The following is a 144,179-nucleotide window of genomic DNA, read 5'->3' as shown; positions in this document are numbered from 1 at the left end:
ACAGATCTGAGCTCAGCAAAGATAAAACCACTGTGATGTAAGGTCTTTAGGCCTGGCTAATACAAAATGCCAATACTATTCCAGAATAGCAGCACAGAGCTAAATCTGTCCCAGATTACTGTTTGAGATATAAGTAAAAGTGTATGCTAATTGTTTCTTTCAGTCTGCTGCTGATCTCTTGCTAATAGGCTATGGTGCAAATATAAAAGCTTTAGCTTACATGTGTTAATGCAGTAATGGATCTGAGCACCCTGTGTCTCTAATAAAGCTCTACAAATCCTGGTACTATGCCAGTACAGAATGGACCTTTAATAAGATGTCAAATGTCTGTTGCACTGATTGATCTAAATAATTGGAACACAGGAACAAAAATAAATAATAGTAATGCCAACTTTTACCACTGAGTGGCACCAATGCACAACTTCTCACATCCACCTCCACCTTCCTCTGGAATTTTATTTGCCATTTTATACCAAGATTTGAAATGCTTTCAATCTTCTTAATTATTCTGTATTAGCTGTAAGAACCTATTCATCACATCCTTCTCCACCTCTACACAAATATATCAAAACTCAGAGAGTGGTTGGTGTGTGGAATGCACTGCCTGAGTCAGTGGTGGAGGCAGATACACTAGTGAAGTTTAAGAGACTACTGGACAGGTATATGGAGGAATCTAAGGTGGGGGCTTATATGGAAGGCAGGGTTTGAGGGTCAGCACAACATTGTGGGCCGATGGGCCTGTACTATGCTGTACTATTCTATATTCTATGTTAAAACTGAACTTTGTTTGAAAAGATATTATTATTATAATTCTTTTCTAACATGTCCTATCCTGTAATATATGACTCAATCAGCTTTTTTTTAAAAAAAATCCCTGGGACGTAGCAAGATTGTCACGTAGCAGCATCCTTAATTCCCTTTCAGAACTGCTGGTGTGTCTTCATCCTGAGCTGCTTTAATAGATTCACAGTTCTGTTAGGCAGCATGCAAAAACACCTCATAGTGTGTCTTTTAACTATATTTCTCCCTCCACAGGTTCTGTTTGTCTACTGAGTACTTCAAACATTTTTTGCCTGTATTTTAGTTTTCCAATATCAGTAGTATTTTCCTTTCATTCTCCTTTAATTGTTGGTTTAATAGTAAAGGATGCCTCACAATGTGTAACTCTACCTTCTCTTTATAAACCTAATGATAAACAATCACTTCTCCACTTTCATACTTCTGATCTATAAATACCTGACCCAATAGCAGTGACATGGACGCAGCTCTACCTGGTTCAGTCCTCCTTACTCAGAATCCCCACCTGTAATCCCTCCACATCCCTACTTCTCTTGGGCAAATGCAGAACACCTGTCTCAGTTGCTCTCTATTTCCCAGAGTCCAGCAGCAAACACTCAGGAGGAGCTAGGCTTTGGGCATTTCAGTGAGGGCATCCCAGAAAACATTTCAAAGCAGTCAAGTTTGTATGAGAGGTTTTTAATATTTTTATTTGTCTCTTATATGCAGAGATATGTAATATCTATTACAATTAAAGAGAATCATTAAACAAATTAAGAAATCTTTTTTAAAAAAAACACATCTCCTATTACCTTGAAGTCGAAGGTGGCTTATTTCAGTTCTTCCTGGTTTAGAAAAGCAGCCAATAAAATCAAAGATCACACTCTTACCGGCATTTTCTCTCCTTCCTCCTCCCACTATGCAGAAGATAGGCATCCGTTAGTCTCGTGAGACCATAGATTTGCGCCTTGGAAGGTTTCCAGGGGGCAGGCCTGGGCAAGGTTGTATGGAAGACTGGCAGTTGCCCATGCTGCAAGTCTCCCCTCTCCACAACACCAATGTTGTCCAAGGGAAGGGCACTAGGGCCGATACAGCTTGGCACCAATGTCGTCACAAAGCAATAGGCAGAAGATACCAAAGCCTGAAACTACATACCACCAGGCTCAAGGGAAGCTTCTATCCCACTATCAGAAGACTATTAAATTGACCTCTTGTACAATAAGATGGACTCAACCAAACAATCTACCTTGTTATGTCTTTGCACTTTATTGTTTACCTGCACTGTATTTTCTCTGTAATTTTAACATGATATTCTGCATTCTGTTACTATTTATCCATTGTACTACCTCAATGTACTGATGTGATGAAATGATCTTGTATGGATGGCATATAAAACAAAGTTTTCCGCTGTGTCTTCGTACATGTGACAATAATAAACCAACTTACTAATTACCAATGCCTGTGTTTGAATTTGTGAGGTTAAATAAAAATATTTAAAGAATTAAAAATGTTAAAGTGAAACAAAGTTATTTTTAATATTTTTAAAGTAAGCCTTTTTCTGTTTTTCGCCTAAATATTTATCCAAAAATCCAAAAAAAACAATTACTGTATTATTAACTGTGTGTACACTTCTGTGTGTATCTATGTCATTGTTTGTATGTTTGTGTATGTGTGCATACATAAAGGTTTTAGTAAAAGATAATAAAAGACACAGCATTAGGAATAAACCAAACACTGTGCCTACAAATCATTGTCACATGGCTGGAGGCTTCATCTCAATCATAGACAAGAATATCAGCAAAAGAGAGATTTGGCATTTACATAGTAACATTGGCAACCTCAAAGTGTCTCCAAGTACAGAACTTCGTAGAATGTTCATTTCGAATCTTTGTCATTGTTGTCAATCAAAGAATGATCTCTCAAATATCAGTGTGATAATATCAAGATAATGTCTTATTCATTTCATAATTGCAGAAGAAAAACTATTGTTCAGAAAATCAAGGGGATCTCCACTGTTCTCCAAATGGCACCATGGGATCTTTTACATCCATCTAGCAGAGCAAAGAGTGTCTCTGTGTAATTGTCCTCTCAATGGTTATAACCTCTGTCAGTAAAGAAGACTTACTACAGCACTCAAGCATCAGTTTGGATTATATGCTCATGTATAGTACCTGGAGTGAGGACTTGAACACATAGCTATGGTCTCACTTAAGTTGCTGCAACCTTTAGATGCTAAGAAAAGCAGCTGCTTCACGCATTTATATAATGAAACAAAAGTTTAGAACCTTGGGCAACACATACAAGATGTTGGAGGATCTCAGCAAGTCAGGCGGCATCTATGGAGAGGAATAAGTAGTTGACATCTTGGGCTAAGACACATCATCAGGACTGGGAAGGAAGCGGGAGGAAGCCAGAATAAGAAAGCAGGAGGAGGGGAAGGAGTACAAGCTGGCAGATGATAGGTGAAGCCAGGTGAGGGGGAAGTAGGTGGATGGAGGAGGGGCTGTTTTGAGAAGCTGGGAGGTGATACATAGGTAGAAGAAGAAAGCATCTGGTACAAGAGAAGAGTGAACCATGGTAGAACTTACGTGTTAGTTTCATAAAAGATACAGTATTTGTCTAGAAATTGAATTTTATCCCTCTGTTGTTGCATATAGTGCTAATATCCTTTTACTTTCCCCACAAAAATTGAAAAAAGCATCTTTAAGGACACTAGGGTGTGATCATTTTAACCCAGAAACATGCACAGTTCCTGAGACCTCACCCAAATGAGTGTATCTTCAAAGTATTCTGAGATCAGAGAAGGGCATCAGGCCTTAACAGGAAAATAATCATTGCACCTAGACAACAGCAACATCCAATCGGTCCACATTGTTTGTAAATATATGGGACACTGAGACTATAAAGGAGAGGGAATGAACCTTTAGATTTCATGGAAAAGACGTGGAATCTGTGAGGTAGGTAGCAGGAGTGAAGTGTTGGGACAGTTGTGGGAGGACACTCACTATGGGCACCATCGAAAGAGATAGCTCTACCACGATGAGAAACCCCAATTTTCATTAGTAAGGGTGATATTTTTTGCTTGTTTTATGCTAAAAAGAATATATCAGGCAAGCTAACATGAATGGCATACAGAAGTACCTGGTACAGTTTTGTATTGGGCCCATGCCACCAAAAATTATCACCAAGGTGAGCTCTTATGAGATTTGCACGAAGTAATCCAACTTAGTTTACAGAGAGAACTAAATATACTGCTTCATCTCACTACTCTCTCCACCTCATACTTTTGCCTTTTCCCATTCTTTCCACTGATAGAGTAATAGAATCATAGCAATGTACAGTATTGCAAGTCCAACATGTCTATGCCAACTATGAGGCCGACTTTACTAATCCCACTTACCTGTATAATTCCCTATCTTTCCATGCCTTGCTCAGTCCTATTAATATGCTTCTTAACTGTTGTTACTGTTCCTACATCTGCCACCTCATCTGGAAATTCATTCTAGATACCAAATGTGTTTTGTGTGAAAAATTTACCCCTCATATCCTCTTTAAACCTACTCACTCTCACCTTACACCTATGCCCTCTAATTTTAGACACCCCTGCCATGGGAAACCTACATTATTTACTCCCTCTATCCATGATCTCATAGTTTCATATACTTCTCTCACCCTGAGTTTTATATACTTCTATCAGCCTGAGTTGGTTTTTTTTGCCTCTACAACAAGATGAAAGCAACACAACTTTCTGCCTTCAATCCTTTTTCGATGTAGGGGAGGATTGTGTTAAATTTGGGCAGTTTAAGATAGCTTTGAATAGGATACCTTCTGGATGAAGTGTTTTCTCTTTGAACACTAATCCGATTCTTGAGGTCCATACCATTGAATTTTATATCTATTAATATTCTGCAGATGCAGTGCACTCGAGGCTAGTGGCTTTTCTGAGACTGGTTTTGTTTCATCAGTCTATTATGAGAGTAAATCACCACTCCTGACTGTAATGTGTAAGAACTGTATGTTACTGGTCAGATAAGGTGTCAGATGTATTTATTAGGGGGAGATTCTTGATAGGGAAACTCTTGCCTGAAACTCAAACTCCACTAGTAAGAACATTTGGAAAATGATATTGGATATGAGACATTAGAAGCAGTGGATAATTAAGAGGATTGTCCTGAATGGTAGGACCAAATTTTCTGACTGCTTTTTCAATAGTGGAAAAGTAGAAATTCCCTCCAACTAAATGTTTGTCTAATCTATCTGGCAATTATCTGAAATTGAACCAAAATGCTCACACCTTTGACATCATATGAGGATTTGAGATGAGATTTAAAATAGAAACTGGTGGTGTAATTAAGATTACTTATTTCCATCTCTGTGCTATCCCCAGATCCTGCCATAATTTCCATGTTCAAACTGGAGCAGTTAGATTCAGCAATAATCAGGAGGTTTTTAGTGAAAGAAATTACAGAAGTATTCTGTGCCTATTTTACCAGCAGTTCTGACTGCAGAAAGCAGAAAGGGGGTACAGGTGAGGGATGTGTTTGGTGGTGGGATCCCACTGGAGATGGCGGAGGTTATGGAGGATTATGTACTGGATGCGGAGGCTGGTGGGGTGGTAGGTGAGGACATGAGGACCTGGCATTTATCCTTGCAAGCAGAACAAGTGCTACGCCTGCTCCTACACCTCCTCCCTCACTACAATTCAGGGCCCCAACCAGTCCTTCCAGGTGAGACTATACTTCTCCTGTGAGTCTGTTGGGGTCCTATATTGTGCCCGGTGCTCCCTGTGTGGCCTCCTGTATATTGGTGAGACCTGACATAGATTGGGAGACTACTTTGCCAAGCATCTACACTCCATCCGCCAGAAAAAGTGGGAGTTCCTACTGGCCATCTATTTTAATTCCACTTTTCATTCCCATTCCGACAAGTCAGTCCAGGGCCTCCTCTGCTGTCGTGATGAGGTCACACTCAGGTTGGAGGAGCAATAACTTATATTCCATCTGGGTAACCTTCAACCTGATGGAGTGAACATTGATTTCTCAAACTTCCGGTAATGCCCCCCCCCCCCCACCATTCCCATATTCCTGTTTCCCGCTCTCATGTTTTCTCCTTACCTGCTCAACACCTCCCTCTGGTGCTCCTCCCACTTTTCTTTCTTCCAAGGCCTTCTGTCCTCTCCTATTAGATTCCCTTTTCTCCAATCCTGTATCTCTTTCACCAATCAACTTCTCAGCTCTTTACCTCACCCCTCCCCTCCCAGTCTCACCTATCACCTTGTGTTTCTTCCTCCCCTCCCCACACCTTCTAACTCTGACTCCTCATCTTTTTTATTCCAGTCCTGATGAAGGGTCTCGACCTGAAACGTCAACTGTACTCTTTTCCTTAGATGCTGCCTGGCATGCTGAGTTCCTCCAGCATTTTATGTGTGTTGCTTAGATTTCTAGCATCTGCAGATTCTCTCTTGTTTGTGATGAGAAGATACTACATTATTAACACTTTACCAGGCTGGGGTCTCTGTACAAATTCATTCCATTACAGCTGCAAACAATACGATATCAGATCTGAGTCTCATCTTCCACTTTTCTCGAATGTTTATGATGTTCTGCAAAAGAAGGGCAGAGCAAATTCTTACCTTGATATGTGTAACACTGTATTACCAAGACTCTATGAGGACCCCCCTCCCCCCCAAGAACGACAGTATGTTTGGTTGTTCAGTTCCTGGTCTAAATTTGTTCCATTGAAATTTAAGTCTTTTTAACAGAAGTAGCATAACACTAGTGTCTACTGCCAAGACAGGGCATATACTTGGTCCAGAAAGTATTTCACTTTCTATGCATTTAAAATGCAAAATCCATCACAATTGTACCCTTGAGACATATAGCATGATCAGGGAAATTGAATTGTCTGTTTCCCTGCTTGAAACCCAGAGTTAACTGAAAACACAGCATTGACTAACTTGCAATTAAGTCTCGGCTTGAAAACTGAAACATGCAAATGTGACTGGGAAACAACCTAATCTTCAAACAGGGAATTGGACAATTATAAAGAATGAGAGCTGCATCCACCAGTGCTTATCGGGACAGTTTATATTTGAGCCAATTTATGAGATTCGAAAGTGCCTCAAGTACATACAAACTGAAGGCAATTACATAAACTGAAGAAGGCAACAATGTGTCCTTCTCTAACAACATACTAATGGACTAAATGTTTAGGAACATTTTGTTCCTAAACCCTCCTTTCTTTTGTGTGGGCTGTGATTCTTGTCCTGAGAAGCCAGTTCCATTGATACAATGGGTTTTGGAGAAGCAAGGTCACACGTCCTCATGTCTGTACCACCACTCCACCAATAGGTTGGGTTTGCCCTGCTTTGTGCAACGTTATTTCCCATTAAGAATCACTATGGCACAATCTCTATCCATGATGATACAACATTATGATTCTTTTACAACTCCTGAAGTGTAGTCCCATTACGGTATGTAACCACATGTGTAAATTCAAACTGAACTGACTATTTGAATGTTGATGGCAGAGTTCAACAATTTAGATGCCATTGGATGTGGAAGATTTGGACTCCTTCATTTTCTGAGGAATTTTAAATGAAGAGTACACTCACTGAATTTGCCCATTTTCGATCTTATGATGAAAGAAATAATATTGATGAAGCAGCTCAAAGATGAGAAAATCTGCAAATGCTAGAAATCCAAACAACACACACAAAATGAAGGGTCTCGGCCTGTTTATTCTTTTCCATAGGCGCTGCCTGGCCTGCTGAGTTCCTCCAGAATTTTGTTTGTGTTGATGAAGAAGCTAATGATTGTTGTCTTAAGTCAGACACTGCCCCAAGGGGCCCCTATGGCCATAATTAACCTCATCTTTTTGTTAGATATAATACAAGATTTTTCTCTTTGATTCCTATTGGCTTCAGTTTTACTCTTGAATCTTATACCACATTTGATCAAATGCAACCTAAATACCTGAGAGGGATTTTAATCTCACTCTTGGAATTTGGTTCTTTGTGCATGTTTAGACCAAGACTATGGTAAGATCCTGAACTGAGTGATTCTGGAGAAACCAAGACCCGACCTTCACCATCTAATAAATGGCAATAGCCAATTGACCAGTATTTTTTTTTCTTCTTTCCATGTACACTCACTGATCTACTGATCACCTCTACCATTTTACATTTCTGTTTTATTTCCAGAACTTGAGCGTTTGAGGAAGAGAAGCTAAAATCAGATGTATTAGTATCACACATCAAAGTTGCTGGTGAACGCAAGATTACACCTCTACGAGAACAACAACTTTGTTGTAGGGTTTGGAGGCTTGCATGCCTCAATGACCCAGAGAGCTATATTGGCTGGAGTCAGAACCTTGTGCTTTAGCCCCTAGTAGGGTCAGCCATGCCAAACAGGTCAAAGGGTAGAAGCCAGACTAAAAGTGGTCCACTGGCCCTCTGGTTCGGGGTTTAGCTCAGGGCAAAGAACACTGACTGGTCAAAGACAGCAATGAAGTATCCCTCTTTGTTGCTGCCCTAAATGCCAACAATGTAACGGGCAGTAAGTAAGTAAGTAAAGGAAATTACAGAGGTATGAGAGAGGAGCTGGCCAAGCTTGATTGGAAGCAGACACTAGCAGGAATGATGGCAGATCAGCAATGGATGGAGTTTCTAGGGGAGATTTATAAGGCACAGATACATCCCAAAGCTGAAGTAGTATTCTAAAGGGAGGATGACTGACAAGAGAAGTCAAAGACAGTATAAAAGCAAAAAAGAGGGCATATAATAGAGTAAAAACTAGTGGGAAGTTAGGGGATTGGGAAGCTTTTAGAAACCAACTAAAAGGACATAAAGAGAGAAAAAAATGAAATTTGAAGGTAAGCTAGCCAAAAGTATATAAGAGGATATAATTTTTTTTTCAGATATATAAAGAGTAAAAGAGAGACAGGAGTAGATATTGGGCTATTTGAAAATGATGTTGATGCTGGAGAGGTAGAAATTTGGGACAATGAAACGTCAGATGAATTTAAAAAGTATTTTGCATCGGTCTTAGAAGAATGTGGGGGGGGGCGGGATCTCATTGAAACCTGTCGAATATTGAAAGACCATGATAGAGTGGATGTGAAGAGGATGCTTCCTATGGTGGGGGAGTCTAGGATCAGAATTGAGGGGCGTCCATTTAGAACAGAGATGAGGAAAAATTTCTTTAGCCAAAGGATGGTGAATCCGTGTAATTCATTGCCACAGACAGCTGTTCAGGCCAAGTCATTGGGTGTACTTATTCTTCTAAACTCTAGCAAGTACTGGTCCAGAGCCATCAAACAGTCCTCATGTGTTAACCCTTTCATTCCTGGGTTCATTCTCATAAACTTCCTTTGGACCCTCTCCAAAGCCAGTACGTCTTTTCTTAGATTAGGGGCCAAAACTATTCACAATACTCCAAGTTGATAGGTCCTTGATTAATCAGGGTGTCAAAGGTTATGAAGGAAAATAAATCAGCCATGATCAAATGGCAGAGCAGACTTGGTGGTCTAAATGATCTAACTCTGCTCCTATGTCCGATGCTCTTATTATGGTATTATTTAGCCACTGTCAAAAATAGATTGTTACTGAGTAAATACTAATTAATAAAAATTTTCTAAAAGTCAGATGACCAGAAATTATATTGCACATGCATATAGCCATCATTCAAAAGCTTTAGTTGCCAAAGGAATGCCTATCACATCTTAACAAGGATGAAAAAATGTCACCTAAAATTGAGGTAGGGCCCAGACTGTCAGGACAGGGGAGCAGGCTGGCTGTTGTACATCTAATCTGGATTGAAAGTCACTGGGAGCTTCAAAGTTTTATTGGTGGGCATCATTGGAGGCTTGCATGGAGGTCATGAGTGAGGGATGCCAGATCCTGGATTGATTGCAGTGATAGCAAAAGAAAGATGAGTGGGTGGTGGGAAATCTATACTGCTGGGTGGGTGGCCCTAAGGATAAATATACTTTACTCTGGATCTCTTTCACACTGTTCTACAAAGATTTGGTTAGCAGAGGGAACTAGGGCTGAAGGGAGTGCACTGTGCTGTACTGTTCTAAATGGTTGTGTTGTAGAGGGAAGACTGAGCTTGAAGCAGCTACACTGTGTGGTGCCATATAGAGTTATAATGATGCCAATTCCAAACTATCCAGCTTGGTTTGTTCAAGAGGTTATGAAGCAAGATGATTGCTCATTGACACAAGTTGTTCCAGTTGCACTAATTGCTGGTTAGATTGCACTTGGAGTATTGACTGCAGGTCTGATCACCACACTATAGAAAGAAAGATAGCTATAGAGAATGCAAAAAAGATTCACAAAGACGTTACTTGGACTGGGGGTCTTGAATTATAAGGAGCAAGTGGATAGGCTGAAGATATTTCCCTGGAGCAAAGGAAGCTGAGGGGTGACCTTACAAAGGTTTATAACATTATGAGGAGCATAGATTTCCCATAGTAGGGCAGTCTAAAGCTAGGGGGCATCTGTTTAAGGTGAGAGGGAAAGATTTGAAGGGGACGTGAGGGGCAAGTTTTCACACTGAAGGTAGTGGGCATATGGAGCAAACATCTAGGAAAAGCATTTGAGGTTGATACAATTATAACATTTTAAAAATGATAGGTACATTGATAGGAAAGATTATATGGGCCAAATACAGGCAAATGGTATTAGCTAAGATAAGCATCTTGTTCAACATGGCCGAGTTGGGATGAAGGTCCTGTTTCTACGCTGCGTGAATCAGTGAAGGTCACTCCAGGAATAATGAAGCCTAATTTTCCCTGCATTGCTCTTCAAATATCATCACACATACTGGGAAATCTTGTCAATTTCCCAGAGCAGCAAATATGTTGTGGGAATACTCATTAAATATCTTGTGTTCATTTGTAAGCCTATCTTAAGTCATGTGCTGTGTAAAGAAACAACATTCTGACATTTAGTGTCAGGGCCAGTTTGTATCATTGGGCTGGAAACTGAACATAAATAAAGTGTTAGCTATCTTGAAGAACACATGAATAAGAATTTTGTTTGCATCTTGCATCCTGTGTGGACTCCATGGGGAGTGAAACTGACATTTGATTGTGCTGCTTCGGCAAGTAGCACCTCCACCATAGTTATTCTAAACACTGGTGCCCTCCAAGGCTGCATCCTCAACCCCGACTCTACTCCCCGTACACTCAGGACTGTGTGACCAGATTCAGCTCTACCTCAATCTACAAGTTTGCAGATGATGCCACCGTAGTGAGCCGCATCTCAAATAATGTTGAGTCAGAGTACAGGAAGGACATGGAGCTCAGTGACATGGTGTCATGATAATAACTGTTCTCTCAATGTCAACTAAACAAAAGAGCTTGTCATTGAATTCAGAAAGGAGGGACATGCACATGCTCCTCTCTATATCAATGGGTTGAGAGGTTCAAGTTCTTAAATTTGAACATGACCAATAGTCTCCCTCGTGCAACCACGCACAATAGAAAATGTATTGTCTAGAAGCATAATCGATTAATAAAAGAACTGCTTTTCACATGACTGCAAGAAACTGCAGAGTTGTGAATACAACTCAGCACATCACAGGAACCAGCCTCCCTTCTATGGACTCTGTTTACACTTCTCACTACCTCAGTAAAGCAGCCAGCATAATGAAAGACCCCACCCACCCCATACATTCTTTCTTCTCCCTTCCCCCATCAGACAGAAAATAAAAAAGTACCGAAGTGCATACCACCAGGCTCAAGAACAGATTCTATCTCACTGTTCTCAAATTCTTGAATAAACCCATTGAACAAGATTGACTCTTGACCTCACAATCTATCTCCACTTTTTTGGTAGCTTTGACATTTTATTCTGCATTGTTATTGCATTGCCTTATCCTAGCTCAGTGCACTGTGTAATGAATTGATCTGTATGTACAGTAAGACAAGCTTTTCACTGTATCTTGGTACATGTGACAATAATAAACCAATACCAATACAAAGTAATTTAATGTGTATACACCCTGCAATTTGCCTATCACCACAATAGGTCTAGAGAAGATGCAATTTCACTGGTTCTCCACTCAGCTTTGGATCACCTGGACAATAGTAATACCTACATCAGTCTGCTGTTTATTGTTACTGCTCAGCGTTCAACACAATCATACTTTCAGTTCTTAACAAAAAGCTCCAAAACCTGGGCCTCTGTACTCACCTCTGCAACTGGATCCTTGACCAGGAGACCACAGTCTGTGCAGATCGGAAATAACATCTCCTTCTTGCTGACAATCAACACTGGTGCACCTCAAGGATGTGTAGTTAGCCCATTGCTCTACACTCTCTATACCCATGACTGTGTACCCAGGCATAACTCAAAAGCCATCAATAAATTTACCAATGACATAACATTGTTGGCAGAGTTTCAGATGATGACTCGAAAGCATACAGGAGTGCGATAGATCAACTGATTGAGTGGCGTCATAACAACCTTGCACTCAATGTCAGTAAGACCAAGGAATTGATTGTGGACATCAGGAAAGGTAAGCCTAGGGGACACACACCAGTCATTATTGGGGGATCAGAAGTGGAAAGGGTGAGCAATTTCAAGTTCCTAGATGTCAAAATTTCTGAGGATCTATCCTGGACCCAACATATTGATGCAATTACAAAGAGGGCACGATAGAGGCTATACTCATTAGCAGTTAAAGAGAATTGGAATGTTGCCAAAGACACTTACAAATTTCTACAGATGTATCAAGGAGAGCATTCTTACTGGTTGCCTCACCATCTGGTATGGAGGGGCCACTGCACAGGATTGGAAAAGGCTGCAGAAAGTTGTAAACTCAGTCAGCTATATCATGGACACTAGCCTCACCAGCACCAAGGATACCTTCAAAAGCCGATACTTCAAAAAAGCAGCACCTCAAAAAGGTGGTATCCATCATTAAGGACACCCATCACCCAGGACATGCCCTCTTTTCATTGTTATCTTCAAGGAGAGGGTTCAGGAGCCTGAAGACACACACTCAATGTTTCAGGAACAGCTTCTTCCCTCCATAATCAGATTTCTGAATGGACAGTGAGCCCATGAACACTTGTTTAGTACTTATCCCTCTTTTTGCACTACTTATTTAATTTATTAGATATATATATACACACACTTTCTATTGTAATTTAGTTTTTATTATTATGTATTGTAATGTACTGCTGCTTCATAACAACACATTTCACAACACATACCAGGGATACTAAATGTGATTCTAATCACATTTACATGGAGCTTAGAAAAATTGAGGACAATGCAGTAGGGAAATTCTAGGCCATTTCTAGAATAGATTACATGGTCAGCACAACATTGTGGGCCAAAGGGTCTGTAATATACTGTAGATTTCTATGTTTCTATGCAACAGCATCCCAGTGGCAAGCATTGGGCAATTAACTTGTTCCCAAAGTTCTTGAAAAACAGTCATCAAAACAAAGAAACATACAACTCAGGAACTCAGCAGGCAAGACAGCATCGATGGAAAAGAGTAAACTGTCGATGTTTCGGGCTGAAACCCTTCATCAGGACTTCTCTATGTTGCTTGGATTTCCAGAAATGGCAGATTTTCTTATGTTTGACTATTTTCTAAATGGAAAAAAAATACAAAAAAATGAGGTGCAAAGGAACTTGGGAGTCCTTGTGCAGGATTTCCTGAAGGTTAATTTGCAGATTGAGTCTGCAGTGAGGAGGGCAAATATGATATTAGCATTCATTTCAAGAGGACAAGATATAAAAGCAAGGATGTAATGTTGAGACTTTATAAAGCACTGGTGAGGCCTCACTTGGAGTATTGTGAGCAATTTTGGGCCCTTTCCCGTATAAAGGACATTCTGAAACTGGAGAGGGTTCAAGTGAGGTTCACAAGAATTATTCCAAGATTAAATGGCTTGTCATATGAAGAGCATTTAATGGCTCTGGCCCTCTATTCACTAGAATTCAGAAGAATGAGGGATGACCTAATTGAAACTTATCAAATAGTGTAAGGCTTTGATGGTTTGGATGTGGAGAGGATGTTTACTATAGTGGGAGAACTTAAGACCAGAGACAACTGCCTCAGTATAGACGGGGGTCCTTTTAGAATGGAGATGGGGAGGAATTTCTTTAGCCAGAGAGTGGTGAAACTGTAAAGGCCAAGTCTTTATGTATATTTAAAGCAGAGATTGATAAATTCTTGATTGGTCAGGGTATGAACGGATACAAGGAGAAGGTAGGAGATTGAGGCTGAGAGGGAAATGGATCAGCTATGATGAAATGGGCCAATGGGGCCTAATTCTGCTCCTATATCTTATAGTCCTATGGTAACCCATTTCAATTTATCAATGTTGTTACAGCCACAGAAAATAAATAAAACTTAATGATTAATACTTAGTTCTCAAGAATCAGAATCAGGTTTATTATTATCAGTGGCATAGAAACATAGAAACATAGAAAATAGGTGCAGGAGTAGGCCATTCGGCCCTTCGAGCCTGCACCGCCATTTATTATGATCATGGCTGATCATCCAACTCAGAACCCAGCCTTCCCTCCATACCCCCTGACCCCTGTAGCCACAAGGGCCATATCTAACTTCCTTTTAAACATAGCTAATGAACTGGCCTCAACAGTTTGCTGTGGCAGAGAATTCCACAGATTCACCACTCTCTGTGTGAAGAAGTTTTTCCTAACCTCGGTCCTAAAAGGCTTCCCCTCTATCCTCAAACTGTGACCCCTCGTTCTAGACCTCCCCAACATCGGGAACAATCTTCCTGCATCTAGCCTGTCCAATCCCTTTAGGATCTTATACGTTTCAATCAGATCCCCCCTCAATCTTCTAAATTCCAACGAGTACAAGCCCAGTTCATCCAGTCTTTCTTCATATGAAAGACCTGCCATCCCAGGAATCAATCTGGTGAACCTTCTTTGTACTCCCTCTATGGCAAAGATGTCTTTCCTCAGATTAGGGGACCAAAACTGCACACAATACTCCAGGTGTGGTCTCACCAAGGCCTTGTACAACTGCAGTAGTACCTCCCTGCTCCTGTACTCGAATCCTCTCGCTATAAATGCCAGCATAACGTTCGCCTTTTTCATGTGACATGAAATTTGTTAACTTAGCAGCAGCAGTTCAAAGCAATACATAATCTAGCAGAGAGAGAAAAAAAAAGACATAATAATAAATAAACAAGTAAATCAATTACATATATTGAATAGATTTTTTTAAATGTGCGAAAACAGAAATACTGTATATTTAAAAAAGTGAGGTAGTGTCCAAAGCTTCAATGTCCATTTAGGAATCGGATAGCAGAGGGGAAGAAGCTGTTCCTGAATCACTGAGTGTGTGCCTTCAGGCTTCTGTACCTCCTGCCTGATGGTAACAGTGAGAAAAGGGCATGCTCTGGGTGCTGCAGGTCGTTAATAATGGATGCTGCCTTTCTGAGACACCGCTCCCTGAAGATGTCCTGGGTACTTTGTAGGCTGATACCCAAGATCGAGGTGACTAGATTTACAACCTTCTGCAGCTTCTTGCGGTCCTGTGTAGTAGCCCCTCCATACCAGACAGTGATGCAGCCTGTCAGAATGCTCTCCACGGTACAACTATAGAAGTTTCCAAGTGTATTTGTTGACATGCCAAATCTCTTCAAACTCCTAATAAAGTATAATCACTGTCTTGCCTTCTTTATGACTACATCAATATGTTGGGACCAGGTTAGGTCCTCAGAGATCTTGACACTCAGGAACTTGAAGCTGCTCCCTCTCTCCACTTCTGATCCCTCTATGAGGATTGGTATGTGTTCCTTTGTCTTACCCTTCCTGAAGTCCACAATCAGCTCTTTCGTCTTACTGACGTTGAGTGCCAGGTTGTTGCTGTGGCACCATTCCACTAGTTGGCATATCTCACTCCTGTACACCCTCTCGTCACCACCTGAGATTCTACCAACAATGGTTGTATCGTCAGCAAATTTGTACATGGTATTTGAGCTATGCCTAGCCACACAGTCATGTGTATACAGAAGGTAGAGCAGTGGGCTAAGCACACACCCCTGAGGTGCACCAGTGTTGATCGTCAGCGAGGAGGAGATATTATCACCAATCCACACAGACTGTGGTCTTCTGGTTAGGAAGTCAAGGATCCAATTGCAGAGGATTAAACTTGGCAGTGGTTCTTCCATAGTTCAACCACTAATTAACTAATTGACTAACCAGCAATAAAAAATATTTTGTATCACAAGTATTTTTTATGTTCTGCATTGATAGAAAAAGTTAAAAGAACCTGTAATTACAACACATAAATTATTAGTTGGGCTTTAGTCTGGGCTGGTAAACATAATGCAATCAAAAGATACACTTTTTCATATGAGGAATGAAACAGTTTACAGTAACCATCACACCATATTTCAGGCTATTTACACTGATGATGAGTGAAGTAATGAATCGGTCAATTGTTCAATATTCCTCATCCTTTGTAAATAATAGGCACAGAAATCAACAGTGAAGCAATTAATACATTTAAAATTGTGAATGTATTAATAAAACAGCATTCTTGCCATGCCTTTCATGGTCTCAGATTATTCTGAAAGACTTTACAATTAATGAAGTGCATTTTAAGTAATGTTTTGATTGGTTTGCTCCATATTTGATTCAATTGTTTCAATTAATTCTTCTCTTCAATTTACTCTACAAAGCAGCATGAGCCTGCTGTAGTATGTAATGGCTTTTGTTTTGTGTTGAGTGAAGCCATAGACATAATCAGACCATGATGAAATAATGCTTGAGATAATTCCTAATCTTTTACTGTCTTAGGTCCTTCCACAACAATAACCACACTATATTGATGGGTTAAAGTCACTGATCAGGTCAGCTTCCCCCTGCAACTCTTGGCAATGTGACTCACAGAAAAATGTAATTGAATTCCATGACAGTTAATGGAAGTGCCTGGCGTGGTGTGCAGATTCATTGTGACATACTAAATGTTTCCACTTTTATTCCATGACAGGTAATAATACGCTACATACTGCAAACAAAGTGGTACAAGAGATGAATTAGATTAAGAAGATTTAAGTTTCAAAAAATGTAATAGAAATCTGTGTGAGTTCTGAAGTGAGCAATTAATTCTATCAGAGTCCACACTTTGATAGAATCACAAGCCTATTGGCATCAATTCTTCAGCAACAGCACGACAGCCAAATGTGGTACAGTTCAAATCAACATTAAGCTGTCAAAACCACTGACATGGTTCAATAATTCCTATATCATATTAACATCCCTCCTACTCCCAATCAAAGGCAATAGCAATTAGATTCAAATAATATCAACTCAATAAGCAGTCATATATTTGAAGAATTTTACAACTAAGCCTTTATTTAACTCCCTTGAATTCTTTTTTTATATATAATTTGCTGTGAATATTGTCTGCTGGCATGAATTTAGTCCAGAGACGATCACTCATTACTAGGCAGGGATGAGTTATTCAAATGGTTAACGTATACTCTCAATATGTCTTCCAATTTGTCTTGCAATGTACAGTGGTTTGTGACCTAATGGCATATCTGGAAAATAGTACTCGAAGCCTTAAAGCTCAAATGGAATGGTATATGCATTCTCAAGGACCAAGGATCAAGCTTATTTGCCATATACATTTACATGTATTAGGAATTTGCTGTAATGTGTTGGTGTGACATGCATCAAAAACAACAATTATACAGAAAAAAGAATTGCATAAAATAAAGTTAGAAGTAGAGATATGGAATAAAATGTGTATAATACAGAAATACCATCATGTGTTTGCAATGTAAATAGCATTATTAAAAAGTGGTTTAGAGTGTTTACAGTGCAGTGCAGTGATTGAACTAATAGATAGAGGGCGTATAGGGGCCTAGCTAGAATTTTATACAATTGTTCAGTGAATTCCATTTTCATGATCGCAAACAAATCTGTATGCATTACCAGGCTACTTTTTGAATAAGAAGGAGTCAATGAAAAAAATCAGTTATTTTCATTGCTAAAACAAATAAAAAGAAATGCTCTTTTTCAAGTATTGATCATATTATTTATAAGATTTTTTAGCAAATTATAGTATTATTTGTTGTTTGGTATTATTATATACTTTTCACTCTCAACACTGACTGCAGTATTGTAAACAAAGCAGCTGTAAAACAAACCATAAAATGAATCTTATATTGGGCCCTCCTCCAATGTCAGAGCTACAGAGACAAGATGGAGTTACATCCCATTTCTAATGATTTGCCTCCCTTTTCTCCTGAGGCCACTGAATCCTACAGCACTGATTAGAATAATTTTATGAATCCAGACTATTATTAGGAATAACACTGCCACAAATCCTGGTCAGACATTTGAGAATGTAGTGCAGGGAATAAATATAGATGTAAATATATTCCTTCATATTTCATTGCCTTTCATTTCATTCTTTTATTAAATTCTGTTACCTATTCACTAATTTATATAAATGTTTCAAATTGTAGCCATCACAGGAGACTTCTACTTTGATTTTCCCTACTAACTGAGCTGATGGAGAGAAACAGACAGGTAGGGTGGGGGAGAGTTTAGCTCTAGTTGATTCCCAATAGGCATTGGTGTGTTCAAATGCATAATATCACATGCTGCCATTCAGTAAAGCTCAAATTTTATACTTTGATTGTTTGTGTGATATTTTCCTACTTTATCTCAAATAACTTTTCAAGATAATCTGATATTAAAGTTCGTGTACAATTTATTTCAATATGCAGCTTCTACATAAAATTACCCCAGAAATGTCAATCAGACGTGTCACTTGCGCAAGTATTATGGATTAAAACTACCACATGGACTACATCAATTATTTGGATTCTACCAGCCATATGCATAATGTGAACCATATATTTTTATCAGTGTTTTTAGATTGTACCAACAAAATCTATTTTGCCAGCCCTATTGTACAATATGATTATACTTGTAACTGATTTCTACCATGCATGCTGATTAAACCTACAGCAGTAACTACAGAGCTTAAGCCAGATAAATTCAGTTAGAACCTGTCAAGGGATTTGCAGCTGCTGTGACATATCAGAAAGAGGTGCAAATGCAATAATCTTTCTGCAACTAAAATCCTGAGTAATGAAATAGCAACTATATTTCTGATTCTAATTTTGGGATTGAGTTACTTTTAGGAATAAAGTTGGGTTCAGGTATGATGTTACCACAGCTAATGACCTATTATAATTACTACCCAAGGATATTTTCCGGATTAGGAATTTATTACATCATGTTTTATCTTCCAGTTGCTTGTGCCATGTCCTACTACAGTTGGTAACTCTCGGAAATCAATATTGAAAACCTCTTAGTACACAGAACAGAATATTACTGCACAGGAACAGGCCCTTCAGCCCATGATGTCTGAACCAACAGTTACACCAATCTAAACTATTCCTTTCACAGCCTTATATTCCCTGTCTGTTCATGTGTCCACCTAAATGTTTTTAAATATTGCTCCTATATTTGCTTCTACCCCTGCCACTATGTAAAAAAAATTACCTCATAAATCTCCTTCAAAGTTCCCCTTCTCACATTAAACTTATGCCCTTTAGTTTTTCACATTTCCATTCATCTCTCAGATCATTCACTCAGACTCCAAAGCAAAAGACAACAAGCTGTGCAAATGCAAAATGAAAAGGGATAATAAATAAATAAGCAATAAATACCAAGAACATGAGATGAAGTGTCCTTAAAAGTGAGTCCATAGGTTGTAGGAAGAGATCAGTGAAAGTTGCAAGTGAAGTTGAGTGAAGTTATCCCCACTGGTTCAAGAACCTGATGGTTAAGGGATTCTCAATTTTTATACTCAATGACCTGACTGATGAAGGCACCCTGACTTATCCCTTCTTTACACCCCATCTGCTTTGTTGTCACTTCCTACAGATCTACACCAATCCTCATAGAGGGATCAGAAGTGGAAAAAGAGAGCAATTTCAAGTCCCTGGGTGTCAATATTTCTGAGGATCTAACCTGGTCCTAACATATTGATGCAGCTATAATGAAGGGAAAACAGGGGCTATATTTCATCAGGAATTTGAGGAGAATTGGTTTGTCTTCTAAAACACTCAAAAACTTCATAAGGTATACTGTGAAGAGCATTCTGACAGACTACATCACCACCTGGTATGTGGGGCGGCGGGGGGTGGGGGGTGTAGTGTGGAGGGCTACTACTCAGGATCAAAAGAACCTACAGAAAGTTGTAAAATTAGTCAGCTCCATTTTGGGTACTAGCCTCCGTAGCATCTAAGACATCTTCAAAAAGTAGTGCCTCAGAATGGAGGTGCCCATTATTAAGGACTCCCATCACCTGGGACATGCCCTCTTCTCATTGATACTGTCAGGAAGGAGGTACAGAAGCCTGAAAGCACACACTCAGACATTCAGGAACAGCTTCCTCCCCTCTGCCATATGATTCCTAAATGGACGTTGAACCCATGAACACTACCTCACGTTTTTATTATTTCTGTTTTTATTACTATTCTTAATTTAACTATTTAATACACATATCTTTACTGACTATAATTCACTTATTTAGTTTTCTATATTTATCATGTATTGGATTGTACTGCTGCTGCTTAGTTAACAAATTTTATGACATACTTTATGGCAGTGTTATTAAACCTGATTCTGATTCTCTTGAGCATAAGACCCACCTGTATAATGGCCCATCCAATCACTGTCCAACCAATACTGTGGGCACCACAGTCATGTTACAGTTAGAGCTGTGTTATTACATCTTGGGGCATTGGAGTTCAGAGTTCAAAATTTTTTGCTGAAAATAAAGTATGTAAAGAAATCTTAATTTCCATGAAGATGCTCAATTTCACCATTCTCAGATCGTACTGATAACCCTGAAGAATTAAACTGCTATAAATATTTATTTGCTAATTTAGTTACAAGTTCTGCAAATTAAAAAAATATGGAGACAATGAAAAGAGATTCAGGAATAATTAAGAATTAAACCCCATTACATTCAAATATAACTTTGATATGAAGCAGTGTTGCTGCTGAGATCACAAATGTGAATCAACTGATAATAGTGTTGAAACTCCCGTTGAAGTCTAACTCCTAATCATTATTTATGAGATGATTTCTGCCATCCTTTCCTGTAGAGCTGTTATTGGCAATTATTCGGCAGCAATTAGTGATGATTCCATAGCCTGGGAAGGTGATAATTAGCCGCAGTAACAATACTGAAGTCAATTATCACAACAGGCAGTACCATGCAGCAGTCTTCAGGATGTATTGGGAGGTGAACCCATGTAATGAATGGAGAATGATAACACCACTGATGGTGTGTTAAAAGAACATCGTCACTAATGCAAAAGAATGTCATAACTAATGGTACAATTATGTTGCAGAACAGCTTTTGTGGAATTATGCATGAATGGAGCCATTTACATTGCTTGCTAGGTTACACACACCACCTGCGGTGCTGGGAGAACTCTCCAAATTTCTTAATATTGCAGTTGGAGACTTCAATAAAGGTCATTGATGTGAAGTGTCAACACTTTTCTCTCTCCATGGATGCTACCTGACTTGCTGGTTTAGATTCAAATTTCCAGCATCTGCAAGTTTTTTTGTTTCTCAATTGCTATTTGTCACAACCACGGATTCGGCAGCACAGCAGATTCGGCAATTGCGCTCCATTCATTCTGTCGCAGTATTTGTCAAGACTTGGACACAACAACACCTCACTACTTGCTTGCATTCCACCTTGCCTGAGAAATTGGACTGTCGAGTCAACTGACTCTGAAGACTAGCGGTATTCGTTTTATTCTTAGTTATTCTTTTCAGCAACAGCGTAGGCTTCATTTTCCATTTGACAGTTTTTAGTTAATGGCCCTGTTTGGCCTAGCGTTTATTGTTTTCTTTCCCCTTTAACACTGTTCACATTAAAGTTTGTGATCTATCGACTGGCTTCAGCATCTCTCACTCTGCACTTGGGCCATATCCACACCGGGTGACATTATTATAGGCAATGACCAGGTAATTTTTATTCAACTCATTGTACATACAAAAGTTCATATGCATTTTTATACAACCAAGATTACTCTTCACTTTCCTTAAGCACCCCATTCATGAAATAGTTGGCAGGTCCAACGGATCACAGATTAAATAATTGAGGACATATTCACTACCTACAAATGGAATTCTGAGTATTTCAAAAGCTGGCAAGTATCACAACAGCAGACTGTATCTCCTGAATAACAGTTATCTACAGCACTGGAAATCCAACCAATTATCAGTGTGAAAGGATGTCTATCATTGACTGAAATTTACAATAATTTAAAATCTATTTTAATATGAAGAAATATGCTGCACGGATGTAAATCAGCTGATATTGGTATTGAAAGTTTTATCAAAATCCAGCCTTTAATCATACTTTGGAAATTGCTTCACACTATCTTTTCTTGTCAATTTAGTAACCACTAATTTAGGTTGCCCAACCTTGAAATCAGTCTCCTGAATTTAAACTGAATCACCTCAAACCATCTACATCCTTCCAAATGCAGTCTCACCAAAATCCTTGTAGATCAAAACCTCACACCTGGCATAAAGCTCATAGTCTACCAGGTAGCAGTGATCCCACTTCTCCTCATCTTCATGAGACATCAAGCCATTGGAATGCTCCTAACATTGCCCTGCAATACCATCCAGATTTCATTGTTGGGATGAACAAAGATGTACGTATAATTCTGTGCTGCATTTGCAGAATCTGAGAGATAGAACCATAGAGTTATAGAGCACAGGAGCACAGAACCGGCCCCTTCTAGTCTGTGATGGTCTAATTTTCTGCCTAGTCCCATCTAAGCAAATGCCTCATCAAGCATTTTTATTATTGGCAAGCATGATTTCCCTGTGGAGTTATTACATTCTCCTGTGACTGTGTGAGATTCTACCCCCCACCCCCCCCCCCCACACCAGCCTGTGCTCTGATTTCCTTCCATATCCCAAAGTCATGCAGGGTTGTAGCACATTAGCAGCACAGTGGGACAATGTTGGAGTTATGTAGTAAGGAAGTACAAGCAATAAAACCATGTTAACTCTACCTAACTAAATTGTGAGTTTCTCTTACCACATCATTAATAATAGGTTCCAGCAAATTCCCGCCAATTAATGCTGGATCAAAATTGCCTAAAATTATTAATACACTGAGAAATATTCAGAACATTGACTTTAAAATACAGCCCAAACACCGAGGTGTGAAATTAGGAAAAATTCCTTCAGACAAAGTGCTGGATAAATCTAATGTTCTCTCCCTGAAAATACATTGACAAATTAACTGTCAAAGGTGAAAAGAATATTTTGCATTCAGAAGTGGTTTTCAAGAAGCTTCAGGAAACTGTTTCATTATTCGATTCATTGTGTTTGATCAATATCTAAAGTACTTCCACTTTATCCAATCTTTTTAAATGCTACTTAGCTAAGCTTTTGATCAACTATCCCAATGTTCAGTTCGGTGGATTGGTATTAGAATTGCTTTATAATGCACCCGTAAAATGTTTTGGGGAATTATGCAGCTTTAAGGAAACTGCATATGTGCAAGGTTACATTGGATGCTCTAAGTTGAAGAATAGCACATCACAAGCAGCATCAGTCTTCACTGGTGTTACTCTCCCTCAGAAAGTCCTATTGACCACAATGAAAGCTCAGATTTTGGCCAACATCCTAACTTGAGCAAATGTTTGCCAGAACAGCAAGGAAAATATTGACCCGAGACAGTGATTAACATCAAGAAAATTATCCCTGCCACCCTCCTCTCAATCTCTTCTATTTCTGGCAGAATCTTTTATAAAGAGGTGGATCAGTAGTGCATGATTTGACAGTAAAGATAAACAATAAAACCTCAATGAACCTCAACCTCAATGGTGGAATTCTTCATTAAGATGGAGAGTGACACAGTTAATTCAGAAACAAAGGTTCTGAACTTAAAGAGGGGTAACTTTGAAGGTATGAGACGTGAATTAGCTAAGATAGACTGGCAAATGACACTTAAAGGATTGACGGTGGATATGCAATGGCAAGCATTTAAAGGTTGCATGGATGAACTACAACAATTGTTCATCCCAGTTTGGCAAAAGAATAAATCAAGGAAGGTAGTGCACCCGTGGCTGACAAGAGAAATTAGGGATAGTATCAATTCCAAAGAAGAAGCATAGAAATTAGCCAGAAAAAGTGGCTCACCTGAGGACTGGGAGAAATTCAGAGTTCAGCAGAGGAGGGCAAAGGGCTTAATTAGGAAGGGGAAAAAAGATTATGAGAGAAAACTGGCAGGGAACATAAAAACGGACCGTAAAAGCTTTTATAGATATGTAAAAAGGAAAAGACTAGTAAAGACAAATGTAGGTCCCCTGCAGACAGAAACAGGTGAATTGATTATGGGGAGCAAGGACATGGCAGACCAATTGAATAATTACTTTGGTTCTGTCTTCACTAAGGAGGACATAAATAATCTTCCAGAAATAGTAGGGGACAGAGAGTCCAGTGAGATGGAGGAACTGAGCGAAATACATGTTAGTAGGGAAGTGGTGTTAGGTAAATTGAAGGGGTTAAAGGCAGATAAATCCCCAGGGCCAGATGGTCTGCATCCTAGAGTGCTTAAGGAAGTAGCCCAAGAAATAGTGGATGCATTAGTGATAATTTTTCAAAACTCTTTAGATTCTGGACTAGTTCCTGAGGATTGGAGGGTGGCTAATGTAACCCCACTTTTTAAAAAAGGAGGGAGAGAGAAACCGGGGAATTATAGACCGGTTAGCCTAACGTCGGTGGTGGGGAAACTGCTGGAGTCAGTTATCAAGGATGTGATAACAGCACATTTGGAAAGCGGTGAAATGATCGGACAAAGTCAGCATGGATTTGTGAAAGGAAAATCATGTCTGACGAATCTCATAGAATTTTTTGAGGATGTAATTAGTAGAGTGGATAGGGGAGAACCAGTGGATGTGGTATATTTGGATTTTCAAAAGGCTTTTGACAAGGTCCCACACAGGAGATTAATATGCAAACTTAAAGCACACGGTATTGGGGGTAAGGTATTGGTGTGGGTGGAGAATTGGTTAGCAGACAGGAAGCAAAGAGTGGGAATAAACGGGACCTTTTCAGAATGGCAGGCGGTGACTAGTGGGGTACCGCAAGGCTCAGTGCTGGGACCCCAGTTGTTTACAATATATATTAACGACTTGGATGAGGGAATTAAATGCAGCATCTCCAAGTTTGCGGATGACACGAAGCTGGGTGGCAGTGTTAGCAGTGAGGAGGATGCTAAGAGGATGCAGGGTGACTTGGATAGGTTGGGTGAGTGGGCAAATTCATGGCAGATGCAATTTAATGTGGATAAATGTGAAGTTATCCACTTTGGTGGCAAAAATAGGAAAACAGATTATTATCTGAATGGTGGCCGATTAGGAAAAGGGGAGGTGCAACGAGACCTGGGTGTCATTATACACCAGTCATTGAAAGTGGGCATGCAGGTACAGCAGGCGGTGAAAAAGGCGAATGGTATGCTGGCATTTATAGCGAGAGGATTCGAGTACAGGAGCAGGGAGGTACTACTGCAGTTGTACAAGGCCTTGGTGAGACCACACCTGGAGTGTTGTGTGCAGTTTTGGTCCCCTAATCTGAGGAAAGACATCTTTGCCATAGAGGGAGTACAAAGAAGGTTCACCAGATTGATTCCTGGGATGGCAGGACTTTCATATGAAGAAAGACTGGATGAACTGGGCTTGTACTCATTGGAATTTAGAAGATTGAGGGGGGATCTGATTGAAACGTATAAGATCCTAAAGGGATTGGACAGGCTAGATGCAGGAAGATTGTTCCCGATGTTGGGGAAGTCCAGAACGAGGGGCCACCGTTTGAGGATAAAGGGGAAGCCTTTTAGGACCGAGATTAGGAAAAACTTCTTCACACAGAGAGTGGTGAATCTGTGGAATTCTCTGCCACAGGAAACGATTGAGGCCAGTTCATTGGCTATATTTAAGAGGGAGTTAGATATGGCCCTTGTGGCTACGGGGGTCAGGGGGTATGGAGGGAAGGCTGGGGCGGGGTTCTGAGTTGGATGATCAGCCATGATCATAACAAATGGCGGTGCAGGCTCGAAGGGCCAAATGGCCTACTCCTGCACCTATTTTCTATGTCTATGTCTATGTTTAAAGTAAGTTGATATAAAATGCTGGGAATTTCTGGAGAATGTGTTGGGGTTTAAGTGGTGAAGAATTTGTGAAAAGGTTTTTTTTAGAGGGCAGGCTCTGATTTGAAAATACAAGAGCCTCACAATACAACACAGCTGGTGTGTTTATGTATAATCAAAGAGTTATAATTCACATAAGAGAATCTTCCAGAATTTGTAACCTGGGTAAAGCTGTCCTGTCTGAAGTTAGGATCCAGCATATTGTTTTACATCAGTGATCTTCATCACTTTTTGGTGTTACTAAGTCCCTAAAGCCTAGCTAAGTTCTGTATTGAGTTCAAGGCGTTGTGCCTTTCCTTTCAACGTTGTTTTTGTTTAGAATTCTACTGCACTCATATTTGAGTGTCCTGTCTTTGAAACTTTCCAGTTCAAAATGACTAAAATAATCGCAAGGAAACAAAGCAAAAGGAGTACAGAAGGAGGTCTTTTGTTTTTGTTTCTGTTTCTCCGTGGTTGATTTGTTCCATTCTTTAGTCCACTGTGCTCCATATTCCGGACACATCCGCCTTAACATTTACAGAATGACCCTGGTTTTGAATGTTTCAGTTGTCCTGATATCCGCAGATCTTTGCGGAGAGTTCTAGTTTGTATTGATTTTAACTGAAGGTTATCTCCCAACAGCTACTCCCGGACCAACCGAATGCTGCCAACGCTCTCTGTTTTGTTTTCCTCTGCAAATTTATTAGGTCCTTTAGTATGGAAAAAAATAAATTTTGGAAAATGTGCACTTGACAAAACTTGTTTTAAGATCTTCTGACCACACGGTGACTGAATAGACGAAAACAAGGCGAAGAGGATAGTTTGCAACACGGGTGCTTGAAGTGAATTGTTGAGAATTGCTGACTGCACTTGGCTGTAAAGTGAGTAGAAACTCTGGTAAAAAATGTGGCACTGAGTGCTCCAGGGAGGTGCGTCGATCCTACCATACACATCAGATGTTGTACCTGGGGGAGTGATATATCTGAAAAGTCGACGGTGGTTTGGGTTTTCCTCTGGGTGGGGGTGAACTTGCAACTTCAGTGAAGGGCGTCTATTGGGGTACCTGGGGCTAAGAGTTGATGGAATGGGTCATTTCGTGTCCATTTACCTACCTGAATACTAGAAGCTAGATACCAAAGAATTCACGCCATAAATAAAGCTAGTGTGAAGGAATGACCCGTTGCCACGGGTGTTAGGCGCTCTCCCACCGGCAGCTTGTAGTTAGCGAGAGAACTGTTGATATTCAGTGACCGAGAAAGATAACAGCAAACGCTCATTTCACCTCCACACTGTGGCATGTTTACTGCTAAACTTTCGGATACAGTTCATTTTTCAACACACCGCTCTGATAATCACTTGAAACCTCTGTTCATATTAAAGTGCCGCAAACTCTCCCGAATGCTTAAACTGAATTCATCAATTTAAATTGCGATTATAAAAACTATCTGCTCCAATCTGATTGACAGTCTGTGCTGTGGTAATATCATGGAGGTCAACGCGGACTGATTCAGTTAGATACGTAGAGTGGATTAGTTGGATTAGATTTGCTGTCATAAAGTGAGATCCTGCGATGGTTTCAATGATCAGTAAAAGGCAGCCATTGAAGGATACTCGAATCCCGAATTTAGAAAGAATTATGAGCTGGTTAGAAGAACAGTATATGATGACTAAACGCTCAGACTGAACTCTGAAGTCTGACACGCGTGCCCGCTGCTCAGGGATGTGCACGCCCTTTTCCGAAAGTGAACAGGAGATTTCAAACGAACCGCGCTGCTCACTCTCAGTCTTTAACACCTAACGTCAAATCCCTCAAGAAACTTTTGATGAATTGCGCTTTGAAATCTCCCACATCTTTTCTCTCAAATTTTCTACAGGAATAAATTATTTTAATAGATTCTATATTTAGACAGACCACTGACTTTCATGCAATCTTTCTCTGTGAATTGTCTTGACACCATTATGTGATCACGTGGAAAGTATATAAATTTGGCAACGTCTTGTAATTACGGAACAACTTTGAGTGGAATCGCCTCCTCCAGGTCTTGTACACTTGCTCCAGAGTGTTGAGAAGTAAAAACAAGAGTAAAACTATTGGTTTCGCAGGTCTCCAGCTGCCAGTTAAAGCGCCAATCAGGTGCTGAGATCATTGAGCGAGACACCTCGGGGATCCAGTGATGATCCAGCACGCTGTGTATGAGTTTGGCTGTAAAGGGAGAGATGGGACTTAGGCTGAATGTTAAAGGTGGGAGTACTGATTCGCAATTGGCTCTGTACATCTTCGCCTCGCAGGCGAGGTTCGGAGAAATTACTAGAGAGGAACAAACTCTGCCTCAGACCCACCTACTTTAAAGGGTCAAGTGCTTTGCCTGTGTGTTCTTGAAGCTGCGTGATGATGGAATGGATAATTCCCCGTCCGCCTGCGCCCACCTTGTCGTTTGAGTGCAATCTGGATACCAGGTACCACCTGTGAAAGAAGCCACAGCGGAAGAGGCAGCGAGTTGGAATGAAGATGCGAGCCCAGCACTGGTGCGTTGTCCTGCTCCTTCATCGCAGCCTGCACCTGGTAAGAGAGCCCAGAGTTACCGGTAGGTGGTGAAAACGCCGTCCGTTCCATCTGATCACCGGCGGCGAGCCGCCAACTTCTGCGGACGGTATCAGTGCAACCGCGCCGCGGTTTGTTCGACCCACCTATTTGCAACTGAACCAGATCGTGTCTGCTGCGATTTCCACACACACCAGACAAAAAGTTTAAAACAAATAGCTTTGAATGGTTGAAATCAGTGAATTCTTAGAATCAAACTCGAGTAGATCGTGCCTGGAGTCGGGTTTGCTCTGACTTTCCACAGCACTAAATCGATTCATTTCGATCTCTTGTGAGGGAGCGGGTTGAGAGGGATCCAGACAGAGGTGTGAACCCTCCTAGTCGTTGAAACCCCTGCAGTGCGGTCACTGGCAGTTTTTCTGGGTTTTGAGAGTTAAAGTTTCATTTGGGAGTTTCTGTATTGCAATTCGGATCGCAGTTCCGGGCTGCTGTACTAGACATGCGCCCATTGCCGAGACAGCGATGTTTGTAGCCATGCATTAGGAGGGGGATGGGGTTTAAGCGCGGCAGGTGGCTCTGGCTATGGGAAGTCGTGGTGCATCCTGTGGACCATTCCACGCTCACCCTCTCCTCCGACATACTAAGCCGGTGCGCTTTATTGACGCCCCGACGTGACTCACAAGCTGCTTGTGGTCTCGGGCAATGGGGTCCGATCCTTTGGAAGGGAAGGGATGTCTCATTTGTCCTATTTAACCTGGCATCACTGGAATCACCAACTTCAGTCTGTACTAATGTTCTCCGTCAGTTTGGACCTCCGTGGTTGAAAGTTCACCTCTTTGTCCATCAGCCTGTGCCCTGTTGTGCTCCTTGACTGTTTGACAGCTTGGTTGTCTATCCGAAGGAGCAGCATAGTAAAAACTCTTAAGGGTTAAATCTTCAGGTTTCGGAGTTGACCGGGGACGAGGAACCCATGGACGGAGCGAGGTGGCGGTGTAGTGTTTTCATAAGCCTTTTTCCTCTGTATCTCCTTACCACATTACATTACCCCCACCCGAAAGCATCGGTTCCTAGGGGCGAACTCATTGGCCGATCATCAGTAGCCGGTTCTTCACGTAGGGAGGTCCATCCTGAGCCAAAAGATGGTTGTAGCGTCACCGCACGTCTGGACATTTCAGATAGGATTTGGGTTACTACTGAGAATTCCTGGGGTGCCGTTTACAGATAGCTGGATGTGAGTGATATAAAGAGCGTCCCTACATCGTAAAATATAGGCCATTAAGAGGAAAAGCACGAGCTATTTAATTCCAGCGCCTATTATTGCTTTAGTAAGCACTATAAATAATTTGGGATTAATTATAACCTACTTAATTCTATCTTAATTCAGGACTGGTTCTTTTTTTAAAACAGCATTTGTGACATAATCGGATAAAGTGTCTGAATTGAGATATTGAGGTTGTAGTTACATTGTACTGGCTAAAATTTCAAACCAGAGCAAGAGGATTCCCCAGAGGATTCCTTAATTTTCTTGGTTTTGGCGAACCTCGTAATGTCATCGTACTGATGATGATACTGGGCCACAATTGTTTTGTTTTACTATGGTGATAAAGTGGTGGTATATACATATTATGAGACTCTTGGTGTATATACATACTTTCTGTAAGTATGTATCATAATATAGTTTCAGCATACTGTCAGTTTCAGTCTTTTCTTCCAACCATTTACCATCATATTATTATTATTAGCACGCATTATTTGGACAGTGAATCACCAGAGATGACAATAAAAATAGGTTGAATATTTTCATCCATATAGAACAATTCGATTGTCTTTTCAGATTAAATTTTCCTGTCCATTTTAACTGGCAATGGGAGGTTATCTATGCACCTGGAATTCCCAAACCATTTTGTATTTGCCAACTGAAATGGTAATGAGCAAAATCATTTCCAAGTGTCAGTTCTGAATGCCACACAAGTCAAGTGACATTTAAATCTTTGAATAATGTATTCCCCTTTACACCTTGCTGATGACAAATGTATTTCCATCAGCCACCTCAGTGATGATGGATCTCTTGAAATGAATTATTTGGCAGTATTTCAATCAGGGGTTCAATTAACATAAACCATAAAAGTGAAATAAATAAACCTTAAAAGTGAAGTCTGAACTGGATTAATGTTATCCAAATCTGAAGATTAAATTGTTGCATTATATTTACACAGTTATCTTCTTTATTTGATGCTTTACATAGAAAAGAGTTTCACTGACTTTCTTAAGGTTTAGTCACAGTGACAATGAAGTCTGATTGATGTGAAATTCTTCTCAATTGTATATGAAGCCAAAAGCTGTTACAATGCAGGGTAAAATAGATCATTAGTTTTATGAAATAAGCCTATGAATGGATCAGCATTATTAAAGGGTTATTTAGGCAGTTCAATTCAGAAAAGAACATTGGAACAGCAGTGGGCCGTTTAGTCCCTTGAAGGTTAATTGTATTGCATATTATTCAAACTATTTTGCTTCTTGTTCCCTTTATTTATTCTGTTCCAATTTTTTTTTTGGAGTGACAGGGAAATCTTTATCTATTTCCAAAGTGACACAGTCTTGTGGCTAATAGAATAGCTACCTCACAGTTACAGTCTTGGACCTGAATTATAGTACTGTCTTTGTGGGGTTTGCCAATCTAGCTCAGGAGAATCAACACCTCTGTAGGAATTAATACTTTTGAAACTCATGACTACATTGTGCAACATATTCCACTTCCTTGAAATAACAGTCGGAAGCAGACACAAGGATGACTTTATATTCATTGATAAACATGGATAAGTGGGCAATATTTGAAATGATCTACCGTTAGAATATTTCACAATTGAATGCCACAAAGCAATCTGTGCGAATTTACCACGCTGGGAATAAATTGCAGTATATCAAAGTTTTTTGACAAGTTCCTGCCATTCTGCTGTAGCCAGCTCTACAGCTAAAATTAGTTAACCAATATGGATCTTTCCATTGCTTGTCATTGTAGCAGGTAACTGGGGAAGCCTAAGAATCCTTCCTAAAAATGTATAATTCAGAACATTCCACTCAACTGAATTTATACTGCATATTTCTGAAACAAATATCAATCAGAACTGTAACCTAGATCCCACATTTATTTCAAATGTGGTTTTAATTCATAATTTTATGAACTGTTAAAATAAAAATAATTATTTTAATTTTCCCCAGCCTTTGTGTATTTAGCTGGCTTTCAGAAAATAGTTTAATGTCTTCATTTCTCTTTAAATATGAATATACTTTCTGGGTTTTTTCTGTTATTGGCAAGGCTTGATGGCTGGAGCTTTTCTTTGTGAAAAAAGTGCATCTGGGTTTACATCAAAATTCTTTGGAAGTGTGTTTGAACATTTAGTGGAATCAATTTTGGGTGAGTAAAAGCTGAAATGTTTAAATAATCCGTTTTACATAAAGTTGATGTCAAAGCACAAATTTGGAGTTATTGTGATTCTGTGATCTTGTCCCCATTTTTATTAATTACTGTAGATAGTTTTAATAATTTTGCTGTTCCCCTTGCATTATTGTATTGGATATATGTGTTCTATGCAGAATCTCAATCAAAAGAGAAACTTGATTGGCTAAACAAAGTAAATAAAGCCACCACACACAAAAAAACAAATAAAGGTGTATCTATTTAAAATTCATTTCTGTCAAACGTATGTATAATTTCAAGATCGTTTTATAGTCCAAGATTTTTTGACACTTTTCCACAGAAGTTGTTTACAGAAAAAAGATCATTGGATTTTTCAAATGTATTTTCCCCACTTTGTTTCAAACTGCATTTTTTTGGCCAATGATACTTACAATCAAATTGAGATTTGATAATTAATCAGAGTTTGATATTCCCAATTAACTGTAAATAATAAGACATCCATTACAGTAAGTATCTCCCACTACATCTGGATTAAGATGTTCTGAAGTCCTTTCCAGACATGATTGCAGAAAACTAATATATATGGTTCAGCAGTCTTTCAAATGAGTTCAATTGTTATAGCCTCTAGGTTGTAGGACAGCTGTTGGTTATTATGGGTATGATAACCCTTTCATATACAAAGAATTATAAATGTATTATTTGTACCACTATATAAAGGCAAACTGTACAGATTGAATTAGATGAGACTAATCATAACTGACATGTTCCATGTACCCCCTTGCTGTGAAATAAAGACAGATTAATGGTTTGTATTGCAAAGAAATACAATGATTATATCCTGGATTATCCTATTTCATAGTTGGATGTTAGGCAATATGGGCATTAAATCTCTCACAGGATTGATCAAGACAGCAGAGTTTGAGCAAATGTCTAACATCTTAACAATGTAATGGCAATTGAAAAGATAGAAAGAAAAGTACCATCTGTGTGGATTTGAAGTGGTAAGTTCAACTTCTCTGCAAAAGGGTGGATATTTTTGAAACAATGAAACAAGAAAATTTGGATTTAAGTATTATTCAAGATGTGACAGTATGTGTTATGCGTTTTAAAAATGATTTTTCATAGAACAATGGCATGCATGTGAATTTAACTCTCTCCACACCTAGAAAGATTCCGGATGATGTTTTGCCAAAGCCCATTGCAACTCCAGCAAGCAACACACACAATTTCCAGCATCTGCAGAATCTCTTTTGTTTATGATTTGTAACTCTACCAACACTTATTTACTCTTGCACTCCAACCTTCTTGCAAATTAAGGCCTACATTCCCTTGGACCTATGTTGTACCTGTAAGTTTATTTCACGGCTTTCATGAAACAAGTTACTTACATTCCAAGTAATTCAATCTCTCACCATTTTCACAGAGCCCACAGGTGACCTTCAAGCACCCTTTTACAGTAAACTAATCTCCTTCACTCCCCAACCCTCCTATCCCCCACCAAATTCTAACATTCACTGATACTCCCAATTAACCTATCAACCTGCATGCCTTTGGTATATGGGAGGAAACCAGAGCACCCAGAGAAATCACATGTGGTCACAGGGAGAAATCACAACATTAGCAGTCAAGAATGAATCTGGGTTACTGGAACTGTGAGGCAACAACTCTGGAAGGAAAGGAAGGAAAGGAAGGAAAGGAAGAGCTTTATTTGACACATGTACATTGAAATATCGAAGCATACAGTGAAATACGTTGTTCTGCATCAAAGGCCTACACAGTCCAAGGATTGCTCTAGAGCAACCCACAGTGTCACCCTGCTTCCAGCACTAAAATAGTATTCCCACAATTTACTAACCCTAAGCTATTTGTTTTTCGAATGTGGGAGGAAACCGGAGCACCCAGAGGAAACCCACACAATCATGGCGAGAGCGTACAAACTCCTTACAGACAGTGGTGAGAATTGATGATTGGTGGCACTGTAAAGTGATTGTGCTAACTGCTACACACACTAGCTTGCCACTATGCCAATAGTTGTGACTTCAGATTGATTTGGGCAGACTTTTACGACAACATGGGGATTTAAATCTTGAGGATATTAGTTCAGCAGGGCTTTTCACCCTGGAAAAAACCCGAGTTCCTGGTATGGACCTTAAGCACGTGAAACTCTGGAATTGGACCCATGAGTCTCGTGCTCTGTGGAGAAACTGAGAAATTACAGCTAAACATATAAACCTCTAGCTGGTCAGTCCTGCACTTGTGCATGAAAACTGTAAATAATCAACATCAGAGATGAAAAAAATGGTAATGTAAAATCTAACGATATTTTGAGCTCTTCAATATTTTGAGAGTTAACAAAAAAATTATCACGATACAATTTCTTCTCCCATCTACCTGGTTTTTGTACAGATTGTTATTACCTTCTTTAAACTAATTTATACATTGTCCCTCGATGGACCATAAATGCTGGACTTGCCAGTAATGCCCATGTCCCTTATTTGAATATGAAGAAAAATAATTTGCCAACAGAGGAGGATGTAGGCAGGCTTTTCCAAGCCTGGGCTCCAACGAGCCACCAGGGACAAAGGAGAATCAGATGAACAACATTCCCTCTGATTTTTTTTCCAACCATTGCTCTGAGCAGAACATTTTTTACACGGCCTGAAAATAGTGTGGTACTTTAAATATTTTTTTGTAATATGCATACTATGAATATTCAGAATGAAAATTGAAAAATCACATATTTTTGATTTTATATGTTAATTGAAAGGTATAATGAATACAGTACAACAAAGAAAATCTTTCATCTTTCATAAACCTTTTCTCATCTGCCTTTATTACAAATCCATTGTCTATAAACATTGTCCAGATTAAACTTTGCATCCAGATGAAAGAAATCCTCATTAATCATTACTCGATCATCCAAATGTTCCACTTCTCATCTGTTTCTGGATTTACATTTGATTGAATTCATCAGACTGAATCCATGTTGACAGTCAGCATTAGGGGCTTGAAATGTTCCAACAATGTCAACAAGAATTGACAGTTCTTCAAATTCTTCATTCCAAAGTATATAGTTCAACATATCAGTGAATGTTTTAATTGAGCTAGCCTTAACTTTCTGAGAAATGACAAATTTGAAATCACAATATTGCTACAATAGTTTTGAGGCAACACTTTTGTTGTAGTTTGTAATAGTAGCTGATTTTTTTTGTCACAGTCGTACGACATTTTCTTTTCCATATTCAAAACTGGTTGCATCGTCTTTCATCCGGTTGTTTATTATTGATGAGCTACTGACTTCCATTCTGTGTTTATTGTTACAGTTTGTAACAGTGTGTAACTTGAAATAATGACAATATAAATATGTTGAATCTCTAAACTGTTTCAAAGTAAAGGTTGTGGCACATTTATTATTTAGAACATTTATAGCTAATATTCATTAACACATTATTCATTACAAGATATTTCACAGTTATATTAACATGGACTTCAAAATTATATTGGCATAAATTCAAAATTATACTAACATTATATAAAAGAAAATACTAGCTGTGAGGCAACAAAGGGCATGTGCGTGGGAGCATTTCAGTTACTGCGCGGTCGTGCACTTGTGCAGCTTAGAGGGAACAGTGGAGATGAAGATGAGATTAGTACCATGTCACATCAGGTACTGCACTGATTTTCTTCAAGCCATTGGCTAGAGTACTAATTTTCCTTACCAGGGATGAGAGTTTGGGGAACTCAGGGGCCTGGCTATGCTTAGTAATCGATCTATTAAACATATCTTGAACAAGAATGCTCAATACTTAAACAGGCCATTAGGTGGAGCTGCCCAACAGTAACAGAGAGCCTCTCCCGAATAAGAATAGCAGAATCCAGCATGGTCAATAGTGGTAGAACTGGAGTGGATAATAATAATATTCAGGTGAATAAACGGGTGCTGTTTATTTACCTGAGTTGTGTGGGAAAAATGTCTTTCACAAAGTGAATACGTGTGGCACTCTTTAAAAGGAATGCTGCAGATTTCATAAAATGTGTATAATATGTAATTCTTAAATTAGGATAAGTTACATTGGAGGAGAAAGTTAATGTTCTGGCTGACTATTTTATTTGTCATATTGCTTTTACTTGCCATGGAAATAACATTAAAATATACATGTACACTCTCACTGCTGTGATAACAGGGATTACTGCTAATTAAATTAGTTACAGTTGATGAAGTGTGCTAATCATTAGTCAATAATAATTCATTTATTAATAATTCTGTGATGAAATGACATTGATAGTTATATTTCATTGTGGATTTTCCCACAGCTCTACTGAGTTGTACGAGGGAAATGTATTTGCTTGAGTTGTATCCAGATGACCCGGTCTCAGATTAAAGTTAACACTAACACAGAAATGGTGCAGTTACTTAAAAAGACATAATTTTGTGATTCCAACTTTCAAATGCATCCATTAGTCATGCTGGACTATGAAGAAGTTGATTCTGTAGATTAGAAGACAACACATTTAGCTTGAGGTGTTTGACCATCATGTTTGTATATCAATATAATGCATTGCACACTGAACTGAATAAAACAATGGATGCAAACATACTTCGCACTATTTTTTTCAAAAGGTAGCTCAATATTGGTGTCCATTTATAATTGTGTTCGATATCTGGCTCTTACAAACCAAGTAGTCCTATACCTGAATTATCTCTTAAGTGAACTATATATGGTTTTCATTCAATGCTCCTAAACGTACTCCTAAATGCTTTCGTACCTATAATTCTATATTTGAATCATTCTATGTATCTATTTGTATGTAAGAGCTGCATTGCATTTTTCTCTATGTGCTTTCCCATGGATTAGTGTATTGTTCAAGTGTGTGAGTGTGGTGGTGTGGAGAAAGCTGTTTCTAAATGATTTATCACAGAAACAAATATCAGGTGAGATTTGAAAATAAATGTGCACTTGACAAATGAGGCTCAGCTTCATCATGGAGAGTCAGTTCACACAGGCTGGGTGGTTAATGACCTGCAAACTCTCCATCTCCTTTCTAACATTGTTAGAGTTACATCGAGTGTTCCAAGTGATAATGGAAATCATGGTCAATTTCTGAAAAAAATTACTCAGAAGGAATTTAGTAGGAATTCATACAATTTATAATAAGAATAAGTAAAGAGCTACATCAATTATCATTGGTGTTATTAGAGAGAGGGAGAGAGGGAGAGAGGGAGAGAGGGAGAGAGGGAGAGAGGCTCTGCAGTGTCTGTTCCTACCAAAATCAGCCTTCAGCCTTTTCTGTTCATTAAACTAACAGATAAAGGCTCACTCTCAGGGACATTTATCTTTTCAATCGCACAATTGTCATTGGAGGCCTAAAATGCATTAGATTTCACGTTGGGGAATTAAACCTCTATGAGTTCAGGGAGTGAAATCTCCTAGAAAGCAAGAAGCAACCCCATCACATCGGACTCAGTTTGTAACCAGATGTCTCCAAATTTGAATGCCAGAACTGCCTGACACGTGAGTATGTCAGCCACATCTTTGAAAATGCTGTTTAAATGTACAACTCATTAGGATTCCAGCCCTCAGTAGGTGCACAAGACTGCATAAGCACAGCTTTTTAAAGTTATTTTTACATTTTATTTGCATCCATTCACTTTTAATAATTTGCTGTTCCCCTGCCACTAAATGCTGTTCCTTCAAGTCCAGTTTACTTCCAGCCGTCTGTGACCAGCCAGCAGAAAAAAATGACTCATTCCTGTTGCTGTACTGCGCTGCCCAGTACTACATTGCTGTGACTACAAATTGAGTTGATTTGAACTGCTGATCACTTGGTCTAGATCAAATCTCTGTGAGGTGTAAGATGCTAACCTATGAAAAAGTGATGCTCACTGGAACATCAAATCATGTTACGTCTTGATAAGAACCTTTTTTCTCCTATGACATAGCTTCACATGCATCTGCATTCTATTAGCATGTCGATGGGCCATTCTTCTTGCAAGATCCTGAATAATCTAACCATGCTTTGCAAAGCAACCAGATGAATTCTCTTCACACAAACACACACATCAGAAAGATGTACTCTCTCACATACAAATGTGCATATGGAGAAACACATACAGCTGTGCTCGGGACTCTATTTCTCCCTCACTCTTCCTTCAGTTAGTCCTGACGAAGGGTCTCAGCCTGAAACGTCGACTGCACCTCTTCCTAGAGATGCTGCTTGGCCTGCTGCGTTCACCAGCAACTTTGATGTGTGTTGCCGGGACTCTATTTCTGTCTGTCTCTCTTGTACACAGTCACACTTAGATACAAACGCATCCACACTCAGACACATGCTTGCGCGTGTGCACCCACACATATGTGCTCACTCACACCCACTTTCCATCATGGATCATGAGAGAGAAATGTATGGAAATGGATGATATTGGGTTGGAAATGAGATTCATTGATGACACTGGAGTTTATTACATTATTATAGCTGTTACTGAGGATAAAAACTCGCATCTGGGATTCCCCCTGTAATCTGTCTTGAGTGCTTTCAGCTTATATCAAAAGTGCTGATGGAAGCTGGGATTGAACCTTCTTTCTTAACTGTTTAGGTCTAAACTTCAGCAGTTTAACTAAGGAGGCTATTTTAACAGCATCTGATTCCAAGGTTTATACATGAAATGAAGCATTAATCAGAATTAGACACAGGAGCCATTTTTAACCCCTGCTGTTTGGGATGCACAAATTGTTGCTCCCAACAAATCAGCTCAGATTAGTGATCCAACATGGAACAGTCCAGACATGAATCATTCAATACTACAGATGGCTGAATATTCATGTACACAACCCATCCAAGAATTTATTATTATTTCTTTTAGCAGATTGTAAATAGCTGGTCAGATTAGGAGGAACAAAGTTTGAATAAAAGCATTAAATAATCACTTTCATTACATTGAAGCAAATAAACTACAAATATGCTTTAAAGTGACAGTAAGAGAAAAGGAACATATAGAAATAGGGACAAGTGTGGGCCATAAGGTCTTATCTACTATTCAGTAATAGAACTAATCATCAAACTCAAATCCACCTTACTGCTCAGTCCCTATATCCCTTGATTTTCTTTCTGTCCAAACATCTATAAATCTTTGTCTCTAATGCTCCCCAACTAAGAATCCACAGGGCAGAGAGTTTCAAGGAATCACAATCCGTTTCACAGTAGAAGCTTCTATCTTAGTCTGAAATGATTTGCACCTTTACTTGAAGCAAAAATCCATTGGTTTAGAGTTTCCATCTATGAGAAGTAACCTCTTAATAACAAAGCTCTCGCTTTCTTTGCAGTCATGATATTTTTCAGTAGCAACAGTTGCTTGTTAATAACACATATTAGTTTTGAAGAGTAGGTAAATTAAGAGCCTTCCTTGTACTACCAGTGTAATCCTTATACATTACATAGTGAGAATTATCACTTGATTATTAACAGGTCACTTAAGTGAAGAGAATTAGCGTTTATGGTTATTTAGCTTTCAAAACTCATTTTTAAAGCCTTGGCTAATGCCTTCAGTATTTATTTATTCCATGTGGTCTTAAAATGGGATAGCTGGGCTAATTGAATAATTCACAGGTGACTTGATTGAGAAATGCTATTTGCCCACAATTTCAATAAGCTTTTGAGATGTGGCAGCTAGAATAAAGAGCCCTAGAATGGATGAACAATGAATGAGACAGATCAATTGGTGAGGAGTGAGGTGCTGATGTGATAAATCAGAAGGGGAATGGAAGTTAGGAAGAAAAGACGTTTCTCGGATTTGAGATTCTGTGGAAGAATGTTTGAAAAGATACAATGTAATAGCTTTTGGAATTCAGAATTTCTGGGAATTTTTCCCCTTTATCCTGAGTAATGTTAAATAGATTGACAAATTGTGCCTGAGACGATCAGATGAAAGTACACATTACACAGAAATCTGGGAATTGTCAAAGCATCTAAACCCACTGAAAAGAATGATGGGAAGTAAAACAACTGAATTTAAAGAGCTGTTCTGCAGACCTATGGTTTGAAATCCTACATGACCCCTTGTGACTTTACTTCCAAAGAGCTGAGCCTTGTTACAGAACCCATGAAGCTAGACCGCACTTTATAGCATCAACAATTTGCACAGACCCACAGATTCATCAGCTGCTTTCATTTAATTGTTGGGTGACATCTGGTCATTTCTGAATCCAGTGTTTGCTGATTGGCTGCTGTAACCCCAAGGTATTTGAGTTGATCTGAATACGAGGCCAGATGGCAATTATTAAAGGCAGACCATGTAGTTCTTCAGAAGCAGCTGGTTTGTGTGTTAAAGAAGACGAGGCAGCTGTTAACACCGGAAGGTGTTTACCTTGTGAATGGTTGTAAATCTACAAACAATTCAAGGAATCTAATGCCTGCTTAATCAACACCAGCAGACGTATATCAAAATTGTTAAGGAATAGTTTCATTTGGCATTGATATCCATAACATTTATTAGAATGTAGCAGCTATTTACTCAGTTGCCAGAATCAGCTAGTCACCACTTCAGAGACTGCACTGCGGTGTTCAAAGATTCACATATAATGGATACAGTTATGTACTGATCTAGTAAACTTGGTAGCTTGGGCACTGCTTTTCATCATCTGCAGCCCTACTTTACCTCCACCTATTACCTCTCAGCCTGTCACTATTTCCACTCTTCCTTCCTCTATCTGCCTATCACCCTTCCTCAACTGAATCTACCTCCCAGTTCTTGTTCCACCCCTTCCCCTCACCTCTTTATACTGGCTACCTCCCCTCTATCTTTCAGTGCAGACGCATCATCTTGACCTGAAATACTGACTGTCCAATTTCCTCTGCAGCTGCTGCCTGACCTACTGAGTTTCTCCAGTAGTTTGCTTTTGTCTTGCGAATTCCAGCATCTACAGGCTCCCGTGACTCCATTCTTTATCTCGTTCCACAGGTATTGCCTGAGCTGCTGAATGCTTTCAGAATTTTATGTTTTTATTGCAGTTGCTCTGGAATATAATTTCTGTTAAATTAATAAATTTGGAATGAAAGGTTAGTAGAATTAATTGTGACCATGAAACTGACAAGGGATGTGAAATCCTGTCCAGTTCAATCAGAAATACAAGCAACTCTGCAGATGTTGGAAATCCAGAGTAATACATACACACTGATGGAGGAACTCATAGATGCTCATAGATTCCATAGATGTGGCCTGGCCTGCTGAGAACTTCCAGCATTGTGTGTGTGTTACTCCCATATAGTCATACTCTTTTGGGAAGGAAATTGCTGCCCTTGCTTTGGTGATAATCCCCATCTTATTTCTGGGTTCTACCTGTGGCCTCGATAGATGATTCCGCAAGAATACCTTCTCTAAGGATGTTGTTATGTCCTCCCTTATCAGAAAGACAACACTCTATTCACTCTTACCTTTACCTCTGACACATCCAAAGCATCAGTTTCCTGGAACAATCCTGCTCTTCTCTTAACCACATTTCTGTTATGACCACAATATCTCAGTCCCTAAAGTCAATCCACACCCTTAGATTGTCCACCCTACCTGCTCAGCCACACGCATTGAAATAGATGCATCTTAAAGCAGTGCTCTATCTATATTTTTATTGTAAACATGGCTATCCCCTGACTGCTAGGCTTACACTCTTTGGTTGCTGCACATACCCCTATCTTCTCACTGATTTTGCTGTCTTGAGTTCCACCCCACAGCAAACTAATTTAAGCCCTTCCTGGTGGTAAAAAGCAAATTTCCATGCTAGGGTATAGGTACCCCTCTAGTTCAGCTGCCACTCATCTCTCTTGTGCAGGCTGCTGCAGCCCCAGAAGAGATCCCAGTGATCCAAGGATCTGAATCCCTGCAAGACCCTACCCCTTGCTCTACCAGTCTCATTTGTACCATTCAGTACAACAATATCTGGCTGTTTGCCCACCCCTTTGAAAATTTTCTGCAGCAGCCTGGAGATATCCTTGACCCTGATGCCTAGGAAGCAACACACCATCCTGGTCCCTGCTGTAGCCACAGAATCTCTTGTCTGTCCCCTCATAATCAAGTGTCCTATCACTCTGTTTGTCTGTACACTTTCCATCTAAGCCTTAAAGCCAGTCACAGTGCCAGATATTTGACTACTGCTGCTAGCCCCTGAAAGAACATTCCCTCAACAGTATACCAAAAAGAAACACCAGTTAGAGATTCCTTAAGGTTATTACAGCCAGGGATGGTGTAAAGGATAAGCTCCCACTGCATATTAAATACTCCCAATAGCGTCCATCTCAAATAGCCTCTGATAACCAAGTCCAGCTCCTGGCCTTCATGTGTGGCTTAGCTACTAAGCCCTGCAGACCTGTTTCCACTGAAAGCAGAAGGGGCAAAGGTGGGTTACTGATGCCTTAAAATCAGTCGCTTCAGGCAGATGGGGCTCGTCAGCCGTGGTTGGAAACTTATCTAGGAAAAGGAAAACTCTGATCTCAAACCTCTGCTACTTGTGGCTACACCCACTCATGGGGAAGAGTTTGGGAGTAAACCCTGAGGGAAAAATCCAGAAGTGGAGTCCCTAAGGCAGTCCTATGTTGAATTCAATGTTGACTGGCAACTCCTGCAACCTGTTAGTGCAACTGAATCAGTCTCTGCCATTCCTTTGGATTCATCATCTGCATGGAAAGGTGTGCCTGCTACACAGGCAACAGCTTGCTCTCCATATCATACTGCCCAGACTTGTATATCAGTGATCATAGACAGCTAAGAAATAATATCCATGGTCGACGCCAACCGACAGAGGGCCTCAGTTCCAGTTAGTGAAAGGAATGGCCACAGGGGAACCATGCACTGACTATCTACTCAATTTAATTCTCCTGGTGGTCACCATCTATCTGAAACCTGCACCTCAATAAAAGTCCCATCTATAAAGCCCTCAGCTTTCTGGATGATACTGAGTACTTCCAGATCCAGCTGCAGTTCCTTGACCTGGTCTGTCAGGAACTGCACCTGGCTAGACTTCCCATAGATGTCATGGTCGGGGAGACAGTGAGGTCCCCTGACTTCCCACATATTGCAGGTGCCCTAACTGCCATTTTGCCTACAGAGAATTAAGGACTAAAGATGAAGAACAAAAAAACCTTACCTGTTCTTACCTGTGTTTTCTCACTGAAGCCTTTTTAAAGAGTTGCTGTCACTCCCAGCATCTGAGCCACTTACTCCACCTCTTCACACCGAAACCTCTTAAGCCAAAGCCTCCCCGCTCATACACCAGTCCACTGTCACAATGGCCGCATTGTCTCTTAATCCCTCTCCCATCATGCAGAAGGTACAAAAGCCTGGAAGCACCTACCACCAGGCTCAATGACAGCTTCTACCCTGCTGTTATAAGGCTATTAAATGGTTCTCAAGATGATCTCTTGCCCACACAATCTGCCTTGTTATAACCTTGAGCCATATTTTCTACTTGCACTGCACTTTCTCTGTAGCTGTTACACTTTATTCTGCATTTTATTATCACTTTACCTTGTACTATCTCAATGCACTATGCAGTGATGTGATCTGTATGAAAAGTATGCAAGACAAGCTTGTCACTGTACCTCGGTACATTTGAAAACAATAAAAAATTCCAATTCCAATATATTACAATGGTTAGGGGCCCTGATCATCATGAAGCTGGCCTTAAGTCTTTTCTTTCAGAACATTTAACTGAATTTAAATGATGAAATTAATTCATCCAATCCAGTAAATTCTACTCTCCCTCATGTCTCATAACTGATGAACTGTGTTTCTGTCTCAGTTAACATCCTGTCTCACGAGTGTGCAATGATCCTCCCAACTTCCTTTGAAACTGCAGACAGTATCTTTTGTCATGCATTCCAAGTTACATCCAAGTTACAAGTTAAGTTTGATGCAATTCAGCTTCAGGATGTATGGTTTAAGACTACGGAAGTAACGAGGACACACTTAAACGACACTCACTTAGATATCAAGCATTCTAGAAGGATCCTGATAATACTTTAGAGAAAGTAAGAACAAGCAAGATTATTTCTAAATTAGAGAGTTGAAAATGGTATGGCAAATGGAAAATGAAGTGACAAAAGTAGGAAATGTCCATGTTACAAAGGGGATTATTGTCCTTTGAGTTTGCTAATTGATGATTTGTTGAGTTTGATAAGACCTTTAAAGGAATAAAGTCAGGTGTATCAGTATTACAGTGGAGTAAAGGGAATTACAGAGGCATGAGAGAGGAATTGGTCAGAATTGATTGGAAAAGACACTGGTAGGGATGACGGCAGAATAGCAATGGCTGGAATTTCTGGAAGAAATTCCGAAGGCACAGAATATATACATCCCACAGAGGAAGAAGTATTCTAAAGGCAAGATGACACAACCATGGCTAACAAGGGAAGTCAAAGCCAATATGAAAAACAAAGAGAGAGCATATAATAGAGCAGAAATTAATCTGAAGTTGGAGAATTGGGAATCTTTTAAAAACCGTCAGAAGGCAACTAAAAAGTCATTAAAAAGGTAAAGATGGAATACAAAAGTAAGCTAGCCAATAATATTAAAGAGGATACCAAAAATTTCTTCAGATATATAAAATGTAAAAGACAGGCGAGAGTAGATATTGGACCACTGGAAAATGATGCTGGAGAGGTAGGAATTGGGGACAAGGAAAGGCAGATTAACTGAATTATTTTGCATTAGTCTTCACTGAGGAAGACACTAGCAGTATGGTGGAAGTTCCAGGTGTCAGAGGTCATGAAGTGTGAAAAGTTACTATTACTAGGGAGAAGGTTCATGGGAAATTGAAAGGCCTGAAGGTAGATAAGTCATCTGGACCAGATGGTGTACACCCCAAGGTTCTGAAAGAGGTAGCTGCAGAGATTGTGGAGGCATCAGTAATTATCTTTCCAGAATCACTAGATTCAGGAATAGTTCAGGAACACTGGAAAATTGTAGATGTCACTCCACTCTTCAAGAAGAGAGGGAAGCAAAAGAAAGGAAATTACAGGCCAGTTAGTCTGCTGTCAGTGGTTGGGAGGATGTTTGGAGTCAGATAGAGGGGCAGCCTTTTAGAATGGAGATGAGGAGGAATCTCCCTAGCCAGAGAGTTGTGAATCGGTCGAATTCGTTGCCAAGGCAGCTGTGGAGGCCAAGTCTCCTTTATATTTAAGGCAGAGGTTAATAGGTTCTTGATTAGTCAGGGCATGAAGGAATACAGGGTGAAGGCAGGAGATTGGGGCTGAGAGCGAAATGGATCAGCCATGAGGAAATGTTGGGGCAGACTCAATGGGCCAAATTTCCTATTCTGCTCCTATGTCTTATGGTCTATGGTCTGAAAGAAAATGCAGTAAAACTCTATTAATTTGGCATGTCTGGGACCTCGGGGCTACAGAGTTCTCAGACAAAGTTTTCAAGTTATTGAATGCTATTCCTATTCATGCCTAATACAATTTAATTTTTTGAAATGTTTCACGGCACAACAAAATACATTTTCCAGTGAATTGATAAGCAGACAACAGGGTCCTGGTGAGTTGTGAGGGAATGTTGGAGCAGGAGCAGTTGTGTGCACAAGTTGTGGGCCCTGTGTGTTTAAAGGGAGCTTGGGAAACATTACCCAGCAAGGAAAGTAGCTTTTTAGACTTTGACTGTAATATTAAGAACTTTCTTTTGTAGATGAGTTTTGAACCAATTTGGGAGACTTCAGGTAGGAGACCTTAGGGCAGGAAGAAAAAAATCATAAGTTCCGATGACCTCATTGGGGGTCCTGATGAAGGGTCTGTGCAGAAATGTCGACAGTTTATTCCCCTCCACAGGTGCTGCCTGACTTGGTGAGTTCCTCCAGCATTTTGTGTGTGTGACTGTTAGGCAAAAATTAAGAAACAGTTTCACACAAAGAGTGTTAGCAATGTGGAACGCACTTTTACAGGCTGTTAGTTAAATCTGAGGTTTCAAGACTTTTGTAAATTTGACTCTTCTAAATTTTTGTCAGGAATTTTAAGGGATTGCATGCCTAAAAAGCTGGTTAGAATTCACACACTGACTAGGAATGATTTTATTGAAAGCAGAGCAAATTCAAGGAGCTAAATGGCCTTCTCATGTTGCCATGCTTCTGTGATTCCATACAAAACCCAAACCGTTGGTTATGCATAGAGGAAGTTCCAGGAGTAGTCCCTGGTTGTTCGTGCTAAACACTAATGACAGTCATGACTACATAGACTGTATATTCCACACACAAACTTTAGTCCTGTTGCCTTCAACAGTCACCATCAAAAAACATTTTGGGCACAAGTGACTGAAGCAGAATTTCTGAAATCTCATTCACCTGATACTGAAGTCAAATCTTTGAGGATAATTGAACTTAATAAGAATGTACTGAGAGATTAAAAAATTATACTAATAAATGATCACAGAAAGTGAAAGGCTGGTGAATTCAATGGATTTCAGACGATGTATTGTTATGAAAATGAAAAGGGAATGATTCCCAGAAATGAAACATGGCGAACAAAATGCTTGGATGGTGAAGACTTAAGACTTGTATTTTTTGGAGTTCTCCAGCTATTCTTCCTCTTGTTTAAAGTCTCAGAACTTAACATAATTGCACAGTAACTACAAAATTTGTGCACAAATTAATATGGAACATTAGTACTATACTTCAGAAATGCTTTATTGGTTAAAAACTGGTTTGTCCTTTCAACATTCAAAGTTCAAATTAAATTTTACCTTCAAAGTACATATATGTCAGCAGATCCATTTTCCTGTCGGCATACTCAGAGTGAAGAAAACAACAAACTTCGCAAATGCAAATATAAATAAATAGGAATAAATAAGGAGAACATGAGATAATGAGATAAAGAGCCCTTAAGCAACACACATCAAAGTTGCTGGTGAACGCAGCAGGCCAGGCAGCATCTCTAGGAAGAGGTACAGTCGACGTTTCAGGCCGAGACCCTTCGTCAAGACTAACTGAAGGAAGAGTTAGTAAGAGATTTGAAAGTGGGAGGGGGAGGGGGAGATCCAAAATGATAGGAGAAGACAGGAGGGGGAGGGATGGAGCCAAGAGCTGGACAGGTGATTGGTAAAGGGGATATGAAAGGATCATGGGACAGGAGGTCCGGGAAGAAAGACAAGGGTGGAGGGAACCCAGAGGATGGGCAAGGGGTATAGTCAGATGGACAGAGGGAGAAAAAGGAGAGTGAGAGAAAGAATGTGTGTATAAAAATAAATAACGGATGGGGTACGAGGGGGAGGTGGGGCATTAGCGGAAGTTAGAGAAGTTAATATTCATGCCATCAAGTTGGAGGCTACCCAGACGGAATATAAGATGTTGTTCCTCCAACCTGAGTGTGGCTTCATCTTTACAGTAGAGGAGGCCGTGGATAGACATGTCAGAATGGGAATGGGATGTGGAATTAAAATGTGTGGCCACTGGGAGATCCTGCTTTCTCTGGCGGACAGAGCGTAGGTGTTCAGCGAAACGAACTCCCAGTCTACGTCGGGTCTCACCAATATATAAAAGGCCACATCGGGAGCACCGGATGCAGTATATCACCCCAGCCGACTCACAGGTGAAGTGTCACCTCACCTGGAAGGACTGTCTGGGGCCCTGAATGGTGGTAAGGGAGGAAGTGTAAGGGCATGTGTAGCACTTGTTCTGCTTACACGGATAAGTGCCAGGAGGAAGATCAGTGGGGAGGGATGGGGGGGACGAATGGACAACTTTGATGTGTGTTGCTTGAATTTCCAGCATCTGCAGAATTCCTGTTGTTAAATAGCCCTTAAAGTGAGATCATTGGTTGTAGGCAAGTGAGTGTAGCTATCCTCTTTCAATTAAGAGCCTGGTTGAGATGTAGTAACAGCTCTTGAACCTGGTTGTGTGAGTCCTGAGGCACTTGTACCTTCTACCTGATGGCAGCAGTGAGAGGAGAGCATGACTTGGGTGGTGAGGGTCTCTGATGATCGATGCTGCTTTCCTATGACAGTATTTCATGCAGATGTGCTCAATGGTGGGGAGGGTTTACCCGTAATGTACTGGGCTGAATCCACTACCTTTTGGAGGATTTTCTGTTTAAGGGCAATGGTGTTTCCATATCGGGCTGTGCTGCAGCCAGTCAATATACTCTCCACTATACATCTATGTAAGTTTGTCAGATTTTTAGATGTCATGCCAAATCTCTGCATGCTCCTAAGGAAATAGAGATGCTGCCATGCTATCTTTGCAATTTCACTTCTGTGCTGGGTCCAGGGCAGGTCCTAATCTGAGGAAAGACATTTTTGCCATAGAGGGAGTACAAAGAAGGTTCACCAGATTGATTCCTGGGATGGCAGGACTTTCATATGATGAAAGACTAGATGAACTAGGCTTATACTCGTTGGAATTTAGAAGATTGAGGGAGGATCTTATTGAAACGTATAAAATCCTAAAGGGATTGGACAGGCTAGATGCAGGAAGATTGTTCCCGATGTTGGGGAAGTTCAGAACGAGGGGTCACAGTTTGAGGATAAAGGGGAAGCCTTTTAGGACCGAGATTAGGAAAAACTTCTTCACACAGAGGGTGGTGAATCTGTGGAATTCTCTGCCACAGGAAACAGTTGAGGCCAGTTCATTGGCTATATTTAAGAGGGAGTTAGATATGGCCCTTGTGGCTACGGGGATCAGGGGGTATGGAGGGAAGGCTGGGGCCGGGTTCTGAGTTGGATGATCAGCCATGATCATAATAAATGGCGGTGCAGGCTCGAAGGGCCGAATGGCCTACTCCTGCACCTATTTTCTATGTTTCTATGTTTCTATGTTTCTAACGGTAACACCCAGGAACTTAAAGTTGCTAACCTTCTCCACCTCTGATTCTCTAATGAGGACTGGTTCATGGACCTCTGCTTTCCCTCTCCTGAAATCTATAATCTGTTCCTTGGTCTTGATGACATTCAGTGAGATGTTGTTTTTAGGACACCACTCAGCCAGATTTTGAAACTCCCCTTTATATGCTGATTCGGCTTATAACAGTGATATCATCAGCAAATTTTGACTATGGCACTGGAGCTGTGCTTAGCCACACTGTTATAAGTGTAAAGCGAGTAGAGCAGGAGACTAAACACACGGCCTTGTGGCGGACCTGTGCTGATGGAGATTGTGGAAGAGATGCTGTTGCCCATCCGAATTGACTGGGGTCTGCAAGTGAGGAAATCCAGGATCGTATTGCACAAGGAAGTATTGAGACCAAGGTCTTGGAGTTTATTGATTATTTTTGAGGGGATTATGGTATTGATTGCTAAGCTATAGTCGATAAAGAGCATCCTGATGTATGTATTTTTGCTACCCAGATGTTCCAGGGTTGAGTGAAGAGCCAATAAGATGGCATCTGCTGTGGACCTGTTGTTCCAGTAGGCAAATTGGAGCAGATGCATGTCACCTCACAGGCAGAAAACCTCTCAAAATATTTCATCACTGTGGATATAAGTGCAACTGGGCGATAGTCATTGAAGCAGGTCGCCCTGCTTTTCTTGAGCACGGGTATGATTGATGCCTGTTTGAAGCAAGTAGGTACCACTCACTGCTGAAGTGAGAGGTTAAAGATCTCAGTGAACACACCAGCCAGTTGGTCAGCATCGGTCTTTAATACATGGCCAGGTACCCCATCTGCTCCAGATACTTTCCATGGATTCACCATCCTGAAGGCAGCCCACATGTCAACTTCAGAGTCTGAGATCATTGGGGGATGTGGGGGTTTGCGGTGGTTCCTCCATGTTCTGCTGGACAAAGTGAGCATAGAAGACATTGAGCTCATCTCGAAGTGAAGTTCTGCCCTCTCTCATGTTGCTTGATTTAACTTTGTAGGAGATGATAGCATTCAAGCCCTGTTGAGTACCCCTCGTTGATTCAAGTTTGGTCCGGAATTTCCACTTCGCCCATGAGATGGTTTTCCAGAGCTCACTGCCCTCCACGCCATCCCCTGTGAGCATTACCAGTAATTCAGTCTACTGACTTTCCTATGTCACTCACAGAATGGTCTTTGATTTCTGAAGGTGGTAAAGTCAATTCTGTTAAAGTGAATTAGCCATAAACTACCAACCAGATTTATTGTATTGTAAGTGGCCATGAGCAAAAGTGACTTGGTTCCCTGTAGTTATGGTGGAGTGATGTTTCACCATGTTTCCTTAGAAGATATTTCTTCGGCAGTTGAACGGGACACAACTGCGCAAGTGAGTGAAAGTCGGACCATGAGGCAGTGGGAGAGTTTAAAAGCGAGCAGATTTACAGAACGGGTGACGTTGTAGCGGGCAATGGAGTAGAGGGAGACAGAGTAGGAAGGCTTTGGCTCAAGAGGCTTCGGTGAGCAGAGGCTGAAGGATGAAGTTAGTGTAGAAATAACAGGGGCTTTGACAGAAATATTTCAAATGTCATTAGAACGGGGATAGTGTCTGAGGATTGGCGTATTGCTCATGTTGCTCCATTGTTTGAAAAGGGTTCTAAGAGAAAACCTAGCAATTATCAGCCTGTGAGTTTGACGTCAGTGGTGGATAAATTGATGGAAAGTATTCTTAGAGATGGTATATATAATTATCTGGATAGACAGGGTCTAATTAGGAACAGTCAACATGGATTTGTGCATGGAAGGTCATGTTTGACAAATCTAACTGAATTTTTTGAAGAGGTTACTCAGAAAGTTGACGAGAGTAAAGCGGTGGATGTTGTCTATATGGACTTCAGTAAGGCCTTTGATAAGGTTCCACATGGAAGGTTAGTTAGGAAGGCTCAATCGTTATGTATTAATATTGAAGTAGTAAAATGGATTCAACAGTGGCTGGATGGGAGCCGCCAGAGAGTATTGGTGGATAACTGTTTGTCAGATTGGAGGATGGTGTGTAACGGTGTGCCTCAGGGATCTGTACTGGGTCTAATGTTGTTTGTCATTTTTTTAATGATCTGGATGAAGGGGTGATAAATTGGATTAGTGAGTATGCAAATGATACTAAGATAGGTGGCATTGTGGATAATGAAGTAGGTTTTCAAAGCTTGCAGATAGATTTAGGCCAGTTAGAAGAGTGGGCTGAAAGATGGCAGATGGAGTTTAATTCTGATAAATGTGAGGTGCTACATTTTGGTAGGACTAATCAAAATAGGGCGTACATGGTAAATGGTAGGGCATTGAAGAATGCATTAGAACAGAGGGATCTAGGAATAATGGTGCGTAGTTCCCTGAAGGTGGAATCTCATGTGGATAGGGTGGTGAAGAAAGCTTTCGGTATGCTGGCTTTTATAAATCAGAGCATTGAGTATAGGACCTGCCAATCACCTGTCCAGCTCTTGGTTCCATCCCTCCCCCTCCTGTCTTCTCCTATCATTTTGGATCTCCCCCTCCCCCTCCCACTTTCAAATCTCTTACTAGCTCTTCCTTCAGTTAGTCCTGACGAAGGGTCTCGGCCTGTAACATCGACTGTACCTCTTCCTAGAGATGCTGCCTGGCCTGTTGCATTCACCAGCAACTTTGATGTGTGTTGCATTGAGTATAGGAGTTGGGATGTAATGTTAAAATTGTACAAGGCATTGGTGAGGCCAAATTTAGAGTATTGTGTACAGTTCTGGTCACCGAATTATAGGAAAGATGTCAACAAAATAGAGAGAGTACAGAGAAGATTTACTAGAATGTTACCTGGTTTCATCACCTAAGTTACAGAGAAAGGTTGAACAAGTTGGGTCTTTATTCTTTGGAGCGTAGAAGGTTGAGGGGGGACTTAATAGAGGTACTTAAAATTATGAGGGGGATAGATAAAGTTGACGTGGATGGGCTTTTTCCATTGAGAGTAGGGGAGATTCAAACAAGAGGACATGAGTTGAGATTTAGGGGGCAAAAGTTTAGGGGTAACATGAGGGGGAACTTCTTTATTCAGAGAGCGGTAGCTGTGTGGAATGAGCTTCCAGTAGAAGTGGTAGAGGCAGGTTCAATATTGTCATTTACAGTAAAATTGGATAGGTATATGGACAGGAAAGGAATGGAGGGTTATGGGCTGAGTGCAGGTCAGTGGGACTAGGTGAGAGTGAGCGTCCAGCATGGCCTAGAAGGGCCAAGATGGCCTGTTTCCGTGCAGTAATTGTTATATGGTTATATATGAAATAAGTTGCATTGCACTGTTGAATTGCAACTTAAACCAGACCAGATACTTAGCAGTTCTAAAACCAAATATTGGGGATGAAATGTCTTTCACATTGACTGATTGATAATCAGTGATAGGTAATTGAAAGGAATGGTGAAGGAAGTTAAGTGTACAAGCTACTTCTCATGTAGTATCACTTATTTTGTAACTTTCCCCAGTGTAAACTTCATCAGTTTGTTGTTAATCTGAATGAGCTGAAATTTATCTGATAAAGCTTGGGGACTTCGTAGGGCAGCAGGATAAGGCACCTGCAACCTCTGAAAGGACAATGGTTGCACAGCCTGAAGATACAAGACCCAGCATAGAAACCCTGGTGTTGAAACTAGGTGGCAAACTGCATGCACACAGATGCAGATTTAGGAAGACTGAAAATTTTAGTCTGTAGATCAGAATTTAAATTAAGGCTATGGAACCACCCTGAATACAAAGACTCTTGCTATGCAATATAAGGAAGTTTAATAGTCTTTGTTTGGTAACACTGCAAAACACAGAGGAAGTGAAGTTTCATCCCCACCAGCTTCAATAATGTTTTATCTGTATGGTCTTAAAAGATTTTGGTGGGTTTGAGTGTGAGGGGGCACCTGGGTGTGGTGTGACTATAAATCAGATATTTGGAAAGACATGACATGGTGCAAAATAAAGTAACATATCAAACAGTGTCTGCAAGGACCACTGCAATCTCATTTAACTATTAAGTGAATGGCTTAAGGGAATTCTGAGCTCCACACTTTCCAATTGCATATCAATTTTCTGACTTACTGCAATTTTCCATCAAACTAGAGCCCACATAACCAAATATGATATGCTTTGGTGTGATCAGAAGTATGAATGTTAAAACTGGTGCATTCATGTATGCATGTACCTGATCTGTTTTCAGCATAACATTCACATACCTGAAGTATTTCTCATGAGAGTTGTTTGGTGGTTTTTGAGTTGGCTATCATTACACTAAGTTACTAAGTCAATGGTGCTGGATTAGTTAAAAGATAAAATCTTCTTGCCAGTTTATATTTTTCAACAAAAGCTAATTATCTGTTCAGTGGTACAGCACTGCAATGCCGCTTGGCAGCCTGCAGTGGAAATCCATCTGTTGCACTGGACCCAATATACTCCAAAGGCATGCAGACCAGTTGACATAATGAGATTGGGTTCAGCCATGCCAGGTTCAAGAAATGCAAACGAGCTGTCTGTCTTCTGTAGCATTATAATGGGAACAAAGCCAACATAGTCAGGCTGGCTTACATCAAAACTAATACTTGTACAATAATATAACAGTACAACATGTCTTAGATTGTTTTGAAAGATGAAGAGCCTGCTTCCTTGCCAGATATATTAATCTGAAAGTCTCTCAATCTGACAGCCAACTGCTGAATCCTATCAGCTTGGATAATTCTAAAAACTCTGAAGGGTTGTGGATAATAATTCGCTTTCAAGATTGGATTCAGGACAGTAAGAGTCTAACACATTGCTGGACATGATGACTTTTATGGGAAATGTTAAGGCAAGGTTATTTCAGATGGATAGTGAAAGACCATACTGCCACATATTAAGGAAATGTCATTGAATTTATTCTTAAAGTACCAGCCATCCACTCCCATCTGTTTATACAGCCTATATTCTTCTCAGCTGTGGTACTTCAGATACTCATCTAAAGGTAAAGCTATCCAAAGAGAAAGGATCTTTCCTGATTCTACCAAAAATAAATCTTAGCATCAGTTATTTAATTTATGGCATATGGGACATATTGTATTTACAGTATTGTTGCATTTTACAGTACAGAAGTAGGGCATTCAATCCAAAAGATGCATGGCTGTGTTTATTCCCCACATGAGTCTTTGCCAACAGTTTTTCATTTATCCCATTCAACATATCCTATTCTTTTCTTCCTTGTTAATTTTAATACCTTTTTTTAGCCACATCAACATGAATACCCTCAACTGTTCTTTGTAGTAGACACATAATGTCTAAAGGAGTTTCACTTGAATTTGTAAAGCATTTATTACTGAAAGCTTGTTATTTATATCACTTGCTTAATAAGAACGGTAGTAAATTCATTGGATTATTGTGGTAAGCCTGTTATTTGCAGTTGGTATTGCCAATATTGCAGCTTTGACTTATTGGTAATTCCTGACTACTTGAGGTAAAAACAACAAAAAAATTATCTAAGCATGTCTTGCCGCATTAATAGTCAGTGTTTCAGACTATTGATCTTTCATCAGAACTTGTTTGAGGAACAATTTCAAGTGCTAACTTTCAGATGAGATGCTAAATCAATGCTCCTTCTGCTCTCATAGGTGGACACAAAGGATTCCATGATTCTAGTCAAAAAAGAACAGGTGAGGAGACACAAGTGACTACAGATTCTGGAAAGCTGGAATAACACACATAAAGCCGAAGGAACTCAGAGAATCTGGAGGGAAATGGACAGTCAACATTTCAGGATGTCCAGGTGAAGGGTCTCGACTGGAAAAGTCACCTGTCCTTTCCCTTCCTCGGATACTGTCTGGCCCACTGAGTTCCTCCAGCTTTTTATAAGAACAGGTGAGGTCTTGTAGTTGCTCACCAACATGTGTCACAGAAATGGTGTCAATAAAACAGATTATCTGCTTATTATAGTACCACTTTATTGCATGCTTCAGGAAAAAATAGTTCATCATAAACATTCTGTGAACGTGAAGGTCCAAAGTAAATAAAGATTAATTTGTTCTTTTGCATTCAGTACCAACAATAATCATATACAAAATTGTCTGCGGTTTGCATCTATTTTTAACTGCAGCCCACTGCCATGCTGTTTAAAATACAAAGCATATTTATGTTGCAACATTAATAGCTATAGCAGGAGCAGGAAATTACATATTTTAGATCTAACTGCTTTGAGAGTTAGGATGCAGTGAAGTACAATTGGGAAAATAAATTGATCTTAATAGCCATGATATTTATATCCTGGTCACTTCTCGGAAAGAGGCCCAGAAGTGGGTGGGAAAGTAAATATACTCTCCAAAGTCATGTGTAGTGACAAGATCAGAATCAGGTTTATTATCATTGAAATATGATGTGAAGTTAGTTGTTTTGTGGTAGCAGTACAGTGCAAAGACATAAAAATCTATAAATTACAAATATATATAAACAGTACAAAAAAGAGGAATAGTGAGGTAGTGTTCATAGACCATTCAGAAATCTGATGGTGGAGGGGAAGAAGCTATTCCTAATTTATTGAATGTGGGTCTTCAGGCTCCTGTATCTCATCCCCGATGGTAATAATGAGAAGAGGTCATGCCCTGGATGGTGAGGGTCCTTAATGGTGCATGGACCACCTTTTTGTGGCATTACCTCTTTAGGATCAAAGTTCAAAAAGTTCAAAGTTGAAGGTAAATTTTATTATCAGAGTACATACATGTCACCATATACAACCCTGAGGATTCTTTTTCTGCAGGGATACTTAGCAAATCTACAGGACAGTAAATGTAAACAGGATCTGTAAACGGTAAACAAACTATGCAAATGCAGATGATAAATAAATACCAATGAGCATGTCCTCAGTGGTGGGTAAGGTTGTGTCCGTGATGGAGCTGGCTGAGTCTACAACAGTCTGCAGCCTCAGTAGGAAACTGACACACCGAACCTCCTGAAACTCCTCATGATGGCATTGATGTGTTAGGCTCAGGATAGATCCTATGACATGTTGATATTCAAGAACTTAAAGCTGCTCACCCTTTCCATCACTGACCCCTCAGTAAGGACTGGTGTGTGTTCTCCTGACCTCCCCTTCCTGAACCCACAATCAGTTCCTTGGTTTTGTTGATATTGAGTATGAGGTTGTTGTTGTGACAGCATTCAACCACTCAATCTATCTCGCTCCAGTAAGCTTCCACATCACTGGAATTCTATCAAGAACAGTGTTGTCATTGGCAAGTATGTGTAGTTTCATCCAATATATTCAAGACACCTACCTTCTTCCTTGGGCAACAAAAGCTAACAAACATGTGAATAGCCAAGAGTAAACTTTTGTCTCCTCTCCAAATCAGATTAACGAAACATAAGGACACAAATTGACCAAGAAAAGAACCCTGAAAAGAAAAGCTTGATAAAATTGATGCACAATTCTTTTCAGTGCAAATCACAATTATTTATCTGTGGTGATAATTTAGCATCATGCAATAGACAGGGGTAGCTTCACAGCTTCGAGCATTGTTAAGCAGTAATAGTTCTGTTTCTTTCTTGTTAATCTTTGCATTTTAAATCATGGATATATTGTTTCCAAGGACAGTCTTACTTGGTATTTTAGAATTCAGTTAAGTGACAATTCACCTTGATTCTCCTTGTATAGCATGGACATTTCACTTTTGAGTTTGATAATTCAAAATTTCAAAGCAGCATAATAGAAACAATGAAAAACCACACCCAACAGGGCCTACAAAAATACAATGTGCAAAAGACAACAAACTATGCAAATATAAAAGAATAATAATAATAATAATAAATAAAAAAACAATAAATATCGAGGACATGAGATGAAGAGTCCTTGAAATTGAGTCCACTGGCTGTGGGAACAGTTCAGTCACGGATCAAATGAAGTTGAATGAAGTTATTCCCTCTGGTTCAAGAGCCTGATGGTTGATTGGTAGTAACTATTCCTGAACCTGGTGGTGTAAGTCCTGAGGCTCCTGTACCTTCTTCCTGTTGGCAACAGTGAGAAGAGAGTATAACCTTGTTTGGTGGGGGTCCCTGATGATGGATGCTGCTTTCCTGTGAGAGCACTCCAAGTAGATATGCTCAGTTGAGGGGAGGGCTCTGCCCCTGATGGACTGGGCCACATCCACTACTTCTTGTAGGATTTTCCATTCAAGGGTATTAGTGTTTCCATACCAGTGTGATGTAGCCAGTCAATATACTCTCCACCACACATCTATAGAAGTTTGTCAAAGTTTTAGATGTCATGCTGAACCTTCGTAAAATTCTAAGGAAATAGAGGCACTGCTATGCTTTCTTCATATTTGCACTTATGTGCTGGACCCAGGTGAGGTCTTCTGAAATGGTAATATCAAGGAATTTCAAGTTGCTGACCCTCTCCACCTCTAATCCTCCGATGTGCACTGGCTCATGGACCTCCAGTTTCCCCTCTCCTGAAATCTATAATCTGTTCCTTGGTCTTGCTGACATTGAGTGAGAGGTTGGTGTTGTGGCACCAATCAGCCAGATTTTCAATCTCCCTCTTTCATCACTACCTTTGATTCGGCCCACAACAGTGGTGTCATCAGCAAACTTAAATATGGCATTGGAGCTGCACTTGGCCACACAGTCATAAGTGTAAAGCGAATAGAGCAAGGGGCAAAGCATACAGACTTGTGGAGGAGATGTTGTTGCCAATCCAAACTGACTGGGATCTGCAAGTGAGAAAATCGAGGATCCAATTACACAGAGGTATTGAGGCCAAGGCGTTGAAGCTTATTTATTAGCTTGGATGATGGTATTGAACGCTGAGTTGCAGTCGATAAAGAGCATCCTGATGTATGTATTTTTGCCGTCCAGAAGTTCCAGGGTTGAGCGAGGAACCAATGAAATGCATCTGCTGAGTATCTGTTGTCCTGGTGAGCACATTGGAGCGGATCCAAGTTGCTCCTCAGGCAGGAGTTGATGTGGTTCATCACCAACCTCTCAAAACATTTCATTACAGTGGATGTAAATGCTACTGGATGATAGTCACATTCTGCTTAGGCACTGGAATGATTGAGGCCTGGATACCTCAGACTGTCGAATTATGTTGTTTTCTGGAATGAGGAATTTGTAAATTGATTGGGGAGTATGTTTATATAGTTCAGCATAACATCTTGGGCTGATGTTCTATGTTCTATAAATTTGCTGCATATTTAGTTCAAGAGTGAATATGCGTTGGCTTCCCATATTTACGTACCTAAAACTAACACTATTTAACCAATGGTAGAAAATACAAGCATATGAATTAGAAGTGTGAGTAGTTCACTCCATCTCTAAAGCCTCCTCTACCATTTACTAAAATCTGATGTTAAGTTTAACTCTTCATTCCAATCTACCTGTGGTCACCTTTCACCATATTGCTTGTCAATATTTTAAAACAAAAACATTCCAAGGCCCTTTAAGGAAAATAAATTCAGCAACTCACAGCTCTCTGAGAAAAATAATCACTTCAGCTGTGTCCAAAATAGGCAAACCATCACTTTTAAAACTTGCATTCATATAGCCCTTCACAGTACAGAAAACAAGTCAAGGAATTTGGGGAATTAAGCATACATTCAAGGTGGGAATGTTCACATTTGAAGCAGAAGCATTTGGAGGCTTTTGAAGGATTAACAACAGTTAGTCAAAGTCAATCATGTAGCATCAACATAGCTGTAAATTCTGTCAGTGAACTTGAACCTGGATGCACAGAAGGTGAGAGCTGAGAGAACATGCTGTCTCACAATAACCATTCTTCACATGCTGTCTTTGCTCCCCATGTGCAATGGTCAATTTGTCATGGTGCTTCTCTGTGTGAGTTTCCTTTTTGCTATTGGTGCAGGGGGAGATCAAGGGCCTTATTGGTTGATAATACAAAAACTGCCCTAAAGATATGCTGAATGTAAAAGTAACGACACTGCAAAGCAACTGATTGAAGGATTCTTGTGTGCCTTGGTTAGCTGCAGTCCCATGGTGTAAAAAGCACCTCGGGCAATATTCCTCACACTTTGCTGAACGAAAGCATGAATAACAGATTGCACTGTTACTAACAGCTTTAGCTGAATTCATTCTGTCTATCAAACTCTTCTGAATAGTTGTGAATTGTAACAATTTAAAATGGATCATTGTGGCCAATTTGCCCACTTTTCTGTATCCTATATGTAGTTATATAATGATGTTCATGTTTACTTCAAGATCACTGAACAATTTGAAATTTAAATATAATTGAACCCATGAACCAAATTATTTGCAACAAATTACTACAGACAGCAATGAGATAAATAGACAATATATATCTTGGTGATGTTCATTGAAAGATAAATGTTGACCCTGGGTGTTTATATATTGTCATATTTGCTTCCACATCGATTTTGAGCAAACAAGTAGTGTGGGTTTTAACAATCAACATACATCAAAGTTGCTGGTGAACGCAGCAGGCCAAGCAGCATCTATAGGAAGAGGTACAGTCGACGTTTCAGGCCGAGACCCTTCGTCAGGACTAACTGAAGGAAGAGTGAGTAAGGGATTTGAAAGCTGGAGGAGGAGGGGGAGATCCAAAATGATAGGAGAAGACAGGAGGGGGAGGGATAGAGCCAAGAGCTGGACAGGTGATAGGCAAAAGGGGATACGAGAGGATCATGGGACAGGAGGTCCGGGAAGAAAGACAAGGGGGGGGGGGTGACCCAGAGGATGGGCAACAGGTATATTAAGAGGGACAGAGGGAGAAAAAGGAGAGTGAGAGAAAGAATGTGTGCATAAAAATGAGTAACAGCTGGGGTACGAGGGGGAGGTGGGGCCTAGCGGAAGTTAGAGAAGTCAATGTTCATGCCATCAGGTTGGAGGCTACCCAGACGGAATATAAGGTGTTGTTCCTCCAACCTGAGTGTGGCTTCATCTTTACAGTAGAGGCCGTGGATAGACATGTCAGAATGGGAATGGGATATGGAATTAAAATGTGTGGCCACTGGGAGATCCTGCTTTCTCTGGCGGACAGAGCGTAGATGTTCAGCAAAGCGGTCTCCCAGTCTGCGTCGGGTCTCACCAATATATAAAAGGCCACATCGGGAGCACCGGACGCAGTATATCACCCCAGTCGACTCACAGGTGAAGTGATGCCTCACCTGGAAGGACTGTTTGGGGCCCTGAATGGTGGTAAGGGAGGAAGTGTAAGGGCATGTGTAGCACTTGTTCCGCTTACACGGATAAGTGCCAGGAGGGAGATCAGTGGGGAGGGATGGGGGGGACGAATGGACAAGGGAGTTGTGTAGGGAGCGATCCCTGCGGAATGCAGAGAGAGGAGGAACAACACCTTATATTCCGTATGGGTAGCCTCCAACCTGATGGCATGAACATTGACTTCTCTAACTTCCGCTACGCCCCACCTCCCCCTCGTACCCCAGTTGTTACTCATTTTTATGCACACATTCTTTCTCTCACTCTCCTTTTTCTCCCTCTGTCCCTCTGAATATACCTCTTGCCCATCCTCTGGGTCACCCCCCCCCCGTCTTTCTCCCTAGGCCTCCTGTCCCATGATCCTCTCGTATCCCCTTTTGCCTATCAACTGTCCAGCTCTCGGCTCTATCCCTCCCCCTCCTGTCTTCTCCTATCATTTTGCATCTCCCCCTCCCCCTCCAGCTTTCAAATCCCTTACTCACTCTTCCTTCAGTTAGTCCTGACGAAGGGTCTCGGCCTGAAACGTCGACTGCACCTCTTCCTATAGATGCTGCTTGGCCTGCTGCGTTCACCAGCAACTTTGATGTATGTAGCTTGAATTTCCAGCATCTGCAGAATTCCTGTTGTTTGGGTTTTAACAATGCTTGAAACACAGAGGTCTGATAGAAATGTTCTGGAGTGAGGCTTAAATCACAAACTTTCTGAATCAGAGGTGAGAATGCTAACAGCAAGCCACAGTAAAGTTTTGGCTGTTCTGCTTTCCTCTACACTCTGCCAAGGTTGCTACTTCAGTTGCTACAGAATGGCCCACTCTCAGCCACTCTGGAGTCTGAAAGAACATAGGAACCACCCATTACAAACTGCTGTGAGTTGTATACAAAGCTCAGCAGAATAAGAAATCCAGCCTTCTCTCCATGGATTCTGTCTACACTTCTTACTCATACCTTTCCTACCATGAGCAACACGTGCAATATGCTTGAGGAACTCAGCAGATCAATTGTTTCTATGGAAATGAAGAAACAGTTGACATTTCAGGCTGAGACTCTTCATCAGGGCCTTATGCTGGATATTCTCTATTCTTTGCTTTCCCGTCAGGCAGAAGATACAAAACTTTGAAAACAAATACCACACATACCACCAGGCTCAAGGGCAGCTTCTATCTACAGCAGTTATAAGACTACTGAGTGGACAATCGAATGGACTCTTGATCTGAAAATCTACCTTGTCATAATCTTGCACCTTATTGTCTGCTTGTACGACTTCAACATACTGATGTGATGAGTGAACTGTATGGATTGCATGCAAAATGAAGTTTTTCACTGTACTTCGCTATATGTGACAATAATAAACCAATTACTAATTAAAAGCTTGCCTGCAAATTGTGCACTCCCTGTATAGTGTCAAGTGACTGTCTGTCTCTTTGATTATCTGTATCAACATCTATTTCTTCGCACAGCAATTTTCTGGACATAGAAAGGAAAGCAAATGCTAATTTATCCATATTTGGCAATGGTGGTGAAAGAGTAATAAGGCCAGGAACCTCAACTCCTTGGGGTTCAGTAGGATATTCAATATCTACCTAATATACACTAGACAGCCACTTAATTAGGTACACATGTACACCTGCTCATTAATGCAAATATCTAACCAGCCAATCACGTGGCAGCAACTCAATGCATAAAAGCATGCAGACATGGTCAAGAGGTTCAGTTGTTCTTCAGACTGAGCATCAGAATGGGGAATAAATTTGATCTAAGTGACTTTGACCGTGGAATTATTGTTGGTGTCAGACAGGGTGGCTTGAGTGCCTCAGAAACTGCTGATCTCCTGCGACTTTCACACACTACGGTCTCTAGAGTTCACACAGAACGGTGTGATGAACAAAAAACATTCAGTGAGTGGTAGTTCTGTGGGTGAAAATGCCTTGTTAATGAGAGAGGTCAGAGGAGAATGGCCAGACTGCTTCAAGCTGACACAAAGGCAACAGTAATGTAAATAAACATGCCTCACAACAGTGGTGTGGTGAAGAACATCTATGAATGCAAAACATGCCAAACCTTGATGTGGATGGGCCTAATAAAGTGGCTAATGACTGTCTGAGCTCAGTCAAGATCAAGACACCAAGCCTGGCAAAAGTGGGATGGGAAAAACTCGGATGAATTTTGTTTACTGACATGTAGAGCTCATATTATGTCCATATCTACTGGGTTACAGTCTCTGCTGTAGTTTCAGTGGAAACCATCTCCACTTTCCGGTTAAGAACCAGGCTAATATTTTCTGTTGTTCAACAAATCTCTTCCTTTGTTTTAAGTTCCTTTTGGAGTCAGTGCTGTAATTAGTCTGTTTCTATTTCTTGTACAGTTGTTTTTCTATTTGCTTGGATTTTGGTCCATTTTTTCTTTGTCCCACCTGCTCCACCAATTAAGATTTTTACTTGCAGAAATCCAAAAGACATACAATATCTCAAAGTATTCTAGATGTCTACATTAAATAATTGTACTAGTGAACTCGGCATATAAAACATTAAAATTACAGTGCTATTGGTTTGGCAAAAGGAGCTTCCAACTTTGTGTCCCTATTGAGTTTAGAATCAATAGCAAAGGATCCTCTTCTATGTTAAAATGATGCTGCTCTTATACTGTTTAAATCTTTCATGAAGTTATCTTTAATATTTATTGATATAATTGGCATGTTCATTACTTTCTCACTCAGAACTAATGTATAGTGGGATGTCTCAGTTATGTTTGGCTGTACTGTAAATATAGATACTGACTCAGATATTTCCATCACACCTGAAAACGTCACTGCTGGTAGTGACTGGGCTCCAATTAATACATACAGTATAAATTGTACTGCCGATCAGGAGTGCTTGCTGTCATTATTGCTTACAAGTACAGTTTGCTGTAATTTGAAATATTAAGTTTAAATAGACACTGTAGACTTTTTCCTGCAGTAACTGGAATTTGCCCTTACAAAATTAATAAACCACCACCCAAAAATTTGTGACATAGAATAAAATTCACTCTGACAGAATTCCAGTGAAAAGAAAGCAAATAAATAAACATCTTTTTTTTAAACTTGTATTTTTGACATATGCACAAAAGTTGCAGGAGACAGGTAAATGGCTGACTGTCTGGAGAGCAAAGGGAAATGGACAGCCAGTACAGAGTATCCCTCTGGTCATTCCCCTCAATAATAAATATACCGTTTTGGATACTGTTGAGCAGGGCAAAGTCACAATGAACAGGTCTCTAGCATTGAGTCTGGCGCTGTGGCTCAGAAGGGAAGGAGGAAGATGAGCACTGCATCCCACAGTTAGAGGAGTAGACACAATATTCTATGGACGTGATAGAGACACCTGGATGGTATGTTGCCTCCCAGGTTCCAGGGTCATAGATGTCTCGGATCGAGTCCATGACATGCTAAAGGGGGAAGGTGAACAGCTAGAAGTCGGGTACATATTAGCACCAATGACATAGGTAGGAAAAGCGAGGAGGTCCTGAAGTGAGAATTTAGGGAGCTCAGTAGAAAATTTAAAAGCAGGACCTCCAGGGTAATAATCTCTGGATTGCTGCCTGTGGCATGCACCAGTGAGGGCAAGAATAGGATGATTTGGCAGATGAATGTGTGGCTGAGAAACTGTTCCATGGAATTAGGGTTTCAGATTTCTGGATCATTGGGATCACTTCTGGGATAACTTATAGAAAAGGGATGGGTTATACCTGAACCCAATGGAACCAATATCTTTGTGGGTAGAATTTAAAAATGCAAACAGGAATTCTACAGATGGTGGAAATTCAAGCAACACACATCAAAGTTGCTGCCTGGCCTGCTGCATTCACCAGCAACTTTGATGTGTGTTCTTTATGGGTAGGTTTTCTAGGGCTGTTGAAGAGGATTTAAAATAACTTGGCAGGAGGATGGAAACTGGAGGGATAGGGCTGAAGACAGGGCTGTTGATTTACAAGCAGAGACAATGTGTAGTAAGACTTCACTGTGGAAGCCACTAGCAGTATAGACAATAGATGCAGGAGTAGGCCATTTGGCCCTTCGAGCCAGCACCGCCATTCACTGTGGATGATCAGCCATGATCACAATCAGTACCCCATTCCTGCCTTCTCCCCATATCCCTTGACTTCACTATCTTTAAGAGCTCTATCTAACTCATTCTTGAAAGCATTCAAAGAATTGGCTTCCACTGCCTTCTGGGGCAGAGCATTCCACGGATCCACAACTCTCTGGGTGAAAAAGTTTTTCCTCAACTCATTTCTAAATGGCCTGCCCCTTATTCTTAAACTGTGGCCTCTGGTTCTGGACTCCCCCAACATCGGGAACATGTTTCCTGCCTCTAACTTGACCAATCCCTTAATAATCTTATATGTTTCAGTCAGATCCCCTCTTGTCCTTCTAAATTCCAGTGTAAGCCCAGTTGCTCCAATCTTTCAACATATGACAGTCCCGCCATCCCGGGAATTAACCTCATGAACCTACACTGCACTCCCTCAATAGCAAGAATGTCCTTCCTAAAATTTGGAGACTAAAACTGCACACAATACTCCAGGTGGGGTCTCACCAGGGCCCTGCACAACTGCAGAAGGACCTCTTTACTCCTATACTCAACTCCCCTTGTTACGAAGGCCAACATGCTATTAGCTTTCTTCACTGCCTGCTGTACCTGCATGCTTACTTTCAGTGACTGATGAACAAGGACACCTAGATCTCATTGTACTTCCCCTTTTCCTAACTTGACACCATTCAGATAGTAATCTGCCTTCCTGCTCTTGCCACCAGAGGATAACCTCACATATATCCGCATTAAACTGCATCTGCCCACTCACCCAACCTGTCCGAGTCACCTCATAACATCCTCTTCACATTTCACACTGCTTTGTGTCATCTGAAAATTTGCTAACATTGCTTTTAATCCCTTCATCTAAATCATTAATGTATATTGTAAATAGCTGCGGTCCCAGCACCAAGCCTTGCGGTACCCCACTAGTCATTGCCTGCCATTCTGAAAGGGACCCGTTAATCCCTACTCTTTGTTTCCTGTCTGCCAACCAATTTTCTATTCATGTCAGTACCCTACACCCAATACCATGTGCTCCAATTTTGCCCACTAATCTCCAATGTGGGACCTTATCAAAGGCTTTCTGAAAGTATGCTGGAAATTTGAGTGTCAGGGGGCAAAAGTGAATGTAATTGCTATTACTAAGGAGAAGGTGCTTGAGAAGTGAAAGGTCTGAAGGTAGAAGAATCACCTGGGCCAGATGGACCACCCCAGGGTTCTGAAAGATGCAGCTGAAACGATTGTGGAGAGATTAGTAATGATCATTCAAGATCACTAGATTCTGGAATGGTTCCAGGGGACTGGAAAATTGCAAATGTCACTTCACTCTTCAAGAATGGAGGGAGACAGAAAAAAGGAAACTATAGCCCAGTTAGTCTAACCTCAGTAGTTGGGAAAATGTTGGTGTCTATTATTATAGCTGAGGTTTCAGGGTACTTAGAGGCACATGATAAAATAGTCCAGAGTCAGCTTGAGGAGAAATCTTGCCTGACAAATCTGTTCGAATTCTTTGAGGACATAGCAGGCAGCAGAGACAAAGAAAAGTCAGTAGATGTTGTTCACTTTGACTTTCAGAAGGCCTTTGACAAGGTGCCGCACATGAGGCTACTTAACAAGAAATGAGCCCATGGAATTACAGGAAAGATACTAGCATGGATAGAAAATTGGCTAAAGGCAAAGATAATGAAAAAAGGGAGCCTTTTCTGGTTGTCAGCCAGTGACTAGTGGTCTTCCACAGAGGTCCGTGTTGAGACTGCTTCTTTTTACTTTATATATCAATGATTTGGATGATGGAACTGATGACCTTGCAGCCAGGTTTGCGGATCATGTGAAGACAGGTGAAGTGGCAGGTAATGTTGAAGAATATATAACATATAACAATTACAGCACGGAAAAGGCCATCTCGGCCCTTCTAGTCCATGCTGAACTCTTACTCTCACCTAGTCCCATCTACCTGCACTCAGCCCATAACCCTCCATTCCCTTCCTGTCTATATACCTATCCAAGAAGCAGAAAATCTGCAGAAGGACTTACATAGATTAAGAGAATGGGCAATGAAGTGGCAGTTGGAAAATAATGTAGGGAAATATATGGTCATACACTTTGATAGAAGGAATAAAGTTTTCTCTAAGTTTTCTAAACTTGGAGAAAATTCAAAAATCAGAGGTGCAAAGGGACTTGGGAGTCCTCCTACAGGATTCCCTAAAGGTCAACTTTCAGGTTAAGTTTGTGGTAAGAAAGGCAAAAGCAGTGTTAGCATTCATGTTGAGAGGTCTAAAATATAAAAGCAAGGATGTAATACTGAGACATTAAAATGCACTGGTCAGACCGCACATGGAGTATTGTGATCAATTTTGTGCTCCTTATCTAAGAGGAGATGTGCTGGCATTGGAGAGGGTCAAGAGGAGGTTCACGAGAAGAATTCCAGGAATGAAAGGGTCAACGTATGAGGAGCATTTGATAGCTGCAAGCAGGTACTCACTGGAGTTTAGATGAATGAGGAGGAATCTTGTTGATTTCTATCAAATATTGAAAGGCTAAGATAGACTGGATGTGGAGAGGATGTTTCTTATAGTGGGGGAGTCTAGGGCCAGAGGGCACAGGCTCAGAATAGAGGGATAGAGGGATGTCCAATTAGAACAGAGATAAGGAGGAATATCTTTAGTCAGAGGGTGGTGAATCTGAGATTTATTACCGCAGACAGCTGTGGAGGCCAAATTGTTTGATGTATTTAATGCAGAGGTTGATGTGCTTGATTAGTCAGGGCAAAGGTTATGGGTAGAAGGCAGGAGAATGGGTTTGAGAAGGATAATAAATCAGCAATCATGGAATGGTAGAGCTGAATGGTCTAATTCTGCCCCTATATCTTATGGTCCTATTGTCTAGAAATTTGAACTGACACTTTCATGCATGATTTCCCACAATTTCCTTGTCAGTGGCTCACACTGTCTTTGTAGTGTTCCTCTGGAGAGTTGTGGGAGAATGTAGACCAAATTGTACCATGATTACCCTTTATTGGACACTCCTAGGACTACAAAGTCTTTGCAGCATAACTTTGGATCAGGACTGCCATAAGGATGAGTTACCATTGATTCTTCACTCCTTCCAAAGGGCACCAAATGCCCACAACATGATCCACTGAATCCTAGGCTCAGAATGAAGTACCAATCTTCACATTCTACCTGCTCCAGTCTCCTGTCTACTTGTGCTACACTGTCCACAATCTTGCTTGAAGACTCTTCACCTCCTTGTATTCTTGTTGCAGGCACCCCTCCCCATTGCAGTCATTATGGACCTAACATCTTCATTGATTGACCTGATTCTGACTACAGTGAACCAGTCTCCCTGCTACCAATATCCCCAGGCATAATCACAGATCTTTCCATCCACCAACAGCAGCCAAAGGGCTTGAAGCATGCTTTGCAGCAAGTTGTCAGCCATGGCTCGTTTAGTACCATACTCACCTCAGAGTTGGCTGGCTGGTTGTATGAAGGCTTCAGCACAAAAATTAGACCTCTTATCCATGGATTGCTGAGCAATTGTGACAGAATTAGAGGTCTCCGCGCTGGACAGGATGGCTCTGTTATGTTTTGTAACTCTAAAACATGAAACTAATTGAAAGAGAAACATGAAAGCCCAGAAATAAACTCATGTACATTTAGTTTTGTTTTTACGTTAGAAAGGCACACGATATGATGTGGTGGTGTAATGACATATGCCATTTGCACACTTTTACATATAACCTGTAATGAATTATGTAAACAAACAATGCTGTATTAAACAATATATGAGGAAGCTTTAAACAAACCCAAGGCAACTATCTGTTGAAGTGCAGTGAGACATTAGAAATAAAAAAAGCAAGAGAAAGATAGCTAACTTAAATAAAAATAGCAGAAATGGCTGTCTACGTCAGAACAATAGGTGTGCTCAATTATACAACAGATACTTGGGTAATGTATACTGAGCGAATTAAGCATTATTTTAAAGCAAATCAAATAGCCAATGAGAATCGACTGCCAAATTTGCTGAGTGCAATTGGTGGAAAAACATTGTTTGCTTAGAAATTTGACTGCTCCAAACAAATCAACGCAATGAGCTTTGCTGATACCATGAACATAATGCAGGAACATTTAGAACCAAAACCACTGTTGATTGCAGAACACTTTGGATTTCATAAGAGGAATCAAAGGGAAGAAGAGTCCATTACAGTTTATGTGATTGAATTGAAATTACCTGAGCATTGTCTGTTGCTTGGTGATCTAAGTGATGCACTGAGAGATTGTTTAGTTTGTGGAAATTTACAAGAAAACATTCTAAAATGGCTCCAATCTGAAGCATAATTTGCATTTTAAAGAGCAGTTGAAATCACTGTATCAATGGAAACAGCAGCCAGAGACTCAATTGAGTTGTAGTCAGGAATGAAAGTGAATATGAGCAAAATTACAGTATCTAAACAGGGACCTACCTGGCTGAATAAATAGTGTTACTGTTGTAGCAGGGGCCCACATACACCGGACCAATGCAGGTTTAAATTTAAAACTTGCAGAAAATGCAACAAAGGAGGATACATACAAAGAGCATATCAGGTGGACAAAAATAAATGGACTACACAGGGAAGAGAAAAAGATAAAATGTCAAGTTGCAGTTTCTAAGTTTCATCCAGTTATCAGAGAGTTCAATTTAATTCAAAGTATTGTAAGAGTTGATACCTTAATGGTTAATTAAAGTATAGCTGATCATAGAAAAAAAACTCAGAGGTAATGGAGCGAGTCAAGAACGCGACTTCACTCCATGAGCGCTACCGGAAGTCCCCCCAGTTGCAGTTTCAAAAAAGAGCACTAATCTGCATGCTGCTGATGGAAATTCTGATAGTGATGAGAGTGACACAGGACTAAGCAGCCTTAAGATTTACAAAGTGAAAAATGACAGGAGACAAGCAATATGGCTTACTCCAGATGTGAATGGCAAATTAATTGAAATGGAATTAGACACTGGTTCAGCTTTTTCAGTCATTCCACAAAATGTGTTTGAAAGCCACTTCAAAAATATTGAACTAAAGCCTGCAGATATCCAACTAAGATCTTATACTGGAGAAAAGATAACTCATGTAGAAATGACATTTGTAACAGTGAAATACCACAACCAGCAAGCTACAGTGGCTTGCCATATCTTCTGCAATAGAGTCAATTGAAAGTGAATTAAGAAAGGTACTGGATGATGCCACAGCAGGGTTCAAGAATGGCATTGGGAATCTCAAACATTTCAAGGGTAAAAAAGTGTTAAATGAAAATGCCACACACAAGTTTTACAAAGCCCATCCGGTTCCTTATACCATCCGTGTCGAAGTAGCCAGTGAGCTAGATCGCATGGAGGCTGAAGGAATTCTTTCCAAGGATGAGCGGAGCCCATATGTAAGTGGAGATCTATTTTATATTGAGTTGGAGTTTATGGCTAAGCAGTGAGGAGCTTCTGCCTCACACTTTCAGTGACCTGGGTTCAATCTTGTCTACATTCTCCCTGCTACCTCCCGTATCACAAAGCATGTGTATTGATAGGTTAATTGGTCAATATAAATTGTCCTCCATGTGTAGATGCATGGTAGGATCTGAGTGGACAGGATTTAATCGGAATATGGAGAAAACAAAGTGGGTAGGATTAGGGTGAAATAGGTGTTTGATGGTCAGTGCTCAGAGAGCCGAATAACCTGTTTCTGTGCTGTATCATCCTGAGTTACCCAATGATCATTGCTCACAACAGAATGTTGATTACCACACCACTGCCTGTGGGTTGGGGTTGGGGTATGCATTTTTAAAATGCATTTTATTAAAGAAGGATGATGCCTATTTGAATGGCATCTTTCAGGAATTTAAAATGCTTTACTGAGACTGTAGACACTGTTGTAAAGAGGGAAAAGTTGTATGCAGGATTCTTTTGTAAGGCAGCATGATAATTCTGTGGTTTGGTACTGTTGACTGACGGGATGATTATTGCCCATAATACAACTTGCTCTGAAATAATGCTAAAGGACCTTTCGGGAGAAAACAGCCTTGGTTTAATGTCTCCGCCAAAAGGCATTAACTCTGCTGAGACATGTTGCCTGGTGTCAAGAGACAGGGTGGTGGAAAAGTCATTTTCAGTAAAAGAACATTTTTAAGCAAAAGCATTGTTGAGGTGAAGCAACTGTAATCAGAATTCAGATTCTGAATTACCTAATAAAAATTAAAAGTTGTACTTGATTACTTAATACTTTTACAATAAGCATTTTACGTAATGCAAATAATATTAGTAGAAAGTACCAAAATTATTTCACTGTGACTATACACTAAAATGTATGACATTATGCCTCAGCTGTGGAGCTGAATTCATCCCAGTACTTAATGACTCAATAACACATGAAATAGTGATAATCTGCTACTGTTTTCCCTCATCCTCAATCCAATCACACAATACATAGGTGCAGAGGTGGTATTTGAATAAAATCGCATCTTTTTGCTCAGATTTTCGTGGAAATAAAATGGGAAAATGCAGAATCTGTTGCTGGGGTTGTGCTTTCAAGCCACGTGTAAACAAATGACTGGTCTATGTATTTGGGGTTTACACGGATAATGATAAACCCCACCTCACAGAGACACACAGCACAGAAACAGGACATGGAATCTATGGTGACCATCAACCACAGATTGATAGTCGGTCATACTTGGTTGTCAAGGACACTTCAACACAGGTACAGGGTCTACTGGATACTCAACCCCTCAATAGATCCTCATCAATCAGGAGGAACCAAGGATCCAGTGGACTCTGAACCACATCCAAATTTTAATTGTGGTTGGTGAGACCAAGACTCTTCTGAGTTGGTGAGGACCTTTCAGGCATGGATACAGGTATAGAACAAATCTCCATGTTGTCCAGCAAATAGAGTGTAATATTGTTCATTTCATACACTGCCTCTCAAAGAGGGGGTTGGGTAATGTCAGATCTACAGCAAACACTCCCCTCCCCCCCCAAACTTCTGTCTTTGGAGCTTTTATTGCTTGATGGCTTGGGTGGTAGTCACACTATGCTGATGCTGAACCTCCCATGACGAGAGAAGTGTGTAACAGACAGTACTTCAGAGACTTGACATCACCCTTTCTCCCCTGCTCCAGTCCATCCCACTTACATTCATTATACTTTGAATATACTTCACCACTTTAATCCAGTTCTGCAGTTTTCATGATCTTCAGAACAGGTGTACAATCCCACTCCACCTCTAACCCACATAAGGAGTAGAATTAGGCCATTCTGTCTGCTCCGTCATTTCATCATGGCTGATCCATTTTCCCTCTCAGCCCCAACCTCCTGCCTTCTCCCCATATCCCTTCGTGCCCTGACCAATCAAGAACCTATCATCTGCCTTAAATATATATATATAAAGATCTGGATTCCACAGCTGCTGTGGCATTGAATTCCACAGATTCATCACTCTCTGGCTCTTCATCTCCAGTCTAAAAGGATGCCGCTCTATTCTGAGGCTATGTCCTCTGGTCTTAGACTCTCCCACCATAGGAGACACCTTCTCCATATCCACTCTATCAAGGCCTTTCACTATTCGATAGGTTTCAATGAAGTTATCCCTCATTCTTCTGAATTCCAGTGAATACAGGCCCAGAGCCATCAAACACTTTCCATATATCAAGCTGTTCAAACCTGGAATCATTTTTGTGAACCTCCTTTGAACCCTCCCCAGTTTCAGCACATCCTTTCTAAGATAAGGGGCTCAAAACTGCTCACAATAGTCCAACTGTGGCCTCACCAGTGCTTTATAAAGTCTCAACATTACATCCTTGCTTTTATATTCTAGACCTCTTGAAATGAATGCTAACATTGTATTTGCCTTCCTCATCACAGACTCAGCCTGCAAATTAACTTTCAGGGAATCCTGCACAAGGATTTACAAGCTTTTTGTTTTTCTATCCATTTCGAAAATAGTCAACCCTTTCATTTCTTCTACCAAAGTGCATGACCATACACTTCCTGACACTATATTCCATCTGCCACTTCTTTGCCCATTCTCCTAATCTGTCCAAGTCCTTCTGTAGCCTCTCTGCCGATAATCCACTGGGCAGTTTTCACCACCCGCTGGAGTGCTTTGTGGTCCGATACGGGACAATTGCCATTCCACACTGAGATGCAGTTGGTGAGTATGCTCTCAATGGTACAGCGGTAAAAGTCCATCAGTATCCTGGGACAGAGTGAGCTTTCTTCATGCTCCGCAGGAAATGAAGTCTGATCAGATGAACAGCTTCTCCCCAGTGTGAAATCGCTGATGTCTATGAAGGTTGGATGATTGATGGAATCCCTTCCCACAGACTGAGCAGGTGAATGGTCTCTCTCCAGTGTGAACTTGCTGGTGTATCTGTAGATGAGATGATCCAGTGAATCCTACTTCAGATTCAATACCTGGCAATTCTGGCAGTGATGGGCAGTGCAAAACAAAATTCTGACATTAACACACAAATTCCTTTGTTCACACTTCTCCTTTAGTCCCTTAACCACTGGAGAAGCTTGGGAAGGAGTCTTCTCTCTGGGCACTTCCTCAGCATGAAGTTGAGAGATTCTATCAAGAACCAGAATCAGAAGAACCAACAGAGGCAAGAAGCCACTTCCATTTCTAGTTTCATTATCTTAACTGAAGTCAGTTGTTGAAATCCAAATTTTCCTTGTGGTCTTTTCCCAGACCTGAAGTTTCTGTACAAGCACATTCCTCAATTTGTGTCTGAGAATGATCACTGATTTGAAAATTTAATTAAGGTTTATTCCCTGGAGTGTAGAAGAATGAGGGGAGATTTGATAGAGGTATATAAAATTATGATGGGTATAGATAGAGTGAATGCAAGCAGGCTTTTTCCACTGAGGCAAAGGGAGAAAAAAAACCAGAGGACATGGGTAAGGGTGAGGGGGGAAAAGTTTAAAGGAAAAATTAGGCGGGGGGGCTTTTTCACACAGAGAGTGGTGGGAGTATGGAATGAGCTGCCAGAGGAGGTGGTAAATGCGGGGTTTTTTTTAATGTTTAAGAATAAATTGGACAGATACATGGATGGGAGGTGTATGGAGGGATATGGTCCATGTGCAGGTCAGTGGGACTAGGCAGAAAATGGTCCAGCACAGCCAAGAAGGTTTAATCATTGACTTAAAGCTTCAGACTTGCACTCTTTATCTGCTACATAAAAGTAGTAATTAGAACTCAGATCACTCATACTCCCTCTCATTGTGGTCAACTCAAAATGAATCACTTCTGTCACAATCACTTCACTCCTCCTCTGCACACCACCACACATGTCCTTATACTCTTTCTAACATACTTGGTCTGAAATTTGAAGCATTTGAAGCATGATCACTTTTTGTTATTATTGCCAGCAGTTCAAAATAAACCAAAATAATAAATCTCATGTATTTTGGGTTCCTTATTAAAATGTTTTTCCAGTTTTATTTCTGAGAACTGCTTTATCAGAATTTAACATTTAACTCCACTGTTCCCCTTTGCCATTTCCTCTGAGTTCCTGATGGTTCTCTTGGTTTTGCTGGTAACCTTCTACCGTCAACCACTGTTCTACCCAGCCCCATTATCTTCTGTCCACCCAGTACAAACTAGTGCTGGCTTGTGCTATTATTGTATGACTAGATGTCTGTGGAATCCCTGCTTACAAAGAATTCTCTGTGAATCACATGGTGTTCAACTGATTCCTGAACAATGAGTGTCTCAGAATCTTCAGACTACCTGGTTGCTGTTTGGACAAAGTATATTTAATAGTGACAGAAAGTAAGGTGTTAACCATTAATTATTTGAAAAATCATGATCTAAAGTGTGGACACAGTTTACTGATGGAAAACTGATTCTAATTTTGATTAAACTTCAGACTTCGGTACTTCTGCCAAGATGCCATAAATTCTGTTGGCAGAAGCTTAATTTACTTTGTACATCAACGATTATGGAATAGATGGCTTTGTGGCTAAGTTTGCTGATGATACAAAGATAGGTGGAGAGGCCGGTCGTGCTGAGGAAACAGAGTCTGCAGAGACTTGGATAGATTGGGAGAATGGGCAAAGAAGTGGCAAATGAAATAAAATGTTGGAAAGTGTATGGTTATGCACTTTCTTGGTAGAAGAAATAAATGGGCAGACTATTATTTAAATAGGGAGAGAATTCAATGTTCTGAGATGCAATGGGACTTGGGAGTCCTCGTGCAGGATACCCTTAAAGTTAACCTCCAGGTTGAGTCAGTAGTGAAGAAGGCGAATGCAACGTTGGCATTCATTTCTAGAGGAATAGAGTATAGGAGCAGGGATGTGATGTTGAGGTTTTATAAGGCGCTGGTGAGACCTCACTTGGAGTACTGTGGGCAGTTTTGGTCTCCTTATTTAAGAAAGGATGTGCTGACGTTGGAGAGGGTTCAGAGAAGATTCACTAGAATGATTTCAGGAATGAGAGGGTTAACATATGAGGAACTGGACTGTACTCCTTGGAGTTTAGAAGAATGAGGGGGGACCTCACAGAAACATTTCGAATGTTGAAAGGCATGGACAGAGTGGATGTGGCAAAGTTGTTTCCCATGGTGGGGGAGTCTAGTACGACAGGGCATGACTTAATGATTGAAGGGCACCCATTCAGAACAGAGATGCAAAGAAATTTTTTCAGCCAGAGGGTGGTGAATCTGTGGAATCTGTTGCCACGGGCAGCAGTGGAAGCCAAGTCATTGGGTGTATTTAAGGCAGAGATTGATAGGTATCTGAGTAGCCAGGGCATCAAAGGTTATGGTGAGAAGGCGGGGCAGTGGGACTAAATGGGAGATTGGATCAGCTCATGATAGAATGGTGGAGCAGACTCGATGGGCCGAATGGCCGACTTCTGCTCCTTTGTTTTATGGTCTTATGATCTAAATAAATGAATCAAGGTAACTGTGGGAATTTGTCAGAGCATTTTCTTTTTATGGGCTTGCCGGTAGCTAACTCTGACAATGGTAATAATCTGAATTGAGCACAAATTGGATTACAGGAACTACATCAGAAGCTTAAGGAAAGGATCTGGAGCAAAAAGAAGCAACTGGCAGCTCCCCTTTCTACACTGGCTAAAGCATCCTGGGGAAATATTCCTCTGTGGCCATTAATATTAGACTCCCGTCAGAGTTCTGGACCCTGATTGTAGACATCTCTGCATCATGGGTTCTGTTGAAAATGTAAAACTGAATGTTGGAAGTTGAGTGCAACTGTAGCCTTTACTATTGCCAATTCCCGATTGATGCTGAAAACCAAAGAAGACTTTTTCAGAATGTGGTTATGTGTAATAGCTGGAGCAGGCTGATAAGGAAGAACAAAGAGAGTGTGATATTCTTGAAAAACAAACATGAAGCCTGTCAACTTTTTCCATTCTACTTATCTCTCTCCACATGTTGTGATAGGGTGGTGGAATGAGTTATAAGTGCAAGGCAGACATTCTCCTCAAATAAAAATCAAAAATTCATGCAAATACTGGAAATCTGAAATACTATTAAAAACCGCAAGTTCAGTAGGGTCAAGGTTTTTGCTTCTATCAAAGACTGTGGATTGAAATGGCACATAAAGAGCATGTGCAAGCTTCTGAGACCCTGCAATCCCGAGTCTGGGCGCAGTCTGTGAGGAGTTTGCACATGCTACAAAAACTAAGCAACACTCAACACGCTGGAAGAACACAACAAGGTTGGGCAGCATCCGTGGAAAAGATCGGTCGACATTTCGGGCCGGAACCCTTCATCAGGACTGTAGAGGGAAGGGGCAGAAGCCCTATAAAGGTGGGGGAAGGTATGAAAAACTAAGTGGGATGCCTCTGAGTGCTTTGGTTTCCTTCCACATCCCAAATACATGGGTTGGGAGGTTAATTGGCCACTATAAATTGCCCCCAATGTGAGGTGATGGATTGATGGGCAATCGATGGTAATATGAAGAGAGCAAAATGAGATTAATGTAGGATTAGTGTAAATGGGTGCTTGTTGATCAACATGACCTCAGTGAGCTGAAGCAACTACTTCTATACTGCATTTGTCTACGACTCTGTGGCACTTAAGTAAGTGCAGTTGTATCAAACAAGGAGGCATTTTCAGATATTCCATGACTGTATCTGCCTTCAGATGAAAGTCAAAGATCACACTGCAGTTAAGGAAAAGGAAAAGGAATTCACTCCAGTTTTGCACCATCTACTAGCTGAGAAATTGTAGCTTGCTTCTCCAAATTATAGACTTAAAAAACCAAGGCCCTAACACTAACTGGTGGAGAATTGTATGATTCCCTTCATCCAGTCGAAGAAACAATCATTCATACTGATCCACATTTGTATCTACTTTTGCATCATCGTATCAATGACAAGTAAATGTCATGAAGTCACACTCCCTAAACTCCAATATCTGAATGCCTGCAAATGAACTGCAGCAAGCCTTGGGCTTGGAGGATAATTTTAGCCCAATCCATTGGCAGGAATCTGTCAATACTGCCTGCACAATGTTGCTTTGGGAATTGCCTCCCACACAACAAAGTGAACAAACTTGGCAGAAGCTTCCTAAAGACTTTAGTCTCAGTCAGGGTCTTCACTAAAATTAGATAAAAGAGTGGACAGATACTTTGATGTCTTTGGGGAGTATTGCATCCTTTTAAATTGACTTTGACCTCTGCTGTTGCAGCCTCAGAGCTGTCAGCACGAAAGCTCTTTCTTCACTACCACAAGCTGGCAGCTCTCAAGTGTTCTGTTGTGTCCAGACTGATTTCTTAGACACCCTACAACTAACACAGAAAGAATCATGTTTTCTGCTGTTTATATTGAAGCTCTGAGTTATTAAGAATATAAATATTTCAGCTGTGTGCAAAGGTTTCTTGATAGGTTGGGACTGTTATAGAAGTGATGAAATTCCAAGAGTAGTCTATTTAGTGACTCGATGGACATTTTAGGGGCAGTCTGAATTGCAATTTTGACAATATCAACCAATTCACTCACGACACTGACAGGTAAATTTTAAGTAGATCTGGGAAATCATGGAACAAGCTGCTCAAGAGAATTCTAAGTTTATAAAATTTTGTTTCTGAATGGTGTTGCTTGTTTTTCACACATGCCAAATTGGTGTATAGAAATGTTGACACAATTTTTTTTAACCTGAGCACTGTCAGCTACAATTCACCTTAACACCCATTGCACTTTTAGGCACCAATCACCTTCCGACTGATAATGCAGGTTACACATAGTACATTGTCTCCACTTCAATGGTTCCGTCGTTCCATTTAATATCAGCCTGAAATTATTGTTCTTCACAGACATCAAAAAACAAGAAAACCCAAAGAATGAATGACAGAAAAATGTTAGAGCCCCAAAACCCACTCTCCCCCTCCCCACGCACAATTGGCAATGGTGAGGTGGTGTGGGGGGAGGGGGGGGAAACTGATGCTCATGCCATCGGTTTGAAGGTTACCCAAACGGAATACAAGGTGTTGTTCCTCCAACCTAGTGTGACCTTATCCTGACAGTGGAGGAGGACATATCGAAATAGGAATTGGATGGGAAAGGCCACACTGAGGTTGGAGGAACAACACCTTATATTCCAATGGGTAGTAATGCCTTCCCCCCACTCACCCATTCACAATTTCCTATCCCCTTGTCCCTCTCTCATGTTACCTCCTTGCCTGCTCATTGCCTCCTGCTGGTGCTGCTTCCACCCCCCTCCTTTTTACTTTCTTCCATGGCCTTCTGTCTCTTTCACCAATCAACTTCCCAGCTCTTTGCTTCATCTCTTCCCTTCCAGGTTTCACCTATCACCTGTTGTTTCTCTCTCCCCTCCCCCCCACCTTCCAAATCTACTCCTCGTTTTATTTCTCCAGTCCTGCCGAAGGATCTTGGCCCGAAACATCGACTGTACTCTTTTCCATAGATGCTGCCTGACCTGCAGAGTTCCTCCAGCATTTTGTGTGTGTTGCTTGGATTTCCAGCATCTGCAGATTTTCTCTTGTTTGCAACAAAAACTATTGTTTGCCCAATAATTTGACATGCCACAGACTCTCTCTCTCACTGAGAAGGGACAGAGAGATGTCACTCTTTCCACAGTGAGAGGGGAGATCAACAAAACAGTCACTATTACGATGTTACAGTCTGCCGCGTTGCTTTTATTCTGGGTTTCTCCGACTCAAGAATTGACAGCAAAATCTCCCCTACCATCGGGAGGGAGAGAGGGAGAGAGGGAGAGAGGGAGAGAGGGAGAGAGGGAGAGAGGGAGAGAGGGAGAGAGGGAGAGAGGGAGAGAATGTTCACCTGAGTACAGAGGCCTCTGACAGTTGCATCTGCTGTCGCGATGTTCCGTTCTCCCGCAACGCCTCAGTCGGCGACTCTGGCATAGAGACAACCTCACCTTGAAGGCACACCTGTCTTCCAGGCTGCATCCTGTGGATATTGAAAAGGGCCAGTCGGTGAGCTCCGGAAAATGGAACCACCACCATAAAGAACAGCAGTTTGAGTGCAGCTATAGATCACAGACTCTGACACAACCCCATCCACCTTGAAAAGGAAAAAAAAGAGGCATTAAAGTGAAAATATTAAAGCACTTCTGCATAACTTCAGCTTTTGTGTGCAACCTAGGAGCTTCATTGACCATTAACAGAGCAACTAAGCACATTTCACACCAAGGTGGGCAATAACATTACATGCTGCATTCACCAGCTTCATTTTGCAATGTGCTCAGTGTTTGACTGTTGTCCCATGACTGAATCAATTCCTTTCATACAATGAACATCACATTTTCATGCTGTCTCTGCCTCAGTGTTTACCCTGTCCCTTGAAGTGAGACACAGTCAGATACTGCCATCATGGGGTCAGACAGGACAGATTCACCCATACATGTAGAATGTTCATCATGTGTCCTGTTCCTAAATTTTCCTTCAGCTCCAAGATAGCCTTTTCTGCACCAGTTCTGGGCTGCCATGGGAGAATTCCTTCTGGGATTGATATCCTTCCCAGAGATCAGTGCACCAAAGGCACACTAGTTATTGTTGAGAATCACATGGGTCCTGTCAGAGACAGAAGAGTGCAGATGCTGGTATCTGAAGCAAGAAGCAATCTTCTGAGGAACTAACAGGGCGAACAGTATTTGTATGTTCCCTCTCTCCCCCCTCACATGTTGTTTGATCTGCTGAGTTCCTTTAGCGGATTGTTTATTGGTCCTGTTACATGATGTGGTCCTGGCCCTGAAGCTGTATTTTGCAGCTATTTCATGATTTATGATCCAATTGGCAAGAAAGCTCAACGCAGCATGTTTAGTGCACTAATAAAGGGTAAACTCCAATGTATAGCCGGTGTTTGTAGTTAGAGAGAAATAAGTAGAATTTTTTGTTCAGTTTTTCATCCTAGATATATGCTTTATCTTACATACATAAGGATAACCTCTGACAAAGTAATATTTTGTATGTATATGCTATCTTCAATAACTCTGAGGTGTATGACTTTGAGTGGCAATAAAATAGTTTTATTATACAAATTAAAATGAACCAAGCTAATGCAAAATCTTTTGATTTGTCTTTCAAATGAATTGCAGTTCATAGGTTTCAGCTTTCTCAGGAACTCTGTCCTTACCAAATGCAAAGGTGTGCTAAAGGCAATGCAGCCATAAATCATTTTCAAACAGAACCTTCATATTCTGCTACAGACAGACGTGCCCACTAAAGTGTCTACTGAGTTCTCATTTAGACAACCCACTAAAAGTAATACAATATTGGCCTTTAATAAAATTAGGCCCTTGCAGAGAAACACATTACCTTCATCTGCAAATTTAATAGTTCTCTGAAGGTGCAACTCATTCAAGAGAGAAGAAAAAAGTTATTATTCTTGATTTGTTTTGCCAGATGGGTGTCCTATGTGTGCAGAGATCTGCCATTATATATAAACATTGTCGAATGACTAAATAGCATAAATGTTGTTTCTGCTCATTTGATCTGGAGTACCCATTCTCTCCCTCTAGATAACTCTCATTGACTTTCACTGTGGATTTGGGTGCGGGCTGGCAAGAAAAAAGATCCCTTCAATTGCTTTCAGAGTTTATATAATTGAAGCTGCAGAGAGCTGGTCTGGTTGATACTGCTTGAGACCTTGCTCTTGGAGCTGTCAGAAACAAATGAGAAGATTGCTGCTCTTGTAGCAGGCTTAATTTTAGGTCCTATTATGACCAAAGCTGTCTGCTTCACAATGATTGGGAGTTTTGGTTATTGCAAAATGTGGTCTGTTGCAGAAAACCAGCTGCAGTCCAATTGGCAGCTGTCATTTCATTTTGAAGCCCAGAGACCGAAAAAGAAATTTAAAAAAATAGAACTGCAGATGCTGTAAGTCCAAAATAAAAGCAGAAAATCTTGCAAAATCTTTGAAGTCAGACCATATCTATGAAGAATGCCAGAGAGTTTGTGACTTTTCATCATAAATTGACTATTTTAAGTTGCAGAGATGGGAAGGGGTGGGTTGGACAAACAGATTTTCTGCAGCCAAAATGGATAACAGATGGGTGTCCACTGAGAAACAGTGAGGAAGGCTTGTTAGTGCTACCTAATCTGTCTGGTTGTAAATGGGAGGTGAAACATAAACAAAACAACTGGAACTATGTATCAACATCATAAAGGATCCCACCCACTCTGCTTATGGACTGTTTGCCCCACCCTTGTCTGGGAAGAGACTATGTAACATCTATGCTAGAACCACCAGACTCAAAAACAGTTACTTTCCCCAAGCAGTAAGACTGATCAACACTTCCATTCACTAATCCACCCCTCCATACCCACCACCTTTATTTTATCATTTCCTGTCAGTCACCTTCTGTACAGATATTGTTGTACTTAGCATCACTTTATGGACATATAATCAATCTGTGTATACAAGGTGTCATATGTATTTACACTTATTGTGTTTTTTATTATTGTGTTTTTGTGCTGCATAGGATCCAGATAAGCAATTATTTCATTCTCCTTTATATTTGTCTATCTACTGGAAATGACATTAAACAATCTTGAATGAATAAAAATACAGAGCTGAGAGTTCATGCCAACAACCTCCCCACAAAAAACCATCCACCTGAAATGCAACTGTCCTCTTCCAATAGACTGCATCCAACCCACTGAGCACTCCCGGCACTCCCAGTACCAGCCAGTTCTGATACAAACTGAAAATGCTGGTAAAAGGTGGTCATCTGAAATTTGAGCAAGAAATTCCGTGTGAAGCCCCTTATTCTGAAACAATGATGTCCAGCTCCATATGCTAAGAGAAACATCCTTTCCAATTCCTCTGTCAACACTCTCAGGATCAGTTGCCATGTAGTCCAATGAGAGTTTGAGGAGCAACATGTTACCTTCAATATAAGCTCATTGCAGCTCTTGGGTTCAACATTCAATTCAACAATTTCAGGTTACCGGTCCTTCTAGATTAAGCCAGTATTGACCATGTAGGTGTGCTTATATGGTCGATACTGTGTTTGGACTTGTGTGTGAGCATATTTCAGGCTGAAACTCTTTCTCTCAATTCACTATTTTGCTCTCATTTTATACTTTTATTTATATGTATTTCTTGTAACTTATAGCAATTTTTATGTATTGCATTATATTGTTGCAGCAAAACAACAAATATCATGACATACATCAGCGATAATAAACCTGATTCTGATTGAGTGTATGACCGATTCCCACTTTAGGCTGAATGGAGACTCACCTGAATTAAAACAAACAATAACTGCTGGGGATATTTAGCAGGCCATGCAGCATCTGTGGAGAGTTGATGACTCTTTATCAAATAGTGGGAAAAAACCATGAATATTTCCTGAAATCTCCCCTTAACCAGTCTCCACCTATGGCCTGTGTCCTCATTGATGGATCAATTTATAAGTACCAGCAGGCATCCACCATACTTATACCCTTAATGATTTTGAACACTTCTATCATGTCTCCTCTCATTCTACATCTACTTAGGCTAAAAAGATTTAATTCTTTCAATCTTTCTTCATAGCTGATACCCTGTAGACCTGGAATGAGTCTAGTCGCCCTTCTCTGAACTTTCCAGTCCCTTCACATCCCTCACACAATGTGGAGACCAAAACGGTACACAGTATTCAAGTGTGGCCTCACAGGCGCATTATACAGCTTAAGGAGAATGTCTCTTCTCTTGAACTCCACTGAGCGCATTATATAGCCCAACAATCTATTAACCTTCCTAATTGCTTCTGTGCATTGTCTAGATGTTGATAGTGATGAGTCTACCAGGACACCCAGATCCTTCTTATACAGTGCACTTTCTAACTCAAGACCCCCCATTCTATATTTATATCTAATACTTCACTCTAAATTTTATCTGCCCAGTCTGGATTTAGTTTAGAAACATTGAAAACCTACAGCATAATACAGGCCCTTTGGCCCACAAAGTTGTGCCGAACATGTCCTGACCTTAGAAATCACTAGGGTTACCCATAACCCTCTATTTTTCCAAGCTCCATGTACCTATCCAAAAGTCTCATAAAAGACCCTATTGTATCTGCCTCCACCACCATTGCCGGCAGCCCATTCCATGCACTCACCACTGAGTAAAAAAAAAAAAAAACACCCCTGGTATCTCCTCTGTACCTACTCCCCAGCGCCTTAAACCTGTGTCCTCTTAAGGCACCCATTTCAGCCCCGGGAAAATGCCTCTGACTATCCACACGACCAATGCCTCTCATCATCTAGTACACCTCTATCAGGTCACCTCTCATCCTCCGTCGCTCCAAGGGGAAAAGGCAGAGTTCACTCAACCTATTCTCATAAGACATGCTCCCCAATCCATGCAACATCCTTGTAAGTCTCCTCTGCACCCTTTCTATGGCTTCCACATCCTTCCTGTAGCGAGGCAACCAGAACTGAGCACAGTACTCCAAGTGGTGTCTGACCAGGGTCCTATATAGCTGCAACATTACCTCTCAGCTCCTAAATTCAATTCCACGATTGATGAAGGCCAATACACCGTATGCCTTCTTAACCACAACTTCAAACTGCGCAGCTGCTTTGAACATCCTACGGACTCAGACTCCAAGATCCCTCTGATCCTCCACACCGCCAAGAGTCTTACCATTAATACTATATTCTGCCATTATATTTGACCTACCAAAATAAACCACTTCACACTTGTCTGGGTTGAACTCCATCTGCCACTTCTCAGCCCAGTTTTGCATCCTATCAATGTCCTGCTGTAACCTCTGACAGCCCTCCACAATATCCACAACACCTCCAACCTTTGTCATCAGCAAACTTACTAACCCATCCCTCCACTTCCTCATTCAGGTCATTTATAAAAATCACGAAGAGCAAGCGTCCCAGAACAGAACAGATCTAACTATATTGATTCTGCTGCCTGAATGTTATCCCTAATTTTGTGTTTTTGGCAAATTTTATGAGTTTATTTGTTATGTGCTCATCCAAATCATTAATATAAGTTAAAAACAGTAGTGGCCCCAAAACTGATCCCCACGGAATCCCACTCTTACCTTGTGTGAAAATGATCCTCCCACCATAACTCATTGCTTTCTGTTTGAGAGTCAATTCTGCACTCATTCACACATCTTACACAGAACCCTACCTCCTATAATTTGATTATTAATCTCTCATGGGGTACCTTGTCAAAAGCCCTCTGAAAGTTCAAGTAAATGATATCAACCACTCAATTGTTTTCATAAATTTTAGTTGCCTCTTCATGGAGCTCCAGCATATTAGTAAAACATGATTTCTCCTTTCTGAATCCATGCTGGCTTTCTGCTAACATACCTGTTCTTATCAGCTGCTTTTCCATCTCATTTTTTATTATTGTTTCCATTATCTTACCTACGATGCATGTTAAGCTTGCTGATCTATAGTTACCAGAGTCAGTGTGGTCATCTTTCTTATATACTGGGGTAAAGTTAGCCTATTTCCAGTCCTGATAGAGTTGATAGAGTTGTTTATTGAAATCACTATCAGCACTAGGGGGTCTATAACATACACCTAATGTTATTCCTGTATCCTTATAGCTTTCAATTCTCACCCAGATATCTTCACTAAGTCTTGATTTATCTCCCATCATAATCAGCCTCACATTTAAATTCTTTCTTATGTATATGGTAACTCCTCCACCTTTATGATCTTACCTATCTTTCCTAAGTATATCCTTTAATATGATATTCATCATCCTTTGAGGTCAGCCAGGTTTCAGCTATTGCTACTATATATTACTTATATGCACTTGCATATAATTCCAGCTGATTTATTTTATTCTTAATGCTTCTTGCATTTATATAGGCCATCCATAGTCTATTACTGATGTATTTCATCCTATCCTGACCCATTTTTATGTTTTTGTAGCCTATAATCGGTTTATGTCCTAATATGTTATTGTCCATTATGGCGTTTAAACAGTTAAACCTGGTTGGTTCTAAGCTCCCTGCCCCTGCCCCCCATTCCCTAGTTTAAACAGTCATCAACTAACTGAAGCATACACCTGCCCAGTACATTAGTGCCCCTCCAGTTCAAATGCAACCCGTCCAGGTGGTACAGGTTCCATCTGTCCCAAAAGGCATGTCAATGTCCCATAAATCTATTTCTCTCTAATCTACACTATGATTTGAGCTATGTGTTTAATCTTCTCATCTCTAATCTCCTCCATCTTACCTGGACTGACATGGCACAGGCAAAACTTCTGAGGAGTCCTCTTTTCATCTGTCCCTAAGCTTCCCACCTAACTCTTTAAATTTGCATTGCAGAAGTGACAGCCTACCCTTACCCATGTCATTTGTTCTGATGTGAATAATGACTACTGGATCTACCCCAGCTCTGGCCAGGAGTTTATCTACTCATCCAGGGAGGTTTCCTACTTGTGCTTCTGGTACACCATACAAGACTCCTTGCCAGTACACACCTGATTCTTAATCCTCCAGATAATTGAGTCCCCTACAATGACTACTTCCTTTTCATGGGGTTTAGGTTTAGGATTAGGGGGGGTCCTTTGGGGCTCTTCTGCCCTGCCTACCACTTCAGAGCATCGCTAGTTGGACAGTTCCAACTCTGGGGTTGATGCCTCCAGACAGGGTGCACCTCTTACCCTGTGTTTCCTCGCCCACCTGTCTCTTTCTTTCTGATCTGGAGTCTTCAACTCATGGTTTTCTTGGGGTGCACACTATCTCCCTAAAGGACAGCTGGAGCACATCTGCCAATTCTCTACAGCACTACAGGTCAGTTACCTCCTCAAGTTCAGCCATCTTGTTTCTGAGGTGTTGAACTAGCTGATATTTCTCACACATGAATTCTCTAGGGGAGTAATTTTCTGTGAATCTGAACATAAGGCAAGACTGACATTGCAGAGACTGTACTATTATACTTTGGGGGGGGGGAGAAGAACCACTGAAGATCAAGTGACTGTATGCTTTTAAATTATTAAAAGTACTATTTATACCACTATTCCTACTTTGCTCCCTTTGAACCAGATGGCACCTAATGCCTAATATGTGCTTGGGCCTTCTCCAGACTTACTAGATTTGCTTGATTGATTCGTTTTCTCTCCCCTGGTGAACTGCTGGTTCTCTAATTTCTTCCCATTTTCCAAAAGTCTGTGGTCGATATGTTAATTGCATTTGTTCTGTAGGTGAACGATAGCATCTCGGGCAGATGGTGGGAATGAGGGAGGAACAGTTATAGGGAAAATTAGTAGGGGTGGTGTTATGAGGTCGCATTTGAGCCAGTGTAGGTTTGATGGGCAGCAGGGCCCTCTGTTGTAACAGAAATGTGTACAATCAAAAATAATAAGTGAGTAGCCTACATGACATCAATAAAAAGCTAAAACATTGGACTTGGCAGATTCTTCAAATCACTGACTACTGAACAATCATGAACATTTGAGCACTTATCAGTATTTGGGAATGTCTGACCTGGAGCATAGAACAAAACAGTATAGCACAGTTTTAGGCCCTTCATTAGCACATTGTAGTTATGTCTTTAGAGTCATGCTATTGAAAATCATTTTTCTATCATAAAATGATATAATATCCCAAATCATTTGTTATCACTGAAGAAATTCATCCACACATGGATGACTCTTGCACCCCTGATATGACTTGTAAGACAATTAGTCCTCAAGACCATAAGACAAAGGAGCAGAATTAGGCCATTTGGCCTATCAAGTCTGCTCTGCCATGCAATGATGGCTGATCCGTTTTCCCCTCCTCAGCCCCACTCACTGACCTTCTCCCGTAACCTTTGATGCCATGGCCAATCAAGAAACTATCAATCTCTGCCCTGGCGGGAGGAGAGAGAAGCAGCCCACTGCACGTGCGCAGCCCTCCGGTGAAAAATAATATCGTATCCATTAAATAGGGGCCGTGGACAATTCTGATTTGATGGAGAATGGACGTGAAAGCACAGGGGAACATCTGGAAAAATTTCTGAAACGCTCGTTCACTGCTGTCGTTACTGTGCAGTCGGGAATCTTTCGGAGGGAAGGCCTCAAAATCCCCAGCTTTGCCTGCTGTTGGCAACCGAGATGGAGGTCAAATTGTTCGGATAGAGATGGCGCTCAGTACTCGGTGTCGGAGAGCTGATCAGAGCTCAAAGTTTTCAGATGACTCAGAGTCGGAATGTGGTTGGGTATGACAGGGAGAGTTTTTCTTCCTTCTCTCCGTCTGCGTGAGATGTGGGACATTTGAGAGACTTTGAACTTTTACTGTGCTCATGGACTTCATCAAGTTATGGTATTGTTACACTGTTTGTAACTATATGTTATAATTATGTGGTTTTGTTAGTTCTTTTCAGTCTTGGTCTGTCCTGTGTTTTGTGATATCACACCAGAGGAAATATTGTATCATTTCTTAATGCATGCATTACTAAATGACAATAAAAGAGGACTGCGTGCCTTCATAATCTAAATGCACTCAATGACCTGCCCACCCCACCCTTGGGCTAAAGAAATTTCTCTGCATCTGTTTAAATCCTGAGGCTGTGCCCTCTTGTCCTAGACTCCCACCATGGGAAACATCCTTTCCACATCCACTCTGTCTAGGCCTTTCGACATTCGAAAGGTTTCAATGAGGTCCCCCCCCCCCCCCACCCATCCTTCTAAGCTCCAGCGAGTACAAGCCCGGAGCCATCCACCAAACATTCCTCGTATGATAACCCTTTCATTACCAGAATCATCCTTGTGAACCTCCTCTGAACCGTCTCCAATGCCAACACATCTTCTCTTAGATATGGAGCCTAAAACTGTTCACAATACTCAATGTGAGGCCTCACCAGTGCCTTATAAAGCCTCAGCATCACATCCCTGCTCTTGTATTCTAGAACTCTTGAAATGAATGCGAACATGGCATTTGCCTTCCTCACCACTGACTCAGCCTGCAAGTTAACCTCTCAGGTGTTCTGCACAAGGACTTCCAAATCCCTTTGCATTTCAGAATTTTGGATTTTCTCATTTAGAAAATAGTCTGCCCATTTATTTCTACTACCAAAGTGCATGACCATGCAATTTCCAACATTGCATTTCATTTGCCACTTTCTTGCCCATTCTCCTAACCTAAGTCCTTCTGCAGCCGACCCATTTCCTCAACACTACCAACCCCTCCACCAATCCTTGTATCATCTAAAAAAATTAGCAACAAGGTCATCTATTCCATCATCTAAGTTATTACTATACAGCATAAAAAGAAGCGGTCCCAACACTGACCCCTGCAGTACACCACTAGTCACTGGCAGCCAACCAGAAAAGTATCCTTTTATTCCCACTCGCTACCTCCTCCTAAATCAACCAATGTTCTAACCATGCTAGTGGCTTTCCTGTAATACCACAGGCTCTTAATTTGGTAAGCAGCATCATGTGTGGCACCTTGTCAGAGGCATTCTGAAAATCCAAATATGCAACATCCACTGCATCCCCTCTATCTACCCGACTTGTAATCTCCTGGAAGAATTCCAACAGGTTCGTCAGACAAGATTTTCCCTGAAGGAAACCATGCTGATTGTGTCCTATCTTGTCCTGTATCATCAAGTACTCCATAACCTTAGCAATTAACTCCAACATCTTCCCAACCACTGGACTACAATTTCCTTTTTGTTGCCTTCCTCCTTTCTTAAAGCCTGGAGTGATATTTGCAAATTTCCAGTCCTCTGGCACCATGCCAATGGTTTTTGAAGGATCATTACTAATGCCTCCACAATCCCTCCTGCTGCCTCCTTCATCTGGTCCGGGTGAATTATGTACTCTTAGGTCTTTGAGCACCTTCTCCTTTGTAATAGTAACTACACTCACTTCTCTTCCCTCACACCCTTCAACACCTGGCACAGTGTTAGTGTCTTCCACAGTGAAGACTGATGAAAAATACTCATTCAATTCATCTGGCCGTCTTTGTCCCCTTCCCACCATTATTTCTTCTCCGGCTTCATTTTCTAGCAGCCCTATATCCACTCTCATCTATTTTTTTTTATATACTTGAAACAGTTTTTTCTGTCCACCTTGATATTGTTTGCTTGCTTGCTTGCCTCCTAATGATTCTTTTTGTTGCTTTCTGTAGATTTCTAAAAGATAGAAGATCTTCCCAATCCTCTATCTTCCTCTATTTTTGTTTTGTTGTTGTCGTAAGGGGGTGCTGGGAGCAGACCCAAATGCAAGACACAGACACTGAAGTACTAGGAACAGGACTTGACTAGAGAGCTGGGACAAGAACACAGACTTGGGCTAGGACTTTGGCTAGGCAAGCAGGACTGGGACAATGAACTGGGAACTAGGAGCCCAGGCTTGGACTCTGAGCCAGAGACTGGACAAGGACCCAGAACCTGGGTCTTGACCCAGGCTTCAACCCCAGATCTAGGAGAGGACATAATGTGGCTACAGGGCTAGACATGGCTTGGGTTCTTCGAGGCGGGGACGTGACGAGGCTTGGGTTCTTTGAGGCGGGGACGTGATGAGGCTTGGGTTCAGACTCCGAGCCAGAGACTGGACAAGGACCCAGAACCTGGGTCTTGACTCGGGCTTGGACTCCGGAACTAGGCAAAGACATGACGTGGTCTTGGGAGAAAGGACTAGGCGAGGCTACAGGACAGAACGAGAGGCACATGGACAGGACGAGAACATAAAGCCTTGACTTGGTACTCGGGAACAGCCGAGCCTTGGTCGCGGCGAGGGCGGGAACAGCCGAGCCTTGGTCGCGGCGAGGGCGGGAACAGCCGAGCCTTGGTCGCGGCGAGGGCGGGAACGGGAACATGGAACACAGAGCCAGGTCCCCTCATTGGGAACAGGATGTAGGACCAGGACTCATACACAGAATGCTGAACACAACAAGACAGTTCCCAACACTAGGTAGCAGCAAACAGCCAGACCTACCTAGTGAAGGCATGGACACAGAGACAGTTCCAACTCAATGATAGACAGTTCCAACTCAATGATAGACAGTTCCTTATCTTGACACAGCAAGGCTCCAGTCTCACTCCGGTGGTTGAACTCAACAAGGTTGCAGGCAAGGCTCCAGAAGGAAGGGGAAGGGAAGGGAACAGTCCAGCCTCAGGGTAATGGCAAAGACAGCCCAGCTTACCCAACAGAGACAAGGACAGGAAGGGACAGATCCAACCACAGGGTAACAGCAAAGCCAGCCTGACTTACCCCACAGAGGCAAGGACAGGATACTGACTACATAAACCAGTAACCACACTTGAACCCAGGGCCACTTATATCCCCAGTGTCAAGATGAGCCTCAGGTGCCTATGATTAAGCCCAACTAAAACAAGGGACAGCCAGAAGACCCGGAGTCCAGAATCCACGGACCGGACTGTGAGCCGGAATGCAGACTTCACAGACCAGACCATGACCATTGTATGCCTTCTCTTTTGTTTTTACAATAATTTTGACTTCCCTTGACAGTCATGGTTGTATTATTTTGCCATTTGAGTATTTCTTTGTTTTTGGAATGCATCTATCCTGCACCTTCCTCATTTTTACCAGAAACTCAAGCCATTGCTGCTGTACTATCATCCCTGCCAGCATCTCCTTCCAATTTACTGTGACCAAATCTTCCCTTATACCTCTGTAAATTCCTTTACTCCACTGAAATACTGTTATGTCAGACTTTACTTTCTCGTTATTAAATTTCAAGTTGAACTCAGTCATATTGTGATCACTACCTCCTAAGGGTTCCTTTACCTTAAGCTCCCTAATCGCCTCTGGTTTATTACATAACACCCAATCCAGTATAGCTGATCCCCTAGTAGGCTCAGTAACAAATTGCTCTAAAAAGCCATCACGTAGGCATTCAACTTACTCACTATCTTTAGATCCATTCCAACCTGATTTTCCCAATCTACCTGCATGTTAAAATCTCCCATGACTATCATAACATTGCCCTTTTGACATGCCTTTTCTATTTCCTGTTGTAATCTATAATCCAAATTCCTGTCAATTGTACCTGTCAATTAGGCACATGATGATGTAAACCTCCAAGCAACAATTACTTTGGAATGTTTCAGAGGAAGTTAGAGCACAGTATCCTGGTGTGTCCATCACTGTGCCCTCCTGAGATAACTTGGAACTTACTCTGCAACAGTGCATTGCGACCCATGTAAGATGAGTCTCATACCTACACTTGGCTACTTCCCATAAAACACCACACTGACTCTCCTCATTTTTCCCAAATCACTGCTAAGTACTAATGTTTATGTTTTAACCCTGTAAACTTTTGATCTTGCTGACCACTCCATCTCCAGCCACAGCCACAACTCATCCTCCAGGCCCTCTGTAAGCTCCCATTTCTCCTGACAGATGCACTGTTGAACAGCCCCTCGTGCCTCTCTCCCCATCTTTGCCTATGTGACGGAGGTCTCTAAATATCAAATGTTTCTCTTGGCATGGTCCTCCAGCTTGGATGATCCAGATTCAAACTCAAGATACTCTTCAGTATAGATAGCCCCACTATGACAAAGTACGCTATAGTACAGAATCTGATTGCCCCTCCACATTAACCACACCAAATCTTCTTCCCCCCACTACATCACAATGGATGAAGTACTTATTCTAGTCGGGCTTACAGAAGATGTCTCCCACTCCCAACTTACCTCCTTTCCCTGCAATCACCGAGCCTGGCCTTGGACTGCTCCAATCTTGGCCCTTGTTTATAACTGAAATTTGCTGTAAAACATAAAATAGTGCAATAAGTAGTGTAAAGCCAGTTTAGTGCAGCCATATCACTATGCTTGAATTTATAGAAGTCATTCCAATGTCAAGCAAAATATTTTTACAAAAATGAAACATCACAATTAAGACAGGGATATCAAATTGTTAACTCTATGACAAGTTAAGTTCAAAATATTTTGGAACATCCTCTTAGATCATTCACAGGTCCATGTACACCAGCAAGCTGTCCTTTGATAAAGCCTTGATAAATAAAAGATATAATTTGTCAAATTATTTGGGATAAACTTTCTCTCCCCTGAAATTTGCTTTGTGATTTTAATTAATTAATCTTCTATCTGGCATTCCCAATGTTTAAAATGACCTGAATATAAGCAGATGATTAAATCATAAAAGAAAGTTCAACATTTCAATAAGGTGTTATAAAAATTTGATTAGTTCCAGTTATTAGGAAATTCTTAAGAGCAACTATATCAGCTGTTATAAAGCCATTCTACTGTTACTGATAATTTCCATCTCCATTTGTTTAACCTTGGCCCACATATCATTTTGAGAAATGCTGTTATTTTTGCCTTAACCATTTCAAAAAGCAAACCAGCTTCTCTACCAGGATTGTAAAATTAAATCTTTTATCTCCTTATAACCATATAACCATATAACAATTACAGCATGGAAACAGGCCATCTCGGCCCTTCTAGTCCATGCCGAACTCTTACTCTCACCTAGTCCCACCTAGTCCCACTGACCTGCACTCAGCCCATAACCTTCCATTCCTTTCCTGTCCATATAGCTGTCCAATTTAACTTTAAATGACAACATTGAACCTGCCTCTACCACTTCTGCTGGAAGCTCGTTTCACACAGCTACCACAGTCTGAGTAAAGAAGTTCCCCCTCATGTTACCCCTAAAGTTCTGCCCTTTAACTCTCAACTCATGTCCTCTTGTTTGAATCTCCCCCACTCTCAATGGAAAAAGTCTATCCACGTGAGAGGATACAGAGGAGCAGATTGGGAGGCTGATTTTGGAAAGGTGCAAAAATAACAGGGTTGTTATCATGGGTGACTTTAACTTCCCTAATATTGATTGGCACCTGATTAGTTCCAAGAGTTTAGATGGGGCAGAGTTTGTTAAGTGTGTCCAGGATGGATTCCTGTCACAGTATGTGGACAGGCCAACCAGGGGGATGGCCATACTAGATCTATTACAAGGTAATGAACCGGGTCAGGTCACAGATCTCTCAGTGGGTGAGCATCTGGGGGACAGTGACCACCGCTCCCTAGCCTTTATAATTATCATGGAAAAGGATAGAATCAAAGAGGACAGGAAAATTTTTAGTTGGGGAAGGGCAAATTATGAGGCTATAAGGCTAGAACTTGCGGGTGTGAATTGGGATGATGTTTTTGCAGGGAAATGTACTATGGACATGTGGTCAATGTTTAGAGATCTCTTGCAGGATGTAAGGGATAAATTTGTCCCGGTGAGGAGGATAAAGAATGGTAGGGTGAAGGAACCATGGGTGACAAGTGAGGTGGAAAATCTAGTCAGGTGGAAGAAGGCAGCATACATGAGGTTTAGGAAGCAAGGATCAGATGGGTCTTTTGAGGAATATAGGGAAGCAAGAAAGGAGCTTAAGAAGGGACTGAGAAGAGCAAGAAGGGGGCATGAGAAGGCTTTGGCAAGTAGGGTAAAGGAAAACCCCAAGGCATTCTTCAATTATGTGAAGAAAAAAAGTATGACAGGAGTGAAGGTAGGACCGATTAGAGATAAAGGTGGGAAGATGTGCCTGGAGGCTGTGGAAGTGAGCGAGGTCCTCAATGAATACTTCTCTTCGGTATTCACCAATGAGAGGGAACTTGATGATGGTGAGGACAATATGAGTGAGGTTGATGTTCTGGAGCATGTTGATATTAAGGGAGAGGAGGTGTTGGAGTTGTTAAAATACATTAGGACAGATAAGTCCCCGGGGCCTGACGGAATATTCCCCAGGCTGCTCCACGAGGCGAGAGAAGAGATTGCTGAGCCCCTGGCTAGGATCTTTATATCCTCGTTGTCCATGGGAATGGTACCCGAGGATTGGAGGGAGGCGAATGTTGTTCCCTTGTTCAATAAAGTTAGTAGGGATAGTCCGGGTAATTATAGACCAGTGAGTCTTACATCTGTGGTGGGAAAGCTGTTGGAAAAGATTCTTAGAGATAGGATCTATAGGCATTTAGAGAATCATGGTCTGATCAGGGACAGTCAGCATGGCTTTGTGAAGGGCAGATCGTGTCTAACAAGCCTGATAGAGTTCTTTGAGGAGGTGATCAGGCATATAGATGAGGGTAGTGCAGTGGATGTGATCTATATGGATTTTAGTAAGGCATTTGACAAGGTTCCACACGGTAGGCTTATTCAGAAAGTTAGAAGGCATGGGATCCAGGGAAGTTTGGCCAGGTGGATTCAGAATTGGCTTGCCTGCAGAAGGCAGAGGGTGGTGGTGGAGGGAGTACATTCAGATTGGAGGACTGTGACTAGTGGTGTCCCACAAGGATCTGTTCTGGGACCTCTACTTTTCGTGATTTTTATTAACCACCTGGATGTTGGGGTAGAAGGGTGGGTTGGCAAGTTTGCAGACTACACAAAGGTTGGTAGTGTTGTAGATAGTGTAGAGGATTGTCAAAGATTGCAGAGAGACATTGATAGGATGCAGAAGTGGGCTTAGAAGTGGCAGATGGAGTTCAACCCGGAGAAGTGTGAGGTGGTACACTTTGGAAGGACAAACTCCAAGGCAGAGTACAAAGTAAATGTCAGGATACTTGGTAGTGTGGAGAAGCAGAGGGATCTTGGGGTACATGTCCACAGATCCTTGAAAGTTGCCTCACAGGTGAATAGGTTAGTTAAGAAGCTTATGGGTTGTTAGCTTTCATAAGTCGAGGGATAGAGTTTAAGAGTTGCGATGTAATGATGCAGCTCTATAAAACCCTGGTTAGGCCACACTTGGAGTACTGTGTCCAGTTCTGGTCACCTCACTATAGGAAGGATGTGGAAGCATTGGAAAGGGTACAGAAGAGATTTACCAGGATGCTGCCTGGTTTAGAAAGTATGCATTATGATCAGAGATTAAGGGAGCTAGGGCTTTACTCTTTGGAGAGAAGGAGGATGAGAGGAGACATGATAGAGGTGTACAAGATAATAAGAGGAATAGATAGAGTGGATAGCCAGCGCCTCTTCCCCAGGGCACCACTGCTCAATACAAGAGGATATGGCTTTAAGGTAAGAGGTGGGAAGTTCAGGGAGGATATTAGAGGAAGGTTTTTTACTCAGAGAGTGGTTGGTGTGTGGAATGCACTGCCTGAGTTAGTGGTGGAGGCAGATACACTGGTGAAGTTTAAGAGACTACTAGACAGGTATATGGAGGAATTTAATGTGGGGGCTTATATGGGAGGCAGGGTTTGAGGGTCGGCACAACATTGTGGGCCGAATGGCCTGTACTGTGCTGTACTATTCTATATTCTATATTTTATATTCAACTCTATTTATGCCCCTCATAATTTTAAATACCTCTATCAAGTCCCCCCTCAACCTTCTATGCTCCAAAGAATAAAGACATAACTTGTTCAACCTTTCTCTGTAACTTAGATGATGAAACCCAGGCACCATTTTAGTAAATTTCCTCTGTACTCTCTCAATATTACTGACATCTTTCCTATAATTCGGTGACCAGAACTGTACACAATACTCCAAATTAGGCCCCACCAATGCCTTATACAATTTCAACATTACATCCCAACTCCTATACTCAATGCTCTGATTTATAAAGGCCAGCATACCAAAAGCTTTCTTCACCCCCTATCCACATGAGATTCCACCTTCAGGGAACTATGCAACATTATTCCTAGATCCCTCTGTTCTACTGCATTCTTCAATGCCCTACCATTTACCATGTATGTCCTATTTTGATTGGTCCTACCAAAATGTAGCACCTCACATTTTTCAGCATTAAACTCCATCTGCCATCTTTCAGCCCGCTCTTCTAAGTGGTCTAAATCTCTCTGCAAGCTTTGAAAACCTACTTCATGATCCACAACTCCACCTATCTTAGTATCATCTGCATACTTACTAATCCATTTTACCACCCCAACATCCAGATCATTAATATATATGACAAACAACATTGGACCCAGTACAGATCCCTGAGGTGCACCACTAGTCACCGTCCTCCAATCTGACACACAGTTATCCACCAGTACTCTCTGGCATACCTCATCCAGCCATTGATGAATCCATTTTACTACTTCAATATTACTGCCTAACACTGAACCTTCCTAACTAACCTTCCATGTGGAACCTTGTCAAAGGCCTTACTGAAGTCCATATAGACAACATCCACCACTTTACCCTCGTCAACTTTCCTAGTAACCTCTTCAAAAAATACAATAAGATTTGTCAAACATGACCTTCCACGCACAAATCCATGTTGATTGTTCCTAATCAGACCCTGTCTATCCAGATAATTATATACACCATCTCTAAGAATATTTTCCATCAATTTACCCACTACTGACGTCAAACTCACAGGCGATAATTGCTAGGTTTACTCTTAGAACCATTTTTAAACAATGGAACAATCCTCCGGCACCATCCCCGTTTCTAATTCCTTCTTGCCACATCTTCCCAATCCCTACGTTGCTTCTTTGTATTTAAGTTATATGTGTTTTCAGAAATACTTATATGTCCCCCTCCCCGTGTAACGGAATAGGAATGTGAATAAAATAAAATATGATTAGTGTATGCATGGTGTGAATGGGTGCTCAATGGCCAATGTGGATCTCAAGGACTTCTGGGCCTGTTTATGTACTGTATGATTCTATAAAGCTAAGATTTACAGGAAAATATGTTGATGCAAACATTGAGTCTGATTTTGTTGTATCATCGTATTTAATGGTATTTGCTTTCAGCTAGACTTCAACAAAGTATCTTTTATACCACGGCAGGTGAAAGATTGGGAAGTAACAAGCACAAGGCAAAAAAGACAAGTGTGTCTAAACCAAAGGGCCTGAAGTCAATGTCCGCTCATAAAAAACATTCAAATGATTCGGTCATACTACATATGCCTGCCCACTGTGGTGGAAAGCTGGGGGGTCAGACGTTAAGTGCTTTGTCCTGGATTCATTGCTGAGTCCAGCGGCAAACAGAAGATGCAAAAGCCTGGAAACATGTTCCACTAGGCTCAAGGACAGCTTCCATCTCACTGATGAATGGAACTTTCATATAACTAAAATATGAACCCTTGATCTCCCAGTCTATCTTATCATGACCCTTGCATTTATTTGTCTACCTTCAGTACACATTCTCTGTAACTGTAACACTGTACTCTACATTCTGTGTCTTGGGTATGTGACAATTATAAACCAATTACCAACTTACAAATCCAATTTACAAAAAATAATTAAATTAGTGAAAAAATGCCAATATTTATAAAATGATATCTGCAAGAAAACACAATAATAGCTTCGTACTTATTTTTGTCGAGTGTGAACTCCTGGCAGCCCCCTCCTGATCTCTCTCTCATACTGGGGATGAATAACTCCTTTTTATTCATCACTAGGACACACCATCTTTAATTACCAACAAAGTTAACTTAAGACTATACATGGATTAGAATATAATGCACCACACAATGTAGTTATAATCATATTACAAAATAAATGTCGCGTCCTTTTCAAGTCGGTTAGTCCACCTTTGGTCCCCACCTGGCACTCAGTTCTCACCTGTGTCTCCCCGTAGCTGTTTGCATGCGACAGCGGCCACACCCCGGGCAACGGCTTCAATAAGCCGGCTAAACCAGGTGAGGGTAGCCGACGGGTCTCAAACCCTCGGTGAGATAGGGAGTTGTCTATCCCAGCATGTGAAGACAGACTCCGGCGGATTGAGCGGACAAGACCAATGGAAGGTCCAACGGTCAAGAAGGCGGTCTCTGCAAGCGTCGTGGAATGTGTAGAGCAGGACAAGACACAGAAGATGTCCTGGTTATCCACTGCGCCTAGTCCCATCTCCAGCCGTCTAGACTCTGTCTTGCCACTGGATCCAGATGGGAATTGGGAAGCGAGAGTGAGGCTGACGCTGCGCAACTCTCCCTCACTTAAATCCAAAACACGCGCTAGTCTCGACACCATCATTATGGTGTCGAGGTCCTCATCGACGTCAATGATGGACGAGCAGAACAGAACAAAATAAACAGAAGTATCCACCTTAAATACAGGAAACGTTCAACATATACACATTTACGCACCCCCGTTACTAAAGAAATAGAGTATTCCACCATGTCTGGTGGGAAAGGCACCATAATGCCAACCTGAGCACATCAGCTAGGTCTAGGGCCAAGCAGTGAAACAGCAGAATGTTCCACACAATCACACACTTACAGTTAAGTACAAATAAAGAATAAAATTAAACTAAACTTTGGTGTCTGATTCTGAATATATGGAGCAATGTAGAGGGAAAACAGTGGGTTAATTATGAGAATATGCCGGGGAAGACGTTGAAGTGTGTACACTCACCACAACGAGAGCAGGAATGACAAAGCAATGCTTGTGTGTGAGTGACTGCACGTGTGTAAGGAGTGTGTTTAATGACTGCTCTCCGTCACAGGCATATTTGCTTTTAATTCACTGAGTCATGTGGTTTACTTGTCAGAAATGCCACACCATCAGCAACACTGTGTAGACCCCCTTTTGTTCAGGTCTTCCTTCTGTTTTATATGTTTTATATAGCATTGGTAAGTAAAAAATATTAGTTAAGTTACACTGGATAATATCTGGCGTTTGCTTCTTTGAACATAATGGGTCTTGTAATGTTATTCTGGCCTGAGAAACATTGGCTACAGTGGATGAGAGTATACAGTAGAACTGAAAATTGTTTATATATATATATATATATATATTCATCTAGTGAGATATTTTAATAGAATCATGCACTGTAGCTGGAATTAGTATGAAGTTGGACTGACTAGTAATTGAAATGTTGCAGCTTAAAATGTGGCACTATGCTGCCATGATCTTGAATAAAATTCAGCCATAAGTGTTTTGTGAGGAGATAGTGAGTATTATCGGTCTCCGCAGAGAAGCAGTAAGCATGATGATAAGGCTGGAAATAGGACTAATCATTTTAACAAAAAATCCTCTCTTACAGTCGTTAAAGTGAGAGGATATGTGTTGCATAGATTGTATATAAATCTACAATTAATTCAAAAAGCTAACTCCAGTTTGCAGAAAGTAAGTACAGTTCATTCACATTTTTGTACTCTGATGTAATGGCGTTTAGATAGATAGATACTTTATTGATCTCAAAGGAAATTACAGTGTCACAGTAGCATTACAAGTGCACTAATATATAAATATTAGAAGAGAAGTAGAAAGTATAAAAAAAAAGTTACCTCAAACAGTCTAACAAGAGGAGGTCATCACTTCCCCGGCTGTAGGTTGATTCATTATGGAGCCTAATGGGCGAGGGTAAGAATGAGCAACACACATCAAAGTTGCTGGTGAACGCAGCAGGCCAGGCAGCATCTCTAGGAAGAGGTACAGTCGACGTTTCAGGCCAAGACCCTTCGTCAGGACTAACTGAAAGAAGAGCTAGTAAGAGATTTGAAAGTGGGAGGGGGAGGTGGAGATCCAAAATGATAGGAGAAGACAGGAGGAGGAGGGATGGAGCCAAGAGCTGGACAGGTGATTAGCAAAAGGGATATGAGAGGATCATGGGACAGGAGGCCTAGGGAGAAAGAAAAGGGGGAGTGGGGAAAACCCAGAGGATGGGCAAGGGATATAGTCAGAGGGACAGAGGGAGAAAAAGGAGAGAGAGAAAAAGAATGTGTGTATATAAATAAATAAATAATGAATGGGGTACGAGGGGGAGGTGGGGCATTAACGGAAGTTAGAGAAGTCGATGTTCATGCCATCAGGTTGGAGGCTACCCAGACAGAATATAAGCTGTTGTTCCTCTAACCTGAGTGTGGCGTCATCTTTACAGTAGAGGAGGCCATGGATAGACATATCAGAATGGGAATGGGAATTAAAATGTGTGACCACTGGGAGATCCTGCTTTCTCTGGCGAAACTATCTCGCAGTCTACGTTGGGTCTCGCCAATATATAGAAGGCCACATCGGGAGCACCGGAAACCAATATATCACCCCAGCCGACTCAGAGGTGAAGTGTCACCTGGAATGGTGGTAAGGGAGGAAGTGTAAGGGCATGTGTAGCACTTGTTCCGCTTACAAGGATAAGTGCCAGGAGGGAGATCGGTGGGGAGGGATGGGGGGGACGAATGGACAAGGGAGTTGCGTAGGGAGCGATCCCTGCGGAAAGCAAAGGTGGGGGGAGGGAAAGATGTGCTTAGTGGTGGGATCCCGTTGGAGGTGGTGGAAGTTACGGAGAATAATATGTTGGACCCGGAGGTTGGTGGGGTGGTAGGTGAGGACAAGGGGAACCCTATTCCTAGTGGGGTGGCAGGAGGATGGAGTGAGAGCAGATGTGCGTGAAATGGGGGAGATGAGTTTGAGAGCAGAGTTGATGGTGGAGGAAGAGAAGCCCCTTTGTTTAAAAAAGGAGGACATCTCCTTCGTCCTGGAATGAAAAGCCTCATCCTGATTGTAGTCTTTCCAGGTGAGGCGACACTTCACCTGTGAGTCGGCTGGGGTGATATACTACGTCTGGTGCTCCCAATGTGGCCTTCTATATATTGGCGAGACCCGACGCAGACTGGGAGACCGCTTTGCTGAACACCTACGCTCTGTCTGCCAGAGAAAGCAGGATCTCCCAGTGGCCACACATTTTAATTCCACATCCCATTCCCATTCTGATATGTCTATCCACGGCCTCCTCTACTGTAAAGATGAAGCCACACTCAGGTTGGAGGAACAACACCTTATATTCCGTCTGGGTAGTCTCCAACCTGATGGCATGAACATTGACTTCTCAAACCTCCGCTAATGCCCCACCTCCCCCTCGTACCCCATCCGTTATTTATATACACACATTCTTTTTCTCTCTCTCCTTTTTCTCCCTCTGTCCCTCTCACTATATCCTTTGCCCATCCTCTTGGCTTTTTCCCCCCTCCCCCTTTTCTTTCTCCCTGGGCCTCCTGTCCCATGATCCTCTCATATCCCTTTTGCCAATCAACCGTCCAGCTTGGCTCCATCCCTCTCCCTCCTGTCTTCTCCTATCATTTTGGATCTCCCCCTCCCCCTCCCACTTTCAAACCTCTTACTAGCTCTTCTTTCAGTTAGTCCTGATGAAGGGTCTCGGCCCGAAACGTCGACTGTACCTCTTCCTAGAGATGCTGCCTGGCCTGCTGCGTTCACCAGCAACTTTTATGTGTGTTGCTTGAATTTCCAGCATCTGCAGATTTCCTCATGCTTGCATAAGAATGACCTCATATAGTGCTCTTTGGAGCAGCGCAATTGTCTTAATCTATTACTAAAAGTGCTCAGCCAAGGTGGCAAGTTGAGGGTGAGAAACATTGTCCAGAATTGCCTGGATTTTCCATAGGGTCCTTTGTTCTACCACAGCCTCCAGTGTATCCAGTTAGACTCCTTTCACAGACCCAGCCTTTCTAATCACTTTATTGAGCCTGTTAGCATCACCCGTGTTGATACCATCGTCCCAGCACACCACCATATAGAAGATTGTACTGGTGACAACAGACTGGTGGAACATTTCTCTTTGATTTTCAATTTTTTGCTTATGATGGTCTTTTCCAAAGTATTATTAATCCACTCTATTAACTCCACTCTAAAACCTTCAGTTTAATTGGGTTCTTGTTTCATAGGAGGGAGGGAGGGAGAGAGAGGGAGGGGGTGAGAGTGAGAGAGGGAGAGAGGGAGAGGGATATATATATAATAACTCCATACCAATCAGACAGTAATAAGTGAAATTTCTGGAGACAAGAATCCATGGGAAATATATAGGTTGATACTGTAAAAGTAAAAGCCAGCGAAGATTTGCTGAGCATGCAATTTGTTTACAGTAATAGAATTATTTGTAACATAACGGAAAGGTTGATGAAGTTAATATGGTTTACCTGGCCCTGCACCACTTCAAAAGGCTCACAATAAACTTGTTAATAGATTGAAATCCGTAAAATAAATGAGACATCTATTGCAGAGATATGAAACTGTGTGAAGATTCAAGAGCACGTGTACATTATTATTTATCAAACTGGAAACCATACAGTGATATGTCCACTGTTCACTCCAAGGTTATTTCAAAATCCTCATTTTGATACTCGTGACCTGGACTTCAGCTTACAGGTAGAACAGAACTCAGGCAGGTAGAACGATGAAGAAGATGGTAAAAATATTTTTAAAAAACAGCAGACGTTGGAAATCTGAAATACGAACAGAAATGCTGGAACCACCCAGTAGGTCAACATTTCAGGTTCAACACTCTTCATCACAATTAAGAAAAAGAGAAAACAAGTTAGTTTTGTGTTGTAGAGAAATTGGGAGAGTGAAGGATAAAGGAAATATCTCCAATAAAGTGAGATCAAACAGGTGGATATGACATTGAGATGTAGATTGTGCTTCTTTATTTATTTTAGGTGATGCTGATAACAGGGTCGTGGGATATGCACAACAGTTCAGGTTATACCAATGGAGAGGAACCAAAAATGCCAGAATCACAAAATGGCTGGTAGAAATATCTAGTTCTAATACAAAGAGAAAGAAAGAAAGAAGGAGAGGGAGATAAAGAGAAGGCGGAGAAAGGGAGAGAGAAAGAATGGCAATGAGGCATTGTTCCTCACTTAACAGGATAGTGGCATTAAAATACAAGGAAAGAGGCAGAAGTATGCTAGATATAATTTACTGTAGAGAATCATGAAATAATTCAGATATTTTTCAGAGAAATAAGGAGATGGAATATAAATAGAGAATGCTATATAAAGAAGGAATAGGGAGACATGCAGCTTTACCCATACTGATGTGTAGAAGTGGGATTTCTAGCAGGAAAAATGCCCTCCGCTGGGGACATTGCCTTGTAATTCAGAATCAGAATCAGGTTTATTATCACCGACATGTGACGTGAAATTTGTTAACTTAGCAGCAGCAGTTCAATGCAATACATAATATAGAAGGAAAAAAACAAAATAAAATAGAAATAATAATAATAATAATAAATAACTAAGTAACTCAATTACTGTATATGTATACTGAATAGATTAAAAATTGTGCAAAAAAACAGAAATCATATATATTTAAAAAGTGAGTTAGTGTCCAAGGGTTCAATGTCCGTTTAGGAATCAGATGGCAGAGGGGAAGAAGCTGTTCCTGAATTGCTGAATGTGTGCCTGCAGGCTTTTGTACTTCCTTCCTGATGGTAACAGTGAGAAAAGGGCATGCCCTGGGTGCTGGGGGTCCTTAATAAAGCACGCTACTTTTCTGAGACACCGCTCCTTGAAGATATCCTGGGTACTTTGTAGGCTAATACCCAAGATGGAGCCGACTAAACTTACAACCCTCTGCAGCTTCTTTCGGTCCTGTGCAGTAGCCCCCCCACCCATTGCCCCCTGTACCAGACAGTGATGCAGCTGTCAGAATGCTCTCCATGGTACATCTATAGAAGTTTTTGAGCGTGTTTGTTCACATATCAAATCTCTTCAAACTCCTAATGAAGTGTAGCCGCTGTCTTGCCTTTTTTATAACTGCATCAATATGTTGGGACCAGGTTAGGTCCTCGAAGGTCCTGACACCCAGGAACTTGAAACTGCTCACTCTCTCCACTTCTGATCCCTCTATGAGGATTGGTATGTGTTCCTTTGTCTTACCCTTCCTGAAGTCCACAATCAGCTCTTTCATCTTACTGACGTTGAGTACCAGGTTGTTGCTGTGGCACCATTCCACTAGTTGTCATATCTCACTCCTGTACGCCCTCTCACCATCTGAGATGCTACCAACAATGGTTGTATCATCAGCAAATTTATAGATGGTATTTGAGCTATGCCTAGCCACACAATCATGTGTATACAGAGAGTAGAGCAGTGGGCTAAGCACACACCCCTGAGATGCACCAGTGTAGATCGTCAGTGAGGTGGAGATATTATATCCAATCTGCACAGATTGTGGTCTTCCGGTTAGGAAGTCGAGGATCCAATTGCAGAGGAAGGTACAGAGGCCCAGGTTTTGCAACTTCTCAGTCAGGATTATGGGAATAATGGTATTAAATGCTGAACTATAGTCAATGAACAGCATCCTGACATGATGCAGAACCTTCACAGTGCAAAATTAAATCTGACTGTCTGTGGTCCACTGTCCTGTAGTTTCCACTCTCAGCCATGCAACAACCGCACAGTTATGTCATGTGTATAGAGAGCAGGTAGGTTTGCAGCTGATCACTAGCAGGCTGATTGACACGTGACCCAGTTTCAGTTGAGAAAGGGTTTTATGGGAAACTTGTCATCATATTTTTACTAGCTTGTCACCATGCAAGATAAGGAGTGAGGTGAAACAAAGGGGAAGCCTGAAATTTTCCTTCAAGTAAAGACTATTTTCAGTATATCTTGGGTAAATCCTGTGAATCAGTGTACAGTAGAAGGAACTAATTTATCTATTGAATATTTGCTAACTTTTTGAGAGCCACTCAATTACTCTTGCTCCCATTGTTTTTTCATTTCCCATGGACCTGGAATATTCACTTTGAAATGTTTATCCAATCCCCTTTTAATAATTCCTGTTGAATCTAAAAAAGATTACAAATGTGGGAAGTGATTGCTAAACTCAATAGGGCTTCAGGGCATCCATACCTGGAATACTGATACAATTAAAGGAAGGAGTTATTGCATTAGGGATAATTCAGAGAAGACTCACTTGGTGATTCCTGGGTTAAAGGATTGTTCTATGATTCATTTGGAAGAAATTATTGATGATTGGAAGAATAAATTTTATTTTATTGAAAGATTTAAGATTTTGAGAGGCTTTGACAGAATGGATGCCTTGACAATATTTCCTCTTGTGATTATAAGAATGAGGAGATATAGTTTTGGAATAAAAGTTCAGCCAGTTCTACAGAGATGAAGGGGAATTTTTTTTCTCTGATATTTGGGAACCTTTGGAATTTCTACCCCAAGAACTACAGCAGTTGAGGCATTCTGTATATTCAAGTTCAGATGCCTCCAATGGACCATGTTGCCCAACAGGTTGCTATTTCTGATGAGATTTTGATCTTATGTATCTTTACCTCCCTTTCAAAAAGTGCACTCAGCTTTCCCACATTTGGACAATTTTGCTTTCAGTACAAAATATTATGTTGATCATACCCATTAATTTCTTTTTAAAATGACATTTACTATCTTTTTTTTGCAGGTTGCATTTACACTTGGGAATACATCCAATGATGCTGAAGATGCAAAGTCCATTGCCTCTAAAAGTACACAAAAGCATACGTTAATCAAGAGCAACAGAATGTCTGCCCTCAGTCAGTGGGTCATGCATGTACTACCAAGCACGGGGAACTCCACAATTCTGCGATTCCCTCTCTCTTCACCAGTCTCCTACTCCAAGCAGGATATTTGGGCTTGGCTGGGAAATATTTCTGATCAACATGAAGACCCCAATTCCAGAGTCAAGAGGAGACCAATTGTTAAAACTGGGAAATTTAAGAAAATGTTTGGATGGGGTGATTTTTATTCAAACATCAAAACTGTGAAGTTAAACCTCCTCATCACAGGGAAAATCGTAGACCATGGAAATGGTACATTTAGTGTGTATTTCCGCCATAATTCTACTGGCCAGGGAAACATATCAGTTAGCCTTGTGCCACCCACAAAAGCTGTTGAATTTGACCTGGCTCAACAAACAGCGATTGATGCCAAAGATTCTAAAATATTTAACTGCCGCATTGAATATGAAAAGATTGACAGAGCAAAGAAGACTGCGCTGTGTAATTATGACCCATCCAAAACTTGCTACCAGGAACAGACCCAAAGCCACGTGTCCTGGATTTGTTCCAAGCCCTTTAAAGTCATATGTATCTATATTTCATTTTACAGCATGGATTACAGGCTGGTACAGAAAGTGTGTCCTGACTATAATTACCACAGTGACACTCCCTACTTTCCCTCTGGTTGAAAGCTTTGGGAGGAGAGAATTGTTCCTTTTTTTTCTTATTAATGTGCTAAGATGGAGTGATTGGCAGTTAGGTCATAATCTGAGGTTCGTGGTGATTACAGTTTAAGAATTGTTGTTAAGTTATTATGTGCCTATTATTACAGCATTCTGCAGTTCTGTAAATGGGAGTAAAATATGTAAAATGTCCAGCGCGAAAAAAGAACTCATAAAGGCTAATGTGGAATATCAACTTTCGAGGAACACTTCAACATTCAATGTCTATTTCTGCAGTATCAACAATCAATTTAGGAAAAGCTGTTCAGATTCATATTGAAAGAGCAAAGGATAGATTAATCATTATTGTAATTATCATCTAAAATTACATTTAATATTGAAACCTATGAGTCATTTTAGGTTTAAAAAACATTAGATCAATGTTAAAATGGATGAATAATTAAATAACTGGCTCCACCATTAGCTGAAGACACTGACAAATTATGGATATTATGCAAAGAGCCCACATGCATCAAACACTTTCACCCAAAATGTCTTGTTTAATAATTTCCATCTCTCCCTGGTTCCTGGTGCGCCTCTAGACTTCATTGCATCAGTTTTATAGGTCAGACATAATTAAGATTACATTATTTATCACAGCATTTAGATAGAAGGAGAAGGGAATCTCACTATAAAGAAAAATGCAGAAGGAGATTTGCTTAGTAACAATGCTTGCTTTTTTCACATTGTAACTTTGTAAGATTCCTTCCCATCTTTCAACTTCTTACCTACTTGAACAGTGTTGGCTTGTGGATATTTTGCCAAGAGCCACCTTGGAATCTTACAGCCAGCTGATGTTTCTGAACATAAGGGACAGTTTGCCACACAATTAACAATAGACTTCTAATTTATCTATGTGAATGTGGGAACTGGGAAAAAGAAAACTTTCTTCTAGTACCTCCAAGAAATTAAGGCACACAGATGTTAAAAATGGATGTAGTCTATTGAACTGTTACTGGATGCACAAAGAAGACATGGATGAAAGGCTTGAAGGATGTGAGTACAAATCACAGCACAAGTATTTCAGCTATTATAAATAACACCACTGTTTGCACTGAAAAACCTCTGTTCCACATTGGTGTATGTAAAATGTTACGTCCTTGTTGTCGGTCCATGTGCACTCCCATTTTTTGCTCAGAATCTCCATGGCCAGGGAGATAATTTTCAAATGATCTTTACTTGTCAGCCAGAAAGCAACAACCTCCTTTGAACTCTGAAAGCCAAGTTTGTGTAAATATGTTGAATGTTCACTGTTAGAATATGAATTGTAGGTTATATACAGTATAAGTTTTTTGTCAGAACAACTTTCTGGATTAATCAAAAATTGTAACCTTTTGAAGAGAAATGTATATAAGTGGTAAAAAGGTGTGGGCTGCCTTGAGTATTTCTCTTTGCTTAAATTACCCACAATCACACAACAGGTAACTTTGTCGCATTACCTTATGAGCAGAAAAAACGACCTCCTTAATAACTATACACACTTCTGTGGTTTCTGTCACATAACAGTTAACCATGGGTGAATGGCAGAATTATTCAAGTGGTATATCCCAAGACAGATAGAAGAAAATAAAAGAACATTTACTTCTATATGATTGGTTGTTCCTAACCTTATAGGTAACTGAACTTAAAATTACTGTCATCACATGCTATGAGGATTGATTGATCAGCCTTATTATGCACCTAATTTCAGGTTAAATATGCATTAAATAAATAACAAAAGTAATCCATTTTATTGCTCTGGAATGATAAAATGACTAGATTCACAATGTCAGATTTAGCATCGACAGTATCCTGAACACATATATATTTGGCTATATGCAACCTCATGTAACTGAAGCTTTGATGAACACCCAGCAAAATATATGTTCCATACTGATCAGTATTTGGATGTCCTTGCTCTCTGTTGGATGGGCTGCATGGCCTCAGGGCTGGGTCATGATACAGAGCCATGTTACGCTTCAAGGCAACAGTTCCACATATGGTGCACTTCCATCACAGCAAAGATGTCTTCCTTCAGTCAGTATTAGAACAGCATTAAATGGAACCAGAGATACATTCACGACTTGCATCATTCTGATTTTACAAGGAAGCAGTTAAGGAAAGAATTGTGTGGTTGTACAAAACTAAAGGAATGATTAAAAATTTTCATTCAGGATTCCCATTTCTGTATATTCATCACAATACTGGCACAACATTTTTCAGTTCATTCTATCTTCATAACCATTGCTAGTCACCTTGGCAACACGCATAATTATGTTAATAATATGTTTCCTAGAATGGGCATATAGAATAATAAAGCTGGATACCTCACCTTAGTGTAACTTATCAAGGACTGGCATTAATGGCAAATTTTTCAGTCATTAGTCTGTGACTTACTTACTCCTTTTGAAAATGCGTGGCTACCATAAAAGACATTATGTTATGAGCTCCCTCTCACACTTTATTGTGTTAGCTAATTGCAACTTTTAAGGACTGAGCTTTATGTGCTCATAATTTGATGAGTTAGAAACCAACATTATGGCAATGAACTTTAGAGTTAGATAGATTAATAGTTAAGAAAGTCTGAACTTTGAAATTCATGACCAGTGAAAACAAAATAGTGCTCAAGAACTGGCTTTTCCTCCCACCATGCCTAGCTCAATGACCAATCACCCACCAAACTAATCTTTTGGCATTTACTCCAGACATCATGAAACTGAAGTACTACAAATGATTAATTAAAACCATGGTAAATTTTTCCATTTCTCACATCTCTGTATAGGAGAGGTGACATTATATTGCAGTTCTGTAAGTCAATGGCGAGGTCGCACTTGGGGTACTGTGTACAGCTTTGGTCCCCTGTTATAGGAAAGACATAGTTAAACTGGAAATAGAGTGGAAAAGATTTATAAGGATGTTGCCAGGACTAGAAATTCTGAGATATAGGAAGAAATTGGGAGGAATTGTAGGAAAATGAGGAGTGTACTTATAGAAATGTATAAAATTATGAGAGACCTAGATAAGGTGGACGGTAACTATCTTCCCCAGGATAGGAAAGGCCAAAACTCAAAGTTATAGACAGGGTGAGAGAGGAAATATTTAATACAGCAACTTATTCATGCAGAGAGTGGGATGTGAGCTACCAGAGTAAGTGGTTGAGGCAGGTACAGTAGTATAATTTAAGAAACATTTGATAAGTTCATGGAGGGGAGGGGCCTGAAGGGATATAGATACTTTGATCCCAAAGGAAATTACAGTGTCGCAGTAGCATTACAAGTGGACAGATATACAAATATTAGAAGAGAAATAAGAAAGAATGAAAAATAAGTTACCTTAAAAATAAGATGTACAAGATTACAAGTCAAAGATTACAAGATTTACAAGATTTCTAAGTTCGCACTGATAGGATGGTGGTGCAAGAATTACCGTAATATTACACAGTAATGGTGTACATTCACACTATCCAGATAAGAAGTGATTGTAGTATTGTGTAGTATTGCACAGGGTGCCAGTGATAACAGGAGGGGGTCAACACTTCCCCGGCTATAGGTTGACTCATTATAGAGCCTAATGGCTGAGGGTAAGAATTACCTCATATAGTGCTCTTTGGAGCAGCACAGTAAACTATTATTGAAAATGCTCCTCTGTTCAGCCAAGGTGGCATGCAGAGGGTGAGAAACATCATCTAGAATTGCCAGGATTTTCCGTAGGGTCCTTTATTCTACCACAGCCTCCAGTGTTTCCAGTTAGACTTCTGTAACAGAGCCAGCCTTTTGAATCAGATATTGGCCGAGCACAGGAAATTAAGACTAGCTTGGTGGACAATGTGGCAGACATGAACCCATTGGGTCAAAGAACTTGTTTCCATTCTGTATTGCACTATGACTGTTGCTTATCTCAAATGTACATCAGTATGTATGGTCAGGACTCAAAGGGGAACATTTATACCTAATTACTTGAGTGGGATATTTCAAGACTGACAGAAGAATGGAAAGAACAAATTGACATCTATATCACAGACTTAGTTTTGTAAACCGATGAGGTACATTTATCATGTAATCACCATAAATTTTAAGGGAAAACACCAGGTTCTATTAACGGCAATGGGATAAATGCTTATTTAATTTGTTTCAATGATACTAACTGATGAATTTTTTTCAACTCCTTCTTTTCCCAGTGCATTGAATGCCTCGGGAGTATTTTACAATTAAGCAGCGTTGGATAAAAGTGAAACACTAATTATCTTGCTTGACAAAAACAGAATGAGCAAGTGCACCTCTCAATATACACAAAGTTTTCAGTGACACTTTTTTCCCTATAATTGAGCTATTTGATGCCTACTTATGTGTTCTCTCACTTGCCGAGTCATTCAGTCAAGATGAAAATTTTACCTGAAATAAAAGTCTTCAAGCTTGAAAATTAAGAAATTATTACAAAGAACTGATTTTCTTAAATGTAGAGATTATTATTACTGATATTAGCGGATAAACGCAATGATGCTTTACTTAAAGATGTCTATGTGAAAATTACTACCATCATGCTAAGTGTTCATCAACAACGGTCAGTTCTCAGCAGTCCCACAGTATTAAGAGTCAGTGCTTTCATTCCAGCTTTGTTGCTTCTGAGGTAGCTTAAAAAATCTTTACAAGACCTATAAACTCTGCCACAGGTGGGCAGCTGGTGCCTCACTGAGTGGCTCAGTGGGGTGTTCCGGAAGCTGCTACTCTTTCTTCTCCCACCTTTTCCCATCATGGAGACCCAAGGTCCTCAGTGCCTTCCTGGATGCTCCTTATTTACTTTAAGCAATTTGAGCCAGGTACTCCGATAAAGTTGTTTGAATGTTAACACTTTTATAAGGCGATCTTAAGAAGATCTTTAAAGTATTTCCTATGTCCTCCTTGTTATGACTGAACTCAGAGTAGAGTGCCTGTTTTGGTGTCGAGCTCTGGACAGCAGGACCTACCAGTGGGAATGGGTTGAGTGTGTTAGGGAAACTGGCCTGACAACACTGACATTAGGTTGCCTACAGAGCCAAGAGATTGTTGAAATTGTGTTGGAACACCCCAGTGTTTTGAAATGCCTGTTATAGGTTTTCTATAAGCTCTGAATCATACAAGAGAAAGGAAGTCACTACTTGGTAGACCAATAACTTGAACATAGAATGTAGAACAGCACAGTGCAGGCCCTTTGGCCCATAATGTTGTGCCAACATTTTAACCTACTCCAAAATTAATCTAACCCTTCCCTCCCTCAGCCCTCCATTTTTCTTTCATCCATGTGCTCAAGAGTAAGAAAACTGAGACCAGTGGAGTCCTCCTCCTGACAAAATGGTTTGAACATGGCTTTGTCATGTCCAACAGCCTGTTTTATCAAAGCAACAAGAACAATGTCTCATACAATTCTCGATCCAAGCATTGGATTGAGGATTGCCATGAGGCCATTAAGTTGGGGAGAAAGCAGTGGAATGAGACTAACTGGATTGTTCTTGTGGACAGCCTGCAAGGTCTCGGTGAAGCGATGATCTTCTTCAAAATTACATCTCTAGATTTCAGTTTATATCAAAACCATTCAAAGATTGAGATAATAACTGAAGAAAGCGGTGATATGTGGTTGTAAATGTACTTTGGATGGAGTGAAATTTGATAAAGGGATAATGAACATTTCCTGTTTCTCCAGAAATTTACTTTGAGTAACAGATCTGCATCAAGTGATGCAATTTCCCCGTGGGATCTTCCTGTGGAGCAAGGAATTTAGATCACATTATCGTGGGAATAGCCATCATTGGTCACTCCATGTTTTCATTACATGGTACCAGACCAGGACCCCTCATGGTAAGCTTTACACTCACTTTCTCTAGTCTCTCCCCACCCACAGTCCTGATTATCCACCCCTGATGGCTTCAGCTGCTGTTGTCCCAGAACTCAATCTATTGTGCTTGAATATCCCTGTCCAAGACCTGTGATAGAAGGTTCCGTTTCTAACGCTGTACACCTCCCAACTCTGGTACCATGTCTCCATTTACCAATTCAACTACTCAGCCCCAGACAACTTCCACCAGCTTCAGTCCTCCGACTGACAGTGCTCCTCAAGTCCTAAACCAGATCGTCTGCTGAAAGATCACATTTCAGTCATGTAAAATTAAAGTGGCCCAGTCACAAAGTGCTCAGGTTTATTCTTTATTTCTGCCTATGTTAACACATCTCTGATGGAGCGGTGACCAAACTCAAGAACAGCTTTTTCCTCACTACCACTCATCTCTTTCACATCCCCTTCCCAGTGATGCTGCCACATTATTGAACCCTTAATTCTATCTCTTCCATTATTGACACTTCAGCATTTCTTCTGTACCAGCTCACTCTGCACTAGTATACTTTGCAACATTCTATTGTTTTTGCACTCAATCACTGTTCTTATTGTTGTATTCATTGTTACCTGTACTCTGTATACACTGCAAGATTCATGCAAGAAAGGAATTTCATTGTACCCTGGTGTATATGACAATAAACTTATCTGAATGAAGGTGAATGAGATCCTGACTTTGAAATTAGAACACAATTTCTGTTGAGTTTGCTTTATCCTCTATCATGCAAATTTAGTACAAAATTAGCAAATATTTTCAGTTTCACAGAATGACCGATATTGCCACACAGGCCGAATCTTACATTAAAAAATCTAGTGCAGGAAAATTGATTTTAATATTACAGAAATATTGGGCCTGCCACTTTTTTGGGGTGAAATCTATAACAGCAAGTACTTGATTTGGTTCTGGGTTTGTGACTACTGGACAAGTATGAGACAGTGCTGTCTTAGAGTAGGCCATAATGGTGCGCATGAGCCCTGAGAAGTGACAACAGCTTTACCTCAGCCCATCCACAGTATAGCAGTTACAAAGACATCAAACGCTTACTGTTCTCCAAAGGTGAAGTGAGTGAATTATCTCTTCACAATCAGACTTCAAAAGGAACTAAATCTGATTTAGCTGGGTGAGATCAACTTAATTTGATGTTATCTGAAGCATATAATGCTTTGATCATCTTGCGAATGTAAGAGTTTTGAAATAGTGCATTTGACATCAAAAATCTCCTTTGTCTTTTATCCACAAAAATCCCATTTTCTATCTGAAAGGTTTTGATTAGTTAACAGTTGCAGCTATTGGAATTTTTATCTAATAGCAGTAAAAGGCCACAGTAATTTTATTTATCCTGTTTCTGCTCACTGTACAATTTACCACACATCAATGACCTGTCACACTGTCCAACACCATACAGGCAATATGCTGGTAAGAATCTATTTTCCCACTATGCAGCTGGATTTGTTGGCTTGGTTCCATTTGGAGGAATGAAGTCAGGGTTATTAGAAATTAGACCTTCAATCAGCAGCCTTAAATAATAGAGACATTCAAGGCACAGCAAGATCAGGCCTGTGACAACTGGAGGTGAAACTGCTGATCTGTGCTCACTGAATTGTCTTGATTTTCTTGGCAAACCCAGAGAGAGTGCTTGTCTTCCACTGGACCTTCATAGGATAGAGTGTATATGGCTACAATGACAGCTAGCAGGTGACATAATTATTATCAACTTGGAAATAACCATTTGTATATATGATTGGATTAAGAAAGAACCAAGAAGCATATGTTTTTTATTTACTTGATGAAGAAAGTATTGAGAAGCTAAAAATTAACTTGGGAAATTAAACTAAAACTATCAGGGAAAAAGCATCATGGTTGATTAAACAATACGCCCAACCTAGAACTCTGATTGTTCTGTTCACACTTTCTGCTGAAGCCTAGCAACTCCCTGCAGGAGGAAGACAAGCCACGGATATGATCATCAACATTCTGTTCTCCTAGTGACTGACTCAGATCAGTACTAGCAGAAGCCTGGGATCAGGTGCATTCTTGACAGTTCAGCTGTTGAGGCACAGAAAAGCAAAGACAAGCTGAATAATGCACAGAACTCTTTAGTTCTCATCATCACTGTCATAACTAAAACCTTAATTCTGTTTCCTTAATAGGAACTAAATCTTAGTGATCTTATCAAATTGTAAATTGGACAGCTTTTGTGTCTTTTTTTAAGTCAGCAGGTTAGAACAGCAAAGCAGCAGGGTGTTTTAAAACAAGCAGTTTGCAAGCTCATACCTGGAAAGATGTTGGTATTTTTATTTATTCATTGAGATAGTTCAAGGAAGATTCATTGGGCTAATTCTTGAGATAAAACTGTTGATTTATGATGAATAGTTGGCTTGGTAAGGCCAAGGCTCAGAGTGCATAGAATGAGAAGTGATCTTATTGAAACAAAATATTCTGGGGGGGGGGGTGTGGTTATACAGGTTAGGTGCTGAAAATTATTTCTCTTCATTGGGGTATCCAGAACTAGGAGGCATTACTTCAAAATATGTGGTCACAACTCAAGACAGGCATAAAATCATTTGTTCTTTCAGAGAATGAGGCATTGCTCTAGAGAGCTGTGAATACTGATTAGTTGGATATGCTCAAAGTCAAGATAAATAAATATTTGATCTATAGGGAAGAATTACAAGAACCAGCAAGAAAGTGGAAATGTGGCCAAGATCAGACTAACCATGACTGAATGGTGCAGCAAGTCGACACACCATGAGGTCTATTCCTTTCTTAGAGCTTTCCTGCTAAATACAATGAAGATAGATCATCTGATGTTAGAACTTTTGAAAAAACAAACTTCGCTTTTATTCAGGTGGTGCAACAACTTCTTTTTACAAAATTAGAACAGATTGTACAATTATGGAGCTTTACTCATTAACAACAGATAAAACAGAAATGGCTCAGTAGAAGCACAGAGGCTCAACTGGTAGAGCTGATGCCCGACAACACTAGTAACCCAAGTTTAATCCTGACCTTGGGAGCCGTCTAAGTGCAAATCACAAGTTTTCCCTCTGAGTGCATGGGTTTCCTCCCGTTGTTCAGGTTTCCTCCCAAAGACGTGCGAGTTGATAGGTTCATTGACTGCTGTAAAATTGTCCCTAGCGTATAGGTGAGTGGTAGAATCTGGGGAAGTTAATGGGAATGTGGGGAGAAATAAATGTGATTAGTTAATGTAGGATTAGTGTAATTAGGTAGTTAATGGTTAGCATGGGATTTGGTGGACTGAAAGATCTGTTTCTGTGCTATATGATTTTATAAGGTGAGATGCATGAAACGGCTTCAGCATTCTGAAAGGTTATAGGACAGTCACTAATTGGAACACAGTCCTTTGTGACTGTGTTGTCACTGTAAAATGGAATGTATGTGGTCTGTATATATGAAATGGGTGGCTGAAGGAATTGTGGAGGCATTACTAATGATCTTTGAAAGAATCACTAGATTCTGGAATGGCTTCAGAAGACTGGAAAATTGCAAATGTTACTCCACCTTTCAAGAAAGGAGAGAGGCAGAACAAAATAAATTATAGGCCAGTTAGTCTGACCTCTGTGGTTGAGAAGATATTGGAGTCAATTGTTAAGGATGTGGCTTCAGGATACTTGGAGACACATGATAAAATAGGCTGTAGTCAGCATGGTTTCCTTAAGGGAAAATCTTGCCTGACAAATCTGTTGAAATTCTTTGAAGAAATAACAAGCTGGATAGACAAAAGAGAATTGGCTGATATTGTGCATTTGGATTTTCAGAAGGCCTTTGATAAGGCGCCTGCCACAAATGAGGCTGCTTAACAAGTTGCAAGCCCATGGCATTACAGGGAAGATTTTGGCATGGATAAAGCAGTGGCTGACTGGCAGGAGGCAAGGAATGGGAATAAAGGGAGCCTTTTCTGGTTGGCTGCCAGTGACTAGTGTTGTTCCACAGGGATTTGTGCTGGGACCAATTCTGTTTTACTTCATACGTCAATGATTTGGATGATCTGAAGATAGGTGGAAGGGAAGGTAGTTTTGAGGAAGTAGAGAGGTTACAGAAGTACTTAGATTATGAGAACGGGCAAAGAAGTGTCAGATGGAATACAGTATTGGGAAGTGTATGGTCATGCACTTTGGTAGAAGAAATGAAAGGATGAGTATTTTCTAAATGGAGAGAAAATACAAAAAGAAAAATTGCAAAGGGACTTGGGAGCCTTGTGCAGGATTCCCTAAGGGTTAATTTGTAGGTTGAGTCTGTGGTGAGGAAGGCAAAAGCAATGTTAGCATTCATTTCAAGAGAACTAGAATATAAAAGCAAGGATGTAATGTTTAGGCTTTATAAAGCACTGGTGAGGTCTCACTTGAAATATTGTGAGCAGGTTTGGGCCCTTTATCTTAGAAAGGATGTGCTGAAACTGGAGGGGGGTCAAAGGAGGTTCACAAAGATGATTCCAGGTTTGAACAACTTGTCATATGAAGAGCATTTGATGGCTTTGGGCCTGAATTCACTGGAATTCAGAAGAATGAGGGGTGACCTCATTAAAACCTATTGAATGGTGAAAGACCTTGATAGAGTGGATGTGGAAAGGAGATTTCCTATAGTGGAAGAGTCTAAGACCAGAAGACATAGCCTCAGAATAGAGAATAGAGATGAGGAGGCACTTCTTTAGCCAGAGAGTGATGAATCTGTGGAATTCTTTACCACAGGCAGCTGTGAAGGCCAGATCTTTATGTATATTTAAGGCAGAGGTTGATAGATTCTTGATTGCTCAAAGCATGAAGGGATATGGGGAGAAGGCAGGAGACTGGGGCTGAGATGAAAATTGGATCAACCATGATGAAATGGTGGAGCAGACTCAATGGGTCGAATGCTTTAACTCTGCTCCTATATCTTATGGTCACAAATTGATCTCAAATACACTGCTATTGAACTCAAATATACTGAAGCTCCATTCGTCAGGACAGTATCTGATATTTCAGTTCTCTCACAATGCAAAATAAGAAATGACATTCATTTTGTAATAAAATTACTATTTTGTTAGTGAATATCTCTGTAATAATATAGTTAGTCCATGAGGAACAGAGGGATAAATACCACATCAATGGAAACAGCTGCCTTAAATCTTTAAGCAGTTAATCTCTGTCTGATTACTGGCCTAATTAAACTAGGTTAAATAATTCATTCCACCTCATCTGGTCAATGTAAGGTCTGCACAAGTCATTATTTATTGAATCAGAACAGAAGAGATTGTAGTACAATGTGTGATTCAAAGGGTACTCTATGAATAATTGGTGAGATTACAATACTGGGCTTCTTTTAATGTTGAAGTTAAACCCTATGTTTATCTCAATCAACTGAACATCATTTTAATATTTTTCAACATTAATTAATCCTTGGTGTTGAAAGGAATTCTTACAAATCAGCTGTCCTTAAAAGCAGATTGTTAATTTATGCTACTAAATTTAATCTCACTGAAAAATTATGCTAATAAAAGTTGAATTTATTCTAATGTTGATATTTCATTAAAATTTCAGTTTAATTACAGAACTATTTAATGTTACAAAAATACAGTCAATAGTTCAGTTTGATTATGAATATATATTACACTTTAACAGCTTAATTTACCATGAAAATTTAAATTTTATTATAAAAGTCTATAATGTTTAAAATCCTATTTTCATTTAAAATAATTTACTCTTAAAATGCTTCACTCTAACTCTGTACTCAAAGTAATTTATTCTTTCTGATCTTTGAGCTATATTTATATATTTTTTTTCTATTCATGTGGTCCCCAGCTTCCTCTCTTCAAAGCCATAATCATATTGTTACTATCAAGAGTAATATCCTGCCTGTCTTGTAGGTACAACTGTGTGAAATGACTTATTCTCATGGAATGGAAAAAAGGGTGGGAACTCCTAAAACCAGGAATTGCTCCCTTCACCTGTTATTGTAACGACCACATTGTCAAGTGATTGGAGGAATACATGGGTGTTAAGTTAGCTCTGTAGGATAAAGAATGACCAAGATCTCGTAAAAGTCCAGGCAAATATTCTCTCAAAAAGCCAAGTGAATGGAAGAGTTTCCATATTAATGGCTGGCAAATATGTTTCTTGTGACACTTGCTAAAGAGGTCTCATTACCTCTATTCTCCTCAGGTCAAACTATAACTTCATGGATTTGGGGAAAACTCCATTCACTTTCTGTTCCAGCTACTGGTGCATTCACCTGGATTCCAGCTGGAGCTTAGCATGGATATCAAAAGAATTTCAAGGCCAGGAAGTACCCATGAAAAAGTCATAAATGTACAACTACAGCAGTTTAAAGAGAGAACTACAAGTAAATGAAGTGGTAAGGGTTTAGGTTGTTATATGTTTTGACAACTAATTAGCACTGTTTATTACAATTTCGATGATATCTGATTTATCAATATATACATTTTTTGAATGATCTCTTTCAGGATTTTTATTAACTTACTGGATATATTATAAACACTCCTTGGCCCTCCAGCCAGGTACAGGTGTCGATTTTAACTGACGTTACGATGACAAACTCCACCATTTTCATCAGGGATGATGCCTAGGTACGTCTAGTCTAGTGGTATTTACCTGATGAAGATGGCAGAGTTGGTCATCGAAACGTTGATTAAAATCGGCACCTGGACCCCACTGGAAGTCCAAGAGGAGTTGATGCGTCCTATACGCCGGGAAAGCACATGATCCTTTTTTTTTTAAAACACATGGATAGCTACTTAATTAAAATACCTTCAATACGATTTCCATTTATCCAAGTTGTAAGCTGGTTTCAATTTTTCTGACTGACAAGTAAATCTAATTCTATCTTTTAAAAAATAGTTTATTTGAAGGAAACTAAAGAAAATACATGATGACATGGTCCAGACTGTGAATACTGGAATACTTTCACTGTAAATAATCTTTCACAGAGAGGAATTTTATATATTATCTCAGGAGTAACACCAAGGGAACAAAAATAAACCTACACAGTTGCTCTTGACTGGCAAGTAGCGTAATTGAACTTTTAGATTAAATTTGTATCAATAGTCTGTACGGTAAGTGCAAATTAGTATAATGTGAGTCTTTGATCTTAGATCAATGAATAATTTGTTAGATATATATAATTCTAAAAATTTGTGTGGAGTCAAGGTAGGAAGTGAGTGCTGTGATGGGACCTAAAGACCAAACATCCCTATTGAGAATTATTTATAACTATCTTTCATGAAGATGAGTTTTTATAATGCATTATTAAGATTTTCCGTGCTTTCTCCCCTGGTAATTTCATTCCTGTTTAATGTTATTCATTTAAGGTCTAGTTGCTTGTGTTTGTTACGAATGTATTTATTAAACTGATTGTCTGAAATAATTTATAAATGAGTATATTTATTATGCTGATTTTAGCTCAAATTGCTCTCAAGGACATCAGTATGTTCAGTATTCAATGCTGTGCTCATCACTTTTGGCTAAAGGATTCTATTTACCTTCAAATGTAAAAATAGAAAATACTCTTCCAGATAGTAAAATATAAAATAGAAATTGCTGCAGAGTTTAGGTTTCTTCATATTTGAATTGATGTCACAACATAGAGCAAACTGTTTAGAATAAGTTAGAACAACACGTTATTAATTACTTTAATTCCAATCCAATAACATTTCAAATTCTTTAGCAATTTAGATACTTCTCCTTAACAGTCACATTAATAGGTAAATTAATTCTGTACTTTACAAGCAGATTTTCATTTTCAGGAAATACCAGCACATGTTTGACAATGCCATTGCCAACAAATTTCTGTAGGGGATGTTTGATAGTTCGCTAAAACACTTAAAATGTCAGTAGGCGATAATTGACAAGAGGTAGTTTATTTGAAGGAGTTTTTTTTTTTACTAAGGCTACCCTTCAATCAAAATTGCCTGAGTTCGTTCTCCTGTTACTTGAGTTATGTGCTCATTACTTTTTAAATAGTGTTGTCATTTGATTAAATTTCTGAACAAATTGTTAGTATTCAGAAAGGTGTATAAAAGAATGGGAGAAAAAGTATAACGGATAAGAAGTCTTTACAGTTCCTCCACAATTTAATTAGTGAAGGCTTGAGCACCAATGACCAATTGCATTTTAAAAGAAAGACCAAGTTCTCCCACTTATTACCTGATTCCAGAGAGGATTGTTTGGATTGGCACAGACATGATCTGTTCCTGCATTCTGTTGTGTTCTAATATGGTTGGTGAAGGATTGTGCTGTGACAATGATTAAGCACAGACCACTCTGATTTCATCCGTCACAAACTCTGAATTATATGTTATGTTTTTGTTTGCCATCAAACCATCAATAACAATACAATTATCACACATCATGACCGCAAAGGGATGACTATGGAAAGGACAACACAGTGTTTTTTTTCTATTGATGAGAAATTAAATGAAGTTCCTAAAAAGCATTTCTACTTGTTAACTAGTGTTGTTGCCAGGTAATAACATACAAATGTTCAGATTACATTTTCCTTGGGGTTCCTTAAAGACAGGATACTGAGAATGAAAATTACACTTACATCCAATCAGCTCTGCTCCTTTTCCCAATGGAATGAAAAAAAAGACTTCCTTCCAAGTCCCAAAGCCTGTTGTAACAATCAGTCTCACACCTGGTTCTATTTAACTCCTGTACATAGCCCCTAGAGATATTTGCTTATTGAGTTGTTCTGCACGCAATCTTAGAACCATTTTACCCAATGCTTTGCACATATAGCACACTTAAACGCCCTTCTTTTTCCCATACTTATAATAACTACATAAGAAACAGGAGATTGAAAGGCCATTTGACCTCTCAAGTCTGCCCTATTTTCATGTTTTTGACTGTAAATTGTTCAAATTCCTAGACGAACACAAGTTGATTTGGATGAATAGTACTGGATAATTTCACCTTCTTGGGTGAAATATAATCCAAGACCTGATGTGAATGGAGACTGCTCATGAGCCATTGAAAAGGTCTACCTCTAGGCAGCTTTCAAAATAGTACTTGACAGACAAAAAAAAGAGATGAACTAAGTGTCAGTGCTGGGAATGCTCACTAACTTCACAAAATGATTGCACCCAGTTTACCAGTAACATCTGATGCTGTACTATTAATGTCCACCTCTTCAGGACAGGATGGGAAATCCAGAGACATAAAATATGGGCACAATAAATAATTCACACATTATATTAAAAGGAAAAATTGCCCCTTCTGTCTCAATTGTGGCAGAAAATTGCACAAACATACTTGTACTAGCAGTGAACAAAGTTGATGAAGAGATTTTTTTCCCTTTATTTTATTCTGTGAATTATATTTTCAATCAGGCATTAGACTTGAGGAATAGACATCTTCATTTTCAAGCAGTTGGTGTCAACATGAGACACTTGGAGTTTAGGTAACACTCAGGTAAAGGTCCCTCTAGTGTGACCTAATGATACACTTCAGATCCAGCCACAGTGACTGCCCAGTGATGCGAATTTGATGTCCATTTCTCAACACAACATCTAAGTGTTCCGATTAGCTACTGAAATTTAGCAGCAATTAGCACCTCATTTTGGTGTGGTGCAATTGCCTTTAGATTGTCCAAATACAACTCACATGAGCCAAAGTCAAAGTCAATTTTATTGTCATATGCAAAAGCACACATACACAAGCGTAATGAAAAACTTACTTGCACCAGATCACAGGCACAGAGCATCATATAAATAGCATTTACAAGAAAAACACAATCTAAACACAAATTATATACATTTTTTACAAGGAAGAACTGTAGTAACTTCTACACTTTGAAAAAGGCACATTCGACAACTTCATGCCCAAGAAACAACTTTATCTCCAACTTCAAAACCGTTATGGTATATACAGAGGCTTTCACAACCCATACGGTATGGCAGGCACACTATATACAAAGCCCACCGGAAGTAAAAAGAACGGAAGTAAAACCCCCCCATTATCCTAATTAGTATTAACTTACTTTTAGTAATGCTCACGTTACAACACTTCTCCCCCTTTAAAATCCAACATCCCCAAATGTAAAAAACTATGAAATAAAAACAGTGGTGTTATTAACTTGCACACCCCTGAAAACTTATACTAGTATCTCAGCAACAGTTTATCAATACAAAACATCTGGAAAACATGACAGATTCGACATTCAGTCTAACAACAACAAAAAAAGAACTGTCCCGTCAAAGATTCAGTCTGTCAGGAGGTTTATGAGTGTGCTGTGATCTGCGCACTACCCCCGGTGACCCAGCAGGCACATATCTGGTGATGGTGTTTTGGGTGGATCTGGTGTTGGGAGCATGAGAGGGGTCTGTGTGTCTGTGTGAGAATATCCATCCTCCTCAGGGGACCCCGACCCCTCTGCCAGCGTCCCTCCTTCTGGCAAAGTCACTGGTGGACATGCTTCCACCGTAGCCTGTCTCACAAATGGAGACTCCATGGAGCTGCCTGCCTCTGAGCCGGTATCATGACGCAGGCGCACATGGTCCTGATGTCTGCGGAAAACATGGCCATCAGTCAACTTAACAACATAGGAGACGGGACCACTCTGCTTAAGAATAACCCCAGGCAGCCATTTCTGATTGTTTCTCACATAGACATCGTCATCCGGTTTTAACTGTCTCTCTCGCGCATGTTGATCATGTCCCTCCTTCTGCTTTTCCTGCTTTCTCTCCACTTTTGCCTTCATGTCGGGGCGCAGCAGGTCCAATCTTGACTTGGGCCTACGTCCCATCAGCATCTCTGCTGGAGTGCAGGCAATCGTAGTCTGTGGCGTGAGGTGGTATTTAAACAGGAAACGTGAAAGCCAAATGCTAAGAGAGTCCCCTATCATCCACTTCAGGCCTTCATTCACTGTCTGAACCACCCACTCAGCCCAACCGTTGGAGGCTGGGTGGAAAGGGGCCGTCCGAATGTGATGAATGCCATTCTGCTGCATGAACTCACTGAACAGTTCACCAGTGAACGTCGGGCCATTATCAGTGACCAGAGTGTCAGGCAACCCGTGGACTGCTTGTCTGAGTTTGTCTATGGTTGAAGGGGCTGTGATGTTGCTCATGATGTGAGCTTCGATCTATTTAGAATGCGCATCTACCATTACAAGAAAAATCTGCCCCATAAAAGGGCCAGCAAAGTCCAAATGTAGCCTAGACTAGAGATGGTCTGGCCACTCCCATGGGTGCAAGGGAATTGGTGGTGGCATATTCTGATTAGTCTGACATTGCGTACATGATTTTACCTTGTTCTCCAGATCCTGATCCATTCCTGGCCACCAAACGTAGGATCTTGCAAGACTTTTCATTTGAGACACCCCTGGATGAGTCTCATGAATTTCCTCCACAATCTGTGAATGGCCAGGGGGAGGCACGATGACCCTTACCCCCCAGAAAATGCAGAGCAGACTGAGTTCTGTCTTGCGATGGCATAAGGCCTCAGTTCCTCTCCTTCCACTACTCTGGGCCAGCCTTGTAAAAGAAAAGTCTTGACTTGGGACAGGACTAGGCCCCTCTCTGTCCACTGCCTGATCTGGTTCGCCTTTACACGTGTCTTTGACAGCCTCTCCAATGAAAACACAGTCTCTGGAGGCACATATGTAGTAACAGGTGTCTCAGGTAAAGGTAGTCGACTCAGTGCATCAGCATTTGCATTATCCCCACCCGCTCTGTACACTATAGTGTACTGGTAGATTGACAATGTGAGAGCCCAATGCTGTATCCTGGCTGAGGCTAGCAGTGGGATGCATCTAGTCTCACTGAACAGGCTCATCAGTGGTTTATGGTCTGTATAAATTGTAAATACGCGTCCATAAAGGTACTGATGAAAGCATTTGACTGCAAAAACAATGGCCAGACCTTCTTTGTCTAGCTGTGAATATCCCTTCTCAGCAGCTGTCAGGTACATGAAGCAAAACCAATAGGCTTCTCTGAACGGTCCTCCATTACATGTGAGAGAACTGCCCCGACTCCATAGGGCGAGACATCGCATGCAATGGTGATCTCCTTGTCTGGGTCATAGTGAACAAACAGCTTCGCTGAGTGGAGGAGTTCTTTCGCCTCCTTGAAAGCTTTCTCCTGATCTTCACCCCACTGCCACTTAGTGTCATTGTGAAGCAGCTTATACAGTGGGGTCAAAACCCTTGAGAGGTCAGGAAGAAACTTGCCATAATAATTCACCATGCCTAAAAATGATCTGAGTTCCATGACGGTCTCAGGGCTTGGGGCTTCCTTAATAGCTCTCACTTTGTCCTCCACAGGGCAAAGCCCCTCAGCTGTGGTCTTGTGTCCCAGGTAAGTCACACTCGACACCAGGAACACACATTTTCCACATTTCAACCACAGCCCTGCGTCTGAGAGCCTCTTCAGCACCTGTTCTAAGTTAGCCAGATGCTCCACCTCCATGGTCCCCGTGGTCAAAATATTATCAAGGTACACTGCTATGTGCGGAATCACAGCAGCAAAGTGTCCTTTGGAAAATGGCAGGGCTGGACGCCACTCCAAACACCAGGTTGAATACTGGTACTTGAATAATCCCTTGTGCGTATTAATTGTGATGTACTCCTTTGAATCCTCGTCGAGCAGCAGCTGTTGGTAGGCGTGGCTCATGTCCAGCTTTGTGAACAGCTTACCCCCTGACAGGGTCGCAAACAGGTTATCCACCCATGGCAATGGGTACTCCTCCAGTTTAGAGACCTGATTCACCATAAATTTATAATCCCCACATATCCTCACCGTTTTGTCTGCCTTCAAAACTAGAACAATGGGAGCCACCCACCTTGAAAACTGGATGGGCTCAATAACGCCCAGCTTCTGTAAACGTTCCAGCTCCTCCTCGACTTTGCCTTTCATGGCATAGGGCACCGACCTGGGCTTAAAAAACGTGGTGTAGCCTCAGGGTCGACATGGAGTTTCACTGTCATGCCCTTCAGTGTTCCTAGCTCGTCCCTGAAAACATCACTGTACCGCTGCAGAATGTCCTCCGTCGTGTGTGCATACTTAATTTCATGCCAGTTTAGACGGATTTTGTGAAGCCAATCGCAACCCAAAAGACTGGGACCCCTGCCCCTAGCTATCCCTAGCCTGGCTTCAGCCTTCTGACTCCCGGCTGAAATGTCCACATATAATACCCCTAAATGAGGTATGGGCTGCCCCGTATAGGTCCTGAGTTTGAGCTTTGACGGTCTGATGGGCAGTAGGTTGGACCCCCATGTCCTCCTGTAGGTCTCCTCACTAATGACCGATGCAGTAGCCCCTGAGTCAACCTCAAACTTAATGTCCTTTCCCCTGACAGTGACTGTGACATAATATGGTTCAATGGTTCCTCCTCTATTTCCACCCAAACATGTTGTAGGCATGTGCTGCCTCTTCATCTGCTTCTTCTAGATGGTGTGTGGCTGCCTGAGCCTGTTGAGCTTTCTGCTGCCCAGGCTGAACCTTACCCTTTGAACTTCTGCACTTTTTAGCTAAGTGTCCCTTTTTGCTACAAGCATGGCAGACAGTGTCTTTGAATTTGCAATCATCTGCATAGTGCGTCCCTCCACACCGGACACATTCCACCTGCTTTGCCTGTTTACCAGTCTCCCTCCAGACTTGGTGCACTGCCGCCAACTGCGAACCCCCCCACCCCACCCCGTGTCCTTTCTGGATATCCTTGACATTATTAGCAGCCATCTCCATGCCTTGGGCAATCTCTAAGGCTTCCCTGAAGGTCAGCGGTGGAGTTCCCCCTAACAGGCGGCGTTGTATGTCGTCATTATTAATGCCACATACCAATCGATCACGGAGCACGTCATCCAACACCGCTCCGAAATCACAATGCTCCGACAGCTGCCGAAGCTCGGCCACAGAATTGGCCACAGACTGACCTGGCTTCCTAAAATGGCTGTGAAACTTAAACCATTGGACTATCACAGAAGGTTTTGGATTGTAGTGGTTCCCCACGAGCTTGACCAGTTCGTCATATGGAATGTCCCCCCGTTTCCGCAGTGTGACTAAATTCCTTATTAGCTTGTAAGTCTTTGCCCCACATACACTCAGGAGAATAGAGCGCTTCTTAGCCTCCTCAGTAATTCCATTAGCACAGAAAAAGTGTCCCAACCTTTCCTTATACTCTGGCCAGTCCTCGTTTCCTTCCAGAAATTCACCGATAGTTCCAAACATAGCCATCTGAAACGCGAAGCTCCTGTTCGAAAAACGTGCCAATACGTCCACTTCATCGCCAAAATATGTAGCAACTTCTACCTTGAAAAAGGCACACTCGACAACTCCATGCCCAAGAAACAACTTTATCTCCAACTTCAAAACTATTATGTATATACAGAGGCTTTCACAACCCGTACGGCATGGCAGGGACACTATATACAGAGCCCACTGGAAGTGAAACCCCCCATTATCCTAATTAGTATTAACTTACTTTTAATAATGCTCACATTACAACAAGAACAAAACTGGAACAAATAAAAACAATGTTCATTTTAGTGCACAGTGATCATAATGTTGCTAAAGCGTAGTGATCAAAGTTATGCCAGATGGTTCAAGAACTGTATGGTTGAAGGAAAGTTGATGTTCATGAACGTGGTTTGGAACTTCAGGCTTTTGTACTCCTACTCGATGGTAACTGTGAGAAGATGGCATGGCCCAGATGGTGGGGATTGTTGATAATGGATGTTCCCTTCTTCAGGCAGCACCTCCTGTAGATACTATTGATGGTGGGGAAGGATATCTCCATGATGTATTGAGCTGAGTCCACAAATCTCTGCAGCTTCTTGTATTCCTCCACATTCAAATTGTCATACCAGACCATGGTACAATCACTCAGGATACTTTCAACAGCACATCTGTAGAAGTTTGATAGTGTTCAAAGACAAGCTGAAACCCCTCAAACTTCAAAGAAAGTAAAGATGCTAGCCTACTAATAGAGACTGGAGGGATTTTCATGATGGTTTATATAGTGGGTTCAAATTTAATCTGTTATTACATAAGGATACATCACTTTACTGACAGAGTAAAGAATGGGAACAGGAAAGTATTAACACAGTGATTGAGAGTATAGCGATAGAACAGTAGAACTGCTGGACCAGTAACCCAGTTATTAAGTAACCTGGTATAAAAAAGAATAATAATAAATTATGTAATGATAATTTTTTAACTAGTGGATTGTTGCAAAGAATCCATCTGATTCACTCACATTCTTATGGAAAGAAAATTAGCTTTCCTTCCTGGGTCAGCCCTTGTAGATCCAGTCAGCACTACAGTTGACTATCACTTCTCATGGCCCAATGTAGCAATTATGTTCAGATAAATACAGGGATCGTCAGGTGACACCCACATCCAGTGAAAGAATAAATTAAACTTGTGAAGCACTATTTTCATTCATTTTATAAGCTCCAGCAAAACAAACCATAAAAAACATGTTGCAGAAATCCGCGTGATGATGTAAACTGGACTGCAAGGAAGACCAAAGTTCAAAGTAAATTTAATATCAAAGTACATACAAGTAATCATATACAACGCAGATTCATCTCCTTGCAGGCATTTTCAATAAATCCAATAACCATAATAGAATCAATTAAAGACAGCATGAAATGGGTGTACAGCCAATGTGCAAAAGACAACAGACTGTGCAAATACAAAAGGAAAGAAATAATGATAATAAATAAATAAAACAATAAATATCAAGAATCTGAGATGAAGAGTCCTTGAAAGTGAATTCATAGGTTGCGGGAACGCTACCGTGATGGGCAAGTGTAAAGAAGTTGGAGCTGGAACAAATGAATTCCAGATCACTCAAGGGGCTGAGGAAGTGATAGACAGGATATATAGGGAGGTAGTTACACCCAAGGTGCAGGACACAGGAAACTGAGTGACAATCAGAAGGGTGGAAGGGTCTAAGGAGCCACTGCAGAGCAACCCTGTGGCCATCCCCCTGAACAACAGGTATATATCACTTTGGATACTGTTTGGGGTGGCGGGGGGGTGGAAATGAACTAGCAGAGGAAAGTCAGGGGTCAGGTCTCTGGCACTGAATCTGCCTCTGTGCCTCAGAAGGGAAAGGGGGAGAAGAGGCGTACTATGATGATAGGGGATCCGTTAGTTAGGTAAACAGGAGGGAGGTTCCGTGAACGAGAATGAGATTCCCAGATGGTATGTTGCCTCCCTGGTGCCAGGGTCTGGGGCATCTCAGATCGAGTCATCAGCATTCTTAAGTGGGAGGGTGAAAAGCCGAAGATTGTTCACCAATAACCTAGGTAGAAAGAGAGACAAGGTTATGCAAGTGAATTCAGGGAGTTAGGTGCTAAGTTAAAGGGCAGGACCCCCAGGGCTGTGATCTCAGGATTGCTACCTGTGAGGCCAGAAACAGGAAGATCATACAGTTTAACATGTGGATACGGAGTTGGTGTAGGAGGGAGGAATCACATTTCTGAATCATTGGGCTCTCTTCCAGGGAAGGTAGGATCTGTACAGAAGGAACACACATAAAAATTGCTGGTGAACGCAGCAGGCCAGGCAGCATTTCTAGGAAGAGGTACAGTCGGCATTTCGGGCCGAGACCCTTCGTCAGAACTAACTGAAAGAAGAGCTAGTAAGAGATTTGAAAGTGGGAGGGGGAGGGGGAGATCCAAAATGATAGGAGAAGACAGGAGGGGGAGAGATGGAGCCAAGAGCTGGACAGGTGATTGGCAAAAGGGACATGAGAGGATCATGGGACAGGAGGCCCAGGGAGAAAGAAAAGGTGGGGGGGAGCCCAGAGGATGGGCAAGGGGTATAGTGAGGGGGACAGAGGGAGAAAAAGGAGAGAGAGAAAAAGAATGTGTGTATATATAAATAAATAACGGATGGGGTACGAGGGGGAGGTGGGGCATCAGCGGAAGGTTGAGAAGTCAATGTTCATGCCATCAGGTTGGAGGCTACCCAGACGGAAAATATGGTGTTGTTCCTCCAACCTGAGTGTGGCTTCATCTTTACAGTGGAGGAGGCCGTGGATAGACATATCAGAATGGGAATGGGACACGGAATTAAAATGTGTGGCCACTGGGAGATCCTGCTTTCTCTGCCGGACAGAGCGTAGGTGTTCAGCAAAATGATCTCCCAGTCTGCGTTGGGTCTTGCCAATATATAGAAGGCCACATCGGGAGCACCGGACGTAGTATATCACCCCAGCCAGCTCACAGGTGAAGTGTCGCCTCACCTGGAAGGACTGTCTGGGCCCCTGAATGGTAATGAGGGAGGAAGTGTAAGGTCATGTGTAGCGCTTGTTCCGCTTACAAGGATAAGTGCCAGGAGGGAGATCAGTGGGGAGGGATTGGGGGCGACACGAATGGACAAGGGAGTCACATAGGGAGCGATCCCTGCGGAAAGCAGGGGGGGGGGGAAGGAAAGATGTACTTAGTGGTGGGATCCCGTTGGAGGCGGCGGAAGTTACGGAGAATTATATGTTAGACCCGGAGGCTGGTGGGGTGGTAGGTGAGGACAAGAGGAACCCTATTCCTAGTGGGGTGGCGGGAGGATGGAGTGAGAGCAGATGTGCGTGAAATGGGGGAGATGCGTTTGAGAGCAGAGTTGATGGTGGAGGAAGGGAAGCCCCTTTGTTTAACAAAGGAGGACATCTCCTTCGTCCTGGAATGAAAAGCCTCATCCTGAGAGCAGATGCGGCAGAGACGGAGGAGTTGCGAGAAGAGGATGGCAGTTTTGCCAGAGACAGGGTGAGAAGAGGAATAGTCCAGATAGCTGTGAGAGTCAGTAGGCTTATAGTAGACATCAGTGGATAAGCTGTCTCCAGAGACAGAGACAGAAAGATCTAGAAAGGGGAAGGAGGTGTCGGAAATGGACCAGGTAAACTCTCTCTGCCAGGTAATGACCACAATGCCATTAGTTTCAAAGTAAATAAAGTATGTAAAAAGATAAGTCTGGTCCACGGGTTGAGATTCCAAATTGGAGAAAGGTCAATTTTAATGTTATCAGAAAGGATCCAGTAAGTGTGGATTGGGACAGGCTGTTTTCTGGCAAAGGTGTACTCAGTAAGTACAAATATGATGGCAGAATATAGTATTAATGGTAAGGCTCTAGGCAGTGTGGAGGATCAGAGGGATCTTGGGATACTCAAAGCAGCTGCACAGGTTGACTCTGTGGGTAAGAAGGCGTACGGTGTATTGGCCTTCATCAATCGTGGAACTGAATTTAAGAGCCGAGAGGTAACGTTGCAGCTATATAGGACCGTGGTCAGACCCCACTTGGAGTATTGTGCTCAGTTCTGGTTGCCTCATTACAGGAACGATGTGGAAACCATAGAAAGGGTGCAGAGGAGATTTACAAGGATGTTGCCTGGATTGGGGAGCATACCTTATGAAAACAGGTTGAGTGAACTCGACCTTTTCTCCTTGGAGTGATGGAGGATGAGAGGTGACCTGATAGAGGTGTATAAGATGATGAGAGGCATTGATTGTATGGATTGTCAGAGGCTTTTTCCCCAGGGCTGAAATGGCTAGCATGAGAGGGCACAAGTTTAAGGTGCTTGGGAGTAGGTACAGAGGAGATGTCAGGGGTAAGTTTTTTTTACTCAGAGAGTGGTGAGTGCATGGAATGGGTTGCCGGCAACAGTGGTGGAGGTGGATACAATTAGGTCTTTTAAGAGACTTTTGGATAGGTATATGAAGCTTAGAAAAATAGAGGGTTACGGGTAACTCTAGTAATTTCTAAGGTCATGTTCAGCACAACTTTGTGGGCCAAAGGGCCTTTATTGTGCTGTAGGTTTTCTATGTTTCTATGTTACTATGCAAGTGGGAGGCCTTCAAAAGTGAAATTCTGAGAGTACAAAGATTGTAGGTGCCTGTCAGAAAAAAAAGACAAGGATAACATGTTTAGGGAGCTTGGTTTAAGAGAGATATTCAGGTCCTGGTTAAGGTAAAAAAAGAGAAGCACGTCAGGTATAAGCATGTAGGAAAAAATGAGATACTTCAGGAGAATAAAAAATGCAAGAGGAAAGAAATCAGAAGTGCTAAGAGGCTGGCATGCAGTTGCTCTTGCAGACAAAGTGAGGAAGAAACCTAAAGGATTCTACAGACATGTTAAGAGCAAAAGGATTACTCAAAACACTTCATCACTGTGGATGTAAATGCTACTGGAATATAGTCATTGAGGCAGATTACACATTCTTCTTAGTCACTGGTATAATTGACATTTGTTTGAAACAGGTGGGTACCTCAGACTGTTGAAGTGAGCGGTTAAAGATCTCAGTGAACACTCCAGCCAGTCGATCAGCACAGTTCTGTAGTACCTGGCCAGGTACCCCATCTGAGCTGGATGCTTTCCATGAGTTCGCCCTCCTGAATGATGCTCACATGTCAGCCTTAAAGATTAAAATCACAGGACCATCAGGAGCTTTGGGAGTTCATGATGGTGCCTTGGTCAACATCTTTGGAAAGACCACGAAACTGTTTATTTCACTTCTTTTGCATTTGTTTTTCATCTTAAATGTGTTCCTGCAAATGTTACAGCTTGCCATTTACAGTTTGGATACAGATTGAGTGATTCAATGCTTCGTTGTCTCTGAAAAGATACTGAGAAGCAGCGAGCATGGGCCTCAAGGGTCAAGAGCCGATGTGCGACACCATTTTGCCGATTAAAGCAATGAGGAAGATAGGAACATCGGGGTGAATATGTGAGGAGAGTGCCAACTACCAGCCTTTTATTTGCTGATGGGAATGCTATGCTGCTGGAGAAAAAGCCTGTGTGGCATTATGCTATGCCCAGAGGGTAGGCCTCCGTGTTCAAGCGGTGCCTTTCTCTGTCAGTGATGTCGGAAGATTACCAAGTTTCTGTATTTATGGATTGGGAATATGGACTAAGGACTTTCAGTCTTATGGTTCTTATATTCTGTGTTTTCACTTGTTCTTTCTTGTTGGTTTCTTGTGCAGAGGAGGGGTATTTTGGGGTTGATGTTCTTGTTGCATTTTTGTTAGTTTTTGTGCAGCGGATGGGAACTTGAGGGCCGATATTTTCGTTGCGTTCTGTGGGGGGACAGCGAGGGGTTGTTAATGATCACATTGCCATTCTTTTTTGTGTGTCGGGGTGGGAGGTCGATTTGCTGTCTCTCTTTGAACTGACTTCCATGGTTAAAGTTTTGTGGCTATCTGGAGAAGAATCTCAGAGTTGTTTACTGTATACACACTTTGATAATAAATTAACTTTTGAACTTTTAATACTTTCTGACTCTTTGTTTTGATGGTCAAAGTGAGCATAGAAGGCATTTAGCTCATCTGGAGGTGAAACCCTGTTGTAGCCTATGTTATTTGATTTTACTTTATAAGAGGTGATAGTACTGTATTTAAACCCTGCCACAGCTGTCGAGCATCCTTCAGTGATTCAAGTTCAGTTCGGAATTGCCACTTCGCCCATGAGATGGCTTTCCGGAGGTCATACCAGCACCTTTTGTAGCTTTCTTAGTCACCACACTTGAATGCCTCTGACCTGGCCGATTGTGGATCTCAGGGTTCATCCAGGGCTTCTGGTTGGGGAAGAGTCTAAATGGTTTTGTGAGGACAAATTTGTCTACAATTATTTTTATAAAGTTCATGACAACCATAGTGTATTCATTCAGATCAACAGATGAGTCGTTGAACATGCCCCACTGCAAGCTATCAAAGCTTGCAATGGGATCTGGACCAGCTGTAAAAATGGCAGATAGCATGCAGCCAAGTGTAAAGTGTTGCACTTTAGGAGGATAAACCAGGGTAGGACTTGCACAGTGAGCAGTAGGGCACTGAGGATTACAGTAGAACAGAGGGATCCGGGAATTGAAATTCCAAGATCCCAGGGAACTAAGCTTGCAAGAGTGCAGTGAAAATTGACAAGGATATTGCCAGGACTTGAGGACCTGAGTTCTCAGGAAAGTTTGAATAAGTTAGGACTATTCCCTGGACCATAGGAGAATGAGGGCAGATTTGATAGAGATATACAAAATTATGAGGGGTATAGATAGGGTAAACGCAAGCAGGCTTTTTCCACTGAGTTTCTGTGTGATTAAAATTAATGGCCACAGGTGAAGGATTTGAAAGAGGAACATGAGGGGGAACTTCTTCACTCAGAGGGTGGTGAGATTGTGGAAAGAGCTGCTGGTGGAAATGGTGGACGTGGATTCGATTTCAACACTTAAGAGAAATCTGGATAGGTGCATGGATGGGAAGGCTATGGAGAGCTATGGTCCAGATGCAGGTTAGTGGGACTAGGCAGCATAATAGTTTTGCACAGACTAGATAGGCCAAAGGGCCCTTTTCTGTACTATAGTGTTCTGTGATTCTAAATGAGACAAGAGTCCCAGACACAGATGTCAGCTAGGTTGGCAGATATGAAAAAAGTTTGGAATTGTTAACAGCATTAACAAGCACAATGCTGTCATCAGTTCAAAAAGACTGACAATAACTGAGATTTACAATACCTTGCTGCTAAAGTGTAGCCTCTGCAGGAATATGGGAACACACATCCCATTTGTAGACAGCAAGCTGCCAAGAACAGTAACATGATGATGAGGTAACTTCTTTTAATACTAAGGTAGCATTTGATGAAGAACAGAGCATAGAACAGAGAACAGCACAGCACAGGGACAGGCCCTTCAGCCCACAATGTCGTGCCAAACCAAATGAATTAGTGATCAAATGGCCAACTAAACTAATCCCTCCTGCCTGCACAATGTCTACATCCTTCCATTTTCCTCACATTCATGTGCCTATCTAAGCATCTCAAAAGTCTCTAATGTATCTGCCTCCACCACCACCCCCCAGGAAGCATATTCCAGGCACCCACCACTCTGAGTAAAAGAATCTCCCCTCAGCTCCGCTGCTCCACAGAAAGCAGCCCAAGTTTGTCCAGGCTCTCATTATAGCACTTGCCCATTCTGATAAATCTCTTCTGCACCTTCTCTGAAGCCTCGACATCCTTGCTATAATGGGACGACCAGAACTGTGTGCAATACTCCAGACCTAGCCTAACTAGAGTTTTATAAAGCTGCAACACAATCTCCTGAATTTAAAACACAATATCTTGACTAATAAAGGCAAGCATGCCAAATGCCTTCTTAACCGCCCTATCAGCCTGTGTAGCCACTCTTAGGGAGATATGAACTTGGACCCCAAGATCCCTCTGCTCATCAACACTGTTAAGGGTCTTGCCTTTATACTGTCACTTTACATTTGACCTACTAAGGTGCAATACTTCACATTTAGCTGGGTTAAACTATCTGCAATTTTTCCACCCGTATCTGCAACTGATGTATATCTCACTGTATTCTTTGTCTGTCATCTACACTATCCACAACACCATCAGTCTTTCTATCATCTACAAATTTACTAACCTACTCATTTATATTTTCATCCAGGTCATTTATATACATCACAAACAGAAGAGGTCCCAACACAGATCCCTACAGAATACCATTAATCACAGACCTCTTCCAACCACTACCCTCTGTCTTCGATGGGCAAGCCAATTCTGAATTCAAACGGCCAATTCACCACGGAGCTCATGCAGCTTAATCTTCTGGATGAGTCTTCCATGAGCGACTTTGTCAAACACCTTACTAAAATCCATGTAGACAACATCCACAGATCTACCTTCATCAATTACCCTCATCACCTTGTCAAAAAAACTTTCTCAAGTCAGTAAGGCACAACTTCCCTGTACAAATCCAAGCTGGCTCTCCTTAATTAGGCCATGATTTTCCAATTGCACATAAATCCTATCCCTATCAATTCCCTCCATTAATTTCCCTAACACTGACATGAGACTCACTGGTCTATAGTTTCCAGGATTATCCCTGGTTCCCTTATTGAATAATGGAACAATATTAACTACTTGCCAGTCCTCTGGGATCTTTGCTTGTGGCTAGAGAGAACACAAAGATATTGGCCAAGGCCCCAGAAATCTCTTCACTTGCCTCTCAATAACCTGAGGTATATTGCAACAGGCCCTGAGGACTTACCACTTCAATGCTCTTTAAGAGACTGAACACTAACTCCTCATTTACTTTGAAATTCCCTGGCACATGAATACTCTTGTCACTGATCTCCCTATCCCCCACATCCTTCGCCTTAGCAAATACTGATGTAAAGTACTCATTAAGGACCTCACCCACATCCTTCGCATCCAAGCAAATGTTCCCCATGTTATCCTTGAGTGGTCCTAACTTCTCCCTAATTATCCTCTTGCTCGTGATGTATGTATATAATGCCTTGGGATTCTCTTTAATCTTACTTGCCAAGGACTTTTCATGGCCCCTTCTTGCTTTCCTAACTCCCTCATTGAGTTCTTTTCTGGCTTCTGTATAATCCTCAAGGGCTCTGTTTGATTCAAGCTTCCTAAGCTTTACATGCTTTTCCTTTTTCTGCTTGACAAAATTCATCACCTTTCTTGACATCCAAGGTTCTCTTACCTTGCCATCCTTCCATCTGACTGGAACACCCCTGTCCTGCACTCTACAGTTAGGCTTTAAACACCCTCCACACGTCAGATGTGGACTTGCCCAAAAAACAGCTTTTCCCAATTAACTAGTTCCTCAGTAATGCTCTCATAATTTGCCCTGCTCCAATGTAGTACTCTCCCTTAAGGATAAGTCCATACTTATCCTTATCTGTGGCTATCTTAAAACTTAACGAGTTGCGGTCACTGCTCCCTAACTGCTCACCCACTGAAATGTCAGTCACCTGGCCAGGCTCATTCCCCAACACCAGATCCTGTACAGCTCCTCCTCTTGTTGGACTATCTAGATATTGATTTAAGTAGCCCTCCTTTATGTACCAAACAAATTCTGTCAAATATAAAGACTAAAAAGGTCCCAGTTTATCTTCGAGAAGTTTAAGTCCTCCATAACAACAAGCTTATTGTTTTTACACCTTTCCTTAATCTGCCTGCATATCTGTTCTTCAATGCCCTGGTAGCTATTTGGGGGGGGGAGGGGTCAGAGTGATCGCACCCTTCCTATTTTTAGTTCTATCCATATGGACTCAGTGGATGAGCCTTCCATTATGTCCTCTCTGAGTGCAGCTGTGATGTTGTCCCTGATTAGTAGTGCAATTCCAACCCCCCACATTTACCTCCTTCTCCATCTTTTCTAAAACATCAAAACTCTGGAACATTAAGCACACATTCCTGTCTCTCTCTCAACCAAGTCTCTGTAATGGCCACAACATCATAGATCCATGTATCATTTATTTCGGCGTCAAGGACCTCTGATAAAACTGTAGTCACTGTGCACTGGGGGAAAGAGCACCAGTGATTGGAGTCATACTCACCCAAAGACAGTGTGTCACATTTTTGAAGATCAATCATCCCAGTTCCAGAAGAGCACATTTAGGAATTCCTAGGGACAATATCCTAAGCCTGCCCATTATCAGCTACCTCATCAGTGAACATCCTTGCATCATAAGATCTGAAATGAGGATACTTTCTGTAATTGCACAATGTTCAATTTATCTTCAACAAGAGAAAGCCTAAACATTACGCTTAACTCTAGTGGAATTCATCACTGAATCCCCCGCTATCGATATCCTGAATTGGCGTTGAGGGGAGTGGGGCAGTCACCATTGATCAGAAACTCAAATGAACCGAACCAGCTACATAAATACTGTGGGTACAGAACACAATCCTTTAGCACAACCTCACAGTGCTTCAGGAGATGACATGAAGTCCCAATGGCCACACTAAACTTTTCTGGTTCCATGGTCCAATTGAGTTGGGCATCTCACTGTCAATAAATCAAATCAAATCAAGTTTAATTATCATTCAAATCATACATAGATACAGCTGAATGAGACAGTGTTCCTTTGGGGCCAAGATGCAAAACATTCAAAATTGCAAGTAAACATTCAAAATAGTGATCAAAGAAGCATATTCACTCAAAAAAAAACATTTACATTATAGTCCAAGATCCTGAGTGACAATGGCCAGCAATCGATGGTACAGTCTCCCGGCAGTGTGCAGATGCATGCAATTCAGCCTGTCATCCCACTGCTCGAACACGGGAGGGCAGCGCTGATGGGCCAGGCCCCAGCCGAGTACAGATACCACACTACAACGCTTCCGTGTCTTCTCACATAGTCTGCAGCAGCAGGCAAGCCCAGGGCTTGAGGCCTAGTTCTCACTACAACCGAGGCTACACTGCTCCCATATTGCCTGTCCCTCCAGGGAAGGGTAAAAGGCCTGCGGCAACTTACATTGTCAATGTCCAAGAGAGTCCTGGAATCACAAGTGAAATGTCTGAGATAATCTCCCAGGGTTATACTGCACTAACTCCGATGCTTCTGAGTAGCAGGCAGCAACACGGTCTGCAGCCAGGTCAGCTCCTCCGAACCCAGACCAGCTCCTTCAACACATCGGTGGCCTCCTCCAATATCCTGACCAGCTCCTTCACTACCCCGACTGACTCCTTCGACACCTCGTTGGCTCCTTCAACACCTCACTGGCTCCTTCTCCAACATCCTGACTGACCCCTTCGAAACCTCAGCCAGCTCTGCCTCTGACACCAGTCCAGCTACTCTGATCAACGAGCAGCTCACTGATGGAGTAGCCCTGCAATACACTTAAGACACATTTAACTGGTAAAAAATTAAGTAAAACATTGGTATCTATTGAAATAATAACAATTTTCAATCCAGGTCATTGACTCCATCCAAGCAGAACTACAGAGAGCTACAGCATGGAAACAGGCCCACTGAATTCACCCCAACTATCAACATCTATTTACATTAATCCCATCTTTCATTATCCCTGCATTCTCTTCAACTCCTTCCAGACTACCAATCAACCAATCAACTGAGCAATCGACAGTGACCCATTAATCTACCAAGAAGCACATGTTTGGGATATGGAAACAAAAGAACTCAGAGGAAAATCCCACAATAACAGGGAGAACGTGTAAACTCCACACAGAGGTCAGGTGCCTACCGTTCCATGCCCAGACCATATTTTGGTAAATCGGATCACTTTGCTGTCCTTTTCCTACCTGCATACAGGCAGAGGCTAAAAAGCAAGGCTCCAGAGACGAGGACAACAGAGAGGAGGTCGTGGGAGGCAGAGGAGCGATTATAGGATTGCTTTGAGTCAGTGGACTGGGCAGTGTTAAAGCACTCATCTGCAGATCTGAACGAATACACCACGATTGTCATGGACTTTATTAAAACGGCTATAGATAAGGGTGTCCCCACTAAATCATTCAGAATCTTCCCCAGTCAGAAGCCCTGGATGAACCATGAGATCTGAAATCTGCTGAGGGCCAGATCAAAGACATTCAAGTCTGGAGAATAAGAAAGCTACAAGAGGTGTGATCAGGTATGATCTCTGGAAAGTGAACTCACGGGCAAAGTGGAAATTCTGGGCAAAACTTGAATCAACGAAGGATCTTCGACAGCTGTGGCAGGGCTTGAATGCTATCACCTCCCACAAAGTTAAATCAAGTGACTTAGGTGAGAGCAGGGCAGATGAATATAATGCCTTCTATGCTCACTTTGTTCGTTAGAAAATAGAGAAACCATTGCAAACCCCCACATCTCCCAATGATCCTATGATCTTGGTCTCTGAAGCTGATGTGCTGACCAACTGTCTGGTATGTTATTAATGATTATGATATAGTTGGGATCACAGAGACATGGCTCCAGGGTGACCAAGGATGGGAGCTCAACATTCAGGGATATTCAATATTCAGGAGGGATAGACATGAAAGAAAAGGAGGTGGGGTGGCGTTGCTGGTTAGAGAGGAGATTAACGCAATAGAAAGGAAGGACATTAGCCGGGAGGATGTGGAATCGATATGGGTAGAGCTGCATAACACTAAGGGGCAGAAAACACTGGTGGGAGTTGTGTACAGGCCACCTAACAGTAGTAGCAGTAGTGAAGTTGGGGATGGCATTAAACAGGAAATTTGAAATGCGTGCAATAAAGGAACGGCAGTTAAAATGGGTGACTTCGATCTACATATAGATTGGGTGAACCAAATTGGTAAGGGTGCTGAGGAAGGGGATTTCTTGGAATGTATGCGGGATGGTTTTTTGAACCAACATGTCGAGGAACCAACTAGAGAGCAGGCTATTCCAGACAGGGTATTGAGCAATGAGGAAGGGTTAATTAGCAATCTTGTCGCGAGAGGCCCCTTGGGTAAGAGTGACCATAATATGGTGGAATTCTTCATTAAGATGGAGAGTGACATAGTTAATTCAGAAACAAAGGTTCTGAACTTAAAGAAGGGTAACTTTGAAGGTATGAGATGTGAATTAGCTAAGATAGACTGGCAAATGACACTTAAAAGGGTTGACGGTGGATATGCAATGGCAAGCATTTAAAGATCGCATGCATGAACTACAACAATTGTTCATCCCAGTTTGGCAAAAGAATAAATCAGAGAAGGTAGTGCACCAATGGCTGACAAGGGAAATTAGGGATAGTATCAATTCCAAAGAAGAAACATACAAATTAGCCAGAAAAAGTGGCTCACCTGAGGACTGGGAGAAACTCAGAGTCCAGCAGAGGAGGACAAAGGGTTTAATTAGGAAAGGGAAAAAAGATTATGAGAGAAAACTGGCAGGGAACATAAAAACTGATTGTAAAAGCTTTTATAGATATGTGAAAAGAAAAAGATTGGTTAAGACAAACGTAGGTCCCTTACAGACAGAAACAGGTGAATTGATTATGGGGAACAAGGACATGGCAGACCAATAGAATAACTACTTTGGTTCTGTCTTCACGAAGGAGGACATAAATAATCTTCCGGAAATAGTAGGGGACAGAGGGTCTAGTGAGATGGAGGAACTGAAGGAAATACATGTTAGTAGGGAAGTGGTGTTAGGTAAATTGACGGGATTAAAGGCAGATAAATCCCCAGGGCCAGATGGTCTGCATCCCAGAGTGCTTAAGGAAGTAGCCCAAGAAATAGTGGATGCATTAGTGGTAATTTTTCAAAACTCTTTAGATTCTGGACTAGTTCCTAAGGATTGGAGGGTGGCTATTGTAACCCCAGTTTTTAAAAAAGGAGGGAGAGAGAAACCGGGGAATTATAGACCAGTTAGCCTAACATCGGAGGTGGGGAAAATGCTAGAGTCAGTTATCAAAGATGTGATAACAGCACATTTAGAAAGTGGTGAAATGATCGGACAAAGTCAGCATGGATTTGTGAAAGGAAAATCATGTCTGACGAATCTCATAGAATTTTTTGAGGATGTAACTAGTAGAGTGGATAGGGGAGAACCAGTGGATGTGGTATATTTGGATTTTCAAAAGGCTTTTGACAAGGTCCCACACAGGAGATTAGTGTGCAAACTTAAAGCACACGGTTTTGGGGGTAAGGTATTGATGTGGATAGAGAATTGGTTGGCAGACAGGAAGCAAAGAGTGGGAATAAACGGGACCTTTTCAGAATGGCAGGCAGTGACTAGCGGGGTACCGCAAAGCTCAGTGCTGGGACCCCGGTTGTTTACAATATATATTAATGACTTAGATAAGGGAATTAAATGCAGCATCTCCAAGTTTGCGGATGACACGAAGCTGGGCGGCAGTGTTAGCTGTGAGGAGGATGCAGAGTGACTTGGATAGGTCAGGTGAGTGGGCAAATTCATGGCAGATGCAATTTAATGTGGATAAATGTGAGGTTATCCACTTTGGTGGCAAAAATAGGAAAACAGATTATTATCTGAATGGTGGCTGATTAGGAAAAGGGGAAGTGCAACGGGACCCGGGTGTCATTATACACCAGTCATTGAAAGTGGGCATGCAGGTACAGCAGGTGGTGAAAAAGGCGAATGGTATGCTGGCATTCATAGCAAGAGGATTCAAGTACAGGAGCAGGGAGGTACCACTGCAGTTGTACAAGGCCTTGGTGAGACCACACCTGGAGTATTGTGTGCAGTTTTGGTCCCCTAATCTGAGGAAAGACATTCTTGCCATAGAGGGAGTACAAAGAAGGTTCACCAGATTGATTCCTGGGATGGCAGGACTTTCATATGATGAAAGACTGGATAGACCAGGCTTATACTGGTTGGAATTTAGAAAATTGAGGGGGGACCTTGTTGAAACATATAAAATCCTAAAGGGATTGGACAGGCTAGATACAGGAAGATTGTTCCCGATGTTCGGCAAGTCCAGAACGACGGGTCACAGTTTGAGGGTAAAGGGGAAGCCTTTAGGACCGAGATTAGGAAAAACTTCTTCACACAGAGAGTGGTAAATCTGTGGAATTCTCTGCCACAGGAAACAGTTGAGGCCAGTTCATTGGCTATATTTAAGAGGGAGTTAGAAATGGCCCTTGTGGCTAAAGGGATCAGGGGGTATGGAGGGAAGGCTGGTACAGGGTTCTGAGTTGGATGATCAGCCATGATTCTCAATATTCCTGGATTTCAGTGCTTTAAAAGGGATAGAGAGGGCGGAAAAAGGGGAGGAGGGGTGGCATTACTGGTCAGGGATACTATTACAGCTACAGAAAGGGTGGATAATGTAGCAGGATCCTCTTTTGAGTCAATATGGGTGGAAGTCAGGAACAGGAAGGGAGCAGTTACTCTACTGGGGGTATTCTATAGCCCCCCTGGTAGCAGCAGAGATACAGAGGAGCAGATTGGGATGCAGATTTTGGAAAGGTGCAAAAATAACAGGGTTGTTATCATGGGTGACTTTAACTTCCCTAATATTGATTGGCACCTGATTCGTTCCAAGGGTTTAGATGGGGCAGAGTTTGTTAAGTGTGTCCAGGATGGATTCTTGTCACAGTATGTGGACAGGCTGACCAGGGGGAATGCCATACTTGATCTGGTACTAGGTAATGAACCAGGTCAGGTCACAGATCTCTCAGTGGGTGAGCATCTGGGGGATAGTGACCACCGCTCCCTGGCCTTTAGCATTATCATGGAAAAGGATAGAATCAGAGAGCACAGGAAAATTTTTAATTGGGGTAGGGCAAATTATGAGGCTATAAGGCTAGAACTTGCAGGTGTGAATTGGGATGATGTTTTTGCAGGGAATTGTGCTATGGACATGTGGTCCATGTTTAGAGATCTCTTGCGGGATGTAAGGGATACATTTGTCCCGGTGAGGAAGATAAAGAATCGTAGGGTGAAGGAACTATGGGTGACAAGTGAGGTGGAAAATCTAGTCAGTTGGAAGAAGGCAGCATACATGAGGTTTAGGAAGCAAGGATCAGATGGGTCTATTGAGGAATATAGGGAAGCAAGAAAGGAGCTTAAGAAGGTGCTGAGAAGAGCAAGAAGGGGGCATGAGAAGGCCTTGGCGAGTAGGGTAAAGGAAAACCCCAAGGCATTCTTCAACTATGTGAAAAAAACAGGATGACAGGAGTGAAGGTAGGACCGATTAGAGATAAAGGTGGGAAGATGTGCCTGGAGGCTGTGGAAGTGAGTGAGGTCCTCAATGAATACTTCTCTTCGGTATCCACCGATGAGAGGGAACTTGATGATGGTGAGGACAATATGAGTGAGGTTGATGTTCTGGAGCATGTTGATATTAAGGGAGAGGAGGTGTTGGAGTTGTTAAAATACATTAGGACAGATAAGTCCCCGGGGCCTGACGGAATATTCCCCAGGCTGCTCCACGAGGCGAAGGAAGAGATTGCTGAGTCTCTGGCTAGGATCTTTATGTCCTCGTTGTCTACGGGAATGGTACTGGAGGATTGGAGGGAGGCGAATGTTGTTCCCTTGTTCAAAAAAGGTAGTAGGGATAGTCCGGGTAATTATAGACCAGTGAGCCTTACGTCTGTGGTGGGAAAGCTGTTGGAAAAGATTCTTAGAGATAGGATCTATAGGCATTTAGAGAATCATGGTCTGATCAGGGACAGTCAGCATGGCTTTGTGAAGGGCAGATCATGTCTAACAAGCCTGATAGAGTTCTTTGAGGAGGTGACCAGGCATATAGCTGAGGGTAGTGCAGTGGATGTGATCTATATGGATTTTAGTAAGGCATTTGACAAGGTTCCACACGGTAGGCTAATTCAGAAAGTTAGAAGGCATGGGATCCAGGGAAGTTTGGCCAGGTGGATTCAGAATTGGCTTGCCTGCAGAAGGCAGAGGGTGGTGGTGGAGGGAATACATTCAGATTGGAGGATTGTGACTAGTGGTGTCCCACAAGGATCTGTTCTGGGACCTCTACTTTTCGTGATTTTTATTAAAGACCTGGATGTTGGGGTAGAAGGGTGGGTTGGCAAGTTTGCAGACGACACAAAGGTTGGTAGTGTTGTAGATAGTGTAGAGGATTGTCAAAGATTGCAGAGAGACATCGATAGGATGCAGAAGTGGGCTTAGAAGTGGCAGATGGAGTTCAACCCGGAGAAGTGTGAGGTGGTACACTTTGGAAGGACAAACTCCAAGGCAGAGTACAAAGTAAATGGCAGGATACTTGGTAGTGTGGAGAAGCAGAGGGATCTTGGGGTACATGTCCACAGATCCTTGAAAGTTGCCTCACAGGTGAATAGGGTAGTTAAGAAAGCTTATGAGGTGTTAGCTTTTATCAGTCGAGGGATAGAGTTTAAGAGTCGCGATGTAATGATGCAGCTCTATAAAACTCTGGTTAGGCCACACTTGGAGTACTGTGTCCAGTTCTGGTCACCTCACTATAGGAAGGATGTGGAAGCATTGGAAAAGGTACAGAGGAGATTTACCAGGATGCTGCCTGGTTTAGAAAGTATGCATTATGATCAGAGATTAAGGGAGCTAGGGCCTTACTCTTTGGAGAGAAGGAGGATGAGAGGAGACATGATAGAGGTGTACAAGATAATAAGAGGAATAGATAGAGTGGATAGCCAGGGCCTCTTCCCCAGGGCACCACTGCTCAATCCAAGAGGACATGGCTTTAAGGTAAGGGGTGGGAAGTTCAAGGGGGATATTAGAGGAAGGTTTTTTACTCAGAGAGTGGTTGGTGTGTGGAATGCACTGCCTGAGTCAGTGGTGGAGGCAGATACACTAGTGAAGTTTGAGAGACTACTGGACAGGTATATGGAGGAATCTAAGGTGGGGGCTTATATGGGAAGCAGGGTTTGAGGGTCGGCACAACATTGTGGGCCGAAGGGCCTGTACTGTGCTGTACTATTCTATGTCTATGTCTGTGAATGGTGGTGCAGGCTCAAAGGGCCGAATGGCCTACTCCTGCACCTATTTTCTAAGTTTCTATGTTTCTATGTTCACTGTGATCTTTAACCTCTCTCTTCAGCAGTGTGTGGTACCCATCTGTTGCAAGCAGACATCAATTATACCAGTGTTCAAGAAGAGCATGGTGACCTGCCTCAATGACGATCACCCAGTTGCATTTACATCCACAGTGATGAAGTGTTTTGAGAGGCTGATGTTGAAACATATCACCTCCTGCCTGAGAGGCAACTTGGATCCACATCAATTTGCCTACGGGAGCAACAAATCCACAGCAGATGCCATCTCATTGGCTCTTCACTCAACCCTGGAACATCTGGACAGTAAAGATACATACATCAGGATGCTCTTTATCAAAACAGCTCAGCATTCAATACTATCATCCCTTCAAAACTAATCAATAAGCTCCAAAACCTTGACCTCAATGCCTCCTTGTGCAATCTGATCCTCACTTGTAGACCACAGTCAGTTCAGATTGGCAACAACATCTTCTCCACCATCTCCATCACTCCATCAACACAGGTGCACCACAGGGATGTGTGCTTTGCCCCCTGCCCTACTTGCTTTACATCTTTGACAGTGTGGCTAAGCACAGTTCCCATACCGTATTCAAATTTGCTGATGACACCACTGTTGTGGGCCAAATCAAAAGTGGTGATGAATCAGCATATAGATGGGAGATTGAAAATCTGGGCTGAGTGGTGTCATAATAACAGCCCCTTACTCAATGTCGGTAAGACCAAGGAAATGATTATAGACTTCAGGAGAGAAAAGCCAGAGGTCCATAGGGTGGAAAGGGTTAATAATGTTATATTTCTAGGTGATACTATTTCAGGGGCCCTGTCCTGGACCCAGCACATGTTCAACTACG

The 144,179-nt window shown here is 41.3% G+C and overlaps 1 protein-coding gene across 3 annotated transcripts; it reads left to right on the top strand.

Moving 5' to 3' along the window:
• Window positions 1-28,247: 28,247 nt before the first annotated feature.
• Window positions 28,248-105,297, top strand: LOC134340198 (neurexophilin-1). 3 transcript variants are annotated; one of them, XR_010016495.1, is made up of 2 exons: window positions 28,248-28,548; window positions 54,386-54,590. XR_010016495.1 is itself a non-coding variant. In XM_063037174.1 (2 exons), the coding sequence occupies exons 1-2, from the start codon at window positions 28,489-28,491 to the stop codon at window positions 105,295-105,297; spliced, it is 825 nt and encodes a 274-aa protein (XP_062893244.1). In that variant the 5' UTR covers window positions 28,248-28,488. The 3 variants fall into 3 exon arrangements, 2 of the variants coding, with proteins under 2 accessions (XP_062893244.1, XP_062893245.1); XM_063037174.1 differs by lacking the exon at window positions 54,386-54,590 and adding an exon at window positions 104,533-105,297; XM_063037175.1 differs by lacking the exon at window positions 54,386-54,590 and adding an exon at window positions 104,533-105,297 and having other exon boundaries at window positions 28,532-28,570.
• The last annotated feature ends 38,882 nt before the right edge of the window (window positions 105,298-144,179 follow it).

The sequence above is a fragment of the Mobula hypostoma genome, chromosome X1 (assembly GCF_963921235.1).
Source record: "Mobula hypostoma chromosome X1, sMobHyp1.1, whole genome shotgun sequence".
Lineage (NCBI taxonomy): Eukaryota > Metazoa > Chordata > Chondrichthyes > Myliobatiformes > Myliobatidae > Mobula > Mobula hypostoma.
The sequence above is the reverse complement of the archived record's forward strand: the minus strand, read 5'-3'. Positions and strand labels throughout refer to the sequence as shown.

What these genes read in the sequence shown, in the direction of transcription:
- LOC134340198 (XM_063037174.1), top strand. Translation starts at nt 28,489, where the DNA reads ATGAAGATGCGAGCCCAGCACTGGTGCGTTGTCCTGCTCCTTCATCGC. An exon ending in TTCATCGCAGCCTGCACCTG is followed by an intron (nt 28,549 to 104,532) that starts GTAAGAGAGCCC and finishes TTTTTTTTGCAG; the next exon opens with GTTGCATTTACACTTGGGAA.